Source organism: Ictalurus furcatus, chromosome 7, assembly GCF_023375685.1.
Source record: "Ictalurus furcatus strain D&B chromosome 7, Billie_1.0, whole genome shotgun sequence".
In the NCBI taxonomy this organism is placed as follows: domain Eukaryota; kingdom Metazoa; phylum Chordata; class Actinopteri; order Siluriformes; family Ictaluridae; genus Ictalurus; species Ictalurus furcatus.
Window position 1 is genome coordinate 33,535,146 of NC_071261.1, and position 141,716 is coordinate 33,676,861.

The 141,716-nt window shown below is 39.5% G+C and overlaps 4 protein-coding genes and 3 pseudogenes across 9 annotated transcripts; 5 read left to right on the plus strand and 2 right to left on the minus strand.

Moving 5' to 3' along the window:
• The first annotated feature begins 1,467 nt into the window (after nt 1-1,467).
• On the plus strand, nt 1,468-22,153 carry LOC128610753 (zinc finger protein 850-like; annotated as a pseudogene).
• An 840-nt stretch (nt 22,154-22,993) lies between these two features.
• On the plus strand, nt 22,994-51,925 carry LOC128610754 (zinc finger protein 585A-like; annotated as a pseudogene).
• Nucleotides 51,926-58,000: 6,075 nt separating this feature from the next.
• Nucleotides 58,001-67,134, minus strand: LOC128610556 (zinc finger protein 239-like). Of its 2 annotated transcripts, XM_053629948.1 has the most exons (4): nt 67,045-67,134; nt 63,010-63,905; nt 62,453-62,456; nt 58,001-59,122 (listed from the first exon to the last, which is right to left on the minus strand). In XM_053629948.1, exons 1-4 carry the CDS (start codon nt 67,050-67,052, stop codon nt 58,153-58,155), a joined length of 1,878 nt encoding a protein of 625 aa, XP_053485923.1. In that variant the 5' UTR covers nt 67,053-67,134; the 3' UTR covers nt 58,001-58,152. The 2 variants fall into 2 exon arrangements, with proteins under 2 accessions (XP_053485923.1, XP_053485922.1); XM_053629947.1 differs by lacking the exons at nt 62,453-62,456; nt 63,010-63,905; nt 67,045-67,134 and adding an exon at nt 60,124-60,277 and having other exon boundaries at nt 58,001-59,274.
• Nucleotides 67,135-67,187: 53 nt separating this feature from the next.
• LOC128610755 (zinc finger protein 850-like) lies at nt 67,188-103,929 on the minus strand. Its single transcript, XM_053630172.1, has 11 exons — nt 103,016-103,929; nt 99,826-101,004; nt 90,295-91,131; nt 89,030-89,122; nt 85,761-85,802; nt 84,829-85,043; nt 84,323-84,575; nt 83,999-84,214; nt 73,750-74,327; nt 72,904-73,031; nt 67,188-69,411 (listed from the first exon to the last, which is right to left on the minus strand). Exons 1-11 carry the CDS (start codon nt 103,025-103,027, stop codon nt 68,288-68,290), a joined length of 4,677 nt encoding a protein of 1,558 aa, XP_053486147.1. The 5' UTR covers nt 103,028-103,929; the 3' UTR covers nt 67,188-68,287.
• On the plus strand, nt 70,545-78,693 carry LOC128610552 (ubiquitin carboxyl-terminal hydrolase 29-like). Of its 5 annotated transcripts, none has more exons than XM_053629939.1 (14): nt 70,545-71,076; nt 72,583-72,623; nt 72,803-73,369; nt 73,519-74,403; nt 74,647-74,778; nt 75,651-75,783; nt 75,879-76,021; nt 76,106-76,205; nt 76,303-76,385; nt 76,512-76,642; nt 76,790-76,833; nt 76,980-77,046; nt 77,213-77,458; nt 77,562-78,693. In XM_053629939.1, exons 3-13 carry the CDS (start codon nt 72,843-72,845, stop codon nt 77,362-77,364), a joined length of 2,397 nt encoding a protein of 798 aa, XP_053485914.1. In that variant the 5' UTR covers nt 70,545-71,076; nt 72,583-72,623; nt 72,803-72,842; the 3' UTR covers nt 77,365-77,458; nt 77,562-78,693. The 5 variants fall into 5 exon arrangements, with proteins under 5 accessions (XP_053485914.1, XP_053485915.1, XP_053485912.1 ...); XM_053629940.1 differs by having other exon boundaries at nt 72,806-73,369; XM_053629937.1 differs by lacking the exon at nt 70,545-71,076 and adding an exon at nt 71,933-72,246.
• Nucleotides 103,930-114,219: 10,290 nt separating the features above from the next.
• LOC128610756 (zinc finger protein 658B-like) lies at nt 114,220-118,238 on the plus strand (the record flags this gene model as incomplete). The annotated part of the gene is made up of 1 exon (XM_053630173.1): nt 114,220-118,238. A coding segment is annotated over one exon (1,653 nt), but the record flags the coding sequence as incomplete, so codon positions are not given.
• A 1,210-nt stretch (nt 118,239-119,448) lies between these two features.
• Nucleotides 119,449-137,590, plus strand: LOC128610559 (zinc finger protein 850-like; annotated as a pseudogene).
• The last annotated feature ends 4,126 nt before the right edge of the window (nt 137,591-141,716 follow it).

A 141,716-nucleotide genomic window follows, 5' to 3' on the forward strand; every position in this document is an offset into this window, starting at 1 on the left:
AATTTTTCTAGTAATTTGTCTGATTTGACGTCTTCTTCTTCTTCGTCTTCTTCTTCTTCTTCCTCATCATCATCATCATCATCTTCTTCTTCTTCTACTTCGTCTTCTTCTTCTTCTTTATCTTCTTCTTTTTCTTCTTCTTCTTCTTCTTCTTCTTCTTATTATTATTATTATTAGAAACAGGAATCCCAAATGAGCCAATAAATGATTCCCACAAACAGGGGGAAGTTTAGCTTTAATAACCTCGATAAAACGAAGCATACATAACACCTTAAACTGATGAGCACTGTTCTAAACGAGGGTCAGATACAATCCTGAAGACATGCTTTCCTACTGGTTAAAAAGCTGATTATTCCTATTTATGCGTCAAACAAATCTGATGAAATCTGTATTAAGTATCAAATAATGTAAATATTTAAATATATATATATATATATATATATATATATATATATATATATATATATATATATATATATATATGTATATATATATATATATATATATATATATGTGTGTGTGTGTGTGTGTGTGTGTGTGTGTGTGTGTGTGTGTGTGTGTTTTAATAGCAGTCTTGGAATTGTCGATCTATAAGAACACACTTTGCCTTGTATAATTCATAAAGCACATTCCATGAAAATGTAGAAACTTCCATTATACTAGCACAGCAGCCAACTGACATACTCACCAGCAGATGGCAGCAGAACTACGAATATAAAAAACTATAAATGTAATAATATATAATATATTATATATAAATTATAATATAATCATTTCAATAAATCAGTTCAACAAATGCAGTAATATCTAGCGTAGTAGTTTGTCATTGGCTTTAAGAAAACAACCAAAAATAAATTAAAGTTATTGTGTATAGAGTATAACTTAAAATCAGAGGAAGCACTGAACCTCTTCTGTGTTTAATACCACTTTATAACCACAGACTTTTCACTAATCATGTGCAAAACTTTTTTACTTAGAAAAATATCAATATATGAGACACTATCTATTGTTCTTTCTCTGAGAGGAATCAGATAAGTATAACTGTCATTTTGTTATCATTTGTTTGACTTCCTATCATCAAGGTCTTTTTTCCCATTATAGTCTTAGCTTTAAACTACAGTATCCAGGTGAAGTTATCCACTGTATAATGATAGAAAAGTAATAAACACTTACTAATTCAGGAAAGTTTGTATGAAACTAAAATAAAGGGTTTTTTTGGCCACTGGAACTTTGCATTATGTAGGTGTAGTGGATGGGACACTCGCCCCTATACAAACTTCTATGTTCTTTGAATGTGCAGGTGTGACCATCAAGGACTCTTTATAGACACTGATCCTCATTTATCAACATTTTAATGAAGTTGCATGTTAATGATTGTGTAAGCCAAACCCAAGTAAAAATCTTTATAGAAGTTTTGTAAATGCTGATTTTCTTCATACTCACATGCAATCATTGATGAATGCCAATCACCCATTGCTCACAGAGCTATAAATGATGGGTAAATGGCAAAAAAAAGAAAGAAACTTTCTCAGAAGTAGAAGTGAAAGTTAAAACAGAAAAGAGAAATATATGGGCAACGTTGGAGATTGTTGTGTGTGAAAGTCCCAGGAGATCAGCAGTTTCTGAATACTCTTCTGGCACAAACAACCATGCTATGGTTAAAGTCACAGAGATCAGACTTTTCCCCATTCTGATGTCTGATGTGAGCATTACCTGAAGCTCTTGACCTGTATCTGCATGATTGTATGCATTGTGCTGCTGACACATGATTGGCTGATTGGATAAGTGCATAAATGAGCAGCTGTACATCATGTGCAAATGTTTCTATTAATGTGAACGGTAAGTGTACATTGTTTCCGTCTCTGTGGTGTTATTTTAATCATTTTTTTGATTGGCGAAGTTATATTTGTGGCAAGATCGGTTGATGGTAGATTGTGCTTTAAATAATTCAAAAACAAATTCGTTCCACCACTGCTTCGACTACTTTCTGGCACAGTTAACCAATTCATCAAATCTCACAGGGATTATATTTGGTATATATCCTCATCCACTTTTGGAATTAATTCCTGGCTCGACCACTGATTGAACAGAATATACTGCCGGGGAATTATGAGAAGAGATTTGGCAACCCCCAAACTCCAGTGCAGCAGGTGGCGATAAAACACCTTTCAGTTGTCAAACACCTTAAGTAGAAGAAGAAGCAGAAGACGAGATGATCATCTCTACATGAAAATATCTTTGCATTTCTATGTTCTGTACAAGATTTTCTTCCATGAGGTTTACAGCAACAGTTAAATCTGAAGGTGTTTAAGAAATGCTGGTTACTGTGGCTGTACTTGGAGAGGGTAACTATGTTCTAACTAGATGCACCAAGAGGTAAGTTAAAGTGAAACTGGTGCCAGATGCATCAAATTCCTTCTGTACAAAGGTCAAACTAAAACTGGCTGAATTGTGACGTTACTTTATATTTCATAACCGTTAATGATTTGTTTATAGGTATAGTAAATAAGACAATTCAAAGTGGCTGTGTTTAGTTTCATGCTGGTGCTTTTTACCACTTTCGACATGTCAAGATGTTCATGGTGTTGGATTTTATTCCTAATTAAGTGTTGGCCAGTTCCCCCACTCAGGTCTCCCCTATCATATTACATCTAGCACCTGTTTACTGAAGAAAAGATGTACTAAAGACAGAATTCCTTACCTGTTTAATGTAGTGTTCAATTAGGTTGTATTGTGTGTTCAGTGCAGGCATCAGGACTGCATGAGTTATTGTAGTCCAGATATGATGATGTCTGATAAATATAGTAAACTATACTACATAAACTATAGGTGATAAACTGCTTGAGTAAGGATCTGTCCAAAACCCAGAAAACATGATTGGTTTTTGGTAATAATGTTGATAACAAATGGGAATAAACGGAAGTGGTGACGAGCTCTCTTGGTTCATATGCTTTGATAGGACCTGTTTGATGGTAGCTTCTGAAACACGCAGTTATCCAGATGCATGGGGTCAGTAAATATTTTCTGGCTCTGTGTCCTTGCTCTGGATGTGATGAACAGTTCAGTGATGGCACTGAGTGGGCACCCCATGATCTTCTCAGCAGTACAGATGGTATTTAATAGTTTCTTGGACTGGTACACAAAGAGGAGAAGAACCACACAGTGATGGAGGATGTCAGAATGCTCTCAGTGATCGTTCTATAATTCTGAACCATTATTTGGTTGAGATACATTTTGTTTCCTCAACTATCTTAGAAAGTACATCTTCAGGAAAGTAGTAGTAGTAATAATAATAATAATAATAATAATAATAATAATAATAATAATAATTATTATTATTATTATTATTATTATTATTATTATTAATATTATAATTAAAGGGGTCATATCATGATTTTTAAACATTTTTAAACGTTCCTTATTTTGTTTATTGGGTGTAATAGAATAGGTTAACATGCTTTAATGTCCAAAAAACACATTATTTGTCACATACTGTACATTATTGCATTACCTCTATTCCCAGGCTGCATGAAACGCTCCGATTTCTCCAAAGCAGTTGTGTTGTGATTGGCCAAAAACCTCAAGTGTGCGTCATAAATGTGACGCCCCCCCCCCCCCCCCCCCCCCGGGTAGCTTCAGCCTCCAAGGCTTCTACAGCAATTCTAAGCTCCTAAGCAACATGTCGTTGCCTTTACCATATACGAGGTCCAAAATTGGTCGTATATGCATTTTTGTCACATATTTTGGTCGCATATGCTCTTGAAATTTAGTCTGTGTGACCTCAAAATATATTTGGGAGTATTTGTGTGAATGCAAATAATTGTTGTGGTGCAACATGTTTTCATGTCTTTACAAAACATGCACTAATTATTGCTCAGTATGTGCCTGCTGTGAGTGTTGAGTTTTTGTCACACGTGAATTGTAAACCTGCTTTTCCCCATTATGTAAATGTTATATTATGATCAAGTTAACAAAACTCCTCAACACTCACAATAGCTGTTGTATATTTTTTGGTTTGCTTTTCAAGGAAATTAACAATGGAACCTGAGAACCTTTCTGCAAAGTGTGCTGCAGTTTATGCATGTGAAACGCTGCTGGTGTGAAAGCAAACGCGGCACTCGCGCCTCAAACTGCGCACTGCTTTCTGCTTCTGCCCTGTTCCTGCGCCGCGTGCGGTGCGTTCACGGCATTGCGTTCACTGTGGGACAGAGGTTGCAGGTAATACTGCGTTCACCACTGAATCCACACATTTTAAGCGCAAGTGGTGGTGTTTTTAAATAAAATAAATCTGTTAATATATACATAAATTGCAGCTATGGTAGTTTCAGGAGTAGCCTTCGTGTATAGCCTGCATTTTTCTCTCCCAGATTCAGGAAGCTGTCCTCCATAAAATGCGTTGTGCACAAGCAAACATTTGGGTTGTACTGCTCAGGATCAGCGTTATAAATAAACAGTAACCACTGATTCCTAACTTTGTCCGTTTTCGGAAGGCTAAACAAAGGGGTTTTGCTTTCACAATGAAACACGCAGCATCTCCACGACATGGCGTCTGAATTCACTGAAGCTTCGCCTTCTTTCTTCGTGCCTGCCTTTGGGCAAGATTATGCTAATAGTGCATGGTGCGATGTAGACGTGTTGTGGAAGTAATATCTGGACTTTGAACGACCTGTTTTTGGCAGGTCTGGAGCAGTGTTCTCTTTTAGAATAAAACCCTATGGGGGAGACTATGAGCATTGTGACTTTGCAGATCTTATACATGCACAAACAGACACCTTATACACCCAAACAAAAGGAAAACATTAAAAATCATGATATGACTCCTTTAAAGCTGCAAGAAGCATATTCGGGGGCCAAGCACCCAGACAGTTGTTGCCAATCACAGGAAAGGAGAGCCATAACTTTAGGCAAAGGGATTCAAGCATGACTTGTAGTTTCACTCATGAGGTGTATTGTTTGACCATGGACAGTGGTGGAATTCTTTGACTATAGGAGGAACGGTCTAGAGGAACAAGTGGGCAGCAGGGTGTCCTGGGTGAACTGTTAATGTTTTTCTCCTTGCAATTTAAAAACATCTAAGGTATTTGTTTTTTCTCATCAGTTTAGACATTTCCCCCCACTTTGTGCAAGTTTAAATGGGTCTCAATATGATGTGAATATCACATGTCCAGGTTGGTCTGAAAATAATGCACGCCAAAATTGTGTTGATGTTGATTGGACATAATTTGTAGTGGAAAAACAGTTTTTGACAAAATCCAAGATGTTTTTTTTTTTTTTTTGCATTTGCTAGCATGATACAGGAAAACAGTTTTGAATATTAAAATTCCTTTTTTAAGTTTTATTTAGACAGATCTCAAGATGATGTGAGCCAATTTTGGTGAAGATTGGACAAAATTTGGAGGAGTAGCAAAAATGGAAGTTATATGTAAGCATTTTAGCATGCTTTTGTAACTTTTGACCCATAGGTGGCACTGTCACTAAATTTGTTGCATAACCTCTGGTCATGGTCCTGAAGTTACCTACTAAGTTGTATGTCAGTGCACAAAGTCATTGCTGAGATACAGCCTCACATCCGGTTTGACAGCTGTGCTATCAGATTTGTTGGCCCATTACAGGCAAACCATAATATTCCAAATTCATTTGATGCCTTTTATGAGGCTTACTCTGATGATGATGCCTGCCAAATTTGGTGATGATTGGACAAAAGTTGTAGGACAAGTAGCATAAAAACTGTTTTGGACAAAATCCAAGATGGCGGAAAATCTAATTAGGTGGAAATAGAGGTCATAGAGGTTGAACTCATCTCAACCCAGGGAATCCAGGTATGCCTGGCTTTTAAATTTTGGACACATGGTTCAAAGATTATGACCATAAACATACTTCAAAATTAGGCCCAAATTTGACCCGATGTTGGCACTAGAGCATTGGCAGCACTTTGCCCAAATTTGTCAGAATGTTCCTTAGAGCCTTCCCAGTCAGCGTACCCAATTTCACATCTTTTTACAAGATGGCTCTATGGGCTGTCATAGACACCCTAGCCAGAAGATGAAACAGAATAATAATAAATATAGCTGCAAGCAGCAATTACCAGGCCAAGCACACAAACGGAAAAGAAGTTGATGTGTTGATGTGGGTGTTTTTAAACCATTGACAGAATTACTTATAATGCTATAAAATAGCTTTTTAGCTGTTCCAAAATGGTGCAGGTACTCTTAAGTCATGATGGCGATACTAAGTTTGGTCTGAATACATATAGCCTCACGTCCATTTCAGCGTGCTCGCCATTTAATTCATTTCATTCATCCAAGAACACTTTGGTCTATCATAAAGCTTATAATTGACATTTGTGGCATTTTATGGATACTTTTATACAATTGAGCAGTTGAGGGTTAAGGGACTTGCTCAAGGGCCAAGGAGAGGAAGCTTGGTAGTGTTTATGACCTTCCAATCAGTAGTCCAACATCTTAACCACTTATCTACAACTGCCCAGAATTTAATAAACTTACATTTTTAAGATTGAAATTTTTTGATTCCACTGGCAAGGACCCTAAGGTTATGGTCCCGATGACCCATACCAAGTTTCTTGCTGTGTCACGGGTAAACGGTTTGCTATATCAAAATTCCATTCAAACGTAAAAGCTACTATAGCACTAGGTGGCACTGGAGTGAAACTTCTTGGGTACATTCAGGGAATGGTCCCAATACACATAAGTTTGCTTTATGTTGCCTTAAGTTATGCTTTGCAGAGATATGACTTCGGAAACTATATTTTTCTTTTATGGACACATTGTGGGAGAACGGTTTTCAATATCAAAAATCCATCTGATAAATTTTATGCAGACAGGTCTTGGATATTTGGATATGATCCAAATTTGATGATTTTGGGTGTAATTTGTAGGAGGAGTAGCGAAAACATTGATTGGATTCGAGCATTTTCTAAATGTCATTGTAACATTTGACCTCTGGGGGCATTGTATGAAATTTGTTTCATAGCCTCAGGTCATAATCCTGAAGACATGTACCAAGTTTAATGACAATGCGTAAAGTCGTTAATGAGATACAGCATCACTTCCTGATTGCGACTTCATCGCCAGATTTGTTGGCTTCTTACCATCAAGCGGTTTCGAAAATCAAAATTCCATTCAATAAAGTTTGTGTGGATTAATCTGAAGATGTTATGAGCCAGGTTTTGTGAAATTTGGACAAAATTTGTAGGGAGAGTTGTGTAAAACAGGGAGAGTTTGTTTTCAACAAAATCCAAAATGGCAAAAATTTTGGTGACACAGTTAAAAAGTTATGGCCATAAACACACTTTGAAATTTGGCCAAGGTTCGACCTGTGGGTGGCACTACAGCTTTCGGAGCTTGGGGCCCAGATTTGGTGTATTTTGCTGAATGTGTCCTGAAGCTGTGTGCCAAATTTCACAACGTTTTACCACATAGTTCTATGGGCTGCCATAGACACCATAGCGAGAATAATAATAATAATAAGCAAGATCCATAGAAAAACAATAGGTGCTTTGCACCAGTGATGCTCAGCCCCTAATAGCAAAAGGTAGAATAACAAAAGGGTGCCTACACACCTTCAGTACTTGGCCCTCTGATAATAAATCTTTATTTATATACCACATTTCACTAAAAAACTGAAAAGTGCTTTATAAAATTACAGTTTTACAAAATTAAAACTACAAAATTACATAAAACCATTAAAAAATAAATGTCAATAAATATCTATTCAAAAATTAAATGAACACTATGTAAATAGAGAAGGGTAAAGGGAGGGGTGACTCCTTACAGAATGGAATTTAAAACAAAACGAGTCTCAGTCCTCTGAGTCCTTAAACAGGCTGTATCCTTAAATTAGTGCACCCCTTGCCCTGTCTTCAAGCTGTTGGTGATTAGGAATACCATGTTGTAATCAGATTCCAGGGGAATGAGCTCCACTGTGGAAAAAGTTTCCCAAAATAATGCTGTAGCATAAATTGAAAATTGTCACCTGCAGTAGCAGTGTGGATCTGCGTTTTCTCCCAGTGTTGTACTGAGGCTGGTGACTAAGATCTCAGACAAAAACCACTGAGTTCAGTTTGAGTCAAGTGGCAGTCAATGGTTTGTGGTAGAATATAAACTACAACCAGAATTACTAAGGAAAATAAATAATTTGTGGGATTAAAAAAAAAAAAAAACATTCATGCAGACACTCTTGACCAATCAAATCTGCACCTGCCAAAAGTTTGACCAGTCCCACCCATTCCCACAATTATTTGGTGCTGAACTTGTTTGTATTTCCCAAAATATAAAGTAATCAGTCATTACAGTGCTGTTACCTTGACCAGGATAACCTCTCAATTCTGCCTCCATGAAAGTATAATCCACCCACTGCTCTCCTGATTCATTTGAAAGGTAAACGAAAGCTAAAATGGCTGCCGTAAAAGCAGCAGCAGGCGTGAAATCCAAGATTTGGGTAGACCAGGTAACAAAAGAAAACTTTTTGGTGGCCCAGAACCTTCTGGCAAACTGTTTGGCACCTCAGGAGGGGGAGACATCCCTAACGATAATAATACATAGAAAAATGTAACAGTTCTTTATTCTACTTTAGGATAATGTTGCTTTGTATTTTCATGTTATTGACTTCCATTTTTTTCTCCCTAGAGACAGAAGAACATGATGCCCACAAGAGACTCCAGTAGTCATCAAATGACTGCTACTATTCTTTGTATTATGACCAGTCAAGAACAAATACACACAGAACTTCACATCTGCTCATATTGTGGGAAGAGTTTTACTCACCAGAGTAGTTTACAAACACACCAGCACATTCACACAGGAGAAAAACCTCATCAGTGCTCACAGTGTGGAAAGAGTTTCAATCAGAGAAGTCATCTCCGGCTACACCAGCGCATTCACACAGGAGAAAAGCCGTATCACTGCTCACAGTGTGGAAAGAGTTTTGCTGACTCGAGTAATTTCCAACAACACCAACGAACTCATACAGGAGAGAAACCATTTCTCTGTGTACAGTGTGGAAAAAGATTTACTCACCAGTGTAGTCTCAAAACACACCAGCGCATCCATACAGGAGAGAAGCCGTACCACTGCTCACACTGTGGGAAGAGTTTTGCTGACTTTAGTAATTGTCTACAACACCAACGAACCCATGTAGGAGAGAAATCATATCCGTGCTCACAGTGTGGAAAGAGTTTTAATCTAGAGCGTTCTCTCCAACAACACCAGCGCGTTCACACTGGAGATAAACCATATCAGTGCTCACAGTGTGGGAAGAATTTTAATCACAAAAGGTCTCTCCAGCGTCACCAGAGTATTCACAGAGGAGAGAAGCCGTATCACTGCTCACAGTGTGGGAAGAGTTTTAATCGAGAGAATAATTTCCAAACACATCAGCGCATTCACACTGGCGAGAAACCTTATAGCTGCTCACAGTGTGGAAAACGTTTTACCCAAATAAGTGGTCTCAGAGCACACCAGCGCATTCACACGGGAGAAAAGCCGTATCACTGCTCACAGTGTGGGAAGGGTTTCATTCAGAGAAGTCATCTTCAGTATCACCAGCGAGTTCACACAAGATAAAAGTCGTATCACTGCTAAGAGTGTGGGAAAAGTTTTACTCACCTACTCAAGTAATTTCCAAAAACACTATTCACATGAGAGAGAAGCTGTGTTAGTGCTTCATGGGTAGCACGTTTGCCTCACACCGCCAGGGTTGAGGGTTCGATTCCTGCTGTGACCCTGTGCGTGCGGATTTTGCATGTTCTCCCCATGCTTCGGGGTTTCCTCCGGGTACTCCTCCAGTCCAAAGACATGCATTGTAGCCAATTGGCGTGGCCGTAGTGTGTGAATGTGTGTGTGTGTGTGTGTGTGTGTGTGTGTGTGTGTGTGCGTGTGTGTGTGTGTGTGTGATTGTGCCCAGTGATGGATTGGCACCTCGTCCAGGGTGTACCCTGCCATGTGCCCCATGACCCCTGGGGTAAGCGGTATAGAAAATGCATGGATGTACAGTGGTGCTTGAAAGTTTGTGGACCCTTTAGAATTTTCTATTTTTCTGCATACATATGATAAAACATCGTCTGATTTGTCCTAAAAGTAGACAAAGAGAACCCAGTTAAACAAATGAGTCCTCAGAAATTATACGAGTGAAATGAAATGAATCCTCGTGCCATGATACACTCCCACAAATGTGTTGTGAAGATCAGATTTCGATAGATCCCTATTCTTTGTCATCCCACTGATTGATATCACCTGAGTCTAATTTCACTCTTTGTCTACTTTTAGGATTTGTGTGAAAATTTGATGATGTTTTAGGTCATATTTATGCAGAAATATAGAACATTCTAAAGGGTTCACAAACTTTCAAGCATCGCTGTACTTATTTAAGTTGTTTTAACATGCACAAGTGTACCAAAACTGAGCCATAAATAAAGCTATAAATCTGCTTTGTGACCGTGTCCATTGTTAAATTGTTGAATTGAATAGCTGTGTAACAGTGTAGTGTTTCCAGTATAATCTCATCCCCTACACCAAGATATGGAAGTTGCTGTTGTGGTTTATTTTCATTTATCTTCAGACATTATTTCAAAGATATCTTGAGACTTTATTCATCAGATTCTACTGGAACAATTTACACCCCATAGACCCCCAAAACCTTGTAGCATTAGAAGTGACAGGGTTTTTTTTCCCTGGCACAGCAATTACTCAATATCTGAATATCTGACTCTGGACAAACACCAGGAGCTTGACATTATAGTTTAAGCACAGTTTAATGTCCTGGAAGCTGGACATCAAAATCTTCCCTTTCATAGGCAAAACCATCAAATCTATTCATGTTATTAATGTACAATACTAGCTTTCCCCAGCCTACTATAGAGGAATCACAACGTTTTAAGCTGTAAAGGCTAAATTGTACAAAATATGGTGAACTCTGAAGAATTTGCTCTCAGTCCAGTCCAGTAGGTGGCAGTAGAACACTTTTCAGCTGTGAAACCACCTCAAGTAAAAAAAAAAGGTGGAGAAGACCTGCAGGTTCCTTAACTGCTGTAGGATGTTCACCCTTTAAATGTAGTAGTTCATATCGACTATTTCTCAGCTTTAACAAGCCTCTCAATGGACAATATTCATCAAGACAATATATGAAATATGAAATTCTTGCAAGTTTATTCAGAGTCCACAACACGCAGTTAGTCCTGACATGTTTATGGGTAACAGCCCCTGTGGGAGCAGAGGGTAATGAAACTGTTGATGCATGGCTAAACGAACTTGAAGTCACCCAAATATTAATATTCAGGTCCCATTAAGTACAACTGAGGTACAAAAAAATATCCAAGCATATATTAAAATGAAGTGGCAAGAGAAATGGGACAGACAGTCCAATTTCCCCCACAAATATTGAGAAACTCATACATGCTTTTGTTACGTCTAGATTCGACTACTGCAACAGTGTTCTGGTGGCTTACCAACGAGCTCCATTAAACACTTACAAAGAGTTCAGAATGCAGCTGCAAGAATGCTGACCCGTACCAGTCTGAAGAATCATATCACTCCGGCACTTAAATCACTTCACTGGTTACCTTTGTCTTAAAGAATTGATTTTAATATCCTGTCATTAATTTTCCATATGTCTTCATGGTGGTGCTCCACATACCTTTGTTATATGATCACTAATTATACTCCTGCTGGATCACTTACTGTAGGTCATTCAACTGCAACCTGCTGGTTTTAACCAAAACATGGCTGAAAAGCGGGGAGTTGGCCTTTAGTCACTACGGGCCTAAACTGTTGAACTTCTCTCCCTGACAACCTACATACAGTTCATTCAATTAGCACATTTAAAAAGTATCTTAAAGTGCATTTGTTCACTGGGGCCTTTCCTCAAACCAGTTAATTTTCCATACTTGATTTGATTTGTATTCTTTTATTTATTCTGTTTTATTTGCTTAGCATTTTATTTATTTTATTTAATAATACTGATTTTATATTTCCTGTATCTACTTCATGTCTTTTGTAAAGCACTTTGTAAACATTGTTTAAAAAAAAAAAAAGTACTATTTAAATAAAGCTTTGCTTACAGAGAACTTAAAGGAAGGCATCTATACAGGATTCAAAAGCAAGTTAATACAGAGAGGATAGTCTGTAAAAAACGAAAAGAGGCTACGATTATTACTCGTCTTAGAATAGGGCATTCAGGTCTAAATCATTCACTGTTTATAGGAAAACATGAAACAGGACAATGGAGGTATTGCAGCCAAGCAGAGGCAGTGGAACATTTCTCTGTACAACATATGAAAATTAAAGATCTGAACTGGGTGTAATTAGCATTACACTGCAAAGTCTTATAAGAAAATAAAAAAGTGGTCCAGGACAAGGGAAAGTTATTAAATTATCTATTATTAACAGACTAGTATAACAGGATTTAAGTTTGAAATGTGCAATATTTTTTCTTTTTAACCTCCTTTGCTGCTCCACACTCCTATCCAGGTGGTGGCAGTGATGTACCAAAAGCTGGTTTGCAACTGTAAATAAACCAGAGAAGAAGAAAAGGAGGTGGCGGAAGAAGAAGAAGAAGCAGAAGCAGTCCTGCAGTTTTTCCCACTTGAAGAGTTGAGTTACATGTAACTATTTATGCTTGCATGTTTACAGTACAGTCTATTCTGATCCTTTTTTTTGTTTTTTTGTTTTTTTAAAGAAGATCACTGAGGAGGATACATGTGTTGATCTTTAAATCGTGAGGTAAGTTCACGTGAATCTGATTCTCTGAGCTGCTTGGTGTTGGATAACTGTTACTGACTGGATCCTAAATGGATCTCTGCTTCATATGTAATAGTGTCTAGTCCAGATAGCCGGCTTTTTACCTCTTAAATAAATTTTTTTTGTGTGTGAAAACGAGATACAAAACTCTAAATGGTCAGTAAACACCAGCCAGTGTTGCCAACTCTTTCCATGAGAATGTAAGCTACTACATCCTCAAAAAGTCCCCAGTTTACACCATGGTTTAGTTTGTATATCAAAACGTATGGCGTGAAGAAGGAAGATTTTTGGAATCACACAATAGAATAGACTACTGTTTTATCAGGAAATAAATTGAGAAAGAATAAAACACAACAGGGAGTTCTGCAAAGGAAGATGATCCATGACAGGACAGTGTGATGCAGTTTGGATGGCCGTGACCACTCCCAAAGTGGATTATTTTCGTAGAACAGCACTTTCTGAAGTGTTTTATTCCTCTTATACTGTACCACACCAATTTGGAAATCTGACTCTCCAATCATTAGGTTGGCGCTCCGACATACTCTTTAACCAGCAGACAAGTTCAACAAAAGAGCCAACAAAAAAACAGACACAAACATGAAACGTATCAATGGAAGATGAATGAAAAAAGAAATAAAATGCTCTGATGCAAAAACAGAAAAGAGAGTTACATATTTCACTCACCACAATTACTGAAAAAACAATGGTAAAAATAAATAATATTGAACAAATTTAATAGCTCATTTTGGGGCATTGGGACAATACAATTTAGTATTTTTCATGATATTAAGTTCCTTTTTATTTTTGTCTTTTCTTACTAGAATATGATTCGCAAAAAAGACTCCAGTCGTCAGCAAAAGACTACGACCAGTCAAGAACAAATGCATACAGACCTTCACCGCTGCTCATATTGTGGGAAGAGTTTTACTCACCAGAGGAGATTAAAAACGCACCAGCGCATTCATTTAGGAAAAAAGCCTCATCAGTGCTCACAGTGTGGGAAGAGTTTCAGGCAGAAAGGTCATCTCCAACAGCACCAGCGCATTCACACGGGAGAGAAGCCGCATCACTGCTCACAGTGTGGAAGGAGTTTTGCTGATTTGAGTAATTTCAAACAACACCAACGAATTCATACAGGAGAGAAACCATTTATCTGCTCACAGTGTGGGAGAAGATTTACTCACCAGTGTACTCTCAGAACACACCAGCGCATTCACACGGGAGAGAAGCCGCATCAATGCTCACAGTGTGGGAAGAGTTTTGCTGACTTGAGTAATTTCCTACAACACCAGCGCATTCATACAGGAGAGAAACCATTTCTCTGTGTACAGTGTGGGAGAAGATTTACTCACAAGTGTAATCTCAAAACACACCAGCGCATCCACGAAGGAGAGAAGTCGTATCACTGCTCACAGTGTGGAAAGAGTTTTAATCTAGAGCGTGCTCTCCAACAACACCAGCGCATTCACACTGGAGATAAACCGTATCAGTGCTCACAGTGTGGGAAGAGTTTTAATCACAAGAGGACTCTCCAGAGTCACCAGAGTATTCACAGAGGAGAGAAGCCGTATCACTGCTCACAGTGTGGGAAGAGTTTTAATCGAGAGTGTAATTTCCAAACACATCAGCGCATTCACACCGGAGAGAAACCTTATCAGTGCTCACAGTGTGGAAAACGTTTTAACCAACAAAGTGGTCTCCGAGCACACCAGCGTATTCACACAGGAGAGAAGCCATATCACTGCCCACAGTGTGGGAAGAGTTTTAATCGACTGGGTAATTTCAAACGACACCAACTAATTCACACTCAACTCAAAACACACCAGCGCATCCATAAAGGAAAGAAGCCATAGCACCGCTCAAACCGTGGAAGATGTTTTAATCAACATAGTACTCTCCAACAACACCAGCGAATTCTCACTGGAGAAAAGCTTTATCACTGCTCAGAGTGAGGAACGAGTTTTAATCAGTGACCAAATCACTCACACAGGAGTAAAGCCATATTACTGTTCACGTTGTGGGAAATGTTTTAACTGGCTGTATAAAGTACAACACCACCAGCTAATTCACACCAGAGAAAAGCTTTACAATTGTATATATTTTGAAAATGGATTTACCTATTTAAATCTACTGTGTGGTCAAAAGTATGTGGACACCAGACCATCACACACACATTCCCCCCCCCCCCCCCCCCGTTTGGTTGCCACAAAATTACAACGAACACTATTGTGTAGAATGTCTTTGTATGATGTAGTATTACAATTTCCTTTCACTAGAACTAAGAGGCCCAAACCTGTTCCAGCATGACAATACCCCTGTGCACAAAGCGAGCTCCATGAAGACATGGTGTGTTAAGGTTGGAGTGGAAGATCTCAAGTGTCCTACACAAAGCCCTGACTCCAACCCCACGGATCACCTTTGGGACTTTTGAACTGGAATGCCTAATGCATGCCAGGCCTCCTTGCCCAACAACCAACCTCTCTAATGCTCTTGTGGCCGAATGGGCCCAAATCCCCACATCCACGCTCCAAAATCTAGCAGAAAGCCCTTCCAGAAGAAACTGTTATAACAGCTGGGACACACTACACATTATATTCCAAATGGATTCGGGATGGGATGTTCAACAAGCACATATGGGAGCGATGGTCAGGTGTTTGGATGTATAATGTACTTATAAGTTACACAAGTTTGCTAATGTTAACGTTAACATCCAGCTGAATATTCTGCTAGTAATGTAAGTGATCTATCAGTTTAAAGATCATGCATACATTTGTATTCAAAGTTTTGGCCACCACTTATATACACATTACATATACATATTTTGTTGATTTTTGGGAAAAAAAGAAAAGAAGAAAGTTTTTCTGCAAATATTAAAGCACAGGTATTTTATTCTGTTAAAAATAAAAATAAAACAGTCACAATGTGCTCCTTTAAAGCAGTTGTGTAAGTAAACATTTCTTGTTTCAGAGTTGAATCTGTGTGCATTCATTTATAGGCATCATTTTAAAAATGTCTTGACACTTTCGTCACCTGATTCAACTGGAACGATTTACACTCCATAGACCCCAAAAAATATGGAGTATTAGAGGTGACCGGTTTATTTCCTGGCACAGCAATTACTAAACATCTGAACATCTGGCACTGGACAAACACCAGGAGCTTGTCCTGTATATAGTTTAAGTGCAATTTTTAATGTCCTGAGAGCTGGACCTCAAAATCTTCCCTTTCTTAAGAAAAACCATCAAATCCTTAACTGATTTTCTCATGATCTTGACATAGCAAAAGTTGTTTTCTTGTTATCATGACTAATTTCCTTGTGATCTTGACATTATTTGCAGGTATACTTAATAAGACAATTCAAAGTGGTTGTGTTTTGTTTCATACTGGTGACTTTTACCACTTTTGACCCAACACATTTCAGGATGTTGGGAATTTGTCATGGGGATTTATCTGTCCATGTTGTTGGATTCTATTCTTAATTTAGTCTTGGCCAACCCCATCCAAGCCTTAAAAAAAAAAAAATACACCAAACCATTATGTTGGTTAAATGCCTGAAAAAAGGTCTGTGGTTAACAGAAGCACAAGATATGTTCACGTTTTATACTACGCCATAAAATACATCAGTAATACCCCAATCGAGATTTAAAAAAAAAAAAAAAAAAAAAAAGCGTTTACGTGCCTTGAAAAGACAGTTGCTAACAAGTGACTAAATGGGACTACATAATAACAATAAGTGACTAAATGGGACTACAGAGGTTGTCGCGGACATTAAACGTCATCACGCCGAACAGGAAAACTCTTCTACTACAGCCTCATTGTGTTTATACTCGCACTCTTGCAACTCAAACTTTCCAAATTGTAGATCTATCAATTTATAACATTTTCCAACAAAAAAAAAACAACAAAAAAAGTTTTTTATTATTTATACTTATACAAAGAGTGAAGGGTTGTATCTTAATAAAAAAAAAAACAGATCACTTGGATCAGGGTTAAAGGATGATGTATATAATTTTTAATAAAATCCTGAAACAACTTTTGAAATTATTTTTGTTATCTGATATTCAACAGTGTCATCAATAGACAAAGAGGATTTTTTTTTTAAGTTCACCTCGTTGTTTTTCTTCCAAATTGAAAAAGTATGCAGAGTTTTTTCCCCGGCTTCTAGCAATATGGCCCTAGACCTAATACTTGGTATGATCCACCCTGTTTTATAAATGTAGTACACTCTCCTCCCCTCTCTCTTCTATCATGTCTTACTGCCACATAATCATATAAAACTAAATCTAACTGAGTTTCTAACCAAGTCTCTTCTACACATGTGACCTCTGGTTTTTCTCTTTTACTAGCAACAAATTGCTTAAAGTCTTGTGCGTTAGCCAATAAACTTCTTGCATTCCATTGCAAAGTTAGCATTAATATTATTACCAACCCAGGAATTCTCTTGACTTCCATGCATCCTTAGCTCATCATTTATTTCCTCCCACTTCAGTCCTATCATATCTAAGTGATGTTCTGACGCTCTCACAATCACCTGAATCCTTTCTGTATTTGACTTTATTTCAAATGTTGTACTTATTACCCCTGCAACGAAAGTGACCAGTTTCTACTTCTCTATCCATGCATTCCTCTCATATTGTTGTTCATTTACTTTTCCTTGCTCTTTATTCCCTCTTCCCTCCTTATTCTGCTGTTTCTCTCCATCCAACTGAACTGCATCAACATACGATACCTTCTTTTTTAAGTACCTCACATCCCCAGTACTGTGATTTCCTCCACAGTTACAACACTTTGGTTTTTATATAGAACACACCCTTGCATTCTCTTTCCCCCCACTCTTACAACCTTAAGAACCTTTATTTTTCCAGCTTTCTAGCCTTTTCCATTTGGACTTCATTATTACACCCAATCAACAAGTTCCCATCTCCTAGAATTCTAGCATATTTCACGTCTCCAATCTGTCCCTTAATGATTTTTGTTCATTTAACTGGGTCAGCTTTCTTTATTCCCTCCTCGCCATCAAATCTAACAACTACATTTATTATACCCTCTTTCATTCTTTTCTCTCTTTCCTCACTTCCTTCACTTTCCGATTCTCCAATGCTGGATGTTTCTTTCCCCCTTCATTCCCTTTCCTACATTTTCCCACTCATTTATCCTCCTCTCCTCTTCCTCACTGCAAACCATACTGTCACGTTTTCACTCAAAGTAAGTTAAGGTAAAACGAGCTAAACTGAGCTAGCATAAAAATCTGTGCATTATTCTACAAAAATATATATAATAATAATTTTAAAAACAGCAGCGACTATAACTAATTTGAACATCAACAATACTCGTTGACATTAAAATATTTTATAGTCACGCAAGTAAAGCAGTAAGTGGATTCCTACGTGGAAATGTACTTATTAATTTGTTTTCCAAAAATAATAAATGAAAAAAGTGTGTATTGTAGCTTATTAATAAACAATTATATCAAACTGCATTTACTGTGATAGTACCGAGGCGGTGACGTCATTACATTGCCACTAATCAATGAGACCCGGTATGGGCGGGGCGACACATGTAGCCCCGCCCAATCCTGCTTTCTGCAGCCAGGTCTACTTGGGTAAAATACTGGAAGATTTAGATTGATATTTAACATCCTTACCCACACTTCAGTCCAATAGGTGGCGGTAAATCACCTTTCATCTGTGAAACCATCTCAAATCCAAAAAGAAGAGCTGCAGCTGGAGGATTTTGGTTCATATGTAACATTGTCTAGTCACTTAGCTGGATTTTACCCTTTAAATAAGTAAGTATGGAAACTGATCCTGACTGCGTTGTTTGTTAGGAATTGTTAAGGATTAGGCAGCTAAGATTGTTTACCTCGTTTTACACTTTCCTCACTCAATAAGAATTAAATGCTGAAGGAGGAGGCCAAGCTGGCCATGCTAAAATGAAGATGTTTCCAGAAAAATAGCAAGGAAAGGTTAAGTCTCTAATCTGCGGATTAATTCTCGGTCTAACACACTAGAGGAAAGGATTAGTGCCAAGATAGATTTAGTGTGCGCCTAAATACAAGATCTGAAGAAGAATCCCTGCTGGAAAGAATAAAATAAACCATCACAGAAACTCTACAAATTCCATTACATGCAGTTACAGTTAATCAGTTTCTAATTATTATTCAGCTCCAAAGCACCCAGTGTTTGTGAGGGAGAACTAATGAACCACAATTGGGCTGTTGCCATTTTAAGTGACTTCCCCGGTATCTTAGAGCCTGTCTTCAGAGCTGAACATGGCAGGATAATGTTGCTTTGTATTTTTCATATTATTGACTTCCATTTTTTCTCTCTAGAGACACCAGTAGTCATCATACGACTGCTGGTGTTCTTTCTATTATGACCAGTGAAGAACGAATGCACATGGACCTTCACCGCTGCTCATATTGTGGGAAGAGTTTTATTCACCAGAGTAGATTAAAAATGCACCAGCGCATTCACACAGGAGAAAAGCCTTATCACTGCATAAAGTGTGGAAACAGTTTCAGGCAGAAAAGTCATCTCCAGATACACCAGCTCATTCACACTGGAGAGAAGCCATATCAGTGCTCGCAGTGTGGAAAGAGTTTTGCTCGACTTAGTAATTTCCAACAACACCAACGAATTCATACAGGAGAGAAACCATTTATCTGTGTACAGTGTGGGAGAAGATTTACTAACATGTGTACTCTCAAAAGACACCAGCGTATCCATACAGGAGAGAAACCGTATCACTGCTTACACTGTGGGAAGAGTTTTGCTAACTTCAGTAATTTCCAGCAACACCAACGGATTCATGCTGGAGAGAAGTCGTATCACTGCTCACAATGTGGAAAGAGTTTTCATCTAGAGCGTGCTCTCCAACAACACCAGCGCATTCACACTGGAGATAAACCGTATCAGTGCTCACAGTGTGGGAAGAGTTTTAATCACAGCAGGTCTCTCCTTCGTCACCTGAGTATTCACAGAGGAGAGAAGCCGTATCACTGCTCACAGTGTGGGAAGAGCTTTAATCTAGAGACTCATTTCCAGACACATCAGCGCATTCACACTGGGGAGAAACCTTATAGCTGTCCACAGTGTGGAAAATGTTTTACTCAGCACAGTGTTCTCAAAGCACACCAGCGCATTCATACGGGAGAAAAGCCGTATCAGTGCTCACACTGTGGGAAGAGTTTTAATCGATGGAGTACACTCCAGTATCACCAGCGAATTCACACAGGAGAAAAACTGTATCACTGCTTAGAGTGTGGAAAAAGTTTTACTCACCCGAGTAATCTCCAAAAACACCAAGCTATTCACATGAGAGACAAGCTGTGTTAATGATGACCGTATGGGACGATTCTTGCACAATTCAGTTGTTTGTGCTATACACCAAAGACATTTGGGTTAGAGAGTTTAGAATTTCAGCTTTTATTTCCTGGTATTTACATCTGTTTGACATTACAAATTGTTGTATTGGTTATGACCAGTGCTCGTGCAATGCCTCTGATTGAATTTTCCCCCTTTTCTCAACTTCAAAATGGCTCGCTTTTCTCCCATAGACAGCTCCCTGATCATCATGTTGGCTTATCTTATTTAACAACAAATGCAGTCTTCACAGGTGAAACCCAGGGCTCGAAACACGAGTAGATGTTCAGCGCTATTAATTGTTTAAATAATCAATCTAAAAGAACACACCTGGATAACAAGTAACACGTTTCAGTCAAATTTTCCAGTATTTTTGCTTGCCTATTGGGTGGTCTGATACAAAATGTGCTATGTTCTATGTCGTTCAACACATGTACATATAAATACCAATTCTAAATATATATAAATACCAATTCTCTTCTCTTATTCATCTTTTAATCTCAAACCCTAATGTCTTAAGTCTACAACAATGAATTGCTGGTGCTGTTCCAATAGTTTCGGAGTGGACTGTGACAGTGAGTTCTGGGCCTCAATAGTTTTGGAAGGGTGTTTGTTTTTGTAAAAACTGGAACCCAAAATATCTAACTCAGTAAACTGAAACAGTCTAGTCCAAGTCAGAGCAGTTTATCTAAGAATGGAAGTACAACATACAGTAGCAGAGATTGGAATTTAGCAAGTGGTGTAGTGCACATTCTGCATTGTGGTATATTAAATATGAAGTAGATCACATTTCTAATCCAGCCACCAAAAAATGTTGTAATTCGTGTTCTAAATTAAAATTGTCTTCTAGATTAAATTAATTTAACGAGTTGAGGGGGAAAAAAGAGCTGGTGGCTTTTATTCCACTAGGGGGCAAAATAGAGCAATAAACTCAGGACAATTTGCTAAAGATATAATTCTTCATTAGATAGCTTGGATTTTGACATACAATCTCAGTGTAATTTATATATAAAATATGAATTAAGTCCATTTCATATATAAAATACCAATTAGGTCGATTTCAGTTCCAGGCTGTAACACTACACATTTAAAGATGTGGTGAAAACTTGTGCAAGACACTCTATGGTAAAACCATAATTTGAAAAATGTGTTCTTTTGGTAGAGAATTGCATTACATTATCTGTTTTGTAGGTGAGAAGTGTCCAGTTCATTTGTGCAATGAAAATGTAACCCAAATGCTTAAAAATAAACACATTTAAGTTATGCTCATTTTTGTTTAGGTCACGCTCACGTAACATTGGACTAAGTGTAATGTGGCCTGTTCCCTAGGGTTAGAGAGATAGCATGCAAGCAGTAGCAGTCAAAGCAGAACTGGGAAAAGAATATTTCTAATATCCAAAAGAATGTTGAGTCAGGTAATAAGGAAGGAAATTTAACATTAGACATAATAAGAAATCACAATATGAGGTGTGATAAATGTCAGGCACTTGAGATGATGGGAACATGCAATTGATATCTGAATTAGAATGTGTGGATTGATTTTCTATAACAGCATGTCCCTGGCAATAATTCTGGCTGTGAAAAAAATTATTTATTTTTGTCTGAATGATGGTTCCTGTGCGTGTGGTGTTTCACATGTTCTCATATTCATGTGGGTTTCTCCAATGACCAAAAACCTGCAAGTGGTTGGATGGTAAATTGCCACAAGTGTGAATGTGGGTGTGTGTGAATGGTGCCCTTGGATTTGCGCTGGCGTGCCATCCTGGGTGAAATCTTCCACCTTGTGCCCAGTGTTACCAGGATCAGGCTCTGGATCTGAATTAATCTGATTCGGTATCAGACTGAGAGAATGGTTCATTTACAAAGTCAACTGTAGGGAAAACACCAAATATTCACAGTGCCTTTTTTGATTGATTGATTGATTGATTGATTGCATTAAAGTGCTATTGGGCATAAAATAGGAAGATTTAGATTGATATTTAATGTCCTTCCCCCACAGTCCAGTCCAGTAGGTAAACACTTTTGGACTGGTAAAACACCTTTCACCACCTCAAATTGAAAAAGAAGAGTTGCAGTTGGATGATTTTGGCCCATATGTAACAGCATCTGGTGCACTTTTTGGTGCACTTCTGGATTTTACCCTTTAAATAAGTATGTAAATTGATTCTGACCGCATAAATAGATGTATTGAACATTAATTAATGTATTAATGTTCTCCATCTACATTAATGTAGATGGAGTGGGTGTTGTGTAGCAAGTCCAAGCTCTAGTCCTTGGTGTTGTCCTGTTTGAGGGTCTGTAGGGAGAAGCTCCTCCCCATTCATTCTATGTTGGCCTTCAGGGAGCGGAAGCGCTTTCCTGACCACAGCAGTGAAGAGTCTATTGTTCAGATGGCTGAGGTTCTTCACTATCTTCTTGGCCTTGGTTCAGCACTATTGCTGTGGATGAAATGGAGGTCAGGGAGCTCAGTGCGAATGGTGCGCTCAGCTGATCGCACCACCATCTAGAGAGCCACCTATCCTGCTTGGTGCTGTTAGGATGCTCTTGGTGTGTAAAAGTTCCTTGTCTTAGATAGGGGGGCAGGGGGGTTATGGTTTGATAACAGTGTGATAACCTAGTCTAAAAAAATCATGGTGTTATGGTATCACAGTACAAATTATAGAACAATACTATAGAGTGTAGAGTGTTACTGTATAGCATTGTATTGTTTCCAGTATAATCGCATCCCATGGAAATTTGAGCAGCTCTTTGATTCATTTCCCTCCAGTCCAGTAGGTGGCAGTAGAACACCTTTCACCTGTGAAACCACCTCAAATTGAAGAAGTAGTAAAAGAGGACGAGCAGGTTTTCTCGCTTGGACAGCTGTTCTATGTAACTTTTGTGCTTGAATGTTTACAATACAGTCTTTACAGCGACAGTTCAATCTGATCCAGTTTAAAAGAAAGAAGATCAATGAGGTGGATTCATGTGTTGATCTTTAAATCCTGAGGTAAGTTAAAGTGAAAATGGTTCTCTGAGCTGCTCGGTCTCAGCTAGAACACTGACTGGATCCTAGATGGATCTCTGCTTCATATCTAATAGCGTCTAGTGCAGATAGATGATTTGTACCTTTTAAATAAATAAGTATTTATATAAATCTGATCTCTAGGAATTCTAGTTTTATCATTTTCTTGCCATTGCTGATGAGTAGACAAGTTACCTCAGCAAACATTTCGCTCATCGGTTAAGCATTATTATCGACCATGGGTCTTCACAGTGTTGGGTTTATGGACATACACAACTCTGAGTGACCAATTAACACAGCCAGCTCGAGCCTTTAATAGCCCTCAATATCGACAAAATATATTACTAGAATGCATATGAAACAATTAATTACATTTTATGTGTATAGTATTATAAAATTATATACTTTGGATAGGAAACACACACACACGCATGTATCTTGAACTTCATTAACAGGTTAAATATACAAAAATAGATAGTATATACATTTGTGTGTGTGTATGTATGTGTGTATATATATATATATATATATATATATATATATATATATATATATATACAGCGGGGGGAAATAAGTAGTGGATGCAGCAACATTTTTTTCACTAAATATATTTCCAATGAGGCTATTCACATGAAATTTTCACCAGACATCAGTATTAACTCAAGAAATCTGTAAATATAAAGAATTCACAACATTAAAGTCCATAAATGAAGTTATGTGTAATAAAGTGGAATGACGCAGGAAAAAAGTATTGAACATGCTAAGAAAAAGCAGTTCTCCAAGGCAAGGTAATACAGGGAACCAGCTGAAATCCGTAAGTAAGTATACCCCCTATCTGTGTAAATTAATAACAGCTGGGTTAATAAATTGATGGTCTGTAAAAAGGCTTTTCGTTACCAAGGTGTCACACAAGAAACATCTCTCCCAACAGCTCTCCCAAGACCTTCACAACCATATTGTTGCAAAACATATTGATTGAATTGAATACAGATGTATTTCAAAACTTCTGAATCCCCCAGTAAGCACCATTGGGGCCATTATCCACAAATGGAAGCAACATCACTCCATCATCAACCGGCCACGTACAGGAGCTCCTCACAAGATTTCTGACCATGGAGTCAGAAGAATAGTCAGAAGAGTAGCTCAAGAGCCAAGGACCACTGGGAAAGAGCTCCAGAAACACTTGGAGGCAGCAGGTACCATCGTCACAGAGAAAACAATAGGCAGTGCACACCACTGCTCACGCTCACCCCACAAGACTCCATTACTAAAGAAAAGGCATGTCGAAGCTCGTTTAAAGTTTACTACAACTCATTTGGACAAGCCTATGAAATACTGGGAGAGTGTAGTCTGGTTAGTTGAGAGCAAAATTGAACTTTTTGACTGTTATACTACACGCCATGTTTGGAGAAGAAATGGCACTGCACATCACCCTAAAAACACTACACCAACAGAGAAGTGTGGAGGTGGAAGCATCATGGTGTGGGGCTGTTTTTCATCTCATGGTACTGGCAGACTTCATATAATTTGAAGGAACGATGCATGGAGCCCTTTACTGGGAGATTCTTGAGAAGAATCTGCTGCCATCCACCAGGATGATGAAGATGAGACGTGGGTGGACCTTCCAGCAGGACAACGATCCAAAGCATACAGCAAAGGAAACTCTCAGTTGGTTTCAGAGAAAAAAAATCAAGGTGTTAGAATGGCCCAGTCAGTCACCTGACTCGAATCCAATTGAACAAGATTTAAAGACAATATGTTTAGAAGAACGGGCCAAAATCACACCTGAATACTGCGGCCCATTAATTTCTTCATGCTTTTTTCCTGTGTCTTTCTGCTTTGTTACACATAACTTCATTTATGGACTTTAATGTTTGGATTTCTTTATATATGTGGATTTCTTGAGTTAATACTGATGTCTGGTGAAAATTTCATATGAATAATATTTGGAAATATATTTACTGAAAAAAATGTTGATGCATCCAATACTTATTACCCCTACTGTACATAGATAAATTAAACAGTTCTTTATGGGGCATTAGGACAAATTAGTTTGTATTTTTCATGTTATTGACGTCCATTTTCTTTCTCCCTAGAGACAGAAGAACATGATGCCCACAAGAGCCTCCAGTAGTCATCAAACGACTGCTGGTGTTCTTTCTATTATGACCAGTCAAGAACAAATACACACAGAACTTCACGTCTGCTCATATTGTGGGAAGAGCTTTACTCACCAGAGTAGTTTACAAAGGCACCAGCGCATTCACACAGGAGAAAAACCTCATCAGTGCTCACAGTGTGGAAAGAGTTTCAGACAGAAAGCTAATCTCCAGCTTCACCAGCGCATTCACACTGGAGAGAATCTGTATCACTGCTCACAGTGTGGAAAGAGTTTTGCTCAACTTAGTAATTTCCAACAACACCAACGAGTCCACACTGGAGAGAAACCATTTATCTGTGTACAGTGTGGAGCAAAATTTACTAACAAGTGTAATCTCAAAAGACACGAACTTATCCATACAGGAGAGAAGCCGTATCACTGCTCACAATGTGGAAAGAGTTTTGCTGACTTGAGTAGTTTCCAAAAACACCAACGGATTCACACAGGAGAGAAGCCGTATCAGTGCTCACAGTGTGGAAAGAGTTTTTATCTAGAGCGTGCTCTCCAACAACACCAGCGCATTCACACTGGAGAAAAACCGTATCAGTGCTCACAGTGTGGGAAGAGTTTTAATCACAACCGGTCTCTCCAGCGTCACCAGAGTATTCACAGAGGAGAGAAGCCGTATCACTGCTCACAGTGTGGGAAGAGTTTTAATCGAGAGTGTAATTTCCAAACACATCAGCGCATTCACACCGGAGAGAAACCTTATCAGTGCTCACAGTGTGGAAAGAGTTTCACCCAACGAAGTGGTCTCAAAACACACCAGCGCATTCACACAGGAGAAAAGCCGTATCACTGCTCACAGTGTGGGAAGAGTTTTAATAAACAGACTTGTCTCAAAGCACACCAGTGCATTCACACAGGAGTAAAACCGTATCACTGCTCACAGTGTGGAAAGAGTTTTAATCGACAGGATACACTTCAGTATCACCAGCGAATTCATACAGGAGAGAAACCATTCATCTGTGTACAGTGTGGGGCAAAATTTACTCAGAAGTGTAATCTCAAAACACACCAACGCATCCATACAGGAGAGAAGCCGTACCACTGCTCACACTGTGGAAAGAGTTTTGCTGTCTTGAGTAGTTTCCAAAAACACCAACGTATTCACACGGGAGAGAAGCCATATCACTGCTCACAATGTGGGAAAGGTTTTACTTACCCAAGTAATCTCCAAAAACATGAGACCATTCACATGAGAGAGAAGCTGGGTTAGTGTTGACCGTGTGGGATGATTTTTGTACAACTGTTTGCTTTTACTTTGAACAGAGATTTTCTTGTTTATTAGAAAAAGTTGGATTTATTATAAAACTTGTTTCGGGTACTTGTTTCGGGTGTTGTCACTGTTTGTGGGCCTGCCAGACCGACTTTTCTAACTAAGCTAGTTTGGTGTCGCTAGCCAAGGGGAGGCACAACTAAGCTATCATTTTATGGGTTTAGCTGCTACAGTGCCATGCAACATACATTATCTTTCCTTATGCTCTGCTGATAATAGCAATTCCTATCTGAGGATGCTACTTATTGATTTCAGCTCAGAATTTACAGTGGCTCATACTGTCACTTTAGAAAAGTTGATAAACAAGCTCACACATCTTGGCATCAGTACCTCCCTCTGGATAATGGACTTTCTCACAGACAGACCATAGTCTGTGAAGCTCAGCAAAATGACTTTGTCCACCCTCAGGCTGTGTGCTCAGCCCACTACTCTACTCCCTGTATACTCATGACTGTGTTCCTGCTTATGGTTCTAACACCATAATCAAGTTTGCAGATGACACCACAAAGGTTGGCCTTTTTAGCAATCATGAACGGCTTACAAGATGAGGTCCAGCACATGGCAAAGTGGTGTGCCAATAACAATCTGACCCTCAATAACCAAAGAATAACCTACCTGTTTTTGGCACAGGTCGTGGAGCGATTGGGTTTGGTGGAGGATGGCGAGGGACTTGACGATCTTGGCTAGTGGGGGAGGCTTCCCCAATCACAGTTTTTGTCACCACTGTAGAACCTTGGTGTGTAAATGTGTGGAGGAAGACATGGGAGACAGTTGGAATTTTAATCGAGCTCCACAGTCAAAACTCAACAAAATCAAAACAACTCAACAGAAACCCATTTCCCCCAGTAATTTTTTTTTCTGAAATTCTATTAATATCTAAAATATAAACAAATCAGTGATTTTTAAAGTGCTGTTATCTTCACCAATATAACCACCCAATTCTACTTACATAAAAGTAAAATGAACAACATTCATTCATCCTTATCTTCCAAATCACGACCCTCACCCTTTCACTCCTAGCTTTATTTTTTTTATTTTTTTTTTTTTAACCACGTCGTCCAAAGTAATTTATCGAAGAGAAATTATTTATAATCGCACTGCTCAGTGTCACCCAGATGAGGATGGGTTCCCTTTTGAGTCTGGTTCATCTCAAGTTTTCTTCCTCATGTCATCTCAGGAAGTTTTTCCATTTGCCACCGTCTCCTCTGGCTTGTTCATTAGGGATACGTTCAAAAAATTTTATCTGTATTTCTATAAAGCTGCTTTGTGACAGTGTCCATTGTTAAAATTGCTGTATAAATAAAATTGAGTTGAATTGAATAGCTGTGTAACAGTGTAGTGTTTCCAGTATAATCGCATCCCCTGTAAATTTGAGCAGTTCATTGATTAATTTCCCCTCAGTCCAGTAGGTGGCAGTAGAACACCTTTAACCTGTGAAACCACCTCAAATCGAAGAAGACGACGACCTGCAGGTTTTCCCGCCTGGACAGCTGTTCCATGTAACTTTTCTGCTTGAATGTTTACAATACAGTCTTTACAGGGACAGTTCGATCTGATCCAGTTTAAAAGAAAGAAGATCACTGAGGTGGATTCATGTGTTGATCTTTAAATCCTGAGGTAAGTTAGAGTGAAAATGGTTCTCTGAGCTGCTCGGTCTCAGCTAGAACACTGACTGGATCCTAAATGGATCTCTGCTTCATATCTAATAGCGTCTAGTGCAGATAGATGACTTGTACCTTTTAAATAAATAAGTATTTATATAAATCTGATCTCTAGGAATTCTAGTTTTATCATTTTCTTGACATTGCTACCTCAGCAAACATTTTCCTCATCGGTTAAGCATTATTATCGACCCTGGGTCTTCACAGTGTCGGGTTTTGGCAGACATTGAATGAAAATTTAATTAGAATTATGGACATACACGACTCTGAGTGACCAATAAACACAGCCAGCTCGAGCCTTTTAGGGCTTATATGTGCATTAAGGTGCGTTAAGCAAGGTAGTTCTAATACAGTTTTGGGGGGATTGCTGTTTATATGTAAATCTGTTAACTGGAAAGTTTTACTGTTTAACTACATATTACACACCGTATTACCTCACTCTTATACAACAAGAGATTATAGACATGATGGGCTACAAGAAAATGTATGCAAAAATGTATTGTTGTATGATGTATGTTTTTTGTTTTGTTTTTTTAGTTTGGATATATAAACACTATACAGTTGCAATCAAAATTATTCAACCTCCATTGCAAATCAGGTTTATTGTCAAAATTTATATACTTTCAGCTGTTTGAAATGAACAAATCAAACAAAAGCAATTGAAATAGTTAAAACACAACGAATGCTTCAAGTGGTTTCCCCAAATTCACCTGAAAAGCAACTTTCTCTGAAAAGTTCCAGTTTTGTTTCCTCGCTCCACAGAACAGAATTCCAAAACTTCTGTATATTTTTATATGATTTTGAGTGACTTTTCTTGTGCTTTTGGGTCAGTAGTGGTGAGCGTCTTGGAGTTCTGGCATGGAAACCTTCTGCGTTTAGTACGCACCTTACTGTGCTCACTGAAACCTCAGTGCCTATTACCACCAATTCTCACTGCAGGTCTTTTACAGTCACTCGAGGGTTTTTCACAACCTGCCTTCTCAAAAATCTGCTTGCAGCTGTTGATAGCTTCCTTTTTCATCCCTGTACAGGTATTTCAAGAATTTTCTGCTCCTAGCCAGTTCAGGTATTTTATGTGTTCCAGCTCAAGCACACCTGGTGCAACTAATGAAGCCCTTGATTAGTTTATATCAGGTGTGCTTGAGACAACACCTGTTCTGCATATTTCTGCTGTTGTGAGCGATTCTATTCAGGGGTGAATAATTTTGAAACTGGAGAAGTCATTATGAGTTTCATTTTCAGGTGAATTTGGAGAAACCACTTGAAGCATTCGTTGTGTCGAACTATCTAATTTGCTTTTGTTTGATTTGTTCATTACAAACAGCTGAAAGTCTGTAAATTTTGCCAATAAACCTGATTTGCAATGGGGATTGAATAATTTTGATTGCAACTCTATATATTTCTTGGACTAAGATATAAATGCCCTCAATATTGACAAAAATATATCAATTTAATGCATATGTAACAATAAATTATGTTTTATCTACATATTATGAAATTATATATTTTGAATGGGAAACACACATGTATAGATAGATAGCATATACATTAATGTATAACTTGGACAAAATCGTTAATATCATTAATACATATTAACATTACGAATATTTAAACAGTACACTATAATAGAAATATACACAAGAATGTACAGAACAAAATAGTTTGAGCCTCTTCAGTTTGCGTCCCTTTGTTTCCTGCCCCCTTTCTGTCAGCAGCTCCTTTAAAAAAATTGGAAATCACCCCAAGCTCCCTGCTGTTGCCTCTCTTATAGATGGGTTCTTTCTTATAGCTCCTGAAATCACAGAAGAATTATCATCAGTTTGTGTTCATCAATGAAAGATCAGGAACGTTGGACATTTCATTTTCATGTCTGTGCTCAAAAAGGGGCAATTAATTAATTTATGAATAATAGTGTCAGAAGTTGCACTTACATGATCAGCATGTCTACAAGCTTATCAATGAGTCCAGTCCATAATTTAATAACAACCATCCTACGTTTATACGTAATGTTAATAATTAATACGCTTTTTGATGGGTTTAAACTGAGAAATTTCCTCAGAAAAGATAAGAACTGTGTTCTGACAAGCTGGAATAGCTACTTTACAGTGAGGGGGGAAAAGTATTTGATCCCCTGCTGATTTTGTACGTTTGCCCACTGACAAAGAAATGATCAGTCTATAATTTTAATGGTAGGTTTATTTGAACAGTGAGAGACAGAATAACAACAAGAAAATCCAGAAAAACGCATGTCAAAAATGTTATAAATTGATTTGCATTTTAATGAGGGAAATAAGTATTTGGCCCCCTCTCTATCAGAAAGATTTCTGGCTCCCAGGTGTCTTTTATACAGGTAATGAGCTGAGATTAGGAGCACACTCTTAAAGGGAGTGCTCCTAATCTCAGCTTGTTACCTGTATAAAAGACACCTGTCCACAGAAGCAATCAATCAATCAGATTCCAAACTCTCCACCATGGCCAAGACCAAAGAGCTCTCCAAGGATGTCAGGGACAAGATTGTAGACCTACACAAGTCTGGAATGGGCTACAAGACCATTGCCAAGCAGCTTGGTGAGAAGGTGACGACAGTTGGTACGATTATTCGCAAATGGAAGAAACACAAAAGAACTGTCAATCCCCCTCGGCCTGGGGCTCCATGCAAGATCTCACCTCATGGAGTTGCAATGATCATGAGAACAGTGAGGAATCAGCCCAGAACTACACGGGAGGATCTTGTCAATGATCTCAAGGCAGCTGGGACCATAGTCACCAAGAAAACAACTGGTAACACAATACGCCATGAAGGACTGAAATCCTGCAGCGCCCGCAAGGTCCCCCTGCTCAAGAAAGCACATATACATGCCCGTCTGAAGTTTGCCAATGAACATCTGAATGATAAAGAGGACAACTGGGTGAAAGTGTTGTGGTCAGATGAGACCAAAATGGAGCTCTCTGGCATCAACTCAACTCGCCGTGTTTGGAGGAGGACGAATGCTGCCTATGACCCCAAGAACACCATCCCCACCATCAAACATGGAGGTGGAAACATTATGCTTTGGGGGTGTTTTTCTGCTAAGGGGACAGGACAACTTCACCGCATCAAAGGGACGATGGACGGGGCCATGTACCGTCAAATCTTGGGTGAGAACCTCCTTCCCTCAGCCAGGGCATTGAAAATGGGTCGTGGATGGGTATTCCAACATGACAATGACCCAAAACACACGGCCAAGGCAACAAAGGAGTGGCTCAAGAAGAAGCACATTAAGGTTCTGGAGTGGCCTAGCCAGTCTCCAGACCTTAATCCCATAGAAAATCTGTGGAGGGAGCTGAAGGTTCAAGTTGCCAAACGTCAGCCTCGAAACCTTGATGACTTTGAGAAGATCTGCAAAGAGGATTGGGACAAAATCCCTCCTGAGATGTGTGCAAACCTGGTGGCCAACTACAAGAAACGTCTGACCTTTGTGATTGCCAACAAGGGTTTTGCCACCAAGTACTAAGTCATGTTTTGCAGAGGGGTCAAATACATATTTCCCTCATTAAAATGCAAATCAATTTATAACATTTTTGACATGCGTTTTTCTGGATTTTTTTTGTTGTTATTCTGTCTCTCACTGTTCAAATAAATCTACCATTAAAATTATAGACTGATCATTTCTTTGTCAGTGGGCAAACGTAAATCAGCAGGGGATCAAATACTTTTTTCCCCTCACTGTAGGTAGCTAGCTAGCCATTATTATGTCTATCGTTTAAACAGTCAACAACGTCGAACACTCATAGTAAACACCTAAAATGTATATAAACTAATCTAAATGAATGAATATACTATTATTTTGTAATTTAAGTGAAAAATTACCTCACTAATTTCCTCTGAAATACCGTCTGTACTTAGCTGCAGCGAAAACTGGTTCAGTCCAGAATGGCAGCTCATTGGCTAGTGGTTGTGTTTTGTTTCATACTTTTGAGAGTGTGAGATTTTGATCAAGAGCTCCTTGACCTGAAAGTAGAGACATTTGGAGAATGTATGGCATTTGGAGAATGGATGTCGTTTTAACTTGCGCAACCTTGCCATCGGGAGTAACTTGGAGTTTGGTGTCTTGCCCAAGGACACTTTGGCATGTGGAGTCATGTGGGCCGGGAATCGAACCACCAACCCTACGATTAGTGGACAACCTACTCTACCACCTGAGCCACAGCAGCCCACTTTAAGGTGGTCTTTACTGAGTAGCTTGGCAGTACTTCAACACAGCAAGAAAACAATTAGCATGTGGTTCAGTCACACCCCATACTGCCACTTCTTCTATGCTTTTACAGGCTCAGTAAAACTGCTACAGATGGCTCCTATTGGTTATAGTATTTAACCACTCAACAGTAACCACACCATTCACTTTGTGACACTTGGCCAGTATATTAATTCGTAATTTAATATTTGAGGTTTGGGTAGTCTCATACAACTATTTTTTGTTTGTTTAGATAAGCGCACAGGAGCATCTTTACTTCCAGGTCAGGGAGCTGTCAATCCAAATCTCACTAGCCAATGAGGGTAAATTGCTGTTAAGCCCTGCCTACACGAGAGGTTTGTGTCAGAATGGTGAACGTAATCTTGAGAAGTTTAAACGAAAACTTTGAAAGCATAAATAAAAACTCTGTACATAAATAAAAAAGGCAGCACATTCATAAACCATGATTAGTGAAAAGGAAGCTTAGAAAACTGTTAACAAAAAAATTCTGTTTATTTGAAGCCCATGTTAAATTTTTTCCCACTGAGTTCATTGTTTTCAGCTTGAGACTCAAAACAGTGTCATTCTTAAAAGTGTTGCACTCGCAAAAAGGTTAAGAACCCCTGCTATTAGAGAAATGTAATGTGATAAAATAGAATATTATAGAATTTAATATTTATAGAAAATAATTGCAATTATACAGAGCTGTACAATGTATACAGAAACTATACAGTGTCCTCGCTCACTAGTCGCATTGATCGAGAGTAGAAAATCCTCCTGAGTCTCTCTGTGTTGGTCCTCAAGATCCGGTAGCACTTTCCTGGTGGGATAACTGAGAAGAGACCTTGTCCAGGGTGGTGAAAGTCCTTGACAGTATACCTGGCCCAGGTCCTGCATCGCTGGGTGTAAATGTCTGTGATACAGGGGAGAGAAGTCCAGATGGCCTTCTCCACTGATCCCACCATTCTGGACAGTGCCTTTCGGTTCTGGGCCGTGGCACCTCTGAACCAGGTGATTTTGTCCCCTGTGAGAAGACTCTACAGCTCCAGCGTTGAAAGCCGTCAGCATCCTGTGGGAGACCTTGACCCTGGCCAGACATTTTAGATGGTAGAGACACTGGCATGTCTTTATCACCAAGCTGTTTGTATGTGTTGTCCAGGAGAGGTCTTCTGTGAAATTGACCCCAGGGTATTTGAAGTTGCTCACCTTCTCGACTGTGGCCCCGTTGATCATCAGCGGGCTGTAGTTCCTCATCTGCTTCCTCCCATAATCAATAATCATCTCATTAGTCTTGGTTACATTCAGGGAGAGATTGGTATTGTGACACTGTGTGGAGAGGATGTCCACTTCCTCTAAGTAGGCCTTCACGTCATGACGTTAGCCCTCATCACTAACTTTGCTGTTAGTGATGAGGCCTACCACCACTGTGTCATCGGCAAACTTCACCAACTTGTTGGAGCTGTGTTTGGGTCTAAGCAGCTGGGGAGGGAGGAGTAGACTTGGGCTGTAACCAGTTTTTCAAAGCATTTCATCACTATAGATGCTACAGGACGGTATTCATTCCTGGAGGTAGGACAGAGGATTTTGGGGACAGGAATGATGGTGTAGGACTGAAAACACAGTTTGGTTGAGGGAGAGGTTAAAAATGTTGGTGAAGACTGGTGCTGCTTGGTTAACTCAGGCTCTTAGCACATGTCTGGGGGTGTTGTTTGGGCTGCATGTTTTTCTGGTGTTAACTTTGTATAGCACCTATCTCACATCCAGTTCTGAAATGACCAGTCCTTCCTCTTCCACAGTTAGACCTAATGGTCCATACTAGAGGTCGACAGATTGATCGAGTTCAAGCCGCACCTATAATGATTGTTGGAACAATAGTTAATCTACAAAAATCTACACCGATAGTTTTTCCCCGGTTGTGTCGGTTGCCGGAGCAGCTGAGAAGGGTCTGCTGTCGTTATACAGTACGAGAGCGGCCTCTAGAGGTGAAATAAAAACTATCACTGATGCCTCATGGTGTTTGTTTTGACACGGGAGACTACACTCTTCATGGAGCGGGATACTTCAGATGCAGATTTAAAACATTGATAACGAAAAGGATTTATTTGGAGTGTTACTTTTTGGTTCAGTTTGGATATATATCTTTTATTTACTTTAATATTTATTAATAGTTAAATGCTCTAATACTCTTTGTAACCGGTCATTTATCCACGACCGCCCACTTTAGTGCTAAAAATTCAAGTTGGTGAATTGGGTAGCGCTGTTCATTGTGGCTCACTTTTCTGCTGGCGAACGCCACCGGCCTTAGTCCTTCTAGGTGTTCTTGATAAAGTACAGCACCAAGCTCTTTTAAGCTTGCATCGGTGTGGAGAAAGTAAGGCTTGTTGGCATCTGCAAAAGCTAACACTGGCGGATTGGTGAGGCACTGGATGATCTGGTGAAACGCGTCAGTACAAGCCTGGTCCCACTGGTCACCAAATGGCTCAGACTCTTTCAGATAGGTCTTTGTCTTCTCTTTAGCTTGCTTCTTTCTTTTTGCGTGGGTGCATAGCCTTTAGTGAGTTCTGTGAGGCATCTGACAATAGCTGAATAGTTGGCTATAAACCTCCGATAATATCCACAGAATCCCAGGAAAGACTTCAGAGACTTCAGATCAGTGGGCCGAAGCCAGTGGGTGACAGCCTCAACTTTTCCGGGATCTGTACCAACGCCCTCTGCCGATACTATATGCCCCACATATTTCACCTTGGGTTGGCAAAACTGACATTTGTCCAGAGAGAACTTTAGTGCTACCTCCTCCAGTCTGTCCAGCACCTTGAGAAGCCTCTCTACATGTTCCTCCAATGACTTTCCAAGACTATTAGGTCATCTAGGTAAACCAATACCTGGAGAAGGTTCATGTCACCCACTGCTCGCTCCATCAGTCGTTGGAACGTCACAGGGGCTCCAGTGATGCCCTGCGGCATTCTTTCAAACTGATAAAACCCTAGTGGCAGATGAAGGCTGTTTTCTCCTTATCAGCTTCTGACATCACAATCTGGTAATATCCACTTCGCAAATCTAAGACTGAAAACCACTTGCTCTCTGACAAGCACTCAAGCGCATCATCAATGTGGGGAGTGGTATACTGATCTGGAACGGTTCGACTATTCAGTGTTCTGTAGTTTATGCACATTCTAACACTTCCATTCTTCTTTCTTGCTACGACTATTGGAGAGGCGTATGGGCTATAAGACTCCTTGATAATACCAGCTTTCAGAAGATCTTGTAAGTGTCTTCATACATCTTAAATATTCGCTGGCACTAATCGCCATGACCGCTCTCGGAAAGGTCTCGTGTCTGACAGTTGGATATGATGCTCTACACCCTTCGCTAGTCCCACATCCCACTCATGTAGAGAAAACACACTGGCTCGTTTTGACAGCTTTTGTCTGAGTCTAGTTTTCCAGTTTTCTGGGATGGGTGAAGTTGATGCCATGGGGGTCAAACTCTGGTAAAGTCACATCTATTTTGGATGCAGGTTTTGGCTGAAAAGCTGGCATCACTGAATCTGCAGAGCACAGGTTACCCGTAATTGTCCCAACTGGGAGGCTTGTATCTCTCATTGACTCATTGTGAACCAACACAGTGAAGTGCTCTCCATTTACTTCTGAACTAGGCACTACCATGGGTTGCAGCAGCAACCCAGCCGGCAGTGGGACCGTTTGTGAAGCTTCCACCATCAGCACTTATTTGTCCAAGGGCTTCTCTAACTCTACCTTACATACAGCACGGCGGTTACCACCAGGCCCCATCCACTTGACCCATCCTACTTCCTCTTCTCCCTCCCAGGCCACTGACGCCACCCTCTGGGCTGGGTCTTCAGCTTGGTTACCTAAGGTTTGTGCGATATCCAGCCTGGCTGCCTCTTTACACAGTTTAGCCAACCGCTTGAAGAGACTGGCATTGGTGCCCAGGATAACCGGAATCTGCTCTGGAGTTCTAGGGCCAGGACAGATAAGGGCAAGGATTGAGATGGACTCTTTGGACCCAGTCACACTCTCTGGAAACTCTGTCTACTACTACTTAGCCAAGATAGGGATAGCTAGTTTCACTTGGACCCCATATAACCAGGCCAGATACAGGATGAATCATGACATTTGACAAGTACTGCTTATACCAGTCCTCAAAGATGATCGTTACTTGTCAGCCACTATCCAACAAGGCACTACACTGTTGGCCACTCACTCTCAAGTGTACTACAGAGGATGGACCTATTAACCCTTGGGGGAATGTCTTTACCTCCTACTGAAGTCAACTCACTTTTCTTGACTGAGCATATCGTACCAGTACTGTCATCTTCTTGGTTTTGTGATTGTCCCTCTTTGGCTTTCTTGAGAGAGCAAATTCGTTTTTTAATGACTCTGTTCTGATTTTCTGCATTCTGACACTTGTTGGCGAAATGTCCATTTTCACCACACCGGTAGCAGATGCATTCTTCTGAGCCTCTAAAAGGCTTATATGGCTGTTGGCTGTAAACTTGTGACTTGTTTTTTCAAAGCTGCTACCCCTTTAGTTTCACGGCTTTCAGACACAGGCATCTCGGCTACTGGACTAGTCCCGTTATCAAAGCCCCATCAAGAAGTGGCAGATGATGTCATTGAGGCGAACCTCGACTTCGGCTCTTTAATCTCTGCTTTCAAACTCTGTAAGTCAGTCTGACGACTATCCACGTCTGGGTTAGCATGAACTCTATGTGCAGACAGATTAACCTTGACTCTAGCGGCAATGAACTCCTCTTCAGCCCGAATCTCAGCCAGCAGCTCTAAAAACATTGGAGGATTCTGCTTTTGCTCCCTTAGTTTTAGCTGAACTAGCATCAGATCCGAATGTAAGGCACCCCGAAGTAGCTGCTCTACTCTGGATGTATCCACACGACTAGCAGGAACACCCCCTTTAATAACCACCTTTGTCAGAGACTGCTCTAATCGCCTCAGGAAGTCTGACAGTTTCTCATATTGGCCTTGCTGCAATAGCCTAATATCAAAGTAGAGGTCTTCACCTGATTCAGCTGTTCCGAATGCACTCTCAATAGCATCCAAGCATTTATGAGGTGTAACGTCAGCATCAGCTGTCCGCACAGCTTTTACTACAGCTAGAGCTGGCCCTCTAAGGCTTTCCATAATCCTCAGTCACTTTTCTTTGGCAGAGCAGTCTATGCTCCATCACTTCTTCCCCTGCAGGAGCTGGTAAGGTGCCAGAGAACATCCTCAGGTGCCGATAACTACTATTCTCTCCTGAAGGCTTCTCTATTTTGGACAACAGGTCACCAACAGCCGGAATGATGGACTCAGCAGAGCCACTAGACCTTGATGCTTCAAGCAGGACTTTCAATGGAGTGTGTGCTTCTTCATCTAAAGCTGGAGCTTCAGTTGCCATGACGATAGGCCAAGCCTCATCGCTATGGGTGTGCATTACTTCATACGGGACCTTGGTTGGATCAATCTTTTCTTTACATTCACACAGTACTGTTAGTCGGTCAAGTGTTGTATTAAACTTTCTTCCTCTAACTCGCACTTGTCCCAAAGCCTTGATAGTTTCCAGAGTTTCTTCTATCTGCGCAACTTCAAACTCTTTGGGGACAACTGCTAGCAATGTGTGGGTTTGATTGAGAGACTCCCTTTGACGCCACTCTCTAAGCTCTTTCACCAGCTCTAATTTCACTGACTGAAGTTCCATGGTAATCTACTTTTGCCTATTAGTATTACGGAATTGTGGTTGGGAACTCAAAAAAAATTAGATAGATCCCAGCGGTGCCTCCAATTTATGTAGCGTCCCTTTGGTGTAATACCTTTTACTTGGGGGAGCTACCCTGAGTTCTTTTCTATTTATCAACAGAAATACTAAATATTTACTCTTCTTTGTGTTTGGTGTTACTCGGCTAATGCCTTGGGATCCTCATGCATTCCATAATTATCCAATTAATAAATATACTCTTTATGAAATGTCCACTATATCCCCCCATACAATGATATCTCTTATCACTGATTAACTGTCTATGATCTCAGAAAAATAGACTAATTTGAAGTGTATACACTAATGTTTAACCTTTGTCAGTAATCAAACCAATGTCTAAACCTTTAACAGTTTTACTAATATAGACACAGTATTTAACATGAAAATCAGGCATTAGACATTCAGCTTCAATTTTACATCATGTACAGTTCTCCGAATGCCTTAAGAATTTATAAAGGGCACAACAACAGAAAAAGTTGTGCACAACACTCAAAAGATATAGGCTATTCGCCCAGATTAACCAACAAAAACCGGCATTACCCCATACAACAAACAAAATAATAATACCAAGTTCCCCGTTGCAGGCCTGAATGTAGCTGGCGTACGTAGAAGCCTCAAACGAAATGGTTGCTTCACCACGAGGGCAAACACAAATAAATGGTACCTTGATCAAGAATGGGCTCACACTCACGCAGGGTTGTTGCAAGATAAGAAGAAAAGGAGCTTCACACACAGGTAGTCATCCGCAAAGTCCACAGCTCCTTTCTCCGTGACAAACACAGTCTCTGCACCTCCAGTCGGCTGTTCGCTAACTTATTAGCAGAGTCCACGTGTGCACCACTTAACTTGTAGTGATGGTACTTGAAAGAAGAAAAAACCCGCAGCTAGTGAATTCACACTCCTTCCACATGCACGCTCTTCTCCCTCCTCCCTCTCGTGCCGTTTTTTTTCTCAACCTTCCAGTGACCTGTAACTCCATCCTGATTGGTCCATTAACCCATAAACATAAACTTACACCTTTACATCCCTTTTTTCTGTACATACCTCACAATATTATTACAGCATTAAACTCCTTATGACCTGTAATTTTTCCCAAACAACTATTTAAGAACTTATTCAATGAATGAATCAATTTAAATAATGACACTATTTTCCACCTCGCTACAAGTCCCTTCAGATGTCTGAGTTTTCACCACCTCTCAAAAGCCATGCTTTAGAATGGGCTCTGTCAATTGTCCCGCCCATTATTGCAGTTATTTTGTGCTGAACCTAGTTCTGTTTCCCAAAATATAAACAAATCGGTGATCCACGGCCCTATGCCACCAAGAGCTTACTGCTCCCAGTAGGACCAACATTGCTTAACAGATCTCAGAGGAGAGGTCATTGTGAGTGGTTGTTAAGATTGTGTTATGTTTGCACTGTACACTGTTATTAGTTTTTATTACTCTGTGTCTTGTTTATTTCCAGCAGTGTAGTGTAATGTTTGTATGTGTAAGTGTGCACTGTAGGATCACTATAAACCAGCAACAAATTCCTTGTATACTCAGGCATACTTGGCCAGTGTTAGACTTCCATGTATCTCAGGAATCTCAGATTATGCCTTTCAGATCTTCCGTCATGCCTTTCAGCCTGTTCTACAATTACTTCTATTAACTTTTAGTTCTGTGCTTAGAAAGTGTGGTTCTCCTCAGAGTGCTTCAGATCGATCTGGGGAGCCTAAATGAACACACACTAACACATGCATGCTCAAGTAGACATCCGAGTTTATTCATGCAAACCAAGAGTATTTATACACATTGATAAGAAGCAGTGCGTGGACGGTTTCTACTGGTGCAGGGGCCAGACAGATTTAGACAAAACACACAGCACCCAGGGTCATACTACAAAATAAGTCCACTATAATAAAGATGGCAGGTGATCAGCTTATTCAAAGAGACAATTAAATGTATACATTCATCATAGGTATTTGATAGCATAGAAACATAAACAGAAACTATAGCCCAGTATTCCCCATATCCAAGGTGTCTTAATAGCAGTTCATAATATAAGAGTACATGATATAAGAGAATTTCCTTTCAGCCAGTAAAGCTTATTCTGATTCTGAAAGCTCGGATTTGGTTAGGCCATGGAAAAGCCTAACCAACCTTTTGGCAAACTGCTTGGCACCTTAGGAGGGGGAGACGAGACATTACAGAAGCTTAGCTAAGCGAGTGTAGGGTAGAGTTGACCATGTTGATATTGTTGAGCAAATGAATTAGCAGTTTTGGAAACTTTCACCCATGGAATTGATGCATCCCTAGCAATAATACATTTGAGTTGCAGTTCATCATTGCTCATTGAGATAATGTTGCTTTCTATTTTTTATGTTATTGACGTCCATTTTTTTTTCTCCCTAGAGACAGAAGAACATGATGCTCACAAGACCTTCCAGTAGTCATCAAACGACTGCTACTATTCTTTGTATTATGACCAGTCAAGAACAAATGCACACAGAACTTCACATCTGCTCATATTGTGGGAAGAGTTTTACTCACCAGAGTAGTTTACAAAGGCACCAGCACATTCACACAGGAGAAAAACCTCATCAGTGCTCACAGTGTAGAAAGAGTTTCAATCAGAGAGGTCATCTCCAACAACACCAGCGCATTCACACAGGAGAGAAACCATTTATCTGTGTGCAGTGTGGGGCAAAATTTACTCACAAGTGTACTCTCAAAAGACATGAACGCATCCATACAGGAGAGAAGCCGTATCACTGCTCACAATGTGGAAAGAGTTTTGCTGACTTGAGTAGCTTCCAAAGACACCAACATATTCACACAGGAGAAAAGCTCTATCAGTGCTCACAGTGTGGAAAGAGTTTTAATCTAGAGAGTACTCTCCAACAACACCAGCGTGTTCATACTGGAGAAAAGCCGTATCACTGCTTACAGTGTGGGAAGAGTTTTAATCAAAGAGGTAATCTCCAACAACACCAACGAATTCATACAGGAGAGAAACCATTTATCTGTGTACAGTGTGGGGCAAAATTTGCTCACAAATGTAATCTCAAAACACACCAACGCATCCATACAGGAGAGAAGTCGTATCACTGCTCACAATGTGGAAAGGATTTTGCTGGCTTGAGTAGTTTCCAAAAACACCAACGGATTCACACTGGAAAGAAGCCGTATCACTGCTCACAGTGTGAAAAGAGTTTTAATCGACAGGATGCACTCCAGTATCACCAGCGTATTCATACAGGAGAGAAACCATTCATCTGTGTACAGTGTGGGGCAAAATTTACTCAGAAGTGTAATCTCAAAACACACCAGCGCATCCATACAGGAGAGAAGCCGTACCACTGCTCACAATGTGGAAAGAGTTTTGCTGACTTGAGTAACTTCCAAAGACACCAACAAATTCACACAGGAGAGAAATCGTATCACTGCTCACAGTGTGGAAAGAGTTTTAATCTAGAGAGTGCTCTCCAGCACCACCAGCACATTCACACTGGAGAAAAACCCTATCAGTGCTCACAGTGTGGAAAGAGTTTTAATCACAGAGGTAATCTCCTACAACATCAGCGTATTCATACAGGAGAGAAACCATTCATCTGTGTACAGTGTGGGGCAAAATTTACTCACAAGTGTAATCTCAAAACACACCAACGCATCCATACAGGAGAGAAGCCGTACCACTGCTCACACTGTGGAAGGAGTTTTGCTGTCTTGAGTAGTTTCCAAAAACACCAACGTACTCATACAGATTAAAAGTTGTATCACTGCCCACAGTGTGGAAAAAGTTTTACTCACTCAAGTACTCTCCAAAAACACGAAACCATTCATGTGAGAGAGAAGCTGTGTTACTGCTGACTATGGGGGAAGATTTTTCTACAGGTGTTTGCTTATATTTTGACCAGAGATTTACTGGTTTAACAGTCCGTACAGGAATTCGCTGAGTTTTTGAGAACACTACTTGAAATGGCAAATTTGCGGTTGCATGAAATTATTTTGCATGGTTGCATTTGTTGGTAAAATGAGACCGTTAAGCTGTATTTATGTGCGATCTACGTGTATTAGGAGGGCTTTGACTGAATGCATGTCATGATGACATCACACGGTGCATTGTGATGGGGACATATGATGTGTCTTGGTGAAAATCTACAGTTTTAAACTTACAAGCTCCTCAAAATATTGTGGACTTTCCTTGATTTTTCGTTAAAATCGTTAAATCCTGGAGGGACACCTAAGTGTTCCAACACCGAGTCAACAGTTTTTGACATTTGACAAAATGTGAATGAAATATTTTCCTGTAATTTACAGTAGTTCTATAAATTAGGCTTGTGCAGTATTTATTATATCCTTATTTCTTTCCATTATAAACTGCCTTCAACAGTCTTGTATTTTTTCATAATATTCTAACCTCCACAACAGGATTTGTAGACTGAAGGTACTCTTAGTCCCTGACCTAATTAACCAGTTTATTGATGGAGACTTCAAAGCACTTCTGTAAGTCGTTCTGTATAAGGGCATCTGTCAAATGTGGTAAGTGTAATTTGTCCTATCCAAAATGTCCTATCCAAAATGGGTTTGTAGAATCACACTTGCATACATACATATATCAGATATAAAGACACTGAGGTTTGGAACACAATAGTTTTGGAGAGTTTTTAAGTAGTTTCTTTGTACAAACTGGAAGCCAGTAAAATTAAACAGTCTAAGTCAGAGTAGTTTATCTAAGAATGGAAGTACAGCATAAAGTAGCTGAGATTAGAATTTAGCAGGTGGTATAGTGTGCATTCTGCTTTGTGGTATATAAATATGAAGTAGATCACGTTTACAATCTGGCCACCAAAAATGATTTTTAAAAATTTAATTGAACGAGTTGAAAAAAAAAGAGCTAGTGGCTTTTATTCCACTCATTGGCCAGAGTGGAGGAGAGGAGAGGAGAGGGGAGGGGGGCATGCAACATACAACATACAATCTCAGTGTAATCCATATATAAAATAGGAATCAAGTGGATTTCATACATAACATACCGATTTGATTGATTTCAGTTTCAGGCTGTTACACCTCGAAGTTCAAAGGGGGTGAAAGATGCAATACACTGTACAGTAAAACCATCATTTGGAAAATGTGTTCTTTTGGTAAAGAATTGCAGTCTCCTTATCTTTTTTTGTATCAATTCATTAGTGTGTCCAATTCATTTGTAAAATGAAAATGTAACCGAAATGCTTATAAATAAACACATTTAAGAGGAGTTGTTGATTTATTTATTTTTTATTGATCTGTTAAACTGATTTTAATTTCGGTCAAGCTCACGTGACATTGGACTAAGTATACAGGTGCATCTCAAAAAATTAGAATATTGTGGAAAAGTAAATATTTTCCTGTAATTTAATTCAAAAAGTGGAACTTGAAGATATTCTAGATTCTTTACACATAAAGTGAAATATTTCGAGCCTTTTTTCATTTTAATCTTGATTACGGCTTACAGTTCACAGAAATCAAAAATCCAGTGTCTCAAAATATTCTAATAAAGAAATTATAATACATAAATATCGACCTGAGAAGACTCTAATCAGCGAATTATTTCCAAACAGCTGCGAAGGTTTCCTGAGTCTTTAATCTCTCAGTCTAGTTCAGCATACAACCACAATCACGGGGAAGATGAAAGTAAATGTATTTCATTTGGAAATCAAGGTCCCAGAGTCTAGAGGAAGAGTGGAGAGGAACAGAATCCAAGCTGCTTGAAGTCCAGTGTGAAGTTTCCACAGTCAGTGATGATTTGGGGTGCCATGTCATCTGCTGGTGTTGATCCATTGTGTTTTCTCAAGTCGGGAGTCAATGCAGCGTCTACCAGGAGATTTTAGAGAACTTCATGCTTCCATCTGCTGACGAGCTTTATGGAGATGCTGATTTCCTTTTCCAGCAGGACTCGCCACCTGCCCACAGTGCCAAAACTACTAGTAACTGGTTTACTGACCATGGTATTACTGTGCTTGATTGGCCAGCTGACTCGCCTGACCCGAACCCCATAGAGAATCTTTGAGAAACACCAGACCCAACAATACAGACAAGGTGAAGGCCACTATCAAAGCAACCTGGACTTCCAGAACACCTCAGCAGTGCCACAGGCTGATCGCCTCCATACCACGCCACACTGATACAGTAATTCCTGCAAAAGGATTAAAGCCCTGACTGAGTATTGAGCACATAAATTAGATACTGGATTTTTGATTTCCATGAGCTGTAAGCCATAATCATTGAGATTAAAACAAAAAAGTCTTGAAATATTTCACTTTATGTGTAATGAATCTAGAATATCTGAAAGTTCCACTTTTTGAATGAAATTACAGAAAAAAATGTACTTTTCCACGATATTCTAATTTATTGAGATGCACCTGTAGAAGAGAAATTATTTATAATCGCACTATTCGGTGTCACCCAGATGAGGATGGGTTCCCTTTGAATCTGATTCATCTCAAGTTTTCTTCGTCATGTCGTCTCAGGAAGTTTTTCCATCTGCCACCGTCACCTCTGGCTTGTTCTTTAGGGATAAATAAAAATGTTATATCTGTATTTCTATAAAGCTGCTTTGTGACAGTGTCCATTGTTAAAAGCGCTGTATAAATAAAATTTAGTTGAATTGAATAGCTGTGTAACCGTGTAGTGTTTCCAGTATAATCGCATCCCCCGAAGCAGCTCTTTGATTCATTTCCCGCCAGTCCAGTAGGTGGCAGTAGAACACCTTTCACCTGTGAAACCACCTCAAATCGAAGAAGACGACGACCTGCAGGTTTTCCCGCTTGGACAGCAGTTCCATGTAACTTTTTTGCTTGAATGTTTACAACACATTCTTTATTTAACTGTCTTTACAGCGACAGTTAAATCTGATCCAGTTTAAAAGAAAGAAGATCACTGAGGTGGATTCATGTGTTGATCTTTAAATCCTGAGGTAAGTTAAAGTGAAAATGGTTCTGTGAGCTGCTCGGTCTCAGCTAGAACACTAACTGGATCCTAGATGGATCTCTGCTTCATATCTAATAGCGTCTAGTGCAGATAGATGACTTGTACCTTTTAAATAAATAAATAAGTATTTATATAAATCTGATCTCTAGGAATTCTAGTTTTATCATTTTCTTGACATTGCTGATGAGTAGACAAGTTACCTCAGCAAACATTTTCCTCATCGGTTAAGCATTATTATCGACCCTGGGTCTTCACAGTGTCGGGTTTTGGCAGACATTGAATGAAAATTTAATTAGAATTATAATTATGGACATACACAACTCTGAGTGACCAATAAACACAGCCAGTTCGAGCCTTTTAGGGCTTATATGTGCATTAAGGTGCGTTAAGCAAGGTAGTTCTAATACAGTTTAGGGGGGGATTGCTGTTTATATGTAAATCTGTTAACTGGAAAGTTTTACTGTTTAACTACATATTACACACCGTATTACCTCACTTTTATACAACAAGAGATTATAGACATGATGGGCTACAAGAAAATGTATGCAAAAATGTATTGTTGTATTTTGGATATAAACACACACACACACACACACATATATATTTATATTCTTGGACTAAGATATAAATGCCCTCAATATTGACAAAATATATCAATTGAATGCATATGTAAGAATAAATTATGTTTTCTCTATATATTATTATAAAATTATGTATTTAGGATAGGAAATACACATATATCTTGGACTTCATTAACAGGTTAAAGATACTGATTAGATAGAAATATATATATATGCATGCATATGCATAAGATAAGATAACATTTATTGATCCCACACTGGGGAAATTCCCTCGTTACAGCAGCTCAATTACACATAAAACAGATAGGAAAGAATACACATTAAATAGGAATAGAATTTAAATAAAGTATCTAGATTGGCACCCTGTCCAGGGTGTACCCCGCCTTGTGCCCGATGCTTCCTGGGATAGGCTCCAGGTTCCCCTGTGACCCTGAAGAAGGATAAGCGGTATAGAAGATGGATGGATGGATAAAGTATCATATATATATATATACACACACACACACAGGAATAGAAAAATAAGAATTAGAGTAGTAAAAAAATAATAATGCTAATATGTACACTATGACCACCACAATGTATGTACAGATGAATACAAATTTGAATATATACAGATGTGTAACACCTTGTTTATATACATGAGTGGATAAATGGATTATTGCGCAGGTAACAATAGAGGGGTGAGCAACAAATAATAATGTGTGGGTTGATGATGCAAAAAAACAGCTAGCGGTGCTACATTATGTTGTTGTTGCATTAAAGGGTCTGACTGCTGTAGGGATGAAGGACCTGCGGTAGTGCTCTTTCTTGCACTGAGGGTACAGCATCTGCTGCTGAAGGAGCTGCTCAGGGACCCCAGTATCTCATACAGGGGGTGAGAGGAATTGCTCATGATAGATGTCATTTTAGCTAACATCCTTCTCTCCCCCACCACCTCTATGCTGTCCAGGACAGAGCTAGCCCTCTTAACCAGTTTGTTGAGACGTTTCCTGTCCCTCTCTGTGCTCCCAATTCCCCAGGAAACTACCGCATAGAAGATGCATAGAAGATGCTTCCACAGTGTCATAGAAAGTTTTAAGCAGGGTCCTGCACACACCAAAAGACCTCAGTCTCCTCAGCAGGTGGAGACGACTTTGGCCCTTTTTGTACAGGACATCTGTGTTTGTGGACCAGTCCAGTTTATTGGTGAGGTGAACACCCAGGAATTTATGTTTCCACTTTCGCGATGTCAATACCCTGGATGCTCACCGACGTAGACCAGGTTGGCCTCCTACGGAGGTCGACTACCATCTCCTTTGTCTTGCAGGCGTTGAGGCAGAGGTGGTTTAATTCACACCAGTTGACAAAGTCAGCGATGACCTCCCGGAATTCCTGATCATTCTCCTCTGATACTCGTCCAACAATGACCATATCATCAGAGAACTTCTGCATGTGGCAGCTGTTAGTGTTATGCCTGAAGTCCGTTGTGTACAGGGTGAAGAGAAATGGAGCAAGCACCGTACCCTGCGGTGCTCCCGTGCTGCTGACCACCACATCAGACATACAGTCCTGGAGCCTCACATACTGTGGTCTGTCAGTGAGATAGTTGGTGATCCATGCAGCCAGGTGGCAGTCAACTCCAGCTCCCAAAAGCTTCCCCCTAAGTAGTGATGGCTGAATTGTGTTGAAAGCACTGGAAAAATAAAAAAAACATGATCCTCACAATGCTCCCAGTATTCTCCAGGTGTAGAAATGATCTGTGCATCAGATAAATAATGGCGTCCTCAACCCCCATGCCTAGTCGGTAAGCAAACTGTAGGGGGTCTAGCTCTGAGCTCACTTGGGTACACAGTTGTCGCAGTACAATTCTCTCCATGGATTTCATCAGGTGTGAAGTCAAGGCCTGAAGTGGTTTGGCTCACTTGGATGTGCAATTTTGGGTACTGGAACCACACAGGAAGTCTTCCACAGTACTGGAACTCGCGCTAGTCTCAGGCTCAGATTAAAGATGTGCAGGATGACCTCACTGAGCTGATCTGCACAGTCTTTAAGCAGTCTGGAGCTGATTCCATCCGGGCCTGTGGCCTTTCTTGCCTTGATCTTCTTTAGCGCCTTCTTCACCTGATTGAGTGTCAGAGAGAGACTGCAGGGGGGAGTTATTGGCGATCCCTGATGAGTGATATTAGGGGAGGGGTGTGAAACCTCCTCGAGTGAGGGATGGTGAGCAGTGGAGAGGTGTGAGCTGTGTAATGCTGATATCTCAGAAACTCTGAGGTGTGAGTTGGATATTGGGCTACTAAGTTATGAAATTTGGTGCACAATTATAGGACGGTCTCCATGTTAATCATAGCAATTTTTGAGTCTCTACTTCAAACCCTTTAGTGCCACCAACTGCCTAAATTTGCAATCATGTTTATGTTAACTTTTTAACCAGGGGTAGCTACAAAAATCTATTTTCCTCTGATTCCTTGGCTCAAGACGATTCGCGTGCACCCTATGACGTCGTTTTCCGTTATGAAAATTTTTGCACCATTTTGAATTTTCTGAAAAACCTACTTTTTCGAACTTGTCCTAGGCGGTTTGTCCGACATCATCTAGAGCCATTTTCAATAAAAAAGGATTCACAGAATTTTGATAAACCATACCATTTCTGAATGGTGCTTCAACGAATTTGATGGACGTGAGGGTATATCTCCATAACACTTTGAGGGATTGTGATTAAACGTGGTTATTGACATCAGCATTAGGCCCTGAGGTTAGCTGCAGTGTTTGGAACAGCATGACCTAGTGGTCATGAGATATGAAAAATGCACATTTTCGCTTATAACTTCTGAACAGTTTGTCTTAAAATCATCAAATCTGTCTCATTAGATTCAGTGGGGTATACCAAGACTAACAATATGGCCATTTTGGATGTCAGCTATTTTGAATTTAGTCATAAAATGCTGTATTTTACAAACAATTTGGTATATCGTTACGAAACACTGTAGGGGTCTTTGACACCAAAAAAGTTTCGGGACAGCGCCACCTTGTGGTCAAAAATTATAATGCTGTTTCCAGAAATGCTAATAACTATTGACCCCTTTTGCCTTTTGTCATGAGACTGGCCTTGATATATTTCATCATTTCTGCCAAGAACAGTAATACCAATTATGTCAATATTGAGCAAACTTCCTGTCAGTCATGTTTAAATGATTTGAAAACCTACTTTTTCAAGCTCCTCCTATATTGTTTTCCAATTTGCAAAAAAATTGGCCTGCATCATCTGACACTCAAGACAAAAAGTTATTCAAAGAATTTTGATAAACCATACCATTTTCGAATGGCGCTTTAACGAATTCGATGAAGAATGTGCAAAATTGAACTTGAGTCTGTATCTCTGAGACACTTTGAGGGATTGTGACGAAACCTGGTACATGTCATCACCATTAGCGTTTCAGCGCACTGCCCCCTACTGGTCAGGAGACAAGATATTATACAAGCTCAGCCAAACATGTGTGGTGAGTGTTGATATTGGTGAGCAAATGAATTAGCAGTTTTAGAAACTCCTTAACCCATGGTATTGATTCATCCATACCAATGAAAATACATAGAAAAATTAAACGGTCCTTTATGGGGAATTGGGATAATGTTGCTTTGTATTTTTTGTTATTGACTTCCATTTTTTTCTCCCTAGAGACAGAAGAACATGATGCCCACAAGAGAGTCCAGTAGTCAACAATCAACTGCTACTATTCTTTGTATTATGACCAGTCAAGAACAAATACAAATGCACACAGAACTTCACATCTGCTCATATTGTGGGAAGAGTTTTACTCACCAGAGTAATTTACAAACGCACCAGCGCATTCACACAGGAGAAAAACCTCATCAGTGCGCACAGTGTGGAAAGAGTTTTGCTCAACTTAGTAATTTCCAACAACACCAGCGTATTCATACAGGAGAGAAACCATTTATCTGTGTACAGTGTGGGGCAAAATTTACTCACAAGTGTAATCTCAAAAGACACGAACGCATCCATACAGGAGAGAAGCCATATCACTGCTCACACTGTGGGAAGAGTTTTTCTAATTTGAGTAATTTCCAAAAACACCAACGAATGCACGCAGGAGAGAAGTCGTATCCCTGCTCACAGTGTGGAAAGAGTTTTAATCTAGAGAGTAATCTCCAACAACACCAGCGCATTCACACTGGAGAAAAACCATATCAGTGCTCACAGTGTGGGAAGAGTTTTAATCACAACAGGTCTCTCCAGCGTCACCAGAGTATTCACAGAGGAGAGAAGCCGTATCACTGCTCACAGTGTGGGAAGAGTTTTAACCGAGAGTGTAATTTCCAAACACATCAGCGCATTCACACCGGAGAGAAACCTTATCAGTGCTCACAGTGTGGAAAGAGTTTTAATCAACAAAGTGGTCTCAAAGCACACCAGCGCATTCACACGGGAGAAAAGCCGTATCACTGCTCACAGTGTGGGAAGAGTTTTAATCGACGGAGTACACTCCAGTATCACCAGCGAATTCATACAGGAGAAAAACCATTTATTTGTGTACAGTGTGGGGCAAAATTTACTCATAAGGGTAATCTCAAAACACACCAGCGAATCCATACAGGAGAGAAGCCGTACCACTGCTCACACTGTGGAAAGAGTTTTGCTGGCTTGAGTAGTTTCCAAAGGCACCAACAAATTCACGCAGGAAAGAAGTCGTATCACTGCTCACAGTGTGGAAAGAGTTTTAATCTAGAGCGTGCTCTCCAACAACACCAGCGCATTCACACTGGAGAAAAGCCTCATCAGTGTTCACAGTGTGGGAAGAGTTTTAATCAAAGGGGTAATCTCCAACAACATCAAAGAATTCATACAGGCGAGAAACCATTTCTCTGTGTGCAGTGTGGGGCAAAATTTACTTACAAGTGTAATCTCAAAACACACCAACGCATCCATACCGAAGAGAAGCCGTATCACTGTTCACAGTGTGGAAAGAGTTTTGCTGTCTTGAGTAGCTTCCAACAACACCAACGGATTCACACTGGAGAGAAGCCATATCACTGCTCACAATGTGGAAAGAGTTTTAATCAACAGAGTACACTCCAGTATCACCAGCATATTCATACAGGAGAAAAGTCGTATCACTGCTCACAGTGTAGGAAAAGTTTTACTCACCCGAGTAATCTCCAAAAACACCAGGCCATTCACATGAGAGAGAAGCTCTGTTAGTGTTGATGGTGTGGGAAGATTTTTGTACAACTGTTTGATTATATTTTGAACAGAGATTTACTTGTTTAACAGTCCGTACAGGATTCCGCTGAGTTGTCTTGCGATCGTTGCGCCCAAAAATTCTTCATGCTTGAATTCAATTTTAAAAGTTTGCCGAATTTTTTTGTGCTTCTTTGCGGAAAACTACTTGAATTGGAAAATATGCAGTTGCATGAAATGGTCTTTCACAGTGATATTTGTTGGCGAATGAGACCTTTTGGCTGTACTTTGGTGTGATGCACGTGAATCGAAGAGGGCTTTGAGTGAATGTGTCGTGATGGCGTCACGTGATGCGTCTTGGCGAAAATCTGCGTTAATTCTGAAAAATTGCAAACTCCTCCCAATATTACAGAGTTTCCTTGATTTTGTGTAAAATCATGAAATCTTGGAGGGAACAACACCAAGCCAGTTTTTGACATTTGACAAAATATGACATTACATGAAATATTATTTCCTGTAGTTTACAGTAGTTCTATAAATTAGGCTTGTGCAATATTGATTTTATACTAATTCCTTTCCATTATAAACTGTCTACAACAGTCTTGTCTTTTTTCATACTATTCTAACCTCCACAACAGGATTTGTAGACTGAAGGTACTCTTAGTCCCTGACCTAATGAACCAGCTTGAGCACTAATATAATAATAATTTAATATAATATAATTGCCAATAAACATCACTAGATATCATATAGGCACATATTGCACAAACCTAGTATAAACTATAGCTACTCGCCTTGATTTCCAGCGGTTAAGTAAAAGACCTTCACTCCTGAAATTTGATTGGAATTAGTTATAGTAACAGCTACACTTTTGTTCTTAGGGTGAAGAATTGCAGTCTGCTCTGTCTGTCTGATCTGTTTTGTATGTAAATTCATTTGATATGTCCAATTCATTTGTAAAAATTTAAATATAACCCAAATGCTTACAAATAAACACGTTTAAAAGGAGTTTTTTTTAATTGATCTGTTAAACTGATTATTTTGGGCAAGTGCATTTGACACTGGATTAAGTGTAATGTGATGAGAGAGAACTGAGCATGCAAGCAGTAACAGTCAAAGCAGAACTGGGGAAAGGAATATTTCTAATATATAAAAGAATGGTTGGTCAGGTAACAAGGAAGGAAAGGGTGTTTACTAGTCTGTTAACGTCACAGTTGTTTAAACACTAAACATGATAAGAAATTACAATATGAGGAGGTATGGTTAATCTCAGGCACTTGAGATGATGAAACATGTATTTATGCAATTGATAACTGAATTCTTGAATGTTAATTTTCTATAACAGCATGGCCCTGGCAATAATTCTGGCTGTAACAAAAATTATTTAAAATTAAATTGGTTCAAGAACTTTCGACTGTTATTAGTAGAAAAAAAGTAATTAAATTCAGGGAGACTAACAGTGGTGTTACATGACCCTGGCATGGATTATTTTCGTTCAACTGCGCAGCTTGTTTTTTATTCCTAACCTAATCAGTATCAAGGTGTAACAGTGGCCGCACAATGGTTCCTGTGTGTGTGTGTGGTGTTTCACATGTTCTCCTCATGTTCATGTGCGTTTTCTCCAATGACCAAAAACCTGCAAGTGCTTTGATGCTAAATTGCCCCAGGTGTGAATGTGGGTGTGTGTGAATGGTGCCCTGGGATTTGCACTGGCATCCCATCCTGGGTGAAATCTTCCTCCTTGTGCCCAGTGTTACTAGGATCAGGCTCTGGATCTGAATGAATCTGATTCGGTATCAGATAGAGAGAATGGTTCATTTACAAAGTCTACTAGAGGGAGAACACTAATGCAATCAATCGATCAATTAAAAAAGGCACTCTGTTACTATTTAGAGGGTTATTGGGCATAAAATAGGATTTAGATTGATATTTCATGTCCTTTCCCACAGACCAGTCCAGTAGGTGAACACTTTTGGACTGGTAAAACACCTTTCACCACCTCAAATCGAAAAAGAAGTGCTGCAACTGGATGATTTTGGCCCGTATGTAACAGCATCTGGTGCACATAGCTTAACCCATCCTTGCCCTTGAAGGCCTTTTTTTAGAGGCTCCTTATATACTATGCTAAGACGATTACCTCACCTGTTTCACATCACCTTCTTATTTCAACTTGTCACATCACTTCTCATTTGTAAGTCGTTTAGGATAAAAGTGTCTGCTAAATGTATAACTGTATTAGTCCTAATTTGCCCCTGTCCCAAATTTCTTGGAACGTGTTGCATGCATCAATTTCAAAATAAACGTTTATCTTCAAAAAACTATGCAGTTGATTAGGTGAAACATCAAATACCTTGTCTTTATACATTTTTTATTTAAATACAAGTATAAGTACATTTACACATCACTCCTCTTTGTTTTTATTAGCATTTTCCATACTGTTCCAACTTTTTTGGAATTGGGGTTGTATTTCTTAACCATTAATGATTTGTTTATCGGTATATTAAATAATATATTATATAATATATTAGGTATATTAAATAATATCCATCCATCCTCTATACCGCTTCTTTTCAGGGTCACGGGGAACCTGGAGCCTATCCCAGGGAGCATCGGGCACAAGGCGGGGTACACCCTGGACAGGGTGCCAATCCATCGCAGGGCACACTCACACACCCATTCATACACTACGGACACTTTAGACGTGATAATCAGCCTACCATGCATGTCTTTGGACTGGGGGAGGAAACCGGAGTACCCGGAGGAAACCCTCACAGCACGGGGAGAACATGCAAACTCCACACACACAGGGCCACAGTGGGAATCGAACCCCGACCCTGGAGGTGTGAGGCAAACATGCTAACCACTACATAATAATAATAATAATAATAATTAATTAAATGAATGAATGAATACATAGAAAAAAAAATTTAAGAGAAACTTAATAAAAGTAAAAATATAGTTATATAAGAAGAACTCCCCCAAAGAACTCTGGCACCACTGTAAGGTCCTCAATAATAGCCAGTAAGGGGCTCCATGTCTTATGAAGGGATCCCAGCAATCTTTTTGAGGAGTGTTTCAATTTTTCAAGTTGGATGCGTTGTAATACTCCTCATATCCAACCATTGTGTGATGGAGGAGAGGCATGCTTCCATTTAAGGTGGATGGCATGCCTAGCCAGCAAAGTGGTAAAGACAACGACACAGTGCACTGTGGTTGGTGTAATCTGGGTTGGAAGAAGGCCAAACAGCACAGTCAAAGGATTAGGGGAAATGCTGGTATTGAAGGCCTGTGAGAGAGTTCTAAAAACGTCTGACCAGTAGTCCGTTAGCATCGGGCATGCCCATGACACATGAAGAAGATCAACTGGAAATTGTATGCATCTGTTACAGGTATCGCCTTTGTTAGAAAATATTTTGACCAGTTTGAGGTTGGTGAAATAGGCTCTGTGGAGCACTTTACATTGTATTAGGGCGTATCTAGCACACACCGAATGAACTAGGCCAACAATGTCTTTCCACTGGTCATCAGAAACGTCGATGCCCAAATCTTGCTTCCAAGATACTTTGAGGGAGTCAATCGGAGATGGGGTTAGGGAACTTATTCTACCGTAAATGGTAGATATCAGCCGTCTTTGACCAGGGTAGAGGGTAAGAAGTAGATCGAGTTCTGATTCTGGCAGTGGGGAAATGGGGAAACAGCTTTTGAATAAAATGCCTCACTTGGAAAAAAAAAACAGAAAAGATGGATGTTTGGTAAGTAGAATTTAACTGACAGGAAAAGAAAGAAGATAAAACTTAATTTTCATACAAGTTGTTCAGAGTAGAAAGACCCTTAGCTGCCCAAATATCGAAGACAGTCTGAGAGAGGTGGGGAATAAGTGATTATTTAAGATTGGCATGTGAATCAAGGCTTTGTGTAAACCGAATTGTTTCTTGAATTGAAGCCAAATCTTAACAGTATTGGTGACTATTGGATTGCTTGGAATTTTGTGTACCTCAAGAGGGATCTGGGAACAGATCTTAGAAAGTAAAGAACGAGAGGCACAGCCTTTAAGGCCAATCCAGTAAAGGAATTTATTAACATTAAATGCCCAATAGGAATGGCAAAAATTGAGAAGCGCTAAATCCTCTTCAGATTTGGGAACCTGGAGAACCGATTTCCTGATGCAAGACGGCTTGTTATTCCAACGGAACTCCTTCAGTTGCTGATCCAACCTAGTAAAAAAAAAGTCCTTATTTGTAAGTAGTTTTGGATAAAAGCATCTGCTAAATGAATAAATGTAAATGTAATTATATGAGATGAGAATATGTGCAGTGATTTACATTTTGACTCAACCACTAAAAAAAAGAACAATACATTTAATATGTGGTTACAAAGGCATGTGTCATTACAGGGGAAGATCCATTTGTCCAAGGTTGAAGGAATCTCCAGATCAATGTATGTTTCTTTATCACTTCATATACCTTCTAAAATTGTTCAAAATTACTTTTTGACTTTATTTAAGAAAAGAGGTATTATGCAATAAAGAAGTAAAATTGGTTGACTTGTTCAGATAGTAGTAGTCATGACCTCTGACTAGAGATAATATTACTCTAATTAAAGTGTGTACAGATCTATGGGGACTAAAGAAAGTACTTTTTAGAAAAGGGCAAGCATGGGACGGTCGTCTAAACAGTATTAGTCAATTTCCTCTGTCTAATGACTAAGACTGGCGAGTTTGTGACCGTGAAATCCGCGTACACGGCCGGCGCGAGACTCTAAGCAACATGGAATCCGAACAAACGAGCACAGTCTAAGTAACTGGTTAAATAGCTAAACTGCTAAATAGCATAAACTGAAACACGCATTTAACCTTCGGCTGCACCTATTTCCATCTTTGGTTATAGGAGAGCAGTGGGCTAAGTAATGAATCCTTTATATTTTAACGCTACAACATGTTGGCCTTCAGCCTCCCCCGGTTTGTAGCTGTAATATGATAGGGGAGACCTGAGTGGTGGGGGGAATTGGCCAAGACTAAATTTGGAATAAAATCCAACATCATGAACAGTTAAGTCTCTGTGACAAATCCACAGCATCTTGACATACGTTTAAACAAGTGGTCTAAGGCCGCAGTATGAAACGAAACACAACCACTTTGAATTGTCTTATTTAGTCACTGGGAGCTTTCGCACTGGCAGTTTAGTCTGAAACAGAGCACAGTTTGCATGAAAAATTGCTAATGCGAAAGCTGTCATGCAGACCGGGAAGTGCACCGCAGTACCAAACCCAGGGCTACCTGTAGGAGGTGGGCAGAGTTCGCTTGCACTAGAACTGTGCTGCAATTCCCATGAATGTGAACAAAACTCGTACTCAGGTCCACAATTGTTCAGGAAGTAAAGTAACTTGCGCATGTGTTTTAGCCGTTGACGACATCATTAGTTTCTACACCACACATGTACCATGAGCAAGTAGACCTGGCTGTAGCCTGAAGAGTAGGGTGGGGCTGAACTTTTTGGCAGGGCCACATGTGTAACTCTGCCCATAAGAGTTAGAGATTAGGGTTAGGGGTAGGCATCAAAGTCATTACATTGCCACTAATCCATGAGACCAGATATGGGCGGAGCGACACATGTATTCCTGCCAAAATGTGCAGCCCCGCCCGGTTCTGCAGGCTGCAGCCAGGACCGTCTCACCATGAGATTTAACTGTTGCTGTAAACCTCATGGAAGAATATGCTGTGCAGGACACAGAAATGCAAACATATTTTCATATAGAGATGACCAGCTCATCTTCTGCTTCTCCTACTACTACTTGAGGTGGTTGACAGCTGAAAGGTGTTTTGCCACCACCTACTGGCAGTACCTGCCCAAATTTCCACATATCCTGTTAAACAGCCCTGTAAAAATGTTAAAATTAAAAAGTTTTGTTTGCCTTTTACTCTCTGTCCATTCTAAAATCCTAATTCATCTTTCTCTAATCCTTCCTTCCATCTGTTCTCTCTGTATGAAACTGTCACGATTACAACAGGGCTTTTAAAGTCATATTACTGTAGGTAACGGGCCACATTACACTTACTCCAATGTTAAGTGCACTTGGCCTAAACAAAAACGTGTTGACCTAAACAAAAATGAGTTTAAAAGATTAAAAAAACCCAATATGATAAATGTGTTTATTTTTAAGCATTTGGGTTACATTTTCATTGCACAAATGAACTGGACATTTCTCACCTACAAAACAGATAATGTGATGCAATTCTTTACCAAAAGAACAAAATTTACAATTTATGGTTCTACCATAGAGCGTCTTGCGTAAGTTTTCACCCCTTGAACTTGAAAAGGACCCAATTGATATTTTATATACACTGCCCTCCACTAATATTGGCACCCTTGGTAAATATGAGCAAAGAAGGCTGTGGTAATTTGTTTCATTGTTCAACATTTTGAACTTTTGTTTACAAAAAAAAATCTCAATAATACTCTCATGGATATCAGAGAATTGCAAAACACAACACAGGTTTATCTTTGTTAAATATAGGTGTGCAACAATTATTGTCTCAACGCACTGTGAAGTGCCAAAAAATCTCCAAGGATCACAGCTGGAGAATTGCAGATGTTAGTTGTGTCTTGGGGTCAGAAAGTCTCCAAAACTACAATCCGAAGTCACCTACATCACCACAAGTTGTTTTGAAGGGCTTCAAGAAAAAAGCCTCTACTCTCATCCAAAAACAAACTCGAGCGTCTTCAGTTTGCCAGATACTACTGGAACTTCAAATATGATCGGGTTCTATTTATAATTTAGAACACAAATTCTGACCTTTTTTTCATGGTCCGTATTGGAAATGTGACCAACCTCATATTTTATATACCAAAAGTGCAGAATGCGCTTTAGTTCCGAATCCTAATCGGAAACTATCATGGCCCAGACCACAGTGTCCTTATACAGTCCACTCTGAAACTATTGGAACAGCAAGGCCAATTCGTTAGTTTTTACTGTAGACATTTGGGTTTGATATCAAAAGATAAATATGAGAAAAGAGTTTATTTCTTGGTGTATATATATATATATATATATATATATATATGTAGATGTGTTGGATAACCCAAATGAAAATCAAGGCCAGTAGCTATAGTTTACACTAGGCTTGTGCAATATGGTATTATTGTCCTTGCATGATATCCAGTGATGTTCACTGCAAGTAAATCTCTGTTCAAAATTTAAGCAAACAGTTGTACAAAAATCTTCCTCCACTGTCAGCACTAACACCGCTTCTCTCTCATGTGAATGGCCTGGTGTTTTTGAAGATTACTTGGGTAAGTAAAACATTTTCCGCACTCTGAGCAGTGATACGGCTTCTCTCCAGTGTGAATATGCTGATGATACTGGAGTGTATCATGTCGATTAAAACTCTTCCCACACTGTGAGCAGTGATATGGCTTTTCTCCGGTGTGAATTCGCTGGTGATACTGGAGATGACCTCTCTGAATGAAACTCTTCCCACACTGTGAACATTGATACGGCTTCTCTCCCGTGTGAATGCGCTGATGTGTTTGGAAATTACTCTCTTGGTTAAAACGTTTTCCACACTGTGAGCAACTATAAGGTTTCTCTCCGGTGTGAATGCGCTGATGTATTTGGAAATTACTCTCTTGATTAAAGCTCTTCCCACACTGTGAGCAGTGATACGGCTTCTCTCCTGTGTGAATACTCTGGTGACGAAGGAGAGACCTGCTGTGATTAAAACTCTTCCCACACTGTGAGCACTGATATGGTTTTTCTCCAGTGTGAATGCGCTGGTGTTGTTGGAGAGCACTCTCTAGATTAAAACTCTTTCCACATTGTGAGCAGTGATACGACTTCTCTCCTGTATGGATGCGTTGGTGTCTTTTGAGATTACTATTGAGAGTAAATTTTGCCCCACACTGTACACAGAGAAATGGTTTCTCTCCTGTGTGAATACGTTGGTGTTGTTGGAAATTACTCAAGTCAGAAAAACTCTTTCCACACTGTGAGCAGTGATACGGCTTCTCTCCCGTGTGAATGCGTTCGTGTCTTTGGAGAGTACACTTGTGAGTAAATTTTGCCCCACACTGTACACAGATAAATGGTTTCTCTCCTGTATGAATTCGTTGGTGCTGTTGGAGATGACCTGTCTTACTGAAACGCTTTCCACACTGTGGGCACTGATAAGGCATTTCTCCAGTGTGAATGCGCTGGTGCGTTTGTAAACTACTCTGGTGAGTAAAACTCTTCCCACAATATGAGCAGATGTGAAGTTCTGTGTGTATTTGTATTTGTTCTTGACTGGTCGTAGTAGAAACAATACCAGCAGTCATTTGATGACTACTGAAGTCTCTTGTGGGCATCATGTTCTTCTGTCTCTAGGGCGAACAAAAATGTACGTCAATAACATAAAAAATACAAAGCAACATTATCCCAAATGCGCCATAAAAAACTGGTGAATTTTTCTATGTATTATTGTTATGGATTCATCGATACCATGGGTTAAGGAGTTTCTAAAACTGCTAATTCCATTGCTCAACAATATCAACATGTCAACTGTACCCCACACTTGCTTAGCTGAGATTGTGTAATGGCTTGTCTTCCTCAAGTCAGGTGCCAAACAGTTTGCCAGAAGGTTTACCAAGCTGCCCCAAAGTCTTTTTTTCCCCCCATGGCATAACCAAATCCGAGCTTTCAGAATGAGAATAAGCTTTACTGGCTAAGTATGCTCGAGTATACAAGGAATTTGTTTTTACTAAACAGTAAAACTTTCCAGATAACAGGTTTACATAAAATTATGTATGATTCAGATTTTATTTTATTTTTAAAATTTCATTACAATTACCCTGCTATCATTTAGAATTGTCACCTTAATGGACATATAAGCCCTAAAAGGCTCGAGCTGGCTGTGTTAATTGGTCACTCAGAGTTGTGTATGTCCATAATTATAATTAAAGGTGATGTTCATTTAAATGTCTGCCAAAACCCGACACTGTGAAGAAAAAATGTTCGCTGAGGTAACTTGGCTACTCATCAGCAATGGCAAGAAAATGATCAAACTAGAATTCCTAGAGATCAGATTTATATAAATACTTATTTATTTAAAAGGTACAAGTCATCTATCTGCACTAGACGCTATTAGATATGAAGCAGAGATCCATTTAGGATCCAGTCAGTGTCCTAGCTGAGACCGAGCAGCTCAGAGAACCATTTTCACTTTAACTTACCTCAGGATTTAAAGATCAACACATGAATCCACCTCAGTGATCTTCTTTCTTTTAAACTGGATCAGATTGAACTGTCGCTGTAAAGACTGTATTGTAAACATTCAAGCAGAAAATGTTATGTTACCGCTGTCCAAGCGAGAAAACCTGCAGGTCTTCTTCGATTTGAGGTGGTTTCACAGCTGAAAGGTGTTCTACTGCCACCTACTGGACTGAGGGAAAATGTGTCAAAGAACTGCTCACATTTCCCCATATTAAGTTCAATTAGCTTTTAAACATTAAAACGTTGTTAATATCCTGTGTTTGGCTGTGGAAAGCCAGTTTTGTACATTTATAACAATCATGGATTTTATGGTTTTGCCTACTGTGAACATATAGCAAACTTATCACCTACAAAAGGGAGATTTTGATGTCCAGCTCTCAGGACATTAAAAATCGTACTTAAACTATATACATGTCAAGCTCCTGGTGTTTGTCCAGTGCCAGATATTCAGATGTTGAGTAATTGCTGTGCCAGGAAATAAACCTGTCAACTCTAATGCACCAAGTTTTTTGGATTTATGGAGTGTAAAGCATTCAAGTAGAATCATGTGACTACATTTTCAAAGCATTTTTGAAAGAATGTCTTAAAATAAATTAACCATAGAACAACTGCCATATCCTGGTGTAGGGGATGTAATTATACTGGAAACACTACACTGTTACATAGGTATTCAACTCACTATTTTATTTATAGAGAACTTTTCACAATGGACACCATCACAAAGCAGCTTTATAGAAATACGAATATAAATTTTTAATTTATCCCTGATGAGCAAGCCAGAGGTGGTGGTGGCAAAGAAAAACTCCCTGAGATGACATGAGGAAGAAATCCTGAGAGGACCCAGACTCAAAAGGGAACCTATCCAAGTTGAGTATGAGCATCCAAGCCATTTCTGATTTCATTGGTATTTTATCTTTAAAACAGCCCTAGAAGGTTACTCACGTAACTTTCTCATACACAATGTTAATCAGAAACACAGAAGGACATAGCATTGCTGAGCAGAACTAAACTTAAAAAACTATTATGGCTAAGTATTGCTGCTGAGACATGAACCTCTGCCCATCTTCCCTTCTAAAAGACTCTGCTTCGCTAAGATCCTCTTTTTATACCCAATCATCTTACTGACTGGTAGCCAATTAACCTCCAGCCATTTCTTTTTAGTAACACTTACTTTTCCAGCCTTTTGTTGCCCCCCCCCCCCTCCCCCCGGGAAACTTTTTTGAGATGTGTTGCAGCCATCAAATTCAAAATTCTCATTTTTTTCTTAAAATGGTACATTTCTTCAGTTTAAACATTTAAAATGTTTTCTATGTTCTATTGTGAATAACGTATGGGTTTATGAGATTTGCAAATCACTGCATTGTTTTTATTGACATTTTACACAGTGCCCCAACTTTTTTGGACTTGGGGTTGTATGAAAGATCAAAAATTAAGTTTGTTTATGTTTCTCATATCTGCCTCAAAATGAAATGTTAGTTTGATGCAATTCCAACCTCAGAATAATAGAATAAATAGATTCAACTCTGAAACAAGAACTGTTTACTTGCATACCTTCTTTAAAAGGAGCACACTGTGACTGGTTTCTAATTATTTTTAAATTTCATTTCATATGAAGTAACTGTGCATTAATATTTACAGAAAGTCTTTGTTTTCAGAAACGTGCAGAAATGTGCTACAGAGGATGTGTGTTTCTTTTTATTTCAAAAATCAACAAAATGTCATTTTAATAAGGGTTGCCCAAACGTTTGAATACAGTTGTATGCATGATCTTTCAATTGAGCTATCACTTACATTAATAGCATATTACTAGGCTGGATGTTAACAATAGCATTAGAAAACTTGTATGTCTTAAATTTACACTATACAACCAAACACCTATCCATCACTCCTATATGTGCTTGTTGAACATCTATGGGGTTAGAATTGTTTCACATTTCCAATAAAGAGATTACTATCTACAAACAAAGGTAGCGAGATTCACAACAATTAAACAAATTCACAAATAAATAGAATGAGATCTACAAATAGATGTTAGGAGTCTCACAAAAAATGAATGTAATTCACAAATAAATAAAATGAGATTTGTGAATAAAATTAGTTTTTTACAAATATGTTTTTATTTCACAAACACAACTCTGCCTGGCATTCATTTGTTGATTGCTGCAAGCATTTGTGAGTTTTGAAGCATTTCTAGCGTCAAGAATTGTTGGACTTCGCCCACAGTCTACTCAAGCCAATCAGATAACCGCCACTTTGCACTGACCAATCGTAGCATGGTCTCGCCCCAACCAATCTTCAAGAATTTGTTTCATTGTTGTGAATCTCGCTACATTTATTTGTGGATCGTAATATATTTATTGGAAATATGAAACAATTATAACCCCATGAACATCCCATTCCAAATCGATGGGGATTAATATGTAGTGTGTCCAGACGCGTCATGTGACTCCATCATAATGCACTGTGTGATGTCCTCACGACACACATTCAGTCAAAGCCCTCTTCGATTCAGGTGCATTGAACACAAGTACAGCTGAAAGGTCTCATTTACCAACAAACATCACTGCGAAAGTAACTTCATGCAATTGCAAATTTGCCAATTCAAGTAGTTTTCCACAAAAAAAGCACAAAAAAGTCCGCAAGCTGCATCGCACATTTTTTAAAAAGGCCGCAGCAAATTCAAGCATTTGTGTCCTCAGCAATCACAAAAAAAAACTCCTGTACAGACTGTTAAACAAGTAAACAATTCAAAATATAACCAAACAGCTGTACAAATATCTTCCCTCACTGTCAGAACTAACACTGCTTCTCTCTCATGTGAATACGCTGGTGTTTTTGGAGAGTACTTGGGTGAGTAAAACTTTTTCCACACTCTGAGCAGTAATACGGTTTTTCTCCTGTGTGAATGTACTGGTGTCGTTTGAAACTACTCAAGACAGCAAAACTCTTTCCACATTGTGGGCAGTGATATGGCTTTTCTCCTGTATGAATACGCTGGTGCTGTTGGAAATTACTCAAGTCAGCAAAACTCTTTCCACACTGTGAGCAATAATACGGCTTCTCTCCTGTATGGATGCGTTGGTGTCTTTTAAGAGTACACTTCTGAGTAAATTTTGCCCCACACTGTACACAGATAAATGGTTTGTCTCCTGTGTGAATTCGTTGGTGTTGTTGGAGATGACCTCTTTGATTAAAACTCTTCCCACACTGTGAGCACTGATACGGTTTTTCTCCAGTGTGAATGCGCTGGTGTTGTTGGAGAGTACTCTCTAGATTAAAACTCTTTCCACACTGTGAGCAGTGATACGGCTTTTCTCCTGTGTGAATACGTTTGTGTTGTTGGAAGCTACTCAAGTCAGCAAAACTCTTTCCACATTGTGAGCAATAATACGGCTTCTCTCCTGTATGGATGCGTTCATGTCTTTTGAGCGTACACTTGTGAGTAAATTTTGCCCCACACAGTACACAGATAAATGGTTTCTCTCCTGTGTGAATTCGCTGGTGAAGCTGGAGATTACCTTTCAGCCTGAAACTCTTTCCACACTGTGAACACTGATGAGGTTTTTCTCCTGTGTGAATGCGCTGGTGTGTTTGTAAACTACTCTGGTGAGTAAAACTCTTCCCACAGTATGAGCAGTGGTGAAGTTCTGTGTGCATTTGTTCTTGACTGGTCGTAGTAGAAAGAATACCAGCAGTCGTTTGATGATTACTGGAGGCTCTTGTGGCCATCATGTTCTTCTGTCTCTAGGGAGAAAAAAAATGTACGTCAATACCATAAAAAATACAAAGCAATATTATCCCAATGTAATATAAAGAACTGTTTAATTGGTCTATGTATTATTTTTATGGATGAATCAATACCATGGGTGAAGAACTTTCTAAAACTGCTAATTCCATTGCTCAACAATAGCAACATATATATACATATATACATACATACATAATATATATACACACACACATGCACACATTATATATATATATATATATATATATATATATATATATATATATATATATATATATATATATATACACACACACACACAGTATCTCACAAAAATGAGTATACCCCTCACATTTTTGTAAATATTTGAATATATATTTTCATGTGACAACACTGAAGAAATGACACTTTGCTACAATGTAAAGTAGTGAGTGTATAGCTTGTGTAACAGTGTAAATTTGCTGTCCCTCAAAATAACTCAACACACAGCCATTAATGTCTAAACCACTGGCAACAAAAGTGAGTACACCCCTAAGTGAAAATGTCCAAATTGGGCCCAATTAGCCATTTTCCCTGAGTGGTGTCATGTGACTTGTTAGTGTTACAAGGTCTCAGCTGTGTTAAATTTGGTGTCATCGCTCTCACACTCCCTCATACTGGTCACTGGAAGTTCAACATGGCACCTCATGGCAAAGAACTCTCTGAGGATCTGAAAAAAAAGAATTGCTGCTCTACATAAAGATGGCCTAGGCCAGTGGTTTTCAGAGTGGGGGCTGGGGGCGCCCGGGGGGCCTCAACAATTTGGTGTGAAAAATAAGTAAATGTATGTTTTCTTTTTCTCACTCTCAGACAACCACACACACACAATTAATTCCTAATGTAATGTAAAGATGTAAGATGTAATTATTAATTTAATAAAAGGGGGATATATTCAGAAGTCTGTATTTTTAATGTGTTTTAAAGACATCTTGCAAAAGGGGGGCCTTGGTCAAATTTTAACACCGTTTGGGGGACTTGCCGTGGAAAAGTTTGGGAACCTCTGGCCTAGGCTATAAGAAGATTGGCAAGACCCTGACACTGAGCTGCAGCACGGTGGCCAAGACCATACAGCGGTTTAACAGGACAGGTTCCACTCAGAACTGGCCTCGCCATGGTCGACCAAAGAAGTTGAGTGCACGTGCTCAGCATCATATCCAGAGGTTGTCTTTGGGAAATAGACATATGAGTGCTGCCAAAATTGCTGCAGAGGTTGAAGGGGTGGGGGGTCAGCCTGTCAGTGCTCAGACCATACGCCGCACAATGCATCAAATTGGTCTGCATGGCTGTCGTCCCAGAAGGAAGCCTCTTCTAAAGATGATGCACAAGAAAGCCCACAAACAGTTTGCTGAAGACAAGCAGACTAAGGACATGGATTACTGGAACCATGTCCTGTGGTCTGATGACAGAAAGATAAACTTATTTGGTTCAGATGGTGTCAAGCGTGTGTGTCGGCAACCAGGTGAGGAGTACAAAGACAAGTGTGTCTTGCCTATAGTCAAGCATGGTGGTGGGAGTGTCATGGTCTGGGGCTGCATGAGTGCTGCTGGCACTGGGGAGCTACAGTTCATTGAGGTAACCATGAATGCCCGCATGTACTGTGACATACTGAAGCAGAGCATGATCAGTATGCAGTATTCCAGCATGATAACGACCCCAAACACACCTCCAAAACGACCACTGACTTGCTAAAGAAGCTGAGGGTGAAGGTGATGGACTGGCCAAGCATGTCTCCAGACCTAAACCCTATTGAGCATCAGCTGCAACACGGTGGCCAAGACCATACAGCGGTTTAACAGGACAGGTTCCACTCAGAACAGGCCTTGCCATGGTTGACCAAAGAAGTTGAGTGCTGTGGGGCATCCTCAAACGGAAGGTGGAGGAGCACAAGGTCTCCAACATCCACCAGCTCCGTGATGTCGTTATGGAGGAGTGGAAGAGGACTCCAGTGGCAACCTGTGAAGCTCTGGTGAACTCCATGCCCAAGAGGGTTAAGGCAGTGCTGGAAAATAATGGTGGCCACACAAAATATTGACACTTTGGGCCCAATTTGGACATTTTCACTTAGGGGGTTTCTCACTTTTGTTGCCAGCGGTTGAGTTATTTTGAGGGGACAGCAAATTTACACTGTTACACAAGCTGTACACTCACTACTTTACATTGTAGCAAAGTGTCATTTCTTCAGCGTTGTCACTGAAGAAATGACACACACACACACACACACACACACATATATATATATATATATATATATATATATATATATATAAAACAGTATTTATGTATTATTTTTATGGATGCACAAAAAGCACTGAATTAAACTACAGTCCTAAATGAATAATAAAAACTCATTTTCACTGCACCTTGTGGTTTCTGTTCCTCACTGTCTTTAAACATTATTTTACTTTTGATCATATTGTTTTAATTAGACAGAATTTACACTGCAAGCATGCAAATACACCATATAATGACAATAAACTTAAATTAAACTAAACCTTTTAAGCAACTTGCACCAGTTTCCCCTGCCCCTTACACACAGTGGAGCATTCTGGATATAAACCTTAGTGTCTTCGTGCATCAATTTCATTTCCACGGTGTTTAAAATGCCCCCCTGCCTTAGAGGATTTGGAGGAGAGTCCCCCCGCCCCCGTACACCCTCAAATGGGAGGAGAAGATGGGGCTTGCAAGGAACGCTGCCTACATCAGTGCTCGCAATCCACACGGCAAATTTTGGGTATTTTCCCTGGTATTTTGTTTTTTTTTTACAACATTCCTGAGTTAACCAATGGGCATATAACATACCACCAACAAACTTTAATCAACACTGGAATAGACTTCCACACTCGTTTACAGCCTGACCGGCCTCTGAAGATCACTCTGACTTCACCCCTCAAACTTTCCAGTTAAAATAGCAACGTATGACCCAGATTAGATTTGTTTTTGCAATTTTATTAGAACTACCATGCTATCATTGTCACCCTAATGTACATATAACCCATAAAAGGCTCTAGCTGGCTGTGTTCATTGGTCACTCAGAGTTAGATATGAAGCAGAGATCCAGTCAGTAACTGATAACCGACACCGAGCAGCTCAGAGAAATATTTTCACTTTAACTTACCTCAGCATTTAAAGATCAACACATGAATCCACCTCAGTGATCTTTTTTTCTTTTAAACTGGATCAGATTGAACTGTCGCTGTAAAGACTGTATTGTAAACATTCAAGCAGAAAATGTTATGTTACCGCTGTCCAAGCGGGAAAACCTGCTCGTCTTCTTCGATTTGAGGTGGTTTCACAGCTGAAAGGTGTTCTACTGCCACCTACTGGACTGAGGGGAAATGTGTCAAAGAACTGCTCAAATTTCCCCATATTAAGTTCAATTAGCTTTTAAACATTAAAACTTTGTGATTCCCCTGTATTAGGCTATGGAAAGCCAGTATTGTACATTTATAACAATCATGGATTTTATGGTTTTGCCTACTGTTAAGTTTACTGTGAACACTCTTCCCTCTCTGCACCTTTATTATCACTTTTTATTACTCTTTGTTCCTTTCTGAACACTTCCACCACTGCACAAAACCAGTTTCAACCAGGTACAGACAGAAAGTCTCTGACCATCCGAAATCATGTACTGTGACAGTTACTGCAGTACCTACTACACGGCCATTGAAACAGTACGTACTAATCAGTGTTTGTCTGTAGTATGACTTTTTATTATTATTATTATTGCATATTAACAAATATAAAATAAAGAGAAAATATTACATAGTCAACATTGCATTAACTTCCATCTCAAGTACAAATGGTTCAGTTATTCAAATAATACTAAGATACAGAAAAAATAAACAAATAAAATAAAATTGCCAGAGTATTATATAACAAACAAAAAGGATAAGGTGCCATTTATCTATCAATTTTGAATTTGCAGATAATATTATGAGCCCGGGAATCTTTTTTATTTTTACATTTATACAAAATATGAAACTTCCCCATTTATGTACATGAATGTATATGAAAGTTCCCCGTTAAAACTAGCAATTGAATGATATGCTTTATCCTTTTTCTATCCCACATTCATTAACATATAGAATTATATCAGCCCCACCCAGTTTTATCAAGTTAACTATATTAAATTTCCTTTTAATAAAAATGTCATAATCGACCCAAAACATCTTTGTGTCAATGCAATGAAAGAATAAGTGAAAAATGGTTTCTTTTTCATTATTACAGAATTCACACGAGTAACCAACATTCTGGAATTTATCTCATCTATGCTAAGGAAAATAAATGAGGCATTAATGTAGGATATTGCATCACGAAACATGTTTAAAAGTTTCACATTTACAGTGCAGGTCACAAACTTATGGCTCTGTGTTGGCACACTTATTTACGTAAAAAGCTAAATCTCTGCCCACACAGCGGTCAGTGATCGGCTCCTCTCCTGAGTATTTGCGTTGGTGTTGTTGGAGATGACAGAGCTGTGCAAAACTCTTTTCACAACATAAGCAGTGATATGGCTTCTCTCCTGTGTGAATGCACTGGTGTGTTTGGAGAGCACTCAGGTAAGCGAAACTCTTTCCACACTGTGAACAGCGATGTGGCTTCTCTCCTGTGTGAATGCGCTCGTGTGTGTGAAGAGTACCCGACTGAGTAAAACTCTTCCCACACTGCGAGCACTGATACGGCTTCTGTCCGGTGTGAACGCGCTGATGTTGTTGGAGAGCACTGCGGTGATTAAAACTCTTTCCGCATTTTAAGCAGTGATGCGGCTTCTCTCCTGTGTGAACTCGCTGGTGTGCTGTAAGCGTGCCTCTCTCAGCAAAACTCTTGCCACACTGTGAGCAGTGATACGGCTTCTCTCCGGTGTGAATGCGCCGATGTTTTTGAAATGTACCCTCCTGATTAAAACTCTTCCCACACCATGAGCAATAATATGGCTTCTCTCCTGTGTGAGTACGCTCATGTGCTTCGAAAGTACGTTTCTGAGCAAAACTGTTTCCGCACTGTGAGCACTGATATGGTTTCTCTCCAGTGTGAACGCGCCGGTGCCGTCGGAAATTACTATCTTGATTAAAACTCTTCCCGCACTGTGAACAGTGATAAGGTTTTTCTCCTGTGTGAATATTCTGGTGATGCTGGAGATAAAGCTGTCGAGTAAAACCTTTTCCACACTGTAAACAGATAAATGGTCTCTCTCCCGTGTGAATTCTTGCGTGTTGCTCTAAAGTACTCAGTCGACTAAAACGCTTCCCACACTGCGAGCAGACATACGGCTTCTCTCCTGTATGAATTCGTTGGTGTGTTTTGAGATGACCTTTTTGAGTAAAACTCTTTCCACAATCTGAACAGCGGTGAAGGTCAGGCTGCCGAAGCTTTTTGGGGGCATCACCTTCTTGATAATTTCGGGGGGGCGGCAATTGGAATGAAAAAACATAAAGAACAGAAACCCAATGAGAAATGTCAAGACATAATGAAAGCGTAATCACTTATCAATTCATTAAACTTTAGATGTTAATATCTGGCCAGGTTATTTTTTAAATAATGTAGAGTCTGGATCCTCTGCTTTCAAATGTTATAATGCTTACGCTAATGCAATAAGGACTTCTTAAAGAGTAGACTGCCAAATCAGTTAAAGGGTGGCCAACTTAGTACGAGGGAGGGAACATTAACAAGATCACCCAATCTCTCCATTCTACTCCTATTACTACTTAATTCTCACTCTCCACCTCCCAGCCCTTAACATGTTCTGTTCTCTTCGTAAATGAAAGCTGCAATCCCAAGGAAGGAACATCAATGGAAAACTGTATCCCAGAAATACAGCATAAATCCATTAATATACAGTGCTGTGAAAATGTATTTCCTCTCTCACGGTGGTTCTTTGGAGTCCCAGAGCCTTTGAAATAGCTTTGTAACCCTTCCCAGACTGATGTATTTAAATCACCTTCTTCCTCATCATTTCTGGATTTTTCTTTGTTCAATTTTGCCATAGTGTGTTATCATAATCATTTTTCCCCTCTTTTAATTAATGTGGTTTATTATAGTGTATAATAATAATCAGACAATTAAGCTTGCCAGTTTCCATCAAAATAACAACACAATGGGACACACTGGATTATCATTTTGATATAGTGTCACTATAATATACACCAAGTCTTATATATATATATATATATATATATATATATATATATATATATATATATATACATATATATATACATATATATATATATATATATATATACACACGCATATATATAATAAAAAAATCTAGAGCTGTTTATTTACCACTCAGAGTTTTGCAGGTTATTAAAATTATATAATTAAATTAAATTTTCACCAAAAACTCGACACAGTTATGACAGGGTCAGTGGTAATGCTTATTCAGTGAGGAAAGTGTAAGACGAGGTAAACAATCTTAGCTGCTTAATCCTTAACAATTCCTAACAAACAACGCGGTCAGGATCAGTTTCCATACTTACTTATTTAAAGGGTAAAATCCAGCTGTGACTAGACAATGTTACACATGAACCAAAATCCTCCAGCTGCAGCTTTTCTTTTTGGATTTGAGATGGTTTCACAGATGAAAGGTGTTTTACCGCCACCTATTGGACTGGAGTGTGGGTAAGGATGTTAAATATCAATCTAAATGTTCCTATTTTACCCAAGTAGACCTGGCTGCAGAAAGCATGATGGGGCGGGGCTACATGTGTCGCTCCGCCCATACCTGGTCTCATTGATTAGTGTCAAGGTGATGACGTCACCGCATCGGTACTATCACAGTAAATACAGTTTGATATAATTGTTTATTAATAAGCTAAAATACACACTTTTTTCGTTTATTATTTTTGGAAAACAAATTCATAAGTACGTTTCCAAGTAGGACTCCACTTACTGCTTTACTTGCCTGACTATAAAATATTTTAATGTCAACGAATATTGTTGATGTACAAATTAGTTATAGCTTTTTTTTGTTTGTTTGTTTGGTTTATATATATTTATTTTAGAATAACGCACAGATTTTTTTCTAATTCAGTTTAGCTCGTTTTACTTTAACTTTCTGGTGACGTCACAACTGCTTGCTTCTATAGCAACAGGATCTATAGAACTTCAGGTCAGAATTCTGATCTACGGAGCCCCCTAGTGTCAGGTAAGAAAAAAAATACAGCCATGTGTAAACCGTGCCCTCAGATTTGTAAACCGTGCCGTCAGATTTGTAAACCGTGTCCTTAGATTTGTAAACCATATCCTTAGATTTGTAAACCGCGTGCACCGTGTTAAAATTGGGTTTATATTGGACATTCTCTGCACATTCGAGCTTCTCTCTTCTATTACTCAAGAAATAAACACACAAAAAGGACATAATGTGTATTGAGTGAAAATAGAACCAAGTACAACTAAATATATTTTTTAATTTTCTCCCGTTAAAGCCTGCGAAAGCCAATCTTTGGGAAACGCAGGTCATCCGCGGTTTATAGTAATGGATTCAGTAAGGGACCGTCTAAAAAGTGCATGACCTGGTCACCTGTATAAGATTTTTATATGGTACAATAACTTTATATATGTAATAAAAAGGTATATCATTAATAATATATATGTTGTAAAAAAAAAAAAAAAAACCTCTTTTTTTATCCATACTGTATCCTAACACTGCAATAAATTAGATATCCTGTGAAGTAGATGACTATACACTTAGTAGAATCTTATACAGTTGCCCAGGTCATGCACTTTTATTTATTTAGTAGTGTAATTTTAATATTTACTCTTTAGTTCACCATAGCAGTGGATAAGAATGAAAAAGTTTAATTTGGCAAATCTGCTCATCTAGAGAGGGCTTTTTATTTGTGCTATAGGAAAGAAAAGCATGATTACATTTCTGTTTATTTGTGTAAACGTCAACTACATTGTGTAATCTAATTTCATGTATTGACACATTTAAAAAATAATAATAATAATCTTTTGTCATTCACATACATAGCCTTCTAGCTCCATTGTAGTCAGTTTGCTCTTTGAGCAGAATTAGCAGTCTTTGGAATGTGGATAGTTCTATGAGAGAGATAAAAGTAGTAGACGCAGAGTGTTTTGTTTTTGTCTATATTGCTCATTTCATTCAATGCTTTTATGTCTATAAACCCTGCAGAGATGTTAGCTATGATATTTGTATTGTAATTGACACTGGATATTAGTTACTATTGTTATACAACTTAAAGTTAGTCATTTTTCCTGGTTTAAAAGGCTGCATTCTACTGGAGAAAATCTCATTGGAGCAACGGAATTTTTAAAATGGTTGTCAACTTAAAAACTTGTGTTCATAATTATGGTAATTAAGTACCTAACACTTAAATTCCTTTTAAATAATGTGAAAAAACTAGTTGGAACAACTTAATTTTTGTGAGTAATCGACTTAAAAACTTCTGTTTATTATACAAATTATTAATTAAGTGTTAATTGAAAATACATTTGATTGTAGAGGAAAAGGTCATTTCTCTAAAGCAATGTAATTCGTTGGTGGGACGTAATTTCATTATAAGTTGTCATAACTCAAAATTATTGATGCTAACTGTTGCATTATTTTTGTTTGTTGAGCCTAAACATTTGTTTTTAGAGTGTAAGCATCACTCTTGTGTCTGTGTGTTTCTTTTATTATCTGTAAAAGGAGAAGGTGCCTTCTTCAGTACCTGTGACACCTACGGAAAGGTAAGCTACATTTCAAACATGTGCATCTCCATAATGAGATCAAACTCAAACAAGACCTCAGGTATTATGGGTAATGAATTCAGACTGAGATTGTGTAGGTTCAGAGCCCTGTGTGATTAATATTGTAGAATTTGCCTGATAGTGACTGTGAAGACAAACAGCATCTGTTTATTCCTCAGCAGCTCCGAAACTCCAACAAAGACCCTGCAAACTGTCTCTATGAAACTGTTAGCGGGGTCCACCCTGGGGCAAACCTCAAAGACAAACAAGAAGACCTCACCTAGCTGCAATGAGAAAAGTGCAGAAAGGAAGCAGGTCAGTGTGAAGCCGACCTCAAACCTCCCTGGTACAAATTTACAAAACTCATCGAGGATCACTTCAATGATGGTGGAAAGGAACAAGATAATTCTGTATGGGCAAGAAAAGAAGACTGCAGCAAGGAAGGAGACAGCCTCAAATAGGCTTAATATGAAAACAGCTAAAGTCAGTGAGAGTCCAACCTCAAAACTTCCAGGGATGAAATTCATAAGGGTCAAAGAGGCCCATGTGAGGACAAATTTACAAAACTCAGTGGGGACCAGGAAGAAGATGACCATGCCTAGTCAAGAAAGGAAGGAGGAAAGGAAGGAAATGACCCCATCCAACCTGGAGAACGAAATGGTAAAACTCAATAAGGAACTGAAGGAGCTGACCTTTTCTTCCTACATGAAATTCATCAAAGGTGTGCCAGATCCATATGCATTCAGGTGAGAGACAGACTAGAGAATTGGAGCAAATAAAGCCTTATTTAAGTTCTTATACATAGTGGAAAGTACATATTTACTCCTTAATATCCATAACTGCAAATGCACAGACACCAATGGTCCACTATAAACTCAATGCCTCTCTGTTTCAGTTCCAATGAGATGATGCCTAAGGGAAGCACAAATTGTCCAACTCCAACTGCCTCTGGGGGAACCATAAAGAGACCGACTCCAACTGCCTGTTGTGGACCCATAAAGAGTCTGACTCCAACTGCCTCTGGGGGAACCATAAAGAGACCGACTCCAACTGCCTCTTGCGGACCCATAAAGAGTCCGACTCCAACTACCTCTGGGGGAACCATAAAGAGACTGACTCCAACTACCTCTGGGGGAACCATAAAGAGTCCGACTCCAACTGTCTCTGGTGGAACCATAAAGAGTCCGACTCCAACTGCCTCTTGGGGAACCATAAAGAGTCCGACTCCAACTGCCTCTTGGGGAACCATAAAGAGTCCGACTCCAACTGCCTCTTGGGGAACCGTAAAGAGTCCGACTCCAACTGCCTCTTGGGGAACCGTAAAGAGTCAGACTCCAACTGCCTCTTGGGGAACCGTAAAGAGTCAGACTCCAACTGCCTCTGGGAGGACCGTAAAGAGTTTGACTCCAACTGCCTCTTGCGGAACCGTAAAGAGACTGACTCCAACTGCCTATGGGAGGACCGTAAAGGGTCCGACTCCAACTGCCTCTTGGGGAACTGTAAAGAGTCCGACTCCAACTGCCTCTGGGAGGACCGTAAATAGTCCGATTCCAACTGCCTCTTGGGGCACCGTAAAAAGTCCGACTCCAACTGCTTCTTGGGGAACCGTAAAGAGTCAGACTCCAAATGCCTCTGGGAGGACCATAAAGGGTCAGACTCCAATTCTATCTGAGGGAAACATACAGCATCAGAGTCCAACTCCATCTGATGGAATCATAAACATTATGACTCCAATTTGTACTCTGTTCCCTGACACAGACTCAGAACTGCTACCTGGAGGGTATGACACATCGATCTGTGTTTGTCTCTCATTTAAAAATAATATTCAGATCAGAATTAGTTTAAAGATTTTATGGTTACTTATATTTGGTATTGTAATGCATTAGAATATTAATGAGCCTATAAATTTTTACAGAAATGATGAACATTAGCAGTAGCGCTGTACTAGGTGTTCATATGTTTACACAGTCCTAGTGTGCTTTTGTGAATCTGAATGTGTATCTAACAGCTGGATCTGTCGCAGGTTGCCTAATTATGGAAACAGCTGCTACGTTAACGCAAGTCTGCAGTGTCTGTTCACTGCCGAGAGTTTCTGCAGAGAGCTCTCCGACCTGCTGGACAATTCTACACACACACTAAAAGACACATTCCTCAGGTACTAAGACTATACATTACTGTATAGTTATCATTTATAACAACACACTAGTTTATTAAGAATGTAGACACACTGCTTATAATGCATAAATGGAGCAGATAACATTAGAAATGTTCACTAGCCAAGGGACTATATCAGGAGACAAATGTAGGATAATGAAAATGAATGAACAGGAAATAATAACAGGGTAAAAGGATCGAATGAAGGCTTGAGAAAGCAGCTAGATCATAAGAAAAGTTTTATAAATTGCGTTATTGTGAGACTGTTGGTGCTCCAGAGTTGAGGTGCTACAGTACAACAGAAGAGACTGACTCATGAATACAACTGTTGTACATTGTGCATTGGGCAGTAGACAGGAATCTAATGAAGTTTTCACACTTATTCCAAGTACTCGAGCCAATGGCTTCAGTGACTAATTGACAAAATCGATAATTAAACGTATGAGGAACCAGCAGTAAAATGTACAGAATATGACACCTGGTGTTAGTGTTCACAAGTGTGAAAATGACCTAAGAGTGTGAGATCAGAAAGGTAGCAGGAAGTGAGAGTATTCAGGCCTTTATAAAAGAGACATGGGATTTTAATCCTTTTTGTTCTTTGATGCAGAAAGAGTACAGATTGTAGAGTGGAGATTTGGCCTGTGTAAAACAGTCTCAGGTGCTGGTAAAAAGCTGCGCCACTGCACTCTAGACACGTTTTAAATGCTAAAACTTATTGACTTATTATTAAACTCTAAGACGTATGGAACGAGCAATTATCTCAGCAGGCAGGAAAAAAGTTGATTTTGATAGAAGAAAATGTGAGACAAGAGCTGAGTTTACAAATATTACTGAAGGTGGAGTTATAGGAAGTTTTCCCTGGATCCTTTGCAGGTGTTTTGTGGAGTTGTCGAGGTTGAGAAAGGGTTCTGAAGTTGAAGGTGACAGTAGCAAGGATTTGCTCCTCCTGGCACTGATTGAATCAGCTGCAGTTCACAAACCAGAATTCACCATCGACAACCAGAATGTGAGCTCACACACACCACACACACACATGAACATGCAGAAATATGATTTGATTTATTTTTGGATATGATTTAATGTTTACCTGTGTGTGTGTAGGACGCCCATGAATTCCTCTGCTACTGTCTGACCCAAATGGAGGAGTCTGGGCGAAAGCTGGGTTGGCAAGAGGATGTGAACCCTAGATGTCCAGTCACATCCAATTTCAAGTTCAAGATGAGGAACATCATAACATGCTCCAGGTACGACACGTAACGTAAAGAGTTTGGAGTTTGTACACGATGCAGATGATGAGTAGATGTTGAGATGCAGGTTGTGTGTTGCAGCTGTGGATCCCAACAGAACAACAAAGTGGAAGTGTTTAATCATGTCCCTATGCCCCTGAAGCACGACTCGGTGGACCAGTGCCTCTCTGACGTAGTTAATGTGAGCAACGCTCTGCCTGCTTCTCTTTCTTTTTTTTATATCCGTCACACCATATCATCACTGACTCCTCTGTGTATGAATAACATGTATATTGTAGAAGCTGACATTGTTGGAGAGCAAGTGCGAGGTGTGTGGAGGAGAATCTGCCATCTCCAGGTGGAAGTTCCACACTCTGCCCAGGTAAGGCTGGTACACTGCAAGAAACTGATCAGTCCGTCGTGCATCCATCACAAGTCCTGTAAGAGTGCCACCAGTGACTGCAAATCTTCAGCTCTAACATTACTTTTCAATTCTTTTTCTCTCCAGGTTTCTGATTCTGCAGCTGAACAGGTTCAAGATGACGGAATATCACACAGTCGAGAAGCTGGTGATGCCAGTGGACATCACACCTGAGCTGCAGATAAACTGCTTTCCTCATTCAGACATGCCCGGAATAGGTATGTCACATGCATGTCTCTAAACCAGTCCAAGTCTCTAAACCACAATAGTCCAAGAAAGTCCTGTAATGTTTAGTCAGTTTAAATCATTTCCAGACTAATTAAAGAAGAGCTAATCTTTCTTTTGTGCCTTCCTTTTTCATGTAGAGAACAGTAGAGCTGAGGCCAGAGAGACAGACAGAAATGAACTGGTGAGAGAGAGACAGATAGACACAATGAAAGATGAAGTGAGAAAGATAGGAAAGAGAGATAGGAAGGAGGATTGAACACGCTGTAGTGTGTACACTCGCGTTTTGTGTCTGGATGTGATCTTTATTGTGATGTGTGTTGTTTCTAGGGTGGATCAACCTCTACGTATCGACTGATCAGTGTCCTGAGCCACATTGGAAGTACAGCATGCTATGGTAACATATAAAACACACACAAATACACACACTTATAAATACAGCCTGCATATGTATTTATAAAGTCATTAGGAAAACACATTTTATAGTCATAGATATATATTTTACAGTGAAAAGATTTTATAGTGATAGATATGTAATATTGCTGCGCATGTCTCTTTACCAGGGCATTATGTGAGTGAGTGTTCCAGTGGAACACCTACAACATGGAAGACCTACGACGACAAGCTGGTCACGCTGACCAGCGAGACGGACATGTTAGAGAGGAGGTTGACTAGTGCCTATGTGCTCCTCTATGAGAGAGTGAGCACTGGCTGAAGCCCTTCCTCTTCTCCAGAAAGATGCAAGAAGATGGAGTTGTGGTGAGAGGTGTCTGGGCAAGTGAGAGCGGGGTGGCATAGGGGCACACAAGGTAAGACTACAGAGCATTTTGGTAAGCATCTCTTGCGACGACCCTTTTGATCTAGTGGACTATGAAGGCAGATCATGTTAATGAAGCTCCATTGGTGTTGCAGGTGTCTGTCACAGCCAGACTATCTGCACCTGTGGGTTCGGCCCCTTGGACCGGTGAGCAGCTCGATAACTGCAAAGTAGCAGTCCAGGAAGTGATCATGAACTCTAGAGCCCAGAGTATGCAGGCCTGTGCTGAAAATGTATGTGGCAGCCATGTTGGCCTGACTGCAGCACAGAGGATAACATCTAGTTGGGAGCACATAGGTTCATAAAAGTGTTGTGAGCTAAGGAGCTAAGCACCTCCATTTGCCTAACTCCTCCAAACGCCAGCGTGTGATCTTGCCATTTTGTTGCAGGTTACAGGATGCTGATCTGAAATTCGTATGTGTAGACTACTTTTTGCTTGCCATCACCTGAGCAAAAAAAGTGGAATAACTGCATGCCTTGGTGAGAAGTTCACTCGGCATGCTCTTTTGGCCAGATGATTATGGAGTGATCTTGTGGCTGAACCCTGGGTTCCTGCCTAAGGTTGTTTCTTAGACACTGTACTGTAGAATTGTACCTCAACACTTCTGCTCTAATCATAAACACCATGAGGTTCATAAAGAGACTTTTTTCAACGCCCTCAATACTGTCCCTGTATAGTACACTATTTAGGAAGAGTATTGATTTATAATTTCACTATCCTGTGTCACCCAGAAGAGGATGGGTTCCCTTTTGAGCCTGGTTCCTCTCAAGGTTTCTTCCTCGTCATCTGAGGGAGTTATGCCACTGTCGCCTCTGGCTTGCTCTGTAGGCATTTAAATGTATATCCAGAGTTAATTATAATGAGTCTTTATAGATCACATATCCATTACAGCACAGTGAAATTCTTCACATACCCCAGCATGTCAGGAAGTTGGGTTCAGAGCGCAGGATCAGCCATGATACAGCGTCCTTGGAGCAGAGAGGGTCTTGTTCAAGGGCCCAACAGTGGCAGCTTGGCAGTGCTGGGGCTTGAACTCCCAACCTTCCGATCAGTAACTCGGAGCCTTAACCGACAAGCTGTTGCCAATTCTGGCAAGCTGCGCCACTGTCACTTTACAGTGACACCACTGTGTTGATCTGATGTTCACAGCAGGCTCAAGATCTATTGCCAGTAAATTCTATTTCATTTCAATGTCTTCAGCTTTAAAAATAAATTATGTTCTCATATCGTGTTGTGTGTGTTTTCTTTTTTTAAGACAGGATTAAACACAAGCTGCACAATGCACAAAAATGAACACAACCTTTACACACAGGTGAAAAAAGAGCACTAAAGAGCAAAAATAACCCCAAAATGCCAAGAAACACTATGAGAGAGGGGCTGCAGGTTACCACGGTTTCCCCTCAACCACACCCCAATGCATTTTTGTGCCACAGCAAACCAATGACAATAATAATAATAATAATAATAATAATAAATAATTTCTAGTGTATATCTAAAAAATATATATTTCTTTCCTTTTTTATTTTTATAAAGTCATGCTTTTGTAATTAATGTCTTTCAAACAAATGAATACAAGAGTCAAGATCTTTACTGTCATATGTACTCTCAAGACAGCAGGGTGAAAGGGCATAAGAAACAATATAATACAAGACAAGACAAAACTCGATAGAATTATACACAATACAACTCAGTATTTCACAATAATTTCAGAATATTCCCTAACATATTTTTCAAAATATATTATGTGAAAGTTTTAGAGCAGCGTGACCACCAAACTGCTGTACTGCTTTGGAAGTATTCTTCTTGTAGAGCTCTAGTTACCTGGAGTATTACTGAAACATAATACTTGTACTTTTACTCCATTACTTTTTCAGGAGGTAAAAAACCACCACATTTCAGCCCTATATTTTAATTTAGAACTTCAAAGTGCCTGCTCTTAGAAATCTCAAAGACCAGGACATTTTTACTGTGATTTTTTTGTGGGTCTATAGGAACAAGACTGAGAGTCACTGAGAACTGAAATGAAGCTCAATCTGTTCACTAGGGTTTGGGAATCAGAGGCAACCTCAATCATCTGCGCACCAAACTGACCTCGCATGTCATTTCCTCTGAGATGCCTGAGGAGATAGCACTTCTGCTTGTGGAAAAGATCAATTCTGCGTAGAAAACAAATATTCACCTGTTGAATAGTCTGAAAGTTGGCAGTATTTAGGGAACAGATAGGAAATTCGTGTTGGTATAAAAAGTAGTTTTGTTTCTGACTGGCGTTTCAAAAAAAACATTTCAACTAGCAACACTGCATCTGTGTCTGAAATAATAATTTAAAAAAAAAAAAAAAAAAAAAAACCTCTGACCAGTAATCTAGAAAATCCAGAAGAGTAGTGGGCAAAACAGACCATTCAGTAGGTTTGAAAGCTACATGAGAGGTTTATAAAATTCAAACACTAACTGTAACAGGAAACCCGGTTAGATTTAGTACACAACAACAGTCTAGAATAGTACACAAGTACGCGATTTGAGACACAACCCTAGTTTGTGTAGTGGAGGCAGACGCATGAGGAAATTTGCCCAGTTTTTTTATGCGTGTCAGGATCGATATATCGTATAGACTGTGTACCTAGATGTCCACATACTTTTGCCCGTACGTGCCTCAATCTTGTCAGCATCAGCACCGAGCTCACACAGAATTGGATTCATGAGTTTTGGAAACTTCTGCAGTTTTTGCAAGACTACAGTGCAGTGAGTAGTGTAGTTGTAGATCGATTCCTTTTTGTCCATGTTTGTAGAAAGTACAAAGTCGGAAGACATTTGAAGTGGATATATGCACTGGAAGTATATTAAATAACAAACAAAAGGGTCTGAATATTTATTTCTCCTCACTGTACTGTACTGTATATAACTTAGGATAAGAAGAAATGCCTGTGAAACCTAATAAACAACATTTTGCGCTGAGGGTGTGCAAACTTTAAACGTAAAACTTACTAAGTAAAACTAGGTACGTAAAACTCTTTCCACACTGTGCGCACTGATGAGGTTTTTCTCCTGTGTGAATGCGCTGGTGCGTTTTTAAACTACTCTGGTGAGTAAAACTCTTCCCACAATATGTGCAGCGGTGAAGGTCCATGTGCATTCGTTCTTCACTGGTCATAATATGAAGAACACCAGCAGTCGTTTGATGACTACTGGTGTCCCGTGGGCATCATGTTCTTCTGTGTCTCTAGAGAGTAAAAAATGGAAGTCAATAATATGAAAAATATAAAGCAATATTATCCTGCCATGTTCAGCTCCGAAAACAGGTTCTAAGATACCTGGGGCAGCCACTTAGAATGGCAGCAGCCCAAGTGTGGTTTAATCGTGCTCTCTCTCACACACACACACACACACACACAGTGCTTGCATGCTACGGTGATAAGAGAATTTGGAAAGGCAGATCAACAGTATGACGTTTTGCTAACTCTGTTCCTGTGTCTTTGTTCTGCATTTTCATTACCCATAGTTTGATAAGCATAAAGGGTCAACTTATAAATCTGTCTGTTTCAGACTTATATTAAATGAAACATCCCTTCTTTTCGGGTTTTAAAGATAGTGTAACGTGGTAGCGAGGTAATCAGGGCCTGTATACCAGAAGAAAAAAAAAGCAAAAACATTTTCATTACCACAAAGTTTTAGTTTAACATGATGTATTTGGAGGGGCAGATGGGTGCTACATTTAATCAAGTCATTATTTTCCAGTCGATAAACTTTTTTTTCTTCTTTTTATTAATGTAGTTTATTATAGAGTATAATAAGTAATCAGACAATGAAGCTTTCCAGTTTCCAAGGTTATATCAAAATAACAACACAGTAGGACACACTGAATTATCAGTTTTATTTGTGTCACTATAATATACACTAAGTCTATAATATATAATACTAAAAAGTCTAGAGCTCTTTATTTACCACTCAGAGCTTTGTAGGTCCATGATATAATTAAGTTAAATTTTCACCAAAACAGTAGTAATGCTCATTTCTTAATTGCTATTATAAAAAAAGCTATTATAGCAAAAAACAGGCCCTCCAGGATTTTGCCGTCGCAGAAATTACAGCAAACTCTGCAATATTCGGAGGAGCTTGTGAATTTATACAAAATTACCGAAGATTTTCCACAGATTTGGGTCGAGACGTGTTGTGACATCATCACAACGCGCATTCAGCCAAAGCCCTCTTCGATTCACTTGCATCGAACATGATTACAGCTACAAGGTCTCACTTACCAACAAACATCACTGTGAAAGAGTGCGCAAAACAATTTCATGCAATTGTAATTTTGTCAACTCGAGTTGGCGACATTGCCTCTTAAATACATAATAACTAGCAAAATAAAGGGAAGTTGTTTAAACTATTACATAGATTTTACCCAGCCAAAGTATATTTAAGAAAGTTTCAATTAGACAGGCGTACAAATTGCTCTTTTTGTGGTGCCCCTAATGAAACTGCACTTCATATTTTTTGGGATTGCCATTATACGCAATTATTCTGGTTTGATTTTTAGTTTATTAAACAAAATTTGCTTATGGGTTTTTCATTGTTGTGTACAGATGTATTGTTTGGTTTCTATAAACATGAGCAAAACAAAAAAGAATATTTTATCATCAATCTTTTATTGCTGTTTGCCAAATTTCACATTCATCATAGTAAATTCAGCCATCAATTGTCCTTATTGACTGATTTTGGAAAAGAAACTGAGAAATACATCCAATCTATTTCACTGCAAGAACTCCAAAGCTCTTAAGAAAAAAACCTGTGCGACCTTTTTAACTTATTTTGTTGAAGGTTGAGTGATAATATTCTATGTTCTTGCTTCTCACTTCTATTTTTATGTACTATTTATGGCAAGTTTGTTTTTTACTCTTTATTCATGTGTTTTTTTCAGTCCGTACAGGATTTCATGGGGTTTTTTTGTGATTGTTGCGGCTAAAAATGCTAGATTTTGCTGCAGGTTTTTCCATAATTTTTCATTTTTTCACAATCTGCGTTGCTGTCACTTAACTTTTCTTTGTCTGAAGTTAGGAAGCTAGTTAGCTACAACACATTAGTTTGTTTTATTAGCTATTTACCTAGGCTAAGCAGTGTTGGATGGTAGCTAGCTATCTGGCTAATTGGTTAGGTTTCACACATTAGTTCACAGTTTCACAGTTCAAGGAAGTAAAATATAGCAGCTGACACATAAAACCTATAATGTTTGGTCATGCCACACAGTCAGTCATTAATTGTTGTAAATAAAAATAATGGTCGCAGCTGGGAAGTGCACAGAGAATTCAACTTGCCAGAGCCACATCTCCCTGATGCTCTTGCCTGGTTTCCCAAAATTAATTAATTCATCTGAGAACCAAAGTTTTATGACAAAATACACAAAACAAGTCATAATATCCAATGCATGCCTGCTTTTCATTTTAGATTTTTTTTTCTTTTGGAGTTGCGTGTAACATCAGACCACTAGATGCAGCCGTGTGCAAACTCCATGATATTAGACATATAAAGTAAAGTTTATTTATGTAATTTATTTAATTGTTCATCTAATTCTAATGATTTAATCTTATGTCTCATGTAACTTACATTGCCTTTTTCATTTTTGTTAAATTTGCAGATGACAGTGGTGGAAGAAGTTTTTTCAAGTGGAGAAGTTGATCAGAAGTTGAAAATTGTATCCATTTTTATAGTTACAATTAATTTTTTAATAATACAATGTTATTTAAATTTTTTATCCATGAAAATGTTTAAGTTTTTTTTTTTTTGTATTAAATAATAATTACTGTGTTGAATGTCCCAAGATTCATGGCTCATGTTATTTTAAGTAAACAATTAAACAGTGGATGAATAAAAACATGGATTGTGTGCTGACTATTTATTTATTTATGCAGACTGATTCATTTTATTTATGATTAATGATGCATGAATGTATGAATATGTAAAACAAATGAGAATATTAGGGGAACGTTCTGCAAACCTAAAAACAACATTCTATTTCCACAAGTAAAACTTTCTTGGCTAACCAAAAACAAACCTTAAAAATGTATGTTCTGGGAACCAAAATTTTTTAGCTGGGTGTGTCTCTGGAACCACAGAAGGTCTCAAGTTCCACCTACGTCAGCTTTAGACTGGGGCTTGACTTGGCGGGCCATCTCGTCTGCCTTTCTTGAGTGTTTTCTTGAGTGTCCTCAGTGGAGCAGGAAGGTGGAGCGACGTCCTCAGCGGAGCAGGAAGGTGGAGTGACATCCTCATAGAAACTTGGCATAGCGGCATCCACGGAAGAGTAGGGAAGCAAAACAGAGCTCTTGGCTGCAACGGGAGATGGAGAAACTCAGAAGAAGGTAGTGGCTGAGTGGCATCCTCAGCTGTATAGGGATGCTGGGCGGCGTCCTCAGTCACACAGAGAGTCTGAATGTCGTTCTCCATCGACTTTGCAGGCTAAACTTGGTTAGTCATGACATCTGCTTCAGACATGAGTAGAACTTGGTTGTCCTTGTCAGCAGACACGGGCATGAGCAGAACTTGGTTGTCCTTGTAGGCAGACTCGAGCGTGAGCAGAACTTGGCTGTCCGTGTCAGTAGATTCAGGAGTGATAATAACTTGGTTGTCCATGTCAGCAGACTCGGGCGTGAGCAGAAGTTGGTTGTCCGTGTCGGCAGCCTCGGGCATGAACAGAACTTGGCTGTCTGCGTCAGCAGATTCGGGCGTGATAATAACTTGGTCGTCCGTGGCAGCAGACTCTGGCGGGAGCATAACTTGTTTGGTCGTGACGTCGGTTTCAGGCATAAGCAGAACCTGGTTGGTCGTGACGTCAGTTTCAGACTGGAACTTGGCATGGAAGGTCACATGGTTGAGCTCAGACTGGAAATTAGCGTGGGAGGTCGACTCGTCGACATCGGACAGGAACTTGGCGTTGGAGGTCGCCTCGTTGAAATTGGACAGGAACTTGGCGTGGGAGGTCGCCTCATCGACATCGGACAGAAACTTGGAATGGGAGGTCGCCTCATCGACGTCGGAAAGGAACTTGTCATGAGCAGAGCTTGGCTTGGCCTGGCCATCTCTTCGACCTGGGACAGGAACTGGGCTTGAAAGGTCGCCTCTTCAATCTCGGACATGAACATGGCTTGGGAGGTCACCTCCTTGACCACTAGCAGGATCTTGACTTTATGGTGGAGCTCTGGAGATGAGACAACCTTGTGGGTCTCAGGGTGAAACTCTGGGGATGAGACCGCCTCGTGGGTCTCATGCTGGAGCTCTGGGGATGAGGTCGCCACGTTGACCTCCAGCTGGAGCTCGGCAGGTGAGACCACCTTGTAGGTCTCGAGCTGGAGCTCTGGAACCGAGGTCGCCACATTGACGTCTGGCTGGAGCTTGGAGGTAGGACCCCTTCATGGGTCTCAGGTTCGAGCTCTGGAGATGAGGTCACCACATTTACCTCTGGCTGGAGTTCTGGAGCATAGGTCACCACGTTGACCTCTGGCAGGAACTCTGCGGGTGAGTCCACCTCGTGGGTCTCAGGTTGGAGCCCTGGCGGTGAGGTCACCTTGTTGACCTCTGATTGGGGTCTCTGCAGTCGAAACCACCTCGTGGATCTCAAGCTGTAGCTCGGGAGCAGAGGTCGCTACTTTGACCTCTGGCTGGAGCTCTGCATATGAGACCACCTCATGGGTCTCATACTGGAGCTCTGGAGAGGAGGTCACCACGTTGACCTCCGGCTAGAGCTCGATGAGGTCGGCAGGTTAACATCTAGCTGGAGCTCCACTGGTGCTCTCTTGTGGAGCCGTTTGTGAGCACACCAGATGCTCTTAAAACATCCCTGAGAGCAGAAATATGATCCATGTATCCCAAGTTTCCTGCATGTGGGACATTGTAGCTGGGCCTCTTTACAGCAGCCCTCGGTCTTGCAGGTCTGTGTCACCATCAACACTGCCCTGTAGGCCAGGGGCTGAAACTGAGCTGTACAGACTCTCCTGCCAGCCAGCTCCCTCTCGTAATATGAGATGAAAGTCTGAGAGGGTTCATCTGTTAGACTGGGCCTTCCTAACATTTTTTCAATGTCAAGTTTGGGCCCTGGACGTCCGAACACCTGAACTAAAAGTTGAACCAACTGGCTTACTTGGCTAAGCTCACTGGTCCCCCTAGTAATCAGGAACTCAGCCTAACTGTGGGCTGGGCCAGTGAGTCGAGACAACATGAATCCCAGCCACTGCTCCTCTCTGGGCTTATGGTCTTCCAGGCTTGTGAAATAAAACTGGCACTGAAGTATAAAACCTTCAGAATGTACCTCAAAGCCATCAAAGGACGCTGGTACTGCCAGGGGGAACCACTGGGGAAAACGCACAGAATCAAAAGGTATAGAGATCCCGGTATAGAGATATAGAGATTCCGGTGTGATGGTATCTCTGGTATAGATGCTCTCCTGTTGCTTCCATGTTGTAGGCAAAGTATTCTGTCACATAATAAACGTAAAGGACACTAGGATGGACGCAAGTGCAGATAAGAGATGCAGGCAGACAAATCCAAAACATCAGACAATAGCATTGTCAAAAAAAAGGCAATGGGTCAGACGATTGGCAAACAGGCATAAATGAGGCAAACCAGAATCAAGAACGAGATCAAAACAATAACACATGAACCGATAACAAACGCTTGGTATACGGAAAACTCACATAATACTTCACAAAGTCATAGTGTTAGAACAGTCTCTTATATACTGTGGTTGTGAAGGTGTGTGAGATTGGAAGCAGGTGTGTGTGATTAGAATGGGTGTTCTGTGTGTGTGTGTGTGTGTGTGTGTGTGTGTGAGAGAGTGTTCTGGGAATTGCAGTCCATGGTGGCCATGTTTGTAGGCCGCTGTGCAGTATGGGAAATGTAGTCACTGGTTTGCTGTGATATGACACTCAGAAATCAGAAATAAGATCAGAAATAATACATGTTTCACAGCTCGTTCTTGAACTTTAAGTCTGACGTCTACGTCTTTGATATCCCTGATGAGAAAAAAAAAACAATAGAAACCCTCACAGAATTTGTAATGATTTTAATGGCTATAATGGGACTTGTATTGGTTTTAATGGAAAATGTAATGGTCCCTGTTGGTCTCTACTGGTAATTTGTAGCCTTCTACTGGTGGCATGTCTAGTGGATACCATTAAGGACTATTAATAGATTTAATGGTTCGCTGGTGGTTTGTAATGGAATTTGTAGAATTTCTGTAATGGTTTCTATTGTTCTATCTGCTGCAGCTCTTCTTTTTGGATTTGAGGTGGTTTCACAGATAAAAGGTGTTTTACCGCCACCTATTGGACTGGACTGTGGGTAAGGATGTTAAATATCAATCTAAATCTTTCTACAGTATTTTACAGAACACAAATTCTGACATATTTTGGTGGGCCGGATTGAAAATGTGATCTACTTCAAATTTAATATACCAAAATGCAGAATGCGCACTACAGCACTTGCTAAATTCTAATCTCTGCAACTGTATGTTGTACTTCCATTCTTAGATAAACTGTTCTGACTAAAGTTAGACTGCTTAAGAAAACAAAACCAAAAAAAAAAAAAAAACCTTCCGAAACTATTGTGGTCCAGACCTCAGTGTCCTTATAGCTAGTAATGACCATGTATGTACGTATATGTAAAAATAAATGTTACAATGTTTTGCTAGTATGTAACATTAAAAGAAATATTTGCATTCATGTTTGCATTAATGATTTGTTTTTTTCATTACTTTATTAAAACCAATATTATTCAGTAGTTACATTTACAAATAAACAATTTTAAAGGCATTTATAACATATAATAAGCACATCTTCATGATTTCTTAACATTTGCACTATGGAAACTGCATCCTATCCTTTCACTTTACATAAAGCCATCACTGATGCATTTATAAAGGTAAGTAATTGTATTATCACTCACAATAAGTATTTATAAGTCAGCACAACACAACTATCGACAGTGATATAAAATAATTCACTTATTGGACTTATAAATAAATCTGCATTACTAATAAGTCATTATAACTATAATATAATAACATTATAAAAATGCAGGCTGCATTTTTATGAATACATTAATGGAACCATAGGACTGACTAATTAATACTTATAAATATTATAAAATATCACTAAGTAATTATAACAATAATATAAATGTAGCTATAACTGTTATTATAATGAAGTATAGGTCTTCATGTGTCTTTATAAATGTATTTATAGAACAGTACTACTTGCTTATATATAACTATAAATGAGGTTATAATTCATTATGAGCATGGTATTCATAGAAAGTGTTACCAAAATAGGTTATACTGTGTGATGAAAGACATTAAAACCAAAGAGGAAATGACCCAATTATTGGTCCCAAAGAGCCGTCGGGAAATATTCCAGGTGGCTCGCCATAATCCGATGGTGGGGCACTAAGGGCACAATAAAACACTGAACCGACTTATGGCCTGTTTCTATTTGCCCGGGCTTTCATGGCGATGTTGGCAGGAGGTGTACACGTCAGCTGGTGAATCTGCCAGCCACCCCAAAACCACCATTGTGCCCATTACCCTTAATCAAGATCCCCTATGAAAGAATTGGTATGGAACTCGTCGGATCATTAGAAAGGAATGCACGAGAGCATCGCTTTGTGTTAGTTTTAGTGGACTACAAAGCACGATACCCAGAAGCAATGCCTCTCTGCAACATCTAAGTAGGAAGTCAGGATCTTGAAAAAGATCCTGACTGACCAGAGCATGTCCTTTATGTCACGCACTCTTTGCGAACTGTATGAATTTTGATGGATGGATGGGCTGGTCAAACATTTAATCAAGAATTAATAATATGATTTGTAAATGCATTCATGATGATGCTTGGGATTGGGATACGTGGCTCAATCCCCTGTTATTTGTAGTTCGAGAGGTCCCGCAAGCCTTCACAGGATTTCCCCCATTTGATTGATTGTACAGGCGGAAGCCTTGGGGCATCCTATACGTCATTAGGGAAAACTTTGAGGAGAGACCTTCTAACAGGCAAGAATGAAATTCAATATGTTCTGAACCTGAGGGCAAAACAAGAATGACAGTCCCGACTGTATAACGGGTACTCAGCTACAGGAATTATCAAAGGGATAAGAGTGCTCGTATTATTACTGACATCGAGCTGCAAATCGCTCGGCAAGTGGCAAGGGCCGTTCAAGGTCACACAGCCAGTCGGGGACATCGACTATGAAGTAAGACAAACGGATAGAGGCGGGGTGTGGCAGATTTACCAGCTCAATCTCCTTAAACTGTGGAGAGTGGGAGTCCCTGTGGTTTTGGCAACAGTCATTTCGGAGAGGTAGGAGATAGGACCAGAGGTAAATCTAAAAACAGTGGCTCAATCCACCACAGTCTCTTGTGGAGACCACCTCTCACTATCTGAAATGACACAGGTTGCCAAGATGCAGGTGGAATTTTCGTACTAATCTCATCGAACACCACATTGAGATGCCCCCAGAGGTGATGATATACACCCACCCCTATTGTTTCCCCAAGCACAAAAAACAGGTGGTTCGGGAGGAGCTTACAGCCATGCTCAATATGGGGGTAATCAAGGAGTCCCACAGTGCCTGGTCCAGTCTGTTGGTCTCGGTTCCCAAGGCAGACGGTTTGGTCCAGTTCTGTGTGGACATGTGATCAATGCGGTGTCTAAATTTCGAGAAATGTCTAGCCATCAAATGGACGGTCCTCACCCTTCAATACTATCTTGTTGGGATGGGCCTTCACTTTCTGTTCGGTCCATGCCCCGCTCCAGTGGCTCCACTGCATGAAGGATGCCAAAACGTGGATCACTCTTTGTTATCTGGCACGTCATCGGTTTAAGTGTGAGGTCCACGGGCCAGAGGTGCAGATGGCTGAGGGGGGTGTTCAGGGAGAGTAGGTGGCAGGCCAAATGGCTCCATGACCTGAGTCAGGGTATGTGGAAGCGGGGCATGGTGGAGGACCAGTTTCTGAATCGAAGGCAGAGTCAGAGAAAGTGCTCTACCATTCATTACACGTTTTGGGTAGGACATTTTCACTCACAGTTAGCATGTTTGCCTCACACCTCCACGGTCCAGGGTTTGATTCCCACCGCGGCCCTGTGTGTGTGGAGTTTGCATGTTCTCCCCGTGCTGCGAGGGTTTCCTCCGGGTACTCCAGTTTCCTCCCCCAGTCCAAAGACATGCATGGTAGGCTGATTGGCATGTCCAAAGTGTCCGTAGTGTATGAATGGGTGTGTGAATGTGTATGTGAGTGTGCCCTGCGATGGATTGGCACCCTGTCCAGGTTTTTGTACCCGATGCTCCCTGGGATAGGCTCCAGGTTTCCCCGTGACCCTGAAGGAAGGATAAGCAGTATAGAAGATGGATGGATGGATGGATGGATGTATTTTCACTCACGGCATTTAGCAGAATGACTTACAGAAGTGCTCTGAAATCTCCATCAATAAACACATCCTCATGCTGGTTCATTAGGTCAGGAACCAAGAGTATCATCGAACCCTGTTGTGGAGGTTAGTATAATATTAAAAAAGACAAGTCTATTGTAGACAGTGTATAATGCTAAGAAATTAAGATCAAATCAATATATTATTATGCAAACTTATTCTATAGAATTACTGTGTAAACTACAGGAAAATAATATTTCATGTAATGTCACATTTTCATATCAAAAACTGTTGGCTCGGTGTTGGCACACTTGGGTGTGTTAGAACTACTTAAAAAAGTAAATCTCTGTTCAAAGTGGAAGCAAACATTTGTGCAAAGAAAAATCCTACACTGTCAGCACGAACACAGCTTCTCCCTCATGTGAATGGCCTGGTGTTTTTGGAGATTTCTTGGGTGAGTAAAACCTTTTCCACTTTTTTTGAGCAGTGATATGGCTTCTCTCCAGTATGAATTCGCTGGTGATACTGGAGGTAATCCTGTCGATTAAAACTCTTCCCACACTGTGAACACTGATACGGCTTTTCTCCCATGTGAATTCGCTGGTGTGTTTTGAGAACACTTAGGTGATTAAAACTCTTTCCACACTGTGAGCAGCTATAAGGTTTCTCTCCGGTGTGAATGCGCTGATGTGTTTGGAAATTACACTCTCGGTTAAAACTCTTCCCACACTGTGAGCAGTGATACGGCTTCTCTCCTCTGTGAATACTCTGGTGACGCTGGAGAGACCTGTTGTGATTAAAACTCTTCCCACACTGTGAGCACTGATACGGTTTATCTCCAGTGTGAATGCGCTGGTGTTGTTGGAGATTACTCTCTAGATTAAAACTCTTTCCACACTGTGAGCAGGGATACGACTTCTCTCCTGCGTGAATCCGTTGGTGTTGTAGGAAATTACTCAACACAGCAAAACTCCTCCCACATTGTGAGCAGTGATACGGTTTCTCTCCTGTATGGATGCGTTGGTGTGTTTTGAGAGTACACTGGTGAGCAAATCTTCTCCCACACTGTACGCAGATAAATGGTTTCTCTCCTGTATGAATTCGTTGGTGGTGTTGGAAATTACTAAGTCGGGCAAAACTCTTTCTACACTGCGAGCACTGATATGGCTTTTCTCCAGTGTGAATGTGCTGGTGTAGCTTTAGATACCTTCTCTGATTGAAACTCTTTCCACACTGTGAGCACTGATGAGGTTTTTCTCCTGTGTGAATGCGCTGGTGTGTTTGTAAACTACTCTGGTGAGTAAAACTCTTCCCACAGTATGAGCAGTGGTGAAGTTCTGTGTGCATTTGTTCGTGACTGGTCGTAGTAGAAAGAATACCAGCAGTCGTTTGATGACTGCTGTAGTCTTTTGTGGGCATCATGTTCTTCTGTCTCTAGGGAGAAAAAAATGGAAGTCAATAACATGAAAAATGCAAAGCATAATTATCCCAATGCCCCATAAAAAACTGTTTAATTTTTCTATGTATTATTACTCCACTGCTCAACAATATCAATGTTGGGTTAATGGAGGGTTGGGGAATTGGCCAAGACTAGATTAGAAATAAAATCCAACATCATGGACAGATAAGTCCCCATGACAAATTCTCAACATCTTGACATGTGTTGAGTCAAAAATGGTTATAAAAAAAGTGCCAGTATGAAACAAAACACAACCACTTCAAATTATCGAATACCTATAAACAAATCGCTAATGGTTAAGAAATATAAAGTCATTTCACAATTCAGTCATTTTAAGTTTGACCTTTGTACACAATGAATTTTATGCATCTGAAACTTTTAGTTGAATACCCATGATTTAATTTGACTGGTTAAGATGTCTACTAGCTTGTAGCCCCTCGTGTCTATAATCGCTTTTTGTATAAAAGTGAGTTAATACAGTGTATATATGTAGTCAAACAATAAAACTCTCCAGTTAACAGAGTTACATAAAAATAGCAATGTATGACACAGATTTGATTATTGCAGTTTTATAAGACCTACCCTGCTATCTTTTTTTTTTTTTTATGTCACCTTAATGCACATATAACCCCTGGCAAAAATTATGGAATCTCCACACTTAGAGGATGTTCACCCTGGTTTTTTACATCATTGCAAATAAACAAATCACAGATATGACACAAAACTATTTTTGTTTAATAAGTAAACATTCTGGCTTCGTGAAACATACCTCAAACAAATGAAATAATTTTAATTAACGGCATAGTTGAGGAAAAAATTATGGAATCACCTTGTAATTTGCTTTTCTGAAACAAATACCAGCACAAGTCTAAAAACGCAAATTTGTCTGCAGTTAAAAGAGAGTGCTTACACACCTTAATAAATTGTTGGATTTAGTTAATTGAAAGGAAACATGGCACCAACAGGAGAGTTGTCAAATGAAACAATGGAAAGGATTATAAAACTCCTTCAAGGAGGAAATACAACATGGAGTGTTGAATAAGCCCTAAAAGGCTCGAGCTGGCTGTGTTAATTGGTCACTCAGAATTGTATATGTCCATAATTATAATTAAAGGTGATTTTCATTCAAATGTTTACCAACTTTAACTTACCTCTTGGTGCATCTAGTTAGAACATAGTTACCCTCTCCAAGTACAGCCACAGTAACGAGCTTTTCTTAAACACCTTCAGATTTAACTGTTGCTGTAAACCTCATGGAAGAAAATCTTGTGCAGAACATATTGTGCAGATATTTTCATGTAGAGATGATCGGCTCGTCTTCTTCTTCTTTGGCTTTTAACATCAGCTTGCATCCTTGATGTTGCACTACTGCCATCTTCTGGACTTACTGAACTCCTACACAGAGCACCATGTCATATTCTCGTCATTAGTCCAGTTTTTATTAGAAATCAGATCGAGTATTTCCTTCCTTGTTCACTCTTATATTCTTTACTCCATGTCCTGTTAATCCTATTCTTTCCCTGTCTGTTATCATGTCCATCCTCTGTGTTTGAAATTTCCTACAAATAACAAGCACATGTTCTACAGTCTCTGGTATTTGACAACACTTAAAAAATCCAGTTGGATGTTTCCCTATAACATGGAGTGTACTATTTTATTTATTGTGGAATTTACTATTCTTAGTCGGGTCATAATTGTCTCCTCTCTCCTGTTTTTTCCCCTTCTTTCCAGTGTGAACTCTGCTTTTTTTATTAGTATAGATGTCTACCTTTTAATTCTTAATCCCACTGTTGTTGCCATTCTTTAATAATTATTTCTCATACAAAGCTTGTCCCTTCTGATCTTGAAATATTGATGTTTGTATCTATAATCTCTTTTTTCAACGATTGCTTGGCTATATTGTCTACCCTTTCATTTCCCATAATGCCAATATGGGCTGGGATCCACATGAATATAACCTCCTTATCTTGCATCTTTATTCTTGAGTGGATAATCATTATTTCTCTGACTGGGAACTACTACCGCAGAGCCTGTATTTCCTGTAACTGGATCTTTTGATCCATATGTAAAAATGCGTTAAAATGTTTGTACTTATGCTTCACATATCTATTAAATTCACTCACCAAATCAGTCTGTTTATTCATTGCTCTGGTTTGTAGTAGTTCCAAGTCTACTACTAAAGTATCCAACTACTTTTTTTGTTCACTTCTCTTGACTGCTTCAGCATAGGAAATGTTATCCTTCATTTTTTTTTTGATCAAGGTTTCTTTATTAGCATTTTTCAAATTAAACATACAACACCAACCAAACAAATAGAACAAACCCCCCACCCAGTGCCAGACATAGAACATACACATTACATATTATAAAGCCAGACCACCATAGAAAAGAAGAGAGCAAAAGAAATAAAATTATAGATAATGATCACATAATACTGTCAGCATCCAGCATACTGTCTCTGACAAAGAACAGAAAAGGTTGCCAGATTCTACAAAATTTCCCAGTCGCTCCCTTTACAGTGTATCTAATCTTTTCTAACTTAAGATGACACATGACTTCCCTGACCCAATGACTATACACCGGTGGAGCAGGATCCTTCCATCTAAACAATATTAATCTCCTGGCCAGGAGAGTGCAGAAGGACATCATGCTGATCTCATACCATCTAAAAGGAGTATACTCCGGGGTCACCCCAAACATCGCAATAAGAGGGGACGGCTGTAATACTCTTCCCAATATCTTAGTGAAAGTCTCAAATATAGATTGCCAGAATGTGTACAGCTTTGGACTTGTCCAGAACGTATGCAACAGAGTGGCTGGAGCCTGTCTGCATCGATCACATGTGGGATCTATGCCGGAATTAATCTTCGAGAGTCTAGCTTTGGACCAATGCAGACAGTGAACAATTATAAATTGGACAACTGCATGTCTGAGACAAATGGAGGAGGAGAAAATCCCCTGGATTACTTTGCACCAATCATTATCCGAAATTGATTTGCCTAAGTCCGTCTCCCATTTATTCTTAAGGAGATCTAGGGACGACAAATCATGCATGCCGAGTAGGTCATAGATAACCCTCATTGTCTGCTTCCTGGCCAGTTTACATTTAAAAATTGCATCCAACAGCGAATTGGAAGGGCACAATGGGAAGGTGTCTGAATTTAAAGCCACAAAGCTTCTAAGCTGCAAATATTTATAAAAATGAATTCTGGAAATGAGATATTTTAGCATTAGCTGCTTGAATGAGACAAAAACACCACCAAAATAGAGATCAGACAATAAGACAGCCCCCTTTCTAGACCAAGTAACAAAAGTCTTATCCAACAAAGATGGGAGAAACAGATGATTATTTGCAAGTGGCCCCGTCAGTGACAAGTCCCCAAGAGAGTAAGATCTTCTAAACTGATTCCAAATTTTGCTTGAGTGTACAACAACTGGATTAGAGGTAAAGCTAGACAGAGGTTGTGCGAATGGTAATTTAGCACACAGTAGGGCCGCCGGGAAGGTGGACGCAATGGACGCCCCTTCCATAATTGTCCATCCAGGGGCTGCTGCACTCTCCCTCATCCAGTACAACAGTGATCTTATATTAGCTGCCCAGTAGTAGTACATGAAGTTTGGGAGTGCCATCCCTCCCTTCGCTCGAAGTCTCTGCAATATATGCCTTTTGATCCATGGTGGCTTTTTGTTCCAGATAAAGGCTGGTATCTGATTGTTCATTTTGAAAAGAAGGATTTCGTAAGAAACACTGGGAAACACTGGAAAACATAAAAATTTAGGCAGCACATTTATCTTTATAGTATTGATTCTGCCCCCGAGGGAGAGAGGCAGGGGATCCCACCGCTCAATATCTTGCTTCAGATTAGATAACAGGGGCTGATAATTAGCTTAGTATAGATCTATAACTATGTGTAACCCACACCCCGAGATACTTGAACTTCTTTAGACTAATTTTGAAAGGGAATGAGTCTAGGGGTACCTGGCCTGCCCCCTCACCAACAGGCATCAGTTCACTTTTTTAATATTGACCTTATAGCCCGATATTCTGCCAAAAGCCTCAAGTAGGACCATTAGTTTAGGGATACTCTTGAGGGGCTGTGAACTGAACGATAGCATGTCATCCGCGTACAAAGAAACTTTATGCTCTATCCCCGCACGCCGGTTCCCCCTAATGCCAGTATTCTGTCTTAGCACCACAGCAAGTGGCTCCATTACAATGGCAAATAGAAGTGGCGACAGAGGACATCCCTGTCTTGTACCCTGCTGGAGCTCGAAGTAGGTGGACAAATTATTATAAGTACAGACAGCAGTCCTCGGAGATGTATATACAAGTCTGACCCATAATATGAACCTGGGACATAATCCAAACCTCTCCAGCGCGCTGAAAAGATAGCCCCATTCCACCCAGTCAAACGCCTTTTCAGCGTCAAGTGAAAGCACTACTTCTGGGGTACCAGGTGGAGAGGGGCTATAGAGGATATTGAAAAGGTGTCTGATGTTGAAAAAAAGAGTAACGATTCCTAATAAAACCTGTTTGGTCCGGCGATATAATGGATGGAAGAACCACCTCCAAGCAACGTGCCAAAGTTTTAGCAAGGATTTTAACATCTGTATTTATTAAAGAAATTGGACGATAAGAGCTGCACTCAAGAGGGCTCTTGTCTTTCTTAAGGAGTAAGGAGATAACTGCTTCATTCATAGTAGATGGCAGGGCTCTCAAGGAGAACGACTCCTTGAAAACCGACAATAACAAAGGGGACAGTTGCCTTGAAAACTTTTCGTAGAAATCGGTTGGATAACCATCCGGTCCTGGGGACTTGCATACAGCCAATCGCTGATGCTATCTCCCCGACCGAGAGGTCCTCCTCCAGCTCTGCGGCCTCCCCTGGATCTAAGGACAGAACATGCAGGGTCTTAAAAAAGTCTTCCAATACAGAAGTTTCTATAGATGGGCCAGAGCTGTATAGTGACATAAAAAGCTTGAAAACTGGAGTTAATTTTATGACTATCTGAACACTTTGAGCCCTGCTCGTCATATATTTCAGAGATTTTCAGATTAGCAGTTCTCTGTCTTAGCTGGTGAGCGAGAACCTGTCCAGCCTTCTCCCCGTGCTCATAAAACCCATATCGTGATTTGGAGAGAAGATACTCAGACTGTTTCATCGATAAAAGGTCAAACTCTGTCTGCAGTGACAAATGCCTCTTCATATAATCTGCAGAGGGTAGTTGGCTATGTGACCTATCCAGCTCAAGAATCTCTTTAAGTCGAGCAGTGCTCACTCTCTTCTGATTAGCACAGTATGAGATGACCTGACCTCGTAAATACGCCTTCAGCGACTCCCAAATCGTCAAGGAGGACATTCCAGTTATTTGATTAATATCCAAAAAACCCGAAATTTCAGATGCAATAAAACTAGTAAAAACATCATCCGACAAAAGCAGAGGATTGAGTCTCCAAGGGCGGTAATTGGATTGCGCATCCGGGATGCGCATTCTCATAGTCAAGGGCCAGTGATCTGAAATAACTATGGGTCCATAATCATATCTGGCTATGAGGGGAAGCATTCTTTTGTCCAAAAAGAAATAGTCTATATGGGAATATGTATTATGAACTGAGGAGAAAAAAGAGTAACTCCTGGAAGCAGGGTTGCGAAAACGCCACACGTCCACCACTCCGTACGACTCGAGGAAGAGCTGGATAGAATGTGCCGCCCCAGACAGGGATGAGAATCTGGGTGAGCTATGATCCAACACAGGGGAAAGCATACAGTTCATGTCACCACCGAGGATAAGGTAATGCGATGCCATATTCGGTAGGCGGGAAAAAAAATTTGTGAAGAACATTGAATCATCCCAGTTTGGTGCATAAACATTGGCCAAAATGACCGGAAAAGTATAAATTTGCCCAACGGCAATAACATAGCGCCCAGCGGGGTCAGCTTCCACACTTGTCATCGTAAATGGTGTATTTCTATCAATTAATATAGCTGCCCCCCTAGCCTTTGAATGGAAATTAGAATTAAATATCTGTCCTGACCACTCCACTCCCAGTCCAGAATGGTCTGATGACCGTAGATGTGTCTCCTGAAGAAATGCAATATTTATATTAAGCCGTTTCAGATGTGTAAATACCTTCTTTCGCTTTAAAGAATGATTAAGTGCCTTAACATTCCACCTCACGAAATTAACCACATTACCATCCGACCCTCTGGGAATACTGAAGTCAGTCATAATGAGAGAAAAAAAGGTCAGATATCTGAGCCCTACAGGGAACCTAGAATGACAGCAGATGGGCCACAACACAGATGTCTGGCAAATTAAACACAATACACGACAAATCTAGCACACCCTCCCCGCAACCCCACCCCACAGCATCTACAGGAACAGGGTGCTCACCATACATTCCGAAAACAAATCCACACATTCAGTGCTTGTGTGGAGGAACTCTATAGAGCCTACTGCTCAAGCTCCACCGAACCTCTGGTATGAAAAGTAAACTCAAAAAAAAAAAAGTGCATCCTATCACAGTGTAGAAGATTACACCCGATCATAGCGTATATAACAGAAAATAAGACAGCGTTGTTGATCATCCTCCTTATTACAGTAGAAGTCTGATCAAACAGTTATCATCCAGTCAGAGTTCAGAGACGATGAATTAGCCAGGGCAATTTACTCACTCAGCCCTCTACAGTAGTAATGACATTCTTCCTGACGTTGCTCAAACGGAGACGGGCTGGAAACAGGATGCCATACGGAATTCCCTGCCGGTTATGGAGCAACTTCCTGACCTCATTGAAGGCCGCCCTGGCCTTAGCGACACTCGCGGTATAATCCGGAAAGATAGCAATCGTCTCACTGTTACACCGGAGCAGGGCTCAAGAGCGCGCCCGGCTCAGTACCTCAACGCAGTCCTGGTAGTAGTGGAGTTTGGCTATGATGGCGCGTGGTTTCCCATCCTTCCTCACAGGACCCAGACTTCTATGAGAGCGGTCCACAAGCACATTTCTATCAAGCTGTAGTATTTCTCTCAGTAGTTCCGAGACCGATGTTGTAGAGCTGGATCCATTTGCTTCCGCCACACACAGAATTCTGATGTTACATCTCCTCAGTCTCCCCTCCATGTCCTCACACTTATTTCTGAGTCCAGTCACCTTTACTGCCACGTCATTCACCGTAGCCTGTAAGACTGCCACTTCGACCGACCAGGTCGTTAGCCCACCTTCCAAATATATTTACATTTAACTTAAGAAAATATGTTAGAAATAGGGTTTGCTAGTATTTAACTACGAAAAACACTTATTACTTAAAAAAAACAGAAGTTCGACGGGAGCCCAAACTGAACCCGAACTACTCCAATGCCCGCTAGACAGCGCGCCCCCCCCCATTATCCTTCATTTTAATTTAGCTTTTTTTTAGCCATTCAGGGGTGGACTTACTTCTATGCTTTGGAACATTGTTCTGCTGCATAATCCAGCTGCGCTTGAGTTTCAACTTACGGACTGAAGACCAGACCAGTTTGCATGTTCTCCCCGTGCTGTGGGGGTTTCCTCCGGGTACTCCGGTTTCCTCCCCCAGTCCAAAGACATGCATGGTAGGCTGATTGGCATTTCCAAAATGTCCATAGTGTATGAATGGGTGTGTGAATGTGTATGTGATTGTGCCCTGCGATGGACTGGCACCCTGTCCAGGATGTACCCCGCCTTGTGCCCTATGCTCCCTGGGATAGGCTCCAGGTTTCTTCGTGACCCTGAAAAGGATAGTGGTATAAAAGATGGATGGATGGATGGATGGGACAATCAGTTTTACACATGGGTGATAGGTGTTGGTTAACTTTTTTTGTTGCTTCAATCAAAAAATATAAATACATAAAAACTGTATTTTGTGTTTACTCAGGGTGCCTTTGTTTTATGTTGTATTTCGTTTGAAGATCTAAAATTATTTATTATGAGCTATACACAAAAACGGAAGAAATCAGGCAAATACTTTTTCACAGCACTGTACCTGAAAATTTCAAAGAATAATTTGAGACTATTCTAACAATGACGCACCTAGACAGTCTATATTAATCCATATTGCCTTTAATTTGTACTGCAAACATTAAGGTCACACTGTGAGCCTGTTACTATAATTTTATATCAGGTGAGCATATCTGCAGATGTTTATTGAGAAATTTCCAACTAAATCTCTGGAGTGAAGGTCTGTATTCCAACAACTGGAAATCAGGGCCAGTAGCTATAGTTTACACTAAGCTTGTGCAATGCATGTCCTTACATGAAATCCAGTGATGTTTATTGCCAATTATATTATATTACCAGATCCTCCACCAGTTACATGTTTTGCATAGGACATTTACACTTACAGTATTAGGCAGACACCCTTATCCTGAGTGGCTTACAGAAGTGCTACTTAAATAAGTAGATCTCTGTTCAAAATGGAAGCAAACATTTGAGCAAAAAAAAAATCCCACACTGTCAGCACTAACACAGCTTCTCTCTCATGTGAGTGCGCTGGTGTTTTTGGAGACCACTTTGTTGGGTGAAACTCTTTCCACACTGTGAGCAGTGATACGGCTTTTCTCCCGTGTGAATGCGCTGGTGTGTTTTGAGACCACTTCGGTGGGTGAAACTCTTCCCACACTGTGAGCAGCTGTAAAGTTTCTCTCCCGTGTGAATGCGCTGGTGATGTCTTAGAGTATCCTTTTGATTAAAACTCTTCCCACACTGTGAGCAGTGATACGGCTTTTCTCCCGTGTGAATGTGCTGGTGTGTTTTCAGACCACTTCGTTGGGTGAAACTCTTTCCACACTGTGAGCACTGATAAGGTTTCTCTCCAGTGTGAATGCGCTGATGTGTTTGGAAATTACACTCTCGATTAAAACTCTTCCCACACTGTGAGCAGTGATACGGCTTCTCTCCTCTGTGAATACTCTGGTGACTCTGGAGAGTCCTCTTGTGATTAAAACTCTTTCCACACTGTGAACACTGATATGGTTTTTCTCCAGTGTGAATGCGCTGGTGTTGTTGGAGGGCACGCTCTAGATAAAAACTCTTTCCACACTGTGAGCAGTGATACGACTTCTCTCCTGCATGGGTTCGTTGGTGTTGTTGGAAATTACTCAAGTCAGCAAAACTCTTTCCACATTGTAAGCAGTGGTACGGCTTCTCTCCTGTATGGATGCGCTGGTGTGTTTTGAGATTACACTTGAGAGTAAATTTTGCCCCACACTGTACACAGATAAATGGTTTCTCTCCTGTATGGATCCGTTCGTGTCTTTTGAGATTACACTTGAGATTAAATTTTGCCCCACACTGTACACAGATAAATGGTTTCTCTCCTTTATGGATGCGTTCGTGTCTTTTGAGATTACAACTGAGAGTAAATTTTGCCCCACACTGTACACAGATAAATGGTTTCTCTCCTGTATGAGTTTGTTGGTGTTGTTGGAGATACCTTCTCTTACTGAAACTCTTTCCACACTGTGAACACTGATGAGGTTTTTCTCCTGTGTGAATGCGCTGGTGTGTTTGTAAATTACTCTGGTGAGTAAAACTCTTCCCACAGTATGAGCAGTGGTGAAGTTCTGTGTGTATTTGTTCTTGACTGGTCATAATACAAAGAATAGTAGCAGTCGTTTGATGACTACTGGAGGCTCTTGTGGGCATCATGTTCTTCTGTCTCTAGGGAGAAAAAATTGGACGTCAATAACATAAAAAATACAAAGCAACATTATCCTAATGTGTAATAAGAGAACTGTTACATTTTTCTATGTATTATTATCGTTAGGGATGTCTCCCCCTCCTGAGGTGCCAAACAGTTTGCCAGAAGGTTTTCAGGGCCACCCAAAAGTCCGCCCGCCCCCCCCCCCCCCCATGGCCTAACCAAACTTGAGCTTTCGCTTCTGCAGCTGCATTTATCACAGACCATTTGGCTTTCCTTTACCTTTGTGGATTTTACTTTCATGGAGGCAGAATTGAGAGGTTATCCTGGTCAAGGTAACAGGACTTTAAATGACTGATTTATTTATACTTTATTAAATATAAAGTTGAGCCACTTCAGTTCAGCACAAAATAACTGTGGGAATGGTCAAACTTTCAGCAGGTGCAGGTGGGATCGGTCAAGAGTGTCTGCGGGAGAGGACTCCTTTTCCTCCATAATTCTGGTTGTAGTTTGTATTCTACCCCAATCCAGTGACATCCAATCGACTCAGCAGTTTGAAAACTATTAACTGATATTAGTCACCAGCCTCAGTACATCACTGGGAGAAAACGCAGATCCACATTGCTACTGCAGGTGACAATTTTAAATTTATGCTACAGCATTATTTAGAGAAACTTTTTTTAACAGTGGAGCTCATTCCCCTGGAATCTGATCACAACATGGTATTCCTAATCACCAAAACCTTGAAGCGAGGGCAAGGGGTGCACTAATTTAAGGGTACAGCCTGTTTAAGGAAGCAAGGGCATTAGTTTCTGTGCAAGAGTCTCCTGAGACTTGTTTTGTTTTAAATTCCAGCCTGTAAGGAGTCACCCCTCCCTTTACCCGTCTCCATTTTGAAATAGAGAAGGGTACAAAAACATAGTTTTAGTTTTCATTTAGTCTTTGATTAGAGATTTATTAATTATATATCTGTTGACATTTGTTTTTTTTTTTACTGTCTTATATAATTGTAATTTTGTAAAGTGCTTAGAACAGTTCTTTAATGAAAGATGCTATATAAATAATTATTTATTATTATTATTATTATTATTATTATTATTATTATTATTATTACTTTCAGCTCTCAACAATATTCCCAGTAGAGGTAAACACTGCCCTGCACACCCTTATGAACACCCTCAAATGGGATGAGAAGATCACATGCCTAGTCAAGAAAGCACAACAGACAATGTATTTTCTGAGATCGTTGCGGAAACTCAATGTATCCCAACCAAACAATGGTTCAGTTTTACAGCAAAATCACTGAGAACATTCTTACATCCTCCATCACTGTGTGGTTCTTCTCCTCTAATCAGTCCACAAAACTATTACCTGCCATCTGTACTGCTGAGAAGATCATGGGGGGGGGGGGGGGGGTGACCTTTGTACACAAGCACTTTTATGTATCTGGTATTTGACTGGTTAAGATGTCTACTAGCTTGTAGCCCCTCATGTCTATAATCTCTTTTTGTATAAAAGTGAGTTAATATAGTCAAACAGTAAAACTCTCCAGTTTACAGGCTTACATAAAAATAGCAATGCATGATTTTATTTTTTTTATTATTATTTTATTACAATTACCCTGCTATCATTTAGAACTGTGTCACCTTAATGCACATATTAGCCCTAAAAGGCTCGAGCTGGCTGTGTTTATTGGTCACTCAGAGTTGTGTATGTCCATAATTATAATTAAATTTTCATTCAAATGTCTGCCAAAACCCGACACTGTGAAGACCCAGGGTCGATAATAATGCTTAACCGATGAGGAAAATGTTTGCTGAGGTAACTTGTCTACTCATCAGCAATGGCAAGAAAATGATAAAACTAGAATTCCTAGAGATCAGATTCATGTAAATACTTATTTATTTAAAAGGTATAAGTCATCTATCTGCACTAGACGCTATTAGATATGAAGCAGAGATCCGTTTAGGATCCAGTCAGTGTTCTAGCTGAGACCGAGCAGCTCAGAGAACCATTTTCACTTTAACTTACCTCTTGGTGCATCTAGTTAGAACATAGTTACCCTCTCCAAGTACAGCCACAGTAACGAGGTTTTTTTTTAAACACCTTCAGATTTAACTGTTGCTGTAAACCTCATGGAAGAAAATCTTGTGCAGAACATAGAAATGCAAAAATATTTTCATGTAGAGAGAATCGGCTCGTCTTCTTCTTCTTTGGCTTTTAACATCAGCTTGCATCCTTGATATTGCACTACTGCCATCTTCTGGACTTACTGAACTCCTACAAAGAGCACCACGTCATATTCTCGTCATTAGTCCAGTTTTTATTAGAAATCAGATCGAGTATTTCCTTCCTTGTTCACTCTTGGTTCTATTCTTTATTCCATGTCCTGTTAATCCTATTCTTTCCCTGTCTGTTATCATGTCCATCCTCTGTGTTTCATATTTCTTACAAATAACAAGCACAGGTTCTACAGTCTCTGGTATTTGACAACGCTCACAAAATCCAGTTGGATGTTTCCCTATAAGATGGAGCGTACTATTTCATTTATTGTAGAATTTACTATTCTTAGTCGGGTCATAATTGTCTCCTCTCTCCTGTTTTTTCCCCTTCTTTCCAGTGTGAACTCTGCTTTTTTATTAGTATAGATGTCTACCTTTTAATTCTTGATCCCACTATTGTTGCCATTCTTTATTAATTATTTCTCATACAATGCTTGTCCCTTCTGATCTTGAAAGATTGATGTCTGTATCTATAATTTCTTTTTTCAATGATTGCTTGGCTATATTGTCTACCCTTTCATTTCCCATAATGCCAATATGCGCTGGGATCCACATGAATATAACCTCCTTATCTTGCTTCTATATGACTGGGAACTACTACCTCAGAGCCTGTATTTCCTGTAATTGGATCTTTTGATCCATCTGTAAAAATGTGTTTAAAATGTTTGTACTTATGCTTCACATATCTATTAAATTCACTCACCAAATCAATCTGTTTATTCATTGCTCTGCTTTGTAGTAGTTCCAAATCTACTACTAAAGTAAGTAAGTAAGTAAGTAAGTAAGTAAATATTATTTATATAGCACGTTTCACACAGTGAAGCTGACTAAAGTGCTGAATAGAGTAAGGAAAGTAAAAATAGAAAACAGAACAAAACCAAATAAAAACAGACAATAGACAATAGTAAAAATTAGATTAAAACACCTGGGAGAAGAGATATGCTTTAAGCCTCTTTTTAAAAGTGGTAATAGAAGGTGTAAGGCGGATGTCCAGTGGCAACTGATTCCATAAACGAGGGGCAGCAACTGAAAAAGCTCCATCCCCCTTTGTTTTTAACTGGGAACGAGGGACATGCAAAAGAAACCTATCAGAAGATCTTAGAAGTCTGTTCGATGAATGTGGTGTAAGAAGATCTTTGAGATAAGAAGGAGCTTGATCATTAAGAGTTTTAAAAACAAACAACAGAATCTTAAACTGAATCCTAACACGGACTGGGAGCCAATGGAGCGATGCTAAAATTGAGGTGACACGATCATATTTCTTTGCCCAAATCAGCAGCCTTGCAGCTGCATTCTGAACCATCTGGAGACGAGCCAGAGATGACTGAGGAAGACCCAAGTATAATGAATTACAGTAATCTAAGCGCGAAGTGATAAAAGCATGAATAACCTTCTCCAAATCTCAGAAAGACAAAAATGTTTTAAGTTTAGAAATAGAAAGTTTAGAAATTGCTTGGTTAAGCATAATTCTGAGTCCAGAATGATGCCAAGGTTCCCAACCTGGGAAGAAATTGAGGGGAAATGGTTACGAAGCTCATTAATGAGACCATCTCTCAATCTCAGGGGGCCAAAAACAACTGTTTCGATTTTGTCTTCATAAAGTTGGAGGAAATTATTTGTCAACCATTTTTTAATGTCGTCCAGACAGTTCAACAGTGGCTGAATGGAGTCACCAGCATTCAATGGTATGTACAAATGAAAAGAGACATTGTGTGCCCTAATAATATTCCCCAATGGACACATTTATAAGTTAAAAAGAAGTGCGCCCAGAATGGAGCCTTGATTTACATCACTAATAATAGGAGCGGAAGATGAGGAAAATTACGTTACCAAAAAGGCGCTGTCCTTAAGATATGACCTGAACCATTGAAGGGGGGTACCCTCGATATCAAACAGATGCTCTAAGCGCCAAAGAAGTATGTTTTGGTCTACAGTATCAAAGGCAGCTGTAAGATCTAGTAGCATCAACACAGTATTTTTTCCAGCATCCACTTCGAGTAAAATGTCATTGGACACTTTTAGCAAAGCAGACTCCGTGCTATGATAAGCAGTGAAACCAGATTGTAAAGGTTCCAATAGCATAGCTGAATTTAAAAACAGTAGCAATCGTGTCTGCATTTCTAGCTCAGTTCTTTCCTCCTCATACCTTTTGCAGTCTAACAGAATGTTTTACCATCTCTTGTGTACTGCAGTGTGTGCAGAGTCCAGTGGGGTGTTTTCCTATTCTGTGTAATGTTAGATTTAATCCAGCATGACCTGTTCTAAGACGTGTAATTATCATCTCTTCCTTTGGGTTCCTGCCCTGCCTCACACTCATGCCTACTTGTTTTTGTATGGTATATAGCTGTCGTCCGGTGTCAGCTGTGTCCCAGTATTTCTGCCATATTTTATGTGTGTCCCTTTATAATGGTTTTAACATCTGCTCTACTTAATAGTACTTGCATATCAACCTTTTCATGCTTTATCAATCTCTTTGCCAGTACATCCACAGTTTCATTTCCTTCTACCCCTACATGTGCAGGAACCCAGAAGAAGGAAACATTCAGCCCCTTAGCATGAAGTATGAGAAGCAGATAAAGTATTTGGTAGACAATGTCTTGTCTGCATGATGTTTTCCCAGACTGTATGCTTGATAGTGCTGATAGACTGTCAGAAGCTATAGCGACATCTTAGCTCTGATGATTTTTTTCCGACTGCTGCAGTGCCAATAGGACTCCTAATAATTCTACAGTGTACACCAATAAATGATCGGTCGCCGTTTTTTTGACTGCTACTTCATACCGAGGAATGAAAAAGGCAGCACCAGTGTGGCCAGTCTCAGGCTGACTTGACCCACCTGTATATATGAGTAATTTATTCTGATACTGGTCCATATAGTTTTGAATAATTATCCCTTGTGGTGCCATTTTAGATTTCTCTTTTAATATTTGTTGTAATCTTGTATCTACAGATGGTTTTATGAATCTCCAGGGTGGTACAGTTGGTATCGCCACAAATGGGGCTTACTTGTAGCTGACTGAAACCTGCATTTTGTGCCTTTGCATTTCTTACCCATTCCAAACTGTTAAAGTTAGTCCTATAAAACTCTGAACATTCTTGTAAGATGGCTTTCGTGGGGTGCACCCTGCTATGCCCTTGTAGATTTACCCAATATGCCAGCATGATCTTAACCCTCCTGATACACAACGGCATCTCTCCTGTCTCAACCTGTAATGCAGTCACTGGTCATGGTTTAAATGCTCTATTATAGATCCGGAGTGCTTATGCCTGTTCCACATAAAGCTTTTTAAGATTTGATTGTGATGCCGACCTAACCAGGTTTTCTTAAACATTTTCAGATTTAGCAATTGCTGTCAAGCTTCTGCTTCTGCTTTTACTTGAGGTGGTCAACAGCTGAAAGGTGTTTTACCACCACCTACTGGCAGTACCTACCCAATTCCCACATATCCTCTTAAATAACCCTGTAAAAATGTGTTAAAATTAAAATGTTTTGTTTCCCCTTTACTCTCTGTCCATTCTAAAATCCTAATTCATCTTTCTCTAATCCTTCCTTCCATCTGTTCTCTCTGTATGACACTGACTACACTGCATTAATACATGTTCCACCAGCTCCTCTTGGTATTGTGCTTCTTTAAAATGTGCCAGGGCTCACTCCATGCACACACATATTAATATACCCATTTACACCTGGGGTAATTTATCTTCACCAATTTTCCTACATACATGTTTTTGGGAGATGGAAGGAAACCGGAGAACCAGACAGAAAACCACTCACAGGCATAACCTGCAAAACTCCACACAGACAGTAACCACCCTGATTAAAACTCTTCCCACACTGTGAACAGTGATACGGCTACTCTCATGTCTGAATGCACTGTTGGCTTTGGAAACTACTCTTCAGAAACTGTGGCAATGTATATGTATGTATATTCCAGTGGTTTAAACGCAACGGTACACATCATGACAAGATGTGATAAATGCCAGGCACCTGAGATGGTGGAACATGTATAAATGCAGAGTTGAATTTTACAGAACTTTTCAAGCTTTAACACAAATCTTTTACAGTGCTGTTAAACAGAATATAATGAAACTCGAGTGGTTATTGGCAGGGTTACCCACACGCCTGTCCAGTGGGTGGCGGTGAAACAACTTTCAGCTGTGAAACCACTTCAAATCAATGAAGAAATCGACCAGATTTAAAAAGATCCCTACACTAAGACCTCTGAGTTATCTAACCAAGCTTCAGCTCTACCTGAGCTTTTTAGGCTTTAAATCATAAGGTAAGTTAAAACTTGTTAAAATGGTAGCCACCAGGAAAAGCAGAAGGAATATGAAGGTTCATGTGGTTGCATTTAATATTTGATTAAAATAATAATAATAATAATAATAATAATAATAATAATAATAACATTGATTTTCTCATCTTTTCTTTTTCAGAAATAAACAAGAACGTAATGGCTACTCAAGTAGTCAGCAGAAGAATTCTGGTAGACCTTATGCTGTTACCCGTCATGTACAAATAAATAAAGTATTACTTTACCCCTGTTTAGTACATGGGAAAATTTTCACCGTTTCTGCTCATCTAAAAACACACCAACGTGTCCATACAGGAGAGAAGCTGTATCACTGCTTGCAGTGCGGGAAGAGTTTCACTCAACGTGGCACTCTTCAACAACATTGCACCGCTTTACAAGTACACCAGCAAAGCCATATTATTGTTCACAGTGTGGTAAACTTTTTGCTGTGAAAAGTAACTTCACCAGACACCAGAGCACTCGCACAGGAGTGACGCCGTACCAGTACTCAGAGTGTGGGAACAGATTCACTAATTTAAGTACATTTAAGACACACAAGTGTGCCAACACAGTTGTAAACATGTGAATGAGACAACATATTCTAACCCGTGTTTTATCCATTTGAAGCTTCAGAAGTCGAATAATGAAATCACTCTGTCTACATGTCTGTTGCGCCCCAGTTTAGATAACAGAAAAAGTGTGGTGGGAAATTGTTGACGGATAAAAGATGCTGGCAAGAATTTCTCAGATTTGAAGATACAGTCAGGTCCATAAGTATTTGGACAGGGTCACAATTTTCATTTTGCCTCTGTACACCACCACAATGAATTTGAAATGCAGCATGTGATGATGTGATTGATGTGTAGACTTTTCGCTTTAAAAAACTAGTAACATCATTGCTACTACATACTGTTGGTATTTGTGGTTCCGTGGTCCTTTTCCTAGATAACTTTGCTACTGTAGTGAATACAAACCTAGTCTTATTTTTGTTTGTCTTGTATTCCAGTGGAGAGATATGCTGATCTATCAGCAATAAGAGCCTTTCTACAGTGATGAAGGCTCTTCTTCAATGCAGTTTGAAATTTCAAGTGGTCTGATGTACAGTGTGAGAATTATGCACTATATAGGTTTAAACACAACATTACACATGATAAGAAAACACAGTACGAGGTTAATGTGTGATAAATGGCAGAACATGCATTGCACTACAAGCGTCACGCAGGTTATAACAGATGAAAAGAAGCCCAGGGATCAAGCAGTTGAATGTACAGGGACTACTGCAGGGGTAACACAAAATAGTAATAGATTAGCATGTATAACAAGGTTATTGAACAGGATATAAGGAGAGATTTGTGTATGTTTTTGGGACATTCCATCATTTGAGTACCACTGTGGTATCGGTAGCCTTCAAAAAAACAACTTAGGGTTGAAGATCCAGGCTAATATAGCCATTATTCAGTAAAGGATGATAATTTTGGAACTATGTGTCACAATATTCTTTGTAGAGCTATAATCTTAGTTGAGTGGCTGAGCTGGATGAAGTCAAGCAATGCTGACAATATTTGAAATATGGCATATAGTTGAGGGGCTTTATTATTCATTTGGCCATGCTGTTAGAAATGGTCTTGATGATGAAACTTCCTGTTTGTTATGCAACTTATTGATTTTACTCTTCCTTTAACTGGGCAAATGGGTTTCAGTAACTGGGTTTCACATACATTGTGGCTTAAATGTACTGTACTTAAAAATACATTAATAATGCAAACAAATGTTTACACCACCTGCTGAAAAAAATAATAGAAACCATCACTAAAGGCTTCCAGTACAAATACCATTACAAACCATCATCTGTTAACCATTATTAAATGGTTTACACTATGTAGTAGGACATAGTTCCTTAATGCTATCCACTAGACATAACATGCCACAGATAGAAGGTAACAAATGACCAGTAGAGGCCCACCGGGACCATTAGAGTTTCCATTATAAACCAATACAAGTCCCATTAAAATAACAATTAAAAGTATTACACATTCTATGAGGGTTTCATTCCCCCCCGCAGGGCCTTTAAATGACATAACAATTTGACTGAGAAACTTAATACTTTATTGTTGTAAATATGTATGACCTTTGACATAACAAATATATTATATTATATATATATATATATATATATATATATATATATATATATATATATATATATATATAAGTCTGAGGCACCCTATTTAGTACAAACTTTGTTATATATTTTTCGTTACACAAAAATGTTTGTTTGTCAGTAAAGAAAGAAGCATATTAAGTGGTAAGAGACACTTTCCAGACAAAAAACATAATGATGGCTGCTGGGTTTTGCTGCAAAAATATGAAGCGAGTGAAGTCTCCAGAAGAACAGAACCGTGTCTGGTTCTGAAAGATACTCAGTAAAACCTACAGCTCATTTCCGTATAGAACTGCACTAATTCTACCTGTGACTACCTTTTTGTTTTGTTTTGTTTTTTGTTTTGTTTTTTTAAGCAAAGGGTCATCACACCAAACATTGCCTTTGTTTCATTTCATTTATTACTGTTTACTGCTTGTTATAGTAATTTTTTTTTTTATGGAGAAACATTTAATTTCATTATGAAGGCATCTTTGCTCTACATCATTTCTTTGCATATGCTTAAGACTTTTGCACAGTATTGTATATATTTTATACCACCTTTAATGTAATATTTTTTGCTTTTTGTGATAGGACAATTGCAGTTTAGACAACTATCATTTAATATTCTGTGCATGTATTCTTTGAACATTTATGCTGGGATTTATAAGGTACTCACTCTATTGGTCTCTTTGGATGTCTTTTGCCCGAACTCCAGCCCAGTAGGTGGCGCTAGATCAGCGTGTATTTACCGAGGAGTCTGGTTTTCCATCATCGCTCCATGAAAACATTCCTTGTTGTGTATCTTCTGCGACGCTTAGAGATCTCATCGAGATGATAAATAATAGCATTTGAGCTGGTTCCATGTGTTGATCTTTAAAATCCTGAGGTAAGTTAAAGTGAAACCGGTTATCTGGGCTGCTGAAGGGATTAGGAGTTGACACCTTTGACTTACAAAACAACCGACAGACAAAAGGACTCACCGTCTTTTACAGACCTGATTGGGGTTTATTTTGGGCTGTGTTTTTATTAAAGCATTCCATGTATGGCTCAATCCAGTCGACAAGTCTGTCATTTTTGTATCCGTTGTTAAACGGAGTAAAACGTTTGCACTTCTTTCTGACAGGCCTAGTTCTCCTACCATCCTCTTCCTCCGACTCACCTCCCATTTCATACGTTTATATCGCGCATTAAATGGACGTTGTTGGTGACTGATGAAGGAATGATCCTAATGATCAGTTAGCAGCTGAGGAGAATGAGGTCACTTCCTGAAACCTGCAGCCACACTGTGACCTGAGGGTAAAATTCCAGAGAAAGGAATTTTGAAGAGCATTCCCACCCTTCCACTGACATACAGACCATGAGATATAATGGTATATAGGTCAGAAGATAACATCTCCACTCGAACATCAGTTATGAGGCGTCACGTTTACTGTGTTGCACGTAGACCTGTCACGATAAAAACGTCTGTTGGACGATATATTGTCCCAGAAATAATTGGGATATTATTACCAATTTTATGCCACTGATATAATAACTAAGTAAGTAAGTACACCCTTTCAAAGAGCAAAGGACTTTTAATTCTTAAGAATATTCAGACACTGGAATAGGAATGTCAAAAAATATTTTTGTCTTCTGATGAAAATATCCTTTATATTTGGTCAGATTTATTAATTTTATTCAATTTTACTAAAATGGCGTAGAATATTCGTCAGCATTTTATATATTCACTTCAACATGTCTGAACAGAAACATGTGAAACCTGCCCTTGTTAATGATATTACAATGGGTACGCTACTGTACTACAATAATGTGATTTCTTTACGCTTTAGTTATCCATCGTACGTCCTCGCACACAAAACAGGCTGTGACCCCGAACAACCAGGTGCGTGGAACATGAGTACAGCTAAAATGTCTCATTTACCAACAAACAAACACCACTGTGAAAAACTGCAATTTCGCAAATTCTGTACTGACTGCATTGATAACTATTAAGTAGCGTCTGTACTAAAATAGGAAGACTTTTATTACAGGAAACGGTAGGAATTAAAGGTAAGGTAAGCAATGGCACAATTTCCGAAACTAATCAAAGGGGAGAATTTAGAAAGACACTATGTTTTTAAAGTCGTTAGGAACAGAATGACGTTGAAATTATCGTGTGTGTATCTCAAGGTGCAACACCTTACAGCAATCATGATATTTAACATTATTCACTGCAGTGTTGCACTTTAATGCCAGTGATTTATGTACATTTGAATGGCTGCAGTTTTCATGGAGTGACCCTGTGATTACAAATGTAGGTCATGAGTAACAGCCGGTGGCCTGCAGGAACACTGCAGTGGACCAGTCTTGCATTTACTGTCATTGGCAACCAGTTCTGCAAAGCTGGTGTGATAGTTTATAGTACATGTATAAAATATAGCTGTATATAAAATCACCCATATAATCCTGAGGATAGGGGGCCTTCCTAGACTGGATCCGTAAATGGATCTGTACTTCATATGTAATAGTGTCTTGGGCTTTATAAATAGATTAGTAAGTGACTATCACATTTGACATTTTCATGAAACAGAAGTCTCCTGAAGTACTGAATATATCAGTGTTCTTTTATTCTTTATCATCTTTTAAATGGCGGACGCACTTTAATCAGCTTTATATTTTACATTAAGGATAATGTTGGGGTTTTTTTTGCAGGAAAAGAAGCACAATTCCACTTAACTTCACTTAAAATCCACTTTAAAGGTGCAGTAGTTCATTTTTATATTTCTCATACAAATAACCTGCAAAATAGACTCGCTGCCCAGAACGCTGCACGTTCACGCCGTTATCTAATCAGCCAATCATGTGGAAGCAGCTCAATGCATAAAGTCATGCAGATACAGGTCAAGAGCTTCAGGTAACGTTCACATCAAACATCAGAATGCGGAAAAAGTCTGATCTCTCTGACTTTAACCGTGGCATGGTTGTTGGTACCTGATGGGCTGGTTTGAGTATTTTAGAAACTGCTGCTCTGGGAATTTCACACAAGTCTCTAGAGTCTGCACAGAAAGAATAAAAAACAGTGAGTGAGTGACAGGTCTGTGGGTGGAAATGTCTTTTTGATAAGAGGGGTCAGAGGAAAATGGTAAGATTGGTTTGAGCTGCCAGTAAGGATATAGTAATTCATATTATTACAACCACGATGAGCAGAAAAGCATCTCAGCATGCGCAAAACCACATCGGGTTCCACTCCTTTCAGCCAAGAACAGGAATCTGAGGCTATCATGGGCACAGTCTCGTCCACCTCAAGGTTTGATGTGCATTTTGAGATGATTTTCTGCTCACCACGGTTGTAACGAGTGATTATTTTAGTTACTATAGACTTCCTGTCAGCTCAGACCAGTCTAGTCATTCTCCTCTGACCTCTCTCATCAACAAGCTGTTTCAGCCTGCAGACCCTCTGCTCATGGGATGTTTTTTGCACCATTCTGTTTAAAGTCTGTAGACTGTTGTGTGTGAAAATCCCAGGAAATCAGCAGTTTCCCAGCAGAACAGGGATCAGCATGGGCACTCTGACCGGTTTGTGGCTACGCAGCCACTTCACTTTTTATTTAATAATATGTGGCAGAGAAAACCCGTTTAGACAACTGACTTCCAGTCTTGCATGCTTGTTTGTGTTTGGATGAGCCTCCTGTTAATCATTTTATAGACACTTTACGGACCATTGTAGATCGTGGGGGTGGAGGTTTGTGAACATGGGTGGGAATGGTGTGGGAGGCTCAACGAGTTAAAAAAAAAAACATTCAAATGTCTAACCCCACTACTTCACTTAATCTTGAAAACAATTGACTAATCTTACCTCTAAGTAAAGAATAAAATACAACAGGGTGGTGTGTTCGTTACAACACCAAAGTGGGTTATTTTCCTGTAACAGAACATCTCAAGTGTTCTCTTCCTCGAATACCACAACAATATTCTAACAGTTAAAATATTTTTTCATTAAATAGCGACATATCATACTTTATATCCATTTATAATTATTTTCATGCTGTGGAACATCCATGAAACAAGTTACTTCCTGGGATCATTGGTATCATAGGAGCTATAAATAGTTCCAGCCTCTCTCTTTTTTCTATCTCTTGAAGTTAATAAGACAAACAATATAGCCTTTTTTTGTTACTGAGAAACCACAAAGTGTAAACTTCTCTGCACTGATGACTTTCCTGTGTTGGAAAAGAAAACTACATGGAGTTATTTAGATATGTCATTTCACATAAAAAAAAATAAGCCATTGACTTTTTTTTCCTTTTTTTTCCTGCCACAGAAATGAACGACTCCAAAGAAGTCTTCTCCTGCTCCTCGTGTTCTTTTTCCAACACCTCTCCAATTGACCTCCACAACCACATCGAGACATGCCACTATGAGGAATCGAGAGAAATTAAATCTGAAAACATGATGCCCACAGGATGCTCCAGTAGTGAGCAGAACACTTTACCATCTACCACCAATCGCAAACCACTGGAGGAGGATCTTTACCAATACCCAGAATGTGGAAACAGTCTTGCCCAAGACATTGATCTCAAAACACGCCAACACCTCCTTACCGAAGAAAAGCTGTATCAGTGCTTGGAGTGCGGGAAAAGTTTTAACTGCCAAGCTAATCTGAAAGTACACCAGCGCATTCACACGGGAGAGAAACCGTATAATTGCCTTCAGTGCGGGAAGAGTTTTGCACAGTCGGGTCATTTTCAACAACACCAGCGCGTTCATACGGGAGAAAAGCCGTATCAGTGTTCGGATTGTGGGAAGAGCTTTACTCGTCAAGCTAATCTCCGGACGCACCAACGCACTCACACCGGCGAGAATCGGCATCAGTGCTCACAGTGTGGAAAGAGTTTCACTTACCGAAGTAATCTCGAAATACACCAGCGTGTTCACACCGGAGAGAAGCCGTATAACTGCGTACAGTGCGGGAAGAGTTTTGCGCAAGTGGGTCATTTTCAACAACACCAGCGCGTTCACACGGGAGAAAAGCCGTATCGGTGCTCGCATTGTGGAAAGAGTTTTGCACAAGTGGGTCATCTTCAACGGCACCAGACCGTTCACACCGGAGAGAAGCCGTATCGCTGTTCGCTGTGTGGAAAGTGTTTTGCCGAAAGTGGTACTCTTACATCACACATGCGCGTTCATACAGGAGAGAAGCCATATCGCTGCTCGCAATGTGGAACGCGTTTTACCAAAAGCGGTAGCCTCAAAGCACACATGCGTATTCATACAGGAGAGAGACCTTTCCAATGCTTACAGTGTGGGAAGAGTTTTTATTGCCGGAGCCCTCTCCTAATACATCAGCGTATTCACACGGGAGAGAAACCGTTCCAATGCTTACAGTGTGAGAAGAGTTTTTATTGCCGAAGCCGTCTGCAAGTACATCAGCGCATTCATACGGGAGAAAGACCGTTTCCCTGCTTTCAGTGTGGGAAGAGTTTTTACTGCCGGACCCATCTCCAAATTCATCAGCGCATTCACACGGGAGAGAGACCGTTCCACTGCTTACACTGTGGGAAGAGTTTTTATTGCCGGACCCATCTCCAGATACATCAACGTATTCACACCGGAGAGAAACCGCATGTCTGCTCACAGTGTGGCAAGAGTTTTAGTCTGCTGAGTAGTCTCAAAGTACACCAGCGCGTCCACACGGGAGAGAAGCCGTATCATTGCCTACAGTGTGGGAAGAGTTTTGCACAAGTAGGTCATCTCCAACAACACCAGCGCGTTCACACCGGACAAAAGCAGCATCACGGAGCACGAGTGGCTCAACCTCAAAAAGTCCAACCTGTTCACATGGGACAGAAGTTGTATCGCTGTACACGGTGTGGGAAGAGTTTTACTAGGCGTCGTGCTCTCAAAGCACACGTGCGCATTCACACAGGAGAGAGACCCTATAACTGCCTTCAGTGTGGCAAGAGTTTTTATTACTGGACCTACCTCCAAATACACCAGCGCATTCACACAGGAGAGAAGCTGTATATCTGCACGCAGTGTGGCAAGAGTTTCGGTCTGCTGAGTACTCTCAAAGTTCACCAGCGCGTTCACACTGGAGACAAGCCGTATGTCTGCTCCCAGTGTGAAAAGAGTTTCAGACTGCTGAGTAATCTCCAAGTGCATCAACGCATTCACAAGTCATATCTCTGATCACAGAATGCATACCCTGTTCTGTACCTTGATAAAGTAACGGTATCCATCTTATCTTTCACGCAGGTGGAATCAGCAGTCATGTATTAAGCTTGTAGGAGAAAGAAATGCCCCGTTCATGGGTGCGCATCAGATGCTTACCTTATTTATTAATTCATCTTCTGGAAATGTTATCACTAGTCATGGTGGTTTAAATGAGTATTTTGTTCATATTTTAAGGAACAGAAGCAACATATTTATTTGTTAGTGAATATTGCAGACAGGTGCAAACAAAAACACTAACTGTAAGCAGACGGGTTGTTTGAGAGTGTCTGCGGGAGCAGGTGGGAGGGAAAGTTTTTTTTTTTTTTAAATTTATAAAGAAGTGTCCTGTCCACACCTCTACTCGCGAGCAACCACGTGTATTCTTGATTTGATATTGTGCAAGTTACTTTTTTAAGTTGTCACTGATTTGGAAGTCCTGGCTAAACATAATAAATTCATCAATAATGTGTAACCCAAAGTATTTAATCTAGCTGTTGTGGAGACATTATTTATATTATTATAATAATATTAAGTCCAGTCTCCAATTCTTTCTGTGTAGGATTTTTAAAAACTCTGTTCGTTTCTGAGTAGGATTTCAGTTTGGTTTCTGGAAGAATCCGAGTACAGAATCAGCACAGGCGAAACTTCTCCTGGATTGTGTAAATCCTCCACGCCCCAGTTTGTTAACACACTAACTGAAAGGGTTCAGAGCCTAACAAAGTGTAAGATAGTGTCCCACAAAGATCTCTTTTAGGGTCCCCTACTCTTCTTTCCTTGTATTCAGCACATGGAACATTTATCCCTTAAAGTCCCCCCCCCCCCCCAAATTTAAAATAGGTGTTTCAGAGCTTTTTGTACCTGTCCCTTTGTGTTATGGATTCCAATATAATAGAAGATAATATAATAAAATATAATAAGTAACAAATAAGTAGTTTTGAGATATTGTTTTAATATTATAGATAGTCACTTCCAAGAAGGCTTTTGGAACGTTTTACAATGGTTCATCTTGTGTTCATCCTATTAAATGTTCTCTACAACGTACATGCCCTGCCCTACTAGCTAGGTTTGTTTGTTTGTTTGTTTGTTTGTTTTTGGCTGTGCGTCTTCCCGCCAGACTTTTTACAACACAGTGGCCAGGTTAAGACACAATGACTACAATGAGTGGCAATCCATGATGTAATGTGGCACCCCCTATGTATGATAACCTGCAATGGCCTGAGTAGGGTCCCAATCAGACATAAAGGGCACACACCTTAACAACTTTTTTGTTGTTGTGGAGTCAACTACATAAAAGTCATAGCTGATATACACTCCCCAGGCGCTTTATTAGGAACACCTGTATACCTGCACATGCATGCAGTTATCCAATCAGCCATGCAGATACAGGTCAAGAGCTTCAGGTAATGTTCACATCAAACATCAGAATGGGGAATAAGTCTGATCTCTGACTTTAACCATGGCATGGTTGTTGGTACCAGATGGGCTGGTTTGAGTATTTCAGAAACTGCCCATCTCCTGGGATTTTCACACACAACAGTCTCTAGAGTTTACACAGAATGGTGTGAAAAACAGAAAACACTGAGCGAGTAACAGTTCTGTGGGTGGAAACGCCTTGTTAATAATAGAGGTCAGAGAAATATGATGAGATTGGTTTGAGCTGCCAGGAAGGATATAGTAACTCAAATAATCACTTAAATACTAAAATCCGCCTGCTTGGCTGATTTAATGACTGCATGAATGTACATGTGTTCCTAATGTCATGTCTTCTTCAGCTTTCAACACAAGCTTCATTTCCTATAATATTCCACAACTGCTAACCATATCTGCTACAGATTCCCTTTTCCACAATACATTACTATAATCACATGATCATATCCACAGTCGCAGTATCTGGAATTCTGACTGCAAACACCTGTAACACCTGTAACGGCATCAGACTTTAATTAGAGTGTTGCAAAGTCTTATTCCTAGTTATTCCAGTGACATATCTGAGCCTACATTGCTCTGTTGCTGATCACCTGATTTTGGATTTGCCCTTCTAGTTTGCCTTCTCTGTGGACTTTAATCAATAAAACTCTGTATTTGCATCCAACTCTCTGCATTATTTGTGACAACATAACATTAGGTAACATCTGAATTACATTACAGCGATGAATTCAACCTAATAAGAGACTGAAGAAATCCAGTGTTATGATTCCAATTAATGAAATTCCTGTTTGTTTGTTTGTTTTTCTAACTGTAGGAAATAGTTCACTTCTGTGTTAAGCTAGCTAAACTTGCCTGGTCTATGCATTAGCAGAATGATGAATAAACGTTAAAACTTCCCAGTAGTAGTGTGTGTTTAATTATTATTTAAACTAGTGTGTTGCAATGAGATTTAACAAGCTGTTTAGTTTGGCATTATGTGACACTGGTAACTGCAGTAGTAATAATAATAATAATCTTACCAGGGTGGCCAGAGGGTGGCTACGCTTCATCCTAGGGTGGCACTGCCCACACTTGGTCACCCTTTAGCTATATATAGAAGGGGTTTCCACACACTATACCCAGGTGCAGGTTAGATAAAGCTGATTGGCAGATGTTCCAAATGCTGAGTGAAATAAAATGTGTGGAATTAGTGAATGAGGATATTACAGATGTAGAAGAAATGAACAGAAAAGTGACTACGGCAATTATACAAACAGCTGAAGAAACAATTCCTAAAAAGACAAGACGTGAACGAAGAAAGAGCGTGCCATGGTGGAATGAGAGCTGTAGTATAGTAATTAAAAACAGAAATAAAGCTTTTAGGCAACTCAAAGCTCACCATACACTGGTAACTTTGATTAACTATAAAAGGGCACAAGCAGTAGTTAGGAAAACAATTAGATCAGCCAAACGTGTGTATTGGAGACAATTCAGCAATAAAATTGGAAGAGAAACCCAGCTATCAGACATATGGAGAACAATTAGGAAAATGAGCGGAATAAGAAACAGTGTAGAAATACCAGTGTTAAGTAGCAATAATATAAATGCGATCAGCAATGCAGAAAAGGCAGAACTTTTGGGAAAAACTTTTGTGAAGATCCACAGTACTGAAAACCTATCCTCAACAGCTAAGCAGTGTCGAGATCAGACACTTGCCCAAAACCCAGGGATAGTGGAAAGAAGGGCTACATCAAGGGGAGAGTTGGACTTGCCATTTACTCTATTTGAATTAAAAAGGGCCACATCAAATGCACGGCAAACGGCACCAGGGAAAGACGGAATATGCTATAGCATGTTAGGTCACATGAGAGACATCACACTTGATGTATTAAAACTGTTCAATATGGTATGGAATACAGAAAAAATCCCACTAACATGGAAACAGGCAGTTATAGTTCCAATACTCAAACCTGGCAAAGACCCGTCAGATCCAGCAAGCTACAGACCCATAGCATTAACGTCACAGCTAGGCAAAACTATGGAGAGGATGGTAACAGATAGATCAGATCACTATATAGAAAGTAAAGGGCTTCTTTCACCATATTAGTCAGGATTTCGTAAAGGGAGGGGGACAATGGATTCTATATTATGAAGTTAGGAAAGCTCAGACTAGCAAAGAAAGTGTAATTGCTGTATTTTTTGATGTTGAAAAAGCATATGATCTGCTTTGGAAAGATGGACTTCTAATTAAACTCGACAAATTAGGAATAAATGGTAAGATGTATAATTGGGTATTAGACTTCCTGAACAGAAGAGAATAGAAGTTAGAGTAGGTGCAGAGTACTCAAATAGATATGCAGTGGAAAATGGTACCCCACAAGGCAGTGTTTGTAGCCCAGTACTGTTTAATATTATGATTAATGACATATTTGATCAGGTCAGAGAAAAAATAGATAAGTCGCTTTATGCGGATGACGGGGCACTCTGGGTTAGGGGTCGGGATATAGAATATTTAAGAAAGAAAATGCAACATGAAATAGGGAAAGTTGAACAGTGGGCAAATGAATGGGGATTTAAACTATCAATTTCAAAATCACAAGATATATGTTTTTCTAAATGTCATAAAACGGTACCACTTAAACAATATGGGCTAGATCTTGAACAGGTCAAGGCTGTGAGATTTTTAGGAGTGATTTTTGATGAGAAGCTGACCTGGGATCCGCATATTGATAAAATTAAGAACAAATGTAAAAAGATTAATAATGTTCTGAGATGTCTGTCAGGGCGAGACTGGGGAGCAAGTAGGGCATCGCTCATAAATATCTATCAGGCTTTTATGAGGGCCACCTTTGATTATGGCTGCCTAGCATATATGTCTTCATCACAATCAAATCTTAAAAAACTTGATGTGGAACAGGCACAGGCACTCCGGATCTGTACTAGAGCATTTAAATCATCACCAGTGACTGCATTACAGGTTGAGACAGGAGAGATGCCGTTGTGTATCAGGAGGGTTAAGATCATGCTGGCATATTGGGTAAATCTACAAGGGCATAGCAGGGTGCACCCCACGAAAGCCATCTTACAAGAATGCTCAGAGTTTTATAGGACTAACTTTAATAGCTTTTTTTCTCATACTTCATGATAAGGGCTGAATGTTTCCTTCTTCTGGGTTCCTGCACATGTAGGGGTAGAAGGAAATGAAACTGTGGATGTACTGGTAAAGAGATCGATAAAACATGAAACAGTTGATATACAATACCATTAAGTAGAGCAGAGATCAAAACCATTATAAAGGGACACGCGCATAAAATATGGCAGGAATACTGGGACACAGCTGACACCGGATGACACCTATATACCATACAAAAACAAGTAGGCATGAGTGTGAGGCAGGGCAGAAACCCAAAGGAAGAGATGATAATTATGCATCTTAGAATAGGTCATGCTGGATTAAATCTAACTTTACACAGAATAGGAAAACACCCCACTGGACTCTGCACACACTGCAGTACACAAGAGATGATAAAACACATTCTGTTAGACTGCAAAAGGTATGAGGAGGAAAGGACTGAGCTAGAGATGCAGATTGGAAAACAAAACATGACACTAGAGAACTTGCTGGGGAAAACATCTGGGAAAATGTACCACCCCCTAATAAACTATCTAAAAAATACTGGGATAAGTGAGAGACTTTAGTAATCTAGTAGGAATATCTAGTATATAGTTATATTTCTCTTTATTTTCTTTTATTTATGTAGTATTGTTTTGGTATTATTATTATTAGTTTTTTTATTTATTTTTATTTTATTCATTTTTTTATTATTCTTTTTTTTTTTTCCTGCCAATCTACTGCCAACACTCCAGTCCAGTAGGTGGCGGTAATGCACCTTTAGTGGTTTGCCAACCGCCGTTAAAACAAAAAGAAGAAGAATTACACGACTTCACAGCTATCCAACCGAGCTAATCATCACAACATGAACATATTTCTGTCTCCTGCCTCCAGTTTACCCTGACAGAACAATCTCATCGAGTTTCAAAACAATAAAATCTGGGGTATGAGCTGGAATAAATGCGTTCATCTTTAAATCCTGAGGTAAATTCAAATGAAATTGGTTCTCTGAGTTGCTAACAGTTACTGACTGGATCCTAAATGGATCTCTCAATCATATCTAACAGCTTCCAGTCCAGATACCTGGTTTACAGGTACACACGTGGTAATCTGTAAATAAGGATTTAAGTGGGCTATTAATGCTGAACTGTAGTAATTCAGTTTCTTTTTAATATTTGCACTGCACTTAATTTTGGCTTAACGAATGAAGCTTGCACTGCTTACACTTTCCTCACTGGCTGATCATTATTACAGAGCCTGGGTCATCACAGTGTTTACTTTTAGCAGATCTTTAGATGAAAATGATACTCATATGGCATACACATACAAAACTGGAACTAGTCAATAAACACAGTCAGTCTCTGCTTTTAAATATCTACAAGGTTCAGTAGGGGGTTTTATGGCATCATTCCGTGCTGAAAAAACCCAATAGAAAGGATTTAGAGAAATTCTAATGGTTTTAATACTTATAATGGGAATTGTATTGGTTTTAATGGTAACTATAATGGTCCTCTACAGTAGGGTCTCTACTGGTAATATGTTGGGTTCTATTGGTGGGATGTTTGTCTAATGGAAACCAATACAAACCATTAAATCCTAATAGAATATGGTCCAAAACCCTCTACGTTTTTAATGGTATTTGTAGTGGAAATCTTTACAGTTTCTGTAATGGTTTCTGTTAGAGACAAAGGAATCTCAGATTATGTCCTTCAGTCCTCCGTCAGCTTTTTCAGCCTTTTATTTCTCTTTACACTTAGTTCTGTGCTATGAGCGAGAAAGTGTGATTTACCACAGAGTATTCAGGCCTGGGGAGTCTAAATGAACACACACTCGGGCTGTTCACAGAGACGTCCAGTTTATTTTGTAGAGAACATGAGTATTTATACACATAGCATTGCGTAGGTGGGTTTCTACTTGTGCAGGTGTTAGACAGATTTAGACAAAACACACAGCACACTACAAAAATAAGTCCCCTCAAGGCACAGAAAATATATGTGTCAGCTACAATAAAGGATGGCAGTTGATCAGCTTATTCAAATAGGTAATTAAATGATTTTCATAATCGATTACTTGGCCAATTATTTTTTTGATTGATCGATTAATCGGATGGGGCGGGGCAAACTTTCAGTACCGTTTTTTCATTTATTTAAAATTAAATCCAAAAACTGAGTGTTACAGATATAAACTTAAGACTAAAACTTTACACAACTGTTTGTCTAATTATATAAGACTAAAAAGAACCCAATACACACATCAGAATATATATTATTAATTTAGCACTGTAGTTTAATTCAGTGCCATAAAAAAATGCATAAATACTTAATGTTTGTGTGATATATATATATATATATATATATATATATATATATATATACACACACACATAATATATATAAAACATATAATATAATAGTATATATGCATTACTTTTTATGGATGCACAAAAAGCACAGAATTAAACTACAGTCCTAAATTAATAATAAAAACTCACTGTCTTTAGGAATATTATTTACTTGTGTTTACTTTTGATCACTTCCGTTATAATAAAGAACATAAGTTACACTAATACAGCATATAATGACAATAAACTTAAATGAAAATAAACCTTTTAAGCAACTCGCGACAGCATCACTGTCGTGCTCGTGCTACACAAACTCCGCTTTATAAAGTTTGTAAATCTTCTTCGCGGTGTTTAATGTAAAATGCTTCACTGCCTTAGAGAACTTGGAGGTCGCACATTTTCTTCCTCAGTCATGTGCCAATTTCGCGTCCGTTCCGTCTGATGGTCATTGAGAGAAAAGATCATGCACGGTGACTCTGGGTATTAGGCTAAAGTGAGCGCCGTCGTATTACGTGCTATGAGGTCGTGTAGGAAGCGGCTTATACTTCCGGTTATTAAAAAATCCGCTAGTGTTCCATTTGAGATGCTATTACCTTTCTAAAATCCACACACTAGATGGTAGGGTACACAGTGCATAGTGTAAGTGTACAGTACTTCATTTGGGACACAACTTTAGTATTTACTCTCCGAAGCGTGTTTTCAGATTAGAAGTAACGTAATGAGTAAATCTCCCCTGTGCCGCGCAGACCAACTAATCCATAATGAGATTCATTACAACGATTTTCATAATCGATAATTATCGATTTTATTGATTAGTTGTTGCAGCTCTAGTGTTTACTTAAACTCAATATTAAAAAGCTATGCGTGATGTCAGTTTAAATGGCCCAGCCATACGATACGATTTTGGAACTTGGTCATTTAGACATTTTTGGCCCATTTTTCCTGTCTTTGTCAAACATTTCTTTGGTTGTCAGCAGGATGTTGTGATGAGGCACGATGAGAATAAAGTTGATGTTACCACCCCAAAGTTTTATGCAACCTTGTACGCATTAAACTGTTAAATCTGTGACATTCTGACAAGTATTTACACTATTCTGCATTTCACATTTATTAAAAAAAATATGGTTTTAACATTCTAATATTTTTTATCTCCAGAAATGAACAACAATGTGGCGTTATTCTCCTGCTCCTTATGTCCTCTTTCCTACACATCTCAAATTGACCTTGATGACCACATCGAGACATGCCACTATGAGAAATCCGGAGAAATTAAATATGAAAACATGATGCCCACTGGATGCTCCAGTAGTGATCAGAGCACTTTACCAACTACCAGCAATCACAAACCACTTGAGGAAGATCTTCACCAATACCCAGTCTGTGGGAACAGTTTTACTCAAGAGATTGATATCAAAACACATCAACAGCTCCTTATAGGAGAGAAGCCATATCACTGTTTGGAGTGTGGGAAGGGTTTTAATCACCGGAATACTCTCCGACAACACCAGCGTATTCACACGGGTGAGAAGCCGTACCACTGCTCGGAGTGTGGGAAGAGTTTTAATCACCACACTAATCTCCAAACACATCAACGAATTCACACAGGAGAGAGACCGTATCAGTGCTCAGAGTGTGGGAAGAGTTTTAATCAACACACTAATTTCCAAACACATCAACGAATTCACACAGGAGAGAGACCGCATCAGTGCTCAGAGTGTGAGAAGGGCTTTACTCAACACAGTACTCTCCAACGACACCAGCTCATTCACATGGGAGAGAAGCCGTACCACTGCTCGGAGTGTGGGAAGAGTTTCAATCGGCAAAGCAATCTCAAAACGCACCAGCGCAGCCACACGGGAGAGAAGCCGTATAATTGCTTACAGTGTGGCAAGGGCTTTGCACAACTGGGTCATCTTAAACAGCACCAGAACGTTCACTCGGGAGAAAAGCCGTATAGTTGTTTATACTGTGGGAAGGGTTTTGCTCATGTGGGCGATCTTCAAAAACACCAGACCGTTCACACGGGAGAGAAGCCGTACTGCTGTTCGCAGTGTGGAAAGAGTTACACTCAGCCGAGCAGCCTCCAAATACATCAGCGTATTCATACGGGAGAGAAGCCGTATCAGTGTTCGCAGTGCGGGAAGAGTTTTACTAAAGGAGGCACTCTGAAGGCACACCAGCGCATTCACACAGGAGAGAGACCCTATCAGTGTTCACATTGCGGGATGAGTTTTAACAGACAGGATAATCTCCAGCAACACCAGCGCATTCACACTGGAGAGAAGCCGTATCGGTGTTTAGAGTGTGGGAAGAGTTTTAATCGAGAGGACGCTCTGCAAGAACACCAACATGTTCACACAGGACAGAAACCCTATTACTGTTCAGCATGTGGGAAGAGTTTTACTAGACATAGTAGTTTCCAGCAACACCAGCGCATTCACACGGGAGAGAAACCGTATCACTGCTCACAGTGTGGGAAGAGTTTTCGTAACCAGAGTAATCTCCTAAAACACCAGCGCATTCACTCAGGAGAAAAGCTGTAGTGCTCAGAGTGTGGGAAGAGTTTTAATCAAGAGGACACTCTCCACGTACACCAGCGTATTCACACGGGAGAGAACCCGTACGTCTGCTCATAGTGCGGGAAGAGTTTTAGTCAGCTGAACACTCTCAAAACACACCAGCGCATTCACGCGGGAGAGAACTCTGATGCACTTGATGCATGAGTGCAGGAAGGGTTTTATTGAAGGCGTACCCTGCTTTATATCTAGGACTGGAATCAGCCAGGTACAATAAACATTGGCTGAGCACATATTTAAACCAAAAACCAGCCAGTTACAAGATATAGCAGATCAATCGCCCATTCTTATGTTATGCTCACAAGACCGAGAAATTTTTCAAATTTTGAAAAACATTTTGTTGTGGAGTTGGAAATTGGGGCTGTTTTTGATCTGTTTGTTTGGGATTGTGTTGTGTTTTGTGAGGTTTGGTGGTGCGTTTGCTCCTGGGTCATGGGTCACGTTTGGTGTGGGAGGTGCATATAACGTGGGTTAACCTTCTAACCGGTGCGGATGGAAATGGAGAGCTGGGAAGCACACCCTTTTTTGACCACGCTCCTGCACGCCAATTCACAATAAGTAATTTTACGTTAAATTCAATAGTAAGGTTTCATTTCAACAAGTTTTCATTCATTATTTGTTTTTGTCAAGAAAAATAAAGGTCTTTTTATCTACTGCATGTGAGAGAGTGCATTAATCCAACCCTGGTTCCCCCGTTTCCCCTGCATCGAACAAATCGCCGACACACGCCCATTCTTATGTTATGCTCACAAGACCGAGAAATGCCCCGTTCACTAAAATGGCTGCTTCCTGGGTGTTCAACACTAATTAACTTCTCTTCAGTGACCGTTTTCTCCTCGTCAGGGTTATGGTGCTTTAAATCGTTCCCTCCGGGATTTTGCGAATTTGTGATCACAGAAATTAATGCAAAATCAAGGAACGTCCACACTGTTTGGAGGAACATGAAATTTTTCTAAATTACCGCAGATGTTCTACAGATTTGGGCCGAGACGAGTCATGTGACGTCATCACAACACTCATTCAGACAAAGCAATCTTCGATTCATGTGCACCGAATATGAGTACAACTAAAAGGTCTCGTTTACCAACAAACATCACTGCAAAAAAACAATTTCGTGCGATTGCGATTTCGCCAATTCAAGTAGTTTTCCACAAACTGTTCTGAAGTTATAAGCACAAATGTGCTTTTTCCATATCTCATGACCACTAGGTGGTGCTGTTCCGAAACGCTGCAGCTAACCTCAGGGCATAATGCTGATGACAAATATCAAGTTTATCAACAAATACCAAGCTTCATCACAATCCCTCAAAGCGTTTCGGAGATATACCCTCACGTCCATTTTGGCGTGCTCGCCATCGAATTCGTTGATGCCCCATTCGAAAACGGTATGGTTTATCAAAATTCTGTGAATAAACTTTTGTTGTAAGAGTCTTTAGATGATTCACACCATTTTTCGTGCAAATTGGATGGACGAAAACAATAGGGGTCAAGCCCCAAAATTAATAATAACTGTATGAGTGGATTGGATTGGCAAACTACTCTAGAGCAATCACATAATTGATTCATCACTAACATCCCCTGATCTCTTCAGTTTATGTCATCTTTAACACACCTTTTCTGTCTAAGGTTACCTGCTTTCTACTTGTTCCTCTCAGATGGTGGATATGTTTTCATTTTGGACTTAAGTGTCACATTTGAAAGTACTGAAGATGATGTTTTAAGGACTGAAACATTCTTATCTGGTGTAGATTTCTTTCTTTCTTTATGTTAGACTATGTAATGATGTAAATATTGCACAGCGTGTTGCTGCCCTGCTGTGGGTTTAAGAAAGAATACAGCAGTTCACATCTTCACTGGGAAAATAAGGCAGACAACATTTACCCCATTCATCTTCAAGCTACAATTGCTGTCTGTTAATGTCTGCATTGACTATAAAGTCCTGCCTGTGATGTTTCAATTCAATCCAGTTTTATTTATATATCATTTTTAACAATGGACATGGTCACATTCGTTGTCAAAGCTCTGACTGGTTTCAGTTCTGGAGAACCTTGCTGATCTCCTGAAACAGTATTACTCACTATTACTGAGCTCTTCACTCAGCTGAGAGAGTCCTACTGTTATTCTCATCACCATTCACACCTCAGCCCGTGGAAGTCATTTTCATAGTTATATTTTAGTAGTCATTAGTGTCATTCATGTAGATTGTTTTCATCAAAGTGTCTTGCTACATATACTGTGTTTTGATTGTGTAATGTTGTATATAGCATTTAGGGGTTTGAAATCAAAATGAAAAGTGTTAAAGCAGTAATAATTTTTTAAAATTTTCTTCTTCTTTATTATTATTATTATTATTATTATTATTATAGTTGTAGTAGTAGTGTTAGCAGTAGTAGTATTCACCACTGAATACGTGTTTTGCAAGCAACTTTCAGTGTGGGAAGAGTTTTAACTGCCGGACCCATCTCCAAATTCATCAGCGCATTCACACGGGAGAGAGACCGTTCCACTGCTTATAGTGTGAGAAGAGTTTTTATTGCCGTCTGCAAGTGCATCAGCGCATTCACAAGTCATATCTCTGATCACAGAATGCATACCCTGTTCTATACCTTGATAAAGTAACGGTATCTATCTTGTCTTTCACGCAGGTGGAATCAGCAGTCATGTATTAAGCTTGTAGGAGAAAGAAATGCCCCGTTCATGGGTGTGCATCGGATGCTTACCTTATTTATTAATTCATCTTCTGGAAATGTTATCACTAGTCATGGTGGTTTAAATTAGTATTTTGTTCATATTTTAAGGAACAGAAGCAACATATTTATTTGTTAGTGAATATTGCAGACAGGTGCAAACAAAAACACTAACTGTAAGCAGACGGGTTGTCTGAGAGTGTGTGCGGGAGCAGGTGGGAGGGAAAGTTGTTTTTTTTTTTTAAAAATGTATAAAGAAGTGTCGTGTCCACACCTCTACTCGTGAGCAACCACGTGTATTCTTGATTTGATATTGTGCAAGTTACTTTTTTAAGTTGTCACTGATTTGGAAGTCCTGGCTAAACATAATAAATTCATCAATAATGTGTAACCCAAAGTATTTAATCTAGCTCTTGTGGAGACATTATTTATATTATTATAATAATATTAAGTCCAGTCTCCAATACTTTCTGTGTAGGATTTTTAAGAACTCTTCGTTTCTGAGTAGGATTTCAGTTTGGTTTCTGGAAGAATCCGAGTACAGAATCAGCACAGGCGAAACTTCTCCTGGATTGTGTAAATCCTCCACGCCCCAGTTTGTTAACACGCTAACTGAAAGGGTTCAGAGCCTAACAAAGTGTAAGATAGTGTCCCACAAAGATCTCTTTTAGGGTCCCCTACTCTTCTTTCTTTGTATTCAGCACATGGAAAATAATTTATCCCTTAAAGTGCCCCCCCAAATTTAAAATAGGTGTTTCAGAGCTTTTTGTACCTGTCCCTTTATGTGTTATGGATTCCAATATAATAGTATATTTATAAAATATAATAAGTAACAAATAAGTAGTTTTGAGATATTGTTTTAATATTATAGATAGTCACTTCCAAGAAGGCTTTTGGAACATTTTACAATGGTTCATCTTGTGTTCATCCTATTAAATGTTCTCTACAACGTACATGCCCTGCCCTACTAGCTAGGTTTGTTTGTTTTTTGTTTTTGGCTGTGCGTCTTCCCGCCAGACTTTTTACAACACAGTGGCCAGGTTAAGACACAATGACTGCAATGAGTGGCAATCCATGACGTAATGTGGCGCCCCCTATCTATTATAACCTGCAATGGCCTGAGTAGGGTCCCAATCAGACATAAAGGGCACACACCTTAACAAATTTTTCGTTGTTGTGGAGTCAACTACATAAAAGTCATAGCTGACATACACTCCCCAGGCACTTTATTAGGAACACCTGTATACCTGCACATGCATGCAGTTATCCAATCAGCCATGCAGATACAGGTCAAGAGCTTCAGGTAATGTTCACATCAAACATCAGAATGGGGAATAAGTCTGATCTCTGACTTTAACCACGGCATGGTTGTTGGTACCAGATGGGCTGGTTTGAGTATTTCAGAAACTGCCCATCTCCTGGGATTTTCACACACAACAGTCTCTAGAGTTTACACAGAATGGTGTGAAAAACAGAAAACACTGAGCGAGTAACAGTTCTGTGGGTGGAAACGCCTTGTTAATAATAGAGGTCAGAGAAATATGATGAGATTGGTTTGAGCTGCCAGGAAGGATATAGTAACTCAAATAATCACTTAAATACTAAAATCAGCCTGATTGGCTGATTAGATGACTGCATGAATGTACGTGTTCCTAATGTCATGTCTTCTTCAGCTTTCAACACAAACTTCATTTCCCATAATACTCCACAACTGCTAACCATATCTGCTACAGATTCCCTTTCCCACAATACATTACTATAATCATATGATCATATCCACAGTCACAGAATCTGGAATTCCGACTCCAAACATCTGTAACACCTGTAACGGCATCAGACTTCAATTAGAGTGTTGCAAAGTCTTATTCCTAGTTATTCCAGTGACATATCTGAGCCTACATTGCTCTGTTGCTGATCACCTGATTTTGGATTTGCCCTTCTAGTTTGCCTTCTCTGTGGACTTTAATCAATAAAACTCTGTATTTGCATCCAACTCTCTGCATTATTTGTGACAACATAACGTTAGGTAACATCTGAATTACATTACAGTGATGAATTCAACCTAATAAGAGACTGAAGAAATCCAGTGTTATGATTCCAATTAATGAAATTCCTGTTTGTTTGTTTGTTTTTCTAACTGTAGGAAATAGTTCACTTCTGTGTTAAGCTAGCTAAACTTGCCTGGTCTATGCATTAGCAGAATGATGAATAAACGTTAAAACTTCCCAGTAGTAGTGTGTGTTTAATTATTATTTAAACTAGCGTGTTGCAATGAGATTTAACAAGCTGTTTAGTTTGGCATTATGTGACACTGGTAACTGCAGTAGTAATAATAATAATAATCTTACCAGGGTGGCCAGAGGGTGGCTACGCTTCATCCTAGGGTGGCACTGCCCACACTTGGTCACCCTTTAGCTATATATAGAAGGGGTTTCCACACACTATACCCTTTTCCAACCATCCCTTGCTTGAAGAGGAAAAAGGGTTGACAGTTTGTTCGTTTCTTTTCACTCTCCAGTCCCGTAGGTGGCGATACTTAGCTGGAAACGTTCTGAAATGACACGACTTCAGAGCTAGCCAACCGAGCTAATCATCACAACATGGACATATTTCTGTCTCCTGCCTCCAGTTTACCCTGACAGAACAATCTCATCGAGATTCTGAACAACAAAATCTGGGGTATGAGCTGGAATAAATGCGTTCATCTTTAAATCCTGAGGTAAATTCAAGTGAAATTGGTTCTCTGAGCTGCTAACAGTTACTGACTGGATCCCAAATGGATCTCTCAATCATATCTAACAGCTTCCAGTCCAGATACCTGGTTTACAGGTACACACGTGGTAATCTGTAAATAAGGATTTAAGTGGGCTATTAATGCTGAACTGTAGTAATTCAGTTTCTTTTTAATATTTGCACTGCATTTAATTTTGGCCTAATGGATGAAGCTTACACTGCTTACATTTTCCTCACTGGCTGATCATTATTACAGAGCCTGGGTCATCACAGTGTTTATTTTAAGTAGATCTTTAGATGAAAATGATACTCATATGGCATACACATACAAAACTGGAACTAGTCAATAAACACAGTCAGTCTCTGCTTTTAAATATCTACAAGGTTCAGTAGGGGGTTTTATGGCATCATCCCTGCTGAAAAAACCCAATGGAAAGGATTTAGAGAAATTCTAATGGTTTTAATGCTTATAATGGGAATTGTATTGGTTTTAATGGTAACTATAATGGTCCTCGTGGGTCTCTACTGGTAATGTGTTGCGTTCTATTGGTGGGATGTTTGTCTAATGGAAACCAATACAAACCATTAAATTCTAATAGAATATGGTCCAAAACCCTCTACGTTTGTTAATGGTTTTAATGGTATTTGTAGTGGAAATCATTACAATTTCTGTAATGGTTTCTATTGTTTATTCTTCAGCAAGGTTATTAAACAATTAAGCCTCAATGGCATCCATCTCATCCTCTTCATAACTGCACCTGTAGGTGTGGACTAAAGCACTAAGATTAGAGTGTAGTTCTGAACAACAGCATGGGTAACTTTGTCTCCTCACAGGTTCTGGGTTTGATCCTGAGCTCGGTTTACTGTCTGTGCTGAGTTTCTCACGCTCGCCCCATGTTCCTTGGCGTTTTCTCCGGGATCTGCGTTTTTTCCACCATCTCAAAAACATACAGCTTCATTGCCCCTAGTTGTGAATGGTGGTCTGTGTGGGAACCAGGTCCACCACATCCCTGAGCCAAGATAAAGAGGTTACTGAAGATGAATGAATTTAAACAACAGAATGTACATCAGCTAGTTAAGTCTATAATATTTTTGGTAGCATATTGATAACCTATATAAACCCAACTCTCTGCTTTAGGTTATACGGTATCAGTGTAACAAAATTACTTTGGTAATAAATATTACATTTTCAATGTTGAACTTATTAAAACTCCATTCTTCCAAGTTTAGATTGTTTGGTGGTCTAGTTGTTTTTCAGTTACTGAGATTTGGGTTAATCCAGTTCAATTTAAATATGCTGATAACTAAGTTTGAAGTTTGAAAATTAGATTGTGATTTCCACCACTGTAACAAAACACCTCTTCGTTCTCGGACCCCACGTTGAAAACCAATGAGTTTTACCCCCAAAAAATATCTAAAGTGATTGAAAATGTTGTTAAAATACATTAAATTAAATGTGTTTACTAGGGCTGCAACTAACGAATATTTTCATAATTGATTAGTTGGCCAATTATTTTTTCGATTGATCGATTAATTAGATGGGGCGGGGCAAACTTTCAGTACCGTTTTTTCGTTTATTTAAAATTAAATCCACAAACTGAGTGTTAGAAATATAAACTTAAAACTAAAACTTTACACAACTTTTGTCTAATTATATAAGACTAAAAAGAACCCAATACACACATCAGAATATATATTATTAATTTTTGCACTGTAGTTTAATTCAGTGCCATAAAAAATGCATAAATACTTAATGTGTATGTATATATATATATATATATATATATATATATATATATATATATATATATATATATATATATATATATATATATACACACACACACATTATATATATATAAAATATATAATATAATAATATATATGCATTACTTTTTATGGATGCTCAAAAAGCACAGAATTAAACTACAGTCCTAAATTAATAATAAAAACTACTGTCTTTAGGAATATTATTTATTTGTGTTTACTTTTGATCATAATGTTTTAATTAGACATTACAGATCTTACTCGCGCTCGCTCTCCGTATCAGCGCGTCTACACCGCGTGTGAGGAGCGACGCAGCCTCGTTACTAACACATTACTTCCGATATAATAAACAACAGAATTTACACTGAAACAGCATATAATGACAATAAACTTAAATGAAAATAAACCTTTTAAGCAACTCGCGACAGCATCACTGTCGTGCTCGTGCTACACAAACTCCGCTTTATAAAGTTTATAAATCTTCTTCGTGGTGTTTAATGTAAAATGCTTCACTGCCTTAGAGGACTTGGAGGTTGCACATTTTCTTCCTCAGTCACATGATGATTTCGCGTCCGTCCCGTCTGATGGTCATTGAGAGAAAAGAAAGTCATGTACGGTGACTCTGGGTATTAGGCTAAAGCTAGCGCCATCGCATTACGTGCTATGAGGTCGTGTAGGAAGCGGCTTATACTTCCGGTTATTAAAAAATCCGCTAGTGTTCCATTTGAGATGCTATTACCTTTCTAAAATCCACACACTAGATGGTAGAGTACATAGTGCGTAGTGTAAGTGTACAGTACTTCATTTGGGACACAACTTTAGTATTTACTCTCCGAAGCGTGTTTTCGTTAGAGAAGTAACGTAATGAGTAAATCTCCCCTGTGCCGCACAGACCAACTAATCCATAATGAGATTCATTACAACGATTTTTATAATCAATAATTATCGATTTTGTCGATTAGTTGTTGCAGCTCTAGTGTTTACTTAAACTCAATATTAAAAAGCTATGCGTGATGTCAGTTTAAATGGCCCAGCCATACGATACGATTTTGGAACTTGGTCATTTAGACATTTTTGGCCCATTTTTCCTGTCTTTGTCAAACAATTCTTTGGTTGTCAGCAGGATGTTGTGATGAGGCACGATGAGAATAAAGTTGATGTTACCACCCCAAAGTTTTATGCAACCTTGTATGCATTAAATTGTTAAATCTGTGACATTCTGACAATTATTTACACTATGCTGCATTTCATATTTATTAAAAAAAATATGGTTTTAACATTCTAATATTTTTTTATCTCCAGAAATGAACAACACTGTGGTGTTATTCTCCTGCTCCTTATGTTCTCTTTCCTACACATCTCAAATTGACCTTGATGACCACATTGAGACATGCCACTATGAGAAATCAGGAGAAATTAAATATGAAAACATGATGCCCACTGGATGCTCCAGTAGTGAGCAGAGCACTTTACCGACTAACAGCAATCACAAACCACTTGAGGAAGATCTTCACCAATACCCAGTCTGTGGGAACAGTTTTACTCAAGAGATTGATATCAAAACACACCAACAGCTCCTTATAGGAGAGAAGCCATATCACTGTTTGGAGTGTGGGAAGGGTTTTAATCACCGGAATACTCTCCGACAACACCAGCGTATTCACACAGGTGAGAAGCCGTACCACTGCTCGGAGTGTGGGAAGAGTTTTAATCACCACACTAATCTCCAAACACATCAACGAATTCACACAGGAGAGAGACCGTATCAGTGCTCAGAGTGTGAGAAGGGCTTTACTCACCACAGTGCTCTCCAGCGACACCAGCTCATTCACACTGGTGAGAAGCCGTACCACTGCTCGGAGTGTGGGAAGAGTTTCAATCGGCAAACCAATCTCAAAACACACCAGCGCAGCCACACCGGAGAGAAGCTGCATCAGTGCAAGCAATGCGGAAAAAGTTTTTCTCACAGAAGTGCGCTCCAAACACACCAGCGCATTCACACAGGAGAGAAGCCGTATAATTGCTTACAATGTGGCAAGGGCTTTGCACAACTGGGTCATCTTAAACAGCACCAGAACGTTCACTCGGGAGAAAAGCCGTATAGTTGTTTATACTGTGGGAAGGGTTTTGCGCAAGTCGGCCAGCTTCAAAAACACCAGACCGTTCACACGGGAGAGAAGCCATACCGCTGTTCGCAGTGTGGAAAGAGTTATACTCAGCCGAGCACTCTCCAAATACATCAGCGTATTCATACGGGAGAGAAGCCGTATCAGTGTTCGCAGTGTGGGAAGAGTTTTACTAAAAGAGGCACTCTGAAGGCACACCAGCGCATTCACACAGGAGAGAGACCCTATCAGTGCTCTCAGTGCGGGAAGAGTTTTACACACCTGCTTAGTCTCCAAATACACCAGCGCATTCACACGGGAGAGAGGCCATATCACTGCTTACAATGTGGGAAGAGCTTTATTCGCCGAACTTCTCTCCAAATACATCAGCGCATTCATACGGGAGAGAAGCCGTACGTCTGCTCACAGTGCGGGAAGAGTTTTAATCAGCTGAACACTCTCAAAATACATCAGCGCATTCACACGGGAGAGAAGCCGTACGTCTGCTCACAGTGCGGGAAGAGTTTTAATCAGCTGAACACTCTCAAAACACACCAGCGCATTCACGCGGGAGAGAACTCTGATGCACTTGATGCATGAGTGCAGGAAGGGTTTTATTGAAGGCATACCCTGCTTTATATCTAGGACTGGAATCAGCCAGGTACAATAAACATTGGCTGAGCACATATTTAAACCAAAAACCAGCCAGTTACAAGATATAGCAGATCAATTGCCCATTCTTATGTTATGCTCACAAGACCGAGAAATGCTCCGTTCACTAAAATGGCTGCTTCCTGGTGTTCATGTAGTGCTGCATAAAATACTAATTAACTTCTCTTCAGTGACCATTTTCTCCTCATCAGGGTTATGGTGCTTTAAATTGGTCCAAATTTGCGAATTTGTGATCGTAGAAATTAACGCAAAATCAAGGAAAGTCCACACTGTTTGGAGGAACATGAATTTTTTCTAAAATTGCCGTCATGTGCTGTCATCCCAACGCTCATTCAGCCAAATCCCTCTTTGATTAATGTGCACCGAACATGAGTACAACTTGTTTCTTGTTTACCAATAAACATCACTGCAAAGGACAATTTCATGTGATTGCGATTTCGCCAATTAAAGTAGTTTTCCGCAAACTGACAAACTGTTCTGAAGTTATAAGCACAAATGTGCTTTTTCCATATCTCATGACCACTAGGTGGTGCTGTTCCGAAACGCTGCAGCTAACCTCAGGGCATAATGCTGATGACAAATATTAAGTTTACCAACAAATACCAAGCTTCATCACAATCCCTCAAAGCGTTTCGGAGATATAACCTCACGTCCATTTTGGCATGCTTGCCATCAAATTCGTTGACGCCCCATTCGAAAACGGTATGGTTTATCAAAATTCTGTGAATAAATTTTTGTTTTAAGAGTCTCTAGATCATTCACACCATTTTTCGGGCAAATTGGATGGACGAAAACAATCGGGGTCAAGCCCCGAAATTAATAATAACTGTATGAGTGGATTGGATTGGCAAACTACTCTAGAGCAATCACATAATTGATTCATCACTAACATCCCCTGATCTCTTCAGTTTATGTCATCTTTAACACACCTTTTCTGTCTAAGGTTACCTGCTTTCTACTTGTTCCTCTCAGATGGTGGATATGTTTTCATTTTGGACTTAAGTGTCACATTTGAAAGTACTGAAGATGATGTTTTAAGGACTGAAACATTCTTATCTGGTGTAGATTTCTTTCTTTCTTTATATTAGACTATGTAATGATGTAAATATTGCACAGCGTGTTGCTGCCCTGCTGTGGGTTTAAGAAAGAATACAGCAGTTCACATCTTCACTGGGAAAATAAGGCAGAGATCATTTACCCCATTCATCTTCAAGCTACAATTGCTGTCTGTTAACGTCTGCATTGACTATAAAGTCCTGCCTGTGATGTTTCAATTCAATCCAGTTTTATTTATATATCATTTTTAACAATGGACATGGTAACATTCATTGTCAAAGCTCTGACTGGTTTCAGTTCTGGAAAACCTTGCTGATCTCCTGAAACAGTGTTACTCACTATTACTGAGCTCTTCACTCAGCTGAGACAGTCCTCCTGTTATTCTCATCACCATTCACACCTCAGCCTGTGGAAGTCATTTTCATAGTTTTATTTTAGTAGTCATTAGTGTCATTCATGTATATTGTTTTCATCAAAGTGTCTTGCTACATATACTGTGTTTTGATTGTGTAATGTTGTGTATAGGGGTTTGAAATGAAAATGAAAAGTGTTAAAGCAGTAATATTTTTTCTTTTTCTTATAATAATAATAATATATTATTATTATTATTATTATTATTATTATTATTATTATTATTATTACTATTATAGTAGTAGTAGTGTTAGCAGTAGTAGTATTCACCACTGAATACGTGTTTTGCAAACAACTTGTCAGTAATTATTGGTTTATTTATTAAAGAACAACAAATTTTTATAATCCTTAGTAACAGTTTGTTCCCTCCCCTGCATTTCTTTCTTTTTTTTTTAAAGCTGATAACTAGAGAGATGCAGTTAGTTACATAGCAGAGAAACCGCAAACCCCCGTTAATAATGTAGAGTTTGCAGAATTATTTACCTAACAAAATCATAAAGCACTGACCCTCCTGCAGAGCACCATTAAACTGATTATTATAAAACATATATAATATAAATACTTTTGGAGCTAGACAGCATTCCAATACATTTTGAGCTAGGCAGCATCCCAGTATTTTTTATGTTAGACAACGTTCAAATACTTTTGGGGAGAGACCGTGTTCCAGTACTTTTGGAGCTATACAGCATTCCAGTACATTTGGAGCTAGACAGCGTCCCAGTACTTTTGGAGCCAGGTGATGTCCCAATACTTTTGGTGCTAGACAGCATTCCAAAACTTTTGGAGCTTGACAGCGTTCCAAAACTTTTGGAGCCAGAAAGTGTTCCAATACTTTTGGAGCTAGGCAGCATCCCAGTACTTTTGAAGCTAGGCAGCATCCCAGTATTTTTGGTGCTAGACAGTGTTCAAATACTTTTGGAGCTAGGCAGCATCCCAGTACTTTTGGAGCTAGACCGTGTCTCAATACTTTTGGAGCTAGGCAGCATCCCAGTATTTTTGGAGCTAGACCGTGTCCCAATACTTTTGGAACTAGGAAGTGCCCCAGTACTTTTGGAGCTAGGCAGCGTTTCCAGTACTTTTGGAGCTAGAAAGGGTCCCAGTACTTTTGGAGCTGGGCACCATCCCAGTACTTTTGGAGCTAGACAGTGTCACAATACTTTTGGAGCTAGAAAGGGTCCCAGTACTTTTGGAGCTAGACAGTGTCCCAATACTTTTGGAGCCAGACCGCGTCCCAATACTTTTGGAGCTAGAAAGGGTCCCGATACTTTTGGAGCCAAACAGTGTCCCAATACTTTTGGAGCTATACAGTATCCCAATACTTTTGGCACTAGAAAGGGTCCCAATAATTTTGGTGCTAGACAGCGTCCCATACTTTTAGGCTTCAGGCCGTGTGCACTCAGGTGTGTGAGTTTTGACAGTTTGAGCCAAGCTCTGAACATTTTTTAACAGTTTTTGGGAAATTCCATTCCTCCTGGATTTTTAACATTTATTGACGGAATTTTAACCTTAAACTTCCACACACACACAAATCACTAAAGACCTTAATATTCTGTTTGTGTACTAAACATTTATGTTATAAACACAAATAAATCACTAAATTCTCAATAGTATCTCCGTTTAATGTAGTTTCACTATCTGTCCTTATTTATCATATATTTTAATAGAGAAAATAACAGGAGAGTTGTGGACATTCTTTCATGCACACATTATGAAAAAACATATTTGTGTATGGTTTTATTACTCAGTAATTGCATCCTAATTATTTCCAATATTATTATTCAATTCAGAGGAATTAAATCAGAGAGGTAAAGCATTACTGCTGAAAAATATACCAATCAGCCATAATATTAAAACCTTCTGCCTAATATTGTGTAGGTCCTCCTCTCCTTGTGCCACCAAAACAGCTCTGACCCGTCGATGCCTGGACTCCACAAGACCTCTGAAGGTGTGCTGTGGTTTGTGGCACCAAGACATTAGCAGCCGGTCCTTTAAGTCCTGTAAGTTGTGAGGTGGAGCCTCCGTGGATCGGACTTGTTTGTCCAGAACATTCCACAGACGCTCGATCAGATTATCTGGGGAATTTGTAGTCCAAGTCAACACCTTGAACTCTTTGTCATGTTCTTCAAACTGTTCCTGAACAATGTTTGCAGTGTGTCATGGAGCATTATCCTGCTGAAAGATGGAATCGGACCAGACGGACTAGGATTCACTCCTCACGCACATCAGTGAGCCCATGACCCTGTCACCGGTTGTCCTTCCTTGGAGCACTTTTGGTAGGTACTAACCACTGCACACCGGGAACACCCTACAAGACCTGCTGTTTTGGAGACACTCTGACCCAGTCGTCTAGACATCACAATCGGGTCCTTGTTAAAGTCACTCAGATCCTTACACTTGCCCATTTTTCCTGCTTCCAACATGTCAACTTCGAGAACTGACTGTTCACTTTCTGCCTAATAAATATATCCCACACCTTAACAGGAGCCACTGTAACAGTATAATCAGTGTTATTAACTTCACCTGTCAGTGGTTTTAATGTTCAGGCTGATCACTGTGTGTGTTATTTGTATGTTTATATAATCTTCAGAAATATTAACTTTAAATTGACTGCATTTACATGTCATCAGTGTCATGGTGTATAATTGCATGTTATGTTTTCAAAGAAAATGTTGGGCACCTTCAAATACATTAAAGTGTTCATGTTATCTTTGATAGAAACATTGGAACGTTTTAAACGGGAAAACTGATCCAGACTTTCTCTTTCTCTGCAGAAACTATACATGAAATAATCTCTTAATTATGTAAACACTTTCTATGAAAATATACCCAGACGCACTTGTCCTAACAGTAATAAGAGTTATCAGACAGTAATGTGAAGAAGCAGTGTTATTGTTTACCTGAAGTTTATTGTTAATTATACATTTTATTTGTTTATTGTTACAGTAAATGTTGTGGGACGTCCATGAAACAAGTAATTTCCTCTTCGAATTATGTTATAGCAGCTATAAACCATCGTTCCCTCACCAGCCCTGTCTTTATTCTGTCTCCTGAAGTTAATATGCCAGAAAAAATACAAACATCTACACCAACAAAATCGAGGTCCTGCCATGGCTACCCCAGTCCCCTGACTTTAAAGCCCATAGAATACCTGTGGGATGAACTGAAGATTAGAGTCCATGAGCTTGGACCTCAAAATTTGAAGGATCATAGTAGTAATAGTAGCAGCAGTAGTAGTAGTAATGGAAGTAGTAGTAGTAGTAGTAGTAGTAGCAGTGGTAGTAGTAGTGGTAGTAATAGTAGTAGTAGTAATAGTAGTAGCAATAGTAGTAGTAGTAATAGTAGTAGTAATAGTAGTAGTAGTAGTAGCAGTGGTGGTGGTAGTAGTAATTGTAGTTGTACGACTAGTAGTAGTAGTAATAGTAGTAGTTGTTGTACTACTAGTAGTAGTGGTAGTAGTATTGGTAGTGGTGGTGGTAGTAGTAGTTGTAGTAGTAGTAGCAGTGGTGGTAGTAGTTGTAGTAGTACTAGTAATAGTAGTAGTGGTGGTGGTGGTAGTAGTGATGGTGGTGGTGGTAGTAGTTGTAGTAGCTGTAGTAGTAGTATAGTAGTAGTGGTAGTGGTAGTAGTAGTAGTAGTAGTAGTGGTAGCAGTAGCAGCAGTAGTAGTAGTAGCAGTAGTAGTAGTAGTGTTCACCACTGAAGACAGAATAGAATTTGCGTTTTCCAAACAACTTATCAATGATTATTTGCTTATTTATTAAAGAACGACAGATTTTTTAAACAACTAGTAACAGTTTGTTCCTTCCCCTGCCTTTCTTTTCTTTTCTTTCTTTCTTTTTTTATTTTTTTAAAAAGCTAATAACGAGAGAGCTGCAGTTGGTGACAGAGCGGAGAAACTGCAAACCCCCATTAATAATATAGAGTTTGTAGAATTATTTACCTAACAAAAACATAAAGCATTGACCGTCCTGCAGAACACCAATAAACTGATTACTATGATGGAAAGAATATTGTGCAATAACAACTCAGCTTAGAGGAGACTGTACACCAAAATTAGTCATTATGATATAGAGGCTACTAATCAGAGAATCAACCAAGAGGTGCGTTACTGTTTGTGTAATACCTCACATCATTTGATGTTGGGTTTGGCTTACACAATCATTAACATGCAACTTCATTAAAAGGTTGATAAATGAGGATCAGTGTCTATAAAGAGTCCCACATTTGAAGGACATAGGAGTGTGTATAGGGACAAGTGTCCCGTCCACTACACCTACATAATGCACAGTTCCAGTGGCAAAAAAAAAACAACCTTTATTTTAGTTTCATCCAAACTTTCCTGAATTAGTAAGTGTTTATTACTTTTCTATGATTATACAGTCATTATACAGTGGATAACTTCTGGATACTACAGATTTAAAGCTAAATGAGGAAAATAGAGAATGAAAAAAATAACAAAATGACAATTATAATGATCTGATTCCTTCCAGAGAAAGAAAATTAGAGGGTGTCTCATATATTTATATTTTTCTAAGTAAAAAGTTTCACCCATGATTAGTGTAAGGTCTGTGGTTATAAAGTGATATTAAACACAGAAGGGGTTCAGTGCTTCCTCTCCTTTTTACTATATGCTCTATACACAAAAACTTTCATTTATTTAGTTATTTCTTGGTAAATGTCATCTGACCTTGGTTTGTTTATAAAATAATAATAAAAAGCCAATGACAATCTACTACACTAGATATTACTATATTTGTTGAAATGACTTTTTTTTTTAATCCAGTGTGTTGAGTATTTATAGTTTTTTCTATTCGTAGCTCTGCTGCCATCTGCTGGTGAGTATGTGTATGTCGGCTGGCTGCTCTGCTAGTATAATGGATGTTTCTACATTTTTGTGGAATGTGCTTTATAAATAAAAGATTGTTTACGAAATAATCGATGCGAACATACGGGG

Excerpts from the sequence above, each read along its gene's own strand:
- LOC128610755 (XM_053630172.1), bottom strand. Across the intron at positions 91,132-99,825 it reads AAAAACACCAGCGCACTCAC|ACAGGAGAAAAACCTCATCA; the intron begins ATGAGAGAGAAG and ends CAGCGCATTCAC. Across the intron at positions 85,803-89,029 it reads CCCCCATATTGAGCATGGCT|TGGTTCCCCCTGGCAGTACC; the intron begins GTAAGCTCCTCC and ends CGTTTTCCCCAG.
- LOC128610552 (XM_053629937.1), top strand. Across the intron at positions 72,624-72,802 it reads CCTGTGACACCTACGGAAAG|CAGCTCCGAAACTCCAACAA; the intron begins GTAAGCTACATT and ends TTTATTCCTCAG. Across the intron at positions 76,386-76,511 it reads AAGTTCCACACTCTGCCCAG|GTTTCTGATTCTGCAGCTGA; the intron begins GTAAGGCTGGTA and ends TTTTCTCTCCAG.